Raw genomic sequence first — 121,896 nt, 5'->3', positions numbered from 1 at the left:
ACATCAGCATTAGTAGAGCAGGGGTCTTGTGAATGTGTCAAGTGGCAGCTCACTGTTAAGCAGCGCACCGAGCTTTAGAGCAACTTCAGGAAAGGCATTTAAAGCTAGCAATTTACAGTTAGCAGTAAGTAGCTCAATTTCTTCCCACATTTTAAAGAAGAACAAGAAATTAATTCATTAACTTACCTTCCCACAAGGAGAAACTACGGGTACCCAAGGGCTATTTTTGGAACGGAAGCCAGCTGCAGGTCAAATTAAAGTAGAATGATTTATTAGTAGTATTCTTTTTATGACGTTATTAGTAATATTGTATACTGCTGTGTAATTAGGATCTCAAGACCTACCCAGGAATGCAATTCATCGATTGTTTTCAAATTAAGGCTGTATACCTTTCTAGCAGATAAGCTACTGCTGAAATAACTTGTGACAAATTTGTGTTCTATAAATGGTTAAAATAGGTGCCCAAATATCTACCCATCTATTACAGCCTGAATGACCGAAGGCAGGGGAGTCAGACTCACTGTTCCTGAAGCGGAGCAGCTTAAGCAAAGCCACATTTAGAACAATGCCAGGTCAGACCCAAAGCTGCTGTAATGAAGAGGAACAGCAATTAGCCAGGGCTCAAGAACACAAGAATGCCTCAGGAAAAGTTCAGCAGAGTAAGTGAGGGTCTCAGGAAGCAAGGTGAGGTGGAAGACGACAACGGGAGCCCTCTCTCTGAAGCTTAAAGGTGCAGATTGTCATCGAAGAGTATCAAGCACCAAAAGGAATAAGGAAAATACTTAAGTGTGAGCTGACGGTATAAACTGACACCGTGGGAGGTAAGGGCCTAGAATTATTCTGAGAACATATCCCTTCTTCACCTGTTCTGCTTGTGATGGAAAGCTGTTTAGTTAGAAGCGACCTTCCTAGGGGAAGCAGCTGCATTTTCTTACATCTAGCTCTTGAAACTCACTTTAACATTTTTGTATTAGCCTAGATAGAGGCAGAGAGAAAAATAAAAAGTTCTTGTAAAGGAGGGGGATGAGGGAGATGAGAGAAAACAAGAAGAGTTCTGCCTGGTTATTTTTCAAATGCCTGGTGGGAGCATGCAGCTCTTTTCCAAAGGCTGAGAACAGGGATCTTGAAGACAGTGCCAATTAAGAGGAAAGGAAGCTGTGGGCTGATTTTAGATTTCAGGATGCACTAGGAGAGAGTGACCACAAGCAGGTCTATGCATCCCAGACAGACAGGGGCTAAGTTCGGGAGAACACTGAGGCTGACAATCAGAACATAAGATTACTTACCAGTAACCCGAGCCTGTAAGATGCATTGTCCGCAGGTGCTTCCATGCTATGCATGCTTTGCTCACACCTGGTGTAGTTTCTCACACTCCTTCCCCACCAAAGCAATACTTACAAGATATGCTTGATGCAGTCAGCTGACACCTCTTTAACTGTGTAAATTCAGAGAACTACCGAAGGGCTATCAAAAGCAAAGAAGGGAAGTCACACATACATAGCAGCAATAATTTTAAAGAATATCCGTGCCTGGAAACTTTCATCTTACTTGTATTGTAAGTAAGTTCAAGTTACTGCTTGACACATAACTCCTCTACTTCGACTTTGATTCCACATCCTCAGGTTCTACAAGAGGCTCAGTCTTTTAGAGGAACAAGTGGATCACAACCTTTGATGTATTACATGCTGATTTTTCCCGTATTTATGTTGCCTGGTTCAGTTGCCTCAGAGTACAGTTTATAAAGATGTGTTATAAAAGTAACCCTTGCAGAATATTACATTTTTAATCAACATCAAGACAAGGAAGGAGTTGGGTTGAAAAGAAGTGAAATCTTCAGACTGGGGATGTTATTTCTTCCTCTTCATCTGAGACAGAGAGAAAAAGATGAACGTGTCCTGTGTAACGTTTTGAAGGCTCTGTGAAACTGCTGAATGACAGTGCTGAGTATGCCCTTGCATGGCTGAGCACACACCAAGCATCAGTATTGTGAATGCAATCCAAATTCCCTTGGGCAGGCCAAGAGCCATATAATCCTGAATTCCTGCTTCCACTTGTCTGTAGTTCCACAGGACACTGGCTAAAAGAGAGTCAGAGCTTAAAGCCAATAGTCAAAAATGGTGCCTCCCCACTACCTTGTGCAGCTTCACTCAGTAATGCTAAGACCACATTCAGTTAGAACAAATGTCATGACTGCAGTGAACTACATTTTAAGACATGCAACTGTTTTTTCCCTATGCTCAAAAATTTATTTACAATGTCCCCTTTAATCTGTTTACATTCCAGTTAACATATCAGCTGCCCCTTAGAATTTGCAACCAAAAAATACTATGATAAAAACTACTGATTGTACATCTTAATTTTATAATCATTTTGACTGGCTACATTTGTTATAAGCTCTGTATGAAGTATGCATGATAGAACTGGGCACTGGAGGGCGAGTCCTTACACTGACCCATCACACAGCCCCTGTTAAGAGAGCACCCTAACCAGCCACGTATGAATGTATGTGTGACAGGCACCACAGTAGCTGTCACTGCTCCTCAGGAAAGATGGTACAGTCACCACTACTGGAAATCTCCCAATGTTTACCATTAGTAAGAAATGCAGCAACAGGAATGTTTCAGAAATGAATAATGAACACCATTATCTCATGACAGAAATGCATGGTGAACAAACTTTAAAACCCTGCACACAGCTTGAATCATCTTCCATCAAAAATGGGGTATCTGCACAAAAAGGAGGCACAAAAGAGAGAGCAAGAACAATCAGAAGGCACCGAGCAAGTCCTATGCAAAGATTCCACAGTCCAAAATTGTTCATCGTGGAAGACTGATGCATCAGGGGAGTGAAATGGCACATAAAAGCATTACGAAGCTATGAAAATGGTCAAAGGGGTAAACAGAAGACAAACATTTCTTGGGAAAAAAAAGGCTCTGGAGCCCAGTTAAATTACTAAGCTAACAAAGGTACATACTTACAAACAAAGCATAATTAATCATGCCACTCTGTCAAAGGATGTAGTGAAAGTCTATATACAGTTACTTCTGGCATCAACATGATAGGCTTGTAATGAGACTGCGAAGCCCACTGCAAGTACCATAAAATACCCCTGACCATGTAAGGCTACAGCGGCGAGCAAAAGCTAAGCACCTTTGAAAGAAAACAAACCCAAAATAAACCCCTGCAGTTGTGTGTGGTTTTTTTTATATATATATATATATATACACACACACACGTATAAAGTTAATATATATTGTCTAACATGTACATCCATAAATTAATGTTATATATGATCTATACATGTGTATCTGGTTAGTATTAATACATAAAAACCTATGTGTTTGCAGACAAAATATATGAAAAGTCTATTTCAGAAATTCTGAAATTGCTGTACAGTAACAGCTGATGATTACAGCTTCTAATCAACCGAGGACCTTCTTTTGGTGGAAAACAATCAAGAATTGGTAAGTGGATTCTGAGTCTACATAAATGCAAATCTGTGACACACATGAAAAAATTACCTACTTGAAAGAACTTGCCAAAAGAAGTGGCAGTCCCTGTCACCTGATGCATACAATCCAGATAAAGGATAAAAGATTTCAAATGTAAGTTACCAGAACGGATTCATCAGATCAATTTAAAAATTCCGCCTGTCCTCATCTGGTCTATAATCTGGATTGCTACATATTTCTTAATTTTAATCTGTAATTTTTGTGCAAATTATCCATCTGGTTTCGCTGAGTACTGCTTTAGGCTGAGGTACTCTATGATTAATAAAAGAGGAAATTCAAGAGACAGAAACATTGGATAGACTTAAACCAAACAAAGATTCAGCATGAGATGCAGAACTCTTACTGTAGATCACTGCATTGGAAATAACCGAAGCTACTGCATTACACATAGCCAAGTCTTGGTTTTTTGATCTTTATCCAATTCTAATTGCGGATACACGCACACGAGGGAAACATCACATTAACATAATTAACCATTCAGAATGGGTTGTACGCACAGAGCACAACAGAAGTGCACAAGAAATTCTGTACAATAGGAATACAGGGAAGTCGAATGGTTCATGGGCCTGGGATAATCCTTTTCGTCTGTAGCAGACTGGGTTAGCCCATACCCACAGGACAGCTGAAAGGATACAAAGACAGCAAAAGCCTGGGAGTGAACTGCTCACACCCAGTAACCGACCTGAGAAGCCACCAGTGCCTCTTCATTCTGCTTCACAGTACTTCACCAGTGCCACGTGTCAGCGAGCAGAACTGCTGCTGCCATCACAGCCTCCAAGGTCAGAAACCAGGGAACCTACACCACCCCATGGAGAAAGCAGCTCTGGACCCCGGGCTGGAAGACAGCGAGAGGTGGAGAGCACAGCACAGGAGATGTTCATGACAAGACAGAGCCTCTACCCAAACTATCGGACAGATTCAGGAGCACGTGCTCCCAGCACGTACTGGGACACCAGGGGTAAAACACGCAAGCCTTGCGGTCAGGGGCAGGGCAAGACATTAACAGGTAGCTGCACTACCAGAGACAGAAGCTGGAACAAACTCAAAGCAAGAAGATCCACGTTTGAAAGAAACTGCCCATGCTGTTACAGTAAATGACTTTTATTTTTTAAAAAATGAAATAACCGTGAACATATTAACAGGCCTGCAGGTGGCACTACAGTACAGCTGGATATAAGGTAGATACATTTCCCCATGTACCTGGACAATGAATCCATTGCATCAATGCTGACATTAGTAAATTCTGAATACAGTTCTATCAAGCAGGAACATTTTACTTAAAATAGTTCTGGACAAAGTTGACACTGAAAGTTAACTTCTCCTTCACTTTGGAAAGGATAGATGTTTTCAGCTAGCACTGGCATTGGGTGAACTATTGCCTGCAGTCACCAGTGCAGGGAGAGATGTACAACATCTCCACATGAGAACAGAGTTTATACTCCTTTTTACTTCTCATTCTGAGGAAGCAGGGTGGCATAGGGAGAGGGGGGGGAGATGGGTGAGGAATATGGGCAAAGAAGGTGGGGTATCAATTTCTATTCACTCTCCTTTGGCTGTTTTTGTGCTATTTTGGACTGCTTTCTAAAAATCACTTCTTGATTTTATTGAAAGGAAGACTAAATGTAATGCGCCTTTCCTTGAAAATCCAGGAACAGTTGTGGTACTTCAAAAATACTAAAAATATCTACTTTCATGAAATATTAACTGTTTCACTACAAACCTAGTTTTTCACTAAATACACAATTCTCCTATTTCTGGAGTCTCCTGGGGAAAAAAAAGTGGGTTCTCCCTTTATTTCTGCAACTCTACAGTGTATAGAGAAACGGCTACATGAAGGGGAGTGCAAAGAATAGCTTTATTCTTTTCCTTGGCCTGTATCTCACATGGGAAGTTTGCTTAAATTTCTGCAATTGGGCTACTGCTGGTCACACTCCGTCAGCAGCTATCAACTAAGACTGCAGTAGGACAACCCACCTCCAGCACATTCCTTCTAACTTCATGGAGACTAACTAGGCATGAAGAAAAAAACCATCCACACTCTTTATACCATTTCTAATCATAATATGCAGGAACACCAAGTGGTTTCCATGTTCTTCCAATTTGCAAAAGGCCACAGGAAAGGGACATGGCACCTTTCGTTAGAATCTGGAATTCTGCATGTAACAGTGCGACCTTCCATTAGACCTTCAGTGTTGAGGCAGCGTAGAAAACAGTGGCTGAAGAGTGTGTGTAATACTGACCACACCAGCTCTTAGTGAGAAGCCTCTGCTCCTGCAGAGGCAGTCATGTGCAGTCCCTGTATATACTGTGAGCAAAAGGCTTACTTCACAGGGCATTTGGAATTAGCAATTCCTATGATCTAGCTAGTTTGGATTCATGAGCTTTCAGTGTGCCAACAGCATCTTTCACTGCATGGTAGATAATGTTCTTCACCTGTAACAAGAAAAAAAAATCAACTTCTACAGACTAACAAGGAGACTCATACATACATTCCTAATAGCAAGTATACACACAAAGTATGTATAACCACTGCTTCAGGATATTAACAGCACAAATTTTAACTGTCAGGGTTAGAAGACAAATACTTTAGACACCCGCACTGACTTATGAAATCATTGTCTGGTCACCCAGCAAACATCTGTTTACTCCTGTGATTTTAAGATACAGTCTCTCTTTCATGAGAGCTAGGAGGAAGTACACTATGAAGTCACATGTGAGAGTTTATTTTGACAAAGTCTTTGTGATGTGAATCACTTACGGATTCACATGAATCAAACCCAAAAGGAGCAACAAAATCATACAGTTTAACCCTATGTAAATTAAGATGGTGCAACAAATCATCCTGTTGTCTTTGTGTGGAGGCTAGAAGTTCTTCTGATTTGTGCATTGTCCAGAAAGGCAAGCAAGATCAGAGATGAAAAAACCACCAGTACTCCCAGCAATCCATTCCACACTTAGCTATTTAACAATCAAAGCTCTATCTCATTTCTGATTTTTCTCATCTAAGTTGATTTGAATTCAGTTTCTAGGTACTGAACGGAACAATTTAAATTCTGAGTAGCTTAATTGCACTTGCTCAATTAACTGACAAGCATCATCATTTTTTCCTGATGTACATATGATCTTTCTTTTGTATCATTTGTGTGACAATTATTATAGGTATAAAAATACATACAGATTTTTTTTCTTTTCTTAATAATAAGTGTTACTCATTTGCAACCTATTCATTTACAGAAACACTTCCATATCTGCACCACCACAGCTGAAGAGGTACTGTGTTAGAAGCTGGATCCCCACAATGAGAATTGATCTACTTCTGCTTTCCTTTAGCATCCTGTGCAAATCCATATCGAAATTTACAGCAATTTTTCACTGAATTGTTTGAGAGAATGAATATAAGTTCTGACATTCTTGGGTGACATACTGGAGAATGGCTACATATCGACTGCTCACTTTTGCAAGAACAGCCATTCTGCAGATCTCTCCCCTCCCTCATTTTATATGCATGTGCTTACTAAGACACAAAAAATGCTGTCAACAAAATTTGCGAACTAAACAGATACTAAATTGTCAGGAGCACACACAGGTGAAATCCAAAAAACTCCTATGGTCTTCTCTCTGTAGAACTTAACTGTCTTCTATACAGTATAGTACTTCAGTGCATAACAAGTTCTGGGCATAAGTATTAGTTTAAGCAATCCTCAAACCACTCATGCTCAAATCACTTCCTCAAGCCCAAACACATTTGATTTTCCTGTTTGGGACTAATTTAGAATCATAGAATCACTTAGGTTGGAAAAGACCTTTAAGATCATTGAGTCCAACCATAAACTTAACACTACCAAATCCACCACTAAAACCCTGCAACAAGCAAGCCTTCACTTTCAGAGCAATTTTCCTTTAGGCAATAAAGGAACAAATACAAGTGTTCTTGGTCAAATAAACATCTCTCTTCAAAACAAAGCACTGCTTTTTCCTTTTTAATAGGGTATTTTTTTCTGCTACACTTCACTATCATTCAGGATTCAGCCATTTAAAAACTTATTAATACTGACACATACACTAGTGTAATGGGGGAAGTTCTCTGGAAATTCCAAAGTTTATTACTAATTTTTTTTTACATAATACTGTAGACATAGATGTATTAATTATTTTTTAAATACTTATTAAATTACAGCCTCCAAAATCGTGGAGAGTTGTTACTTTTTCTCTAAATCACTACCCACACATTTCTAGTACTGAACAAAGCTGGCAAAACACAGAATGTATTTAGCAACTGCTGTCATAAAATGGTTACCTGCAGTTTATCCTCATGGTTTGTATGAGTATTAGAGAGGTGCCTGAACTCCTGGGTCAGACGGAAGCAGTGCTTCACATGTTCTGGAGATACAAAATCTTCTGCCACTTTAATGCAGCTGTACAAATTATGGACCTAAAAAACCCCACATGAAATGATAGATACATCGAGATTGAATGAACCATACAAACCCCTCCAAAACCCTGCCACTATGTATGTTAGGTTCTTCCACATTTACTTATCTCCAACAGGAATTGAAACCTATCTGACCTCACACAGAATTGTATCTAATCTTACAACGAGAACAAAATACACGCCATCTCACATGTTCCCTATTCTCCCACATGCACTAGTATTCCCTGAAGCAAGTTCTCTGCTCTTTCCCACATGTTTTTGGAATTCTGTTTCCTTGGCTGAAGTTTCACTACACAGAAATGTTTCCCCACTGTTCACCCTGATAGATTTTTTTTTTCCTTCATTCCATCCCAGTACTGTACACATCATTCAGGTATTTATATAAATTGTATTAATATAATGACTAAGATCCATACAAATAGTTCAAATAATTCAAATAGTTCCGGTAAGAACTGCATGCATAGTAAAAAGGAGCCTAAGTCAGCGATATTAACAGTTATTTTGAAGTTGCAGTTCTGTTGTGCCTCAAATTCAGTTATTTGTCAATACGGCCTACAGTTGACATACTTACCTGATGGGGAGCACCCGCAGGAATGAACACAGCATCTCCAAGGAACTGCACTATTGCCCAGCCTTGTACACCATGCTCATCGTAGAGTCGCTTACGTAAGGTCTGGTCCAAGTACCAACTTTGGTCGTGAATGGGGTCATGATCTGGGGGATTTTCTTGGCCTTGTTCTTCTCCGACCTAGGAGGTGGGGAGAAACCACAAGACAGCATCTTGACATTGCTGGTTTACAAAAAGCTCAGTACCAAAAAACATAACAACTAAACTATTTCAAGGTAGGACATTACTTTCATTAAGCTCATTTAGCTCTTAACTACTGACATGTGCATTAGTAAGAAGATTCCAGACCAGGCTGTAAACCTGGGAACCTGGTAACTACTAAAGACAGCACCAGAAAACCTATGTACTTGATGTTGATAGCAATTTGTATCATTCAGCTGCTGTAAGCACGCTAGTCAAGGGATCCTGTAAGCTCAAGCCACCTTTTGTAGTGAACATACCTTCCGGAGAAGTTCCCGTATCTTTTCAGCATCCTTGGCAGCATAGATGTGCCACAATGCTCCAGGTTTCTCTCTTCCTTCATGGATTCGCTGCTTTGTTACATCATCAGCATCTCCCTCATCAATTGTTTTCAGAACCTCTGAAAGGGGAATCCACACAAAAGCGGTGCGGTTATAAAGCTTCTGATTTTTGACATACAGAACAGGAAGGAGCATTTTGAGCAGCTAAATCCTGTCACACTGCTACTGCAAATGCTGCATCATACAGTGCACTTCCTAAGCACGTCAGGCTTCATCTTAACAAAATTCAGGAAATGTGTCAACTGACAGCTAATCACAAAGCTCAGCCATGAATTCAAACTGAACTAACCACAATTATTCAATTAACAATGAGAAGAGTAACTTATCACCATTTCTCCTCCTTTCTTGAGGCAGGTATCTAATTTCTAGCAAAACTCTGCTGCTTCCACAGCTGGGAACCAATGAAGCATTACCACACTTTCAAACACATGCTGCAGATGTATTTAGTAGCAATAGCAAACTGCCTTGTATATTTGGGTTATATATCATAGATATGACAAGCTTAAGCAACAAACAGTATAGTCTTCTTTCTCTCACACACAATAGATTTTTTAATGGACAGAAAACAGCTTTCCTCAAACATTACCATCATCATGGGTCCCTTCCCCAACAGGAATCCCAACATACACCATGACATTAACGGCATCAGACACATCCAAGTGCAGGTTTGTGGTACCAACTCGCCTGTCTTCTGCAGTAATCAGACCTACAGAGTGTAAAATAAAATCCTATTTAAGCTCTTATACAAATAACCTGCCTGAAAGATCTTTCTAGAATGCTAACTTTACACAGCCATAAGAGCAGAAACCAGTGTCAAAGGGCAGCTGAAGCAGTTACATTCATGTCATGTGCTGCGTAAGTAAAAAGTTTACTGATAACTACTATTTTTATTTGACAGGAAATAGAAGTAGCAAATATAGTTCACCCAAGTCAACAAGTGTTTTAAAAACAAAACCTGAAAACAATGATTGTTTCATGGTTAACATCTATAAACAGTCCTTTTATTTAGGTAACTGAATATCACTTTAAGAATCAAGCCTCAGTCACAGTTTTTCTATCTTAATGCTTTAAAATGCTAAGTACATGAAAGACTTTACCTTGCTACTGAGAACTTTTTTCCACTACACAGCCAGAAAACAAAGTCATATATTTACAACCAAAATACATTTAATAGGCTAGAAAAAAATATTCACCACAGACAGAATTACCGAGTTTATATCTAGGCCTACCCTTTAATTTGTTTGTAAAGCATCTAAGAGTAAAAAGATATAAAACTGGTTTTGAAGACAGACCTAACTAATTTTTTTCTTTTAACTTGAAAAGAACAAAGTGTAATAGCTTCTCTCTTTGGACTAAGACCTACACATCTAGAAGGTTCAAATAGTAGAGGGTTATAGTCTATGCTAAAAAAAAACAACAAACATCAACACTCCCTCCCCAAACTCTGATACAAAGGAAAATAAACTTTGACATTCAAGATGAATTCAACAAAATGAATCCATTGCTAATTACAAAGTCACGTTAGCTGTCACCAATTACCTCACTTCTTGCTGCACTCCTCTATAATGCTTGATTACATTGTGAGCTCTTTGGTGTACAGCCTTCTTATCAAACTTACATGTCAAGTAATACATAAACCAAAACGTTGAACACAAACACTGAACAAGCTGAATTTGCCACAAATCCCTATTTTTTTTTAAACTCTTATTTGTGATGTTATACTACTCAAAAAAGCAAAATAACCCCATAAACACTTTCTCAGAACTGCAATGTGTCACTTGATAGCTTAAGTCTAATACACATTTGGTTACTAAGCTAAAACTTTTTAAAAGACGACAAAACAATGAAAAATCTTTCACATCCTCAGGTGAATTGTTTAACATAGCATTATCGATAATTGGAATGCAAACCCTTAAAAACCTCTGCACCCCTGTCCCATGAATATTCAAAGAGAACTACAGAAGTTGCATTAGGGTAAGTTTGCTTCCAGACTTGCTTTGTGAGATGGCTGCAACTTTCTCATCAGTATCACTTGACATTTTCTAGTATATACAAACAGCAACCACTTTATGTTATTTATCTTACTCTAAAGCTGTTAAAGTACTTACTTCCAAATCAATCTGTTGTCTAAAATTATCCTGGAACTTTAACAATCATTTGTTTTAAATTGAAAGTCTCCAAAACCTGCTTTTGGCCACAGCCTCAAGGTCAGTACATTCAAGAACTGAAATAACTCAAGTTGATACAACATGAATGAATTGTTCATATCCTCCACGCTCTACCACACTGACAATCATTTGAAACATTAATGCTTCACAGCCCCACGCAGGGTATGTGTTCAGACAAAGGTTTCCTCCATTTGTACACTATTCACCTACTATATAATTGCAGTCTTAAGAGGACAAAACTATCCAATTCAGGTAGCTGAACATGGTGACAGTTGTCTTGCCTGTTGTCTGTGCTCTGTGTTGTTAGACACCAATTAAGAAAACTACACCACCTGGTCAGAAACATGACCACACAGATCAAAGTACCCAGAAGCTGGCTAATTTTCCTCTCAAATGTATCACCTGCTCTCAAAAAGATACTAACTTCTCCTTGAATCCTGTATCAGTATTGTGCTTATTATACGTATTAAATAATAACTATTTGCAAACTTATAAATGCATATCTCTTGGAAACCACATGGCAAAAAAGGGCACATCTGACAGAGGACTAGCATAGGAATAGATCGCAGGACCAATTAAAAAACCAATTACAGCGTGCTCTAGGATAAGCATTGAGTTTTGATTAATGCCACAGCCTTGCATATGCCCTAAGTACAACAGTCACAAAACTCAACATCTACAGAGCTGTTCTCACATACCATAGGCATTGTACATTTTGGGACCCAAGTCAGGACGGACAAAATAGCTTGGCAGCCTAGAAGCCAAATTCAGTCTGCCATCCCTCTTGGTATATTCAGGAAGAGGAAGATTTTCCATCAAGTCCTCAAACCTAGAGAGCAAAAAGAGAACAAGGGCATGTTTTCCTCCTATAGCACCTACAGCAGTCCTGTAGGCATTGATACTAAGGTTTACTTACCTTGTAGGCATCATATCTCTAAAGTCCTCCCCTGGAGGCCAATCCTTTAACTTTAGTACCATTGGCTGACCATCATCTGACCTGAGCCGTTCTGCAAGAAACAAATTAAAATTTCTTTATATAATATCTTTTTACCACAGCCCATTACCTTGTTTAAGCTCTAAGTCTTTTGTACCGAGACTTCTTGTATAGCACAGAAAAAAAATGGATCTGAACTTTTCTTTGGGCATCTAAGCATTATCATAGTATGAGAGTGAGAGACAGCGAACGGGAGAGAGATATATATATCATTACCTACAGCAGAAGTTTGACAGATCTTGCACAGCTGCTATGTTTTAGAATAGTTTTTATTCAGCTTTGAAAACAAGCTTTTCCAGAGCATTCTCCCTCACTACTTCTACCAAAGTCTAAAGGAGTTTTGTGTTTCAGTTCAAGAGGAGTGGTGCTTCTATAAAATTCAAGTTACTGGTTCATGCTCTGAAATCAACCCTAACCTCAGTATAAAAGCAAGAAACCACAGTGCACCACACTCAAAAAAGCTAAACAGCAGGTGGTTACTGAAGAAGACAGCCTTTAATTTTTTCAATTCTTTGCTGGAGAGACTCAAATTAGCAAGGTGCCAAATTCAAACATTTGTCACTTCAAGAGTTGTAGGCGAGTCCTGACTGGTAACAGAGAAAGCTGGTAGCATAGAAAGATGACATTACATATGCAACAGCAGATGTACGATATGACAGCACTGACCACATCAACTGCTGTTTTGCCTCTGATGTTACAATGGCTACAAGAGTGTATCTGGAAGCGGTACATGGAACAGCTTAGAAGACTCAGCATGATGTTCAGAGAGAAACAAAGTTCACTCTTCTACCAAATTCTTCCTGTTTTCCAGCTGATGGCTTTATGTCAAATTGTGATGTACCACAGTCACCTTCACATCCCCTCTTCCTCAGAGGGTAACATCCTTCACCACTTCCTACCTCACCAAGGACTGTCAGCCAAACAAAAAGCAACTAACCTTACCCAGACCTAGCAGAGCTGCTGACAGCACCAAGAGAAAGCATGTCCAAGAAACTAGGACTTGGAGACCTGTGAATCACAGCTGTGTTATATATCAACAGGCTACAGAAGACATCCTTAGCTTGCAATATAAAAAAATCATTTTATTGAAATTAAAAGGAATTAAGAACTGCAGATATGTAAACAAAAGTGATTGATGTAAAGAAAATAAATTTTGATGAGCTATAGATTTTAGAAAGGCAAACTGAAAAGCTCAAGGAATTTAAAGATGTTTCATAACTTCCCGTATTCAAGATTCTGAACTCATCAAGGATCTTTGTTCCAAAGAGAAGAAACTTGTAGAAAGGTTATTCAGAAAGGACCGAGCGAAGAGCTACCTGGAGGAAAACACACAGATCTGATAAACTACATGAAATGGGACAAAAGTCAGAAAACACCTGATCAGCAAAGAAAAGCAGGTCTAAGAAGGATCAAAACAAAAAGTTAGACCTGCTCGAAGTCCACTTAGAACTCAAAGATATTAAAAGTCAACAGCACAAGATTAAAACTAACTAAAGTATCAAATAGAATAATTAAGGGATTATCTCAATACCATCTCCATATTCAGTGGCTGTTTTACATCTCTTCAATAATTTAAGGGGGGGTGGGGCGACCAGGCACATATTTGTGAAATCTAAAATTCATGTAATGCAGAGAAGACAGAGGCATCATGCAATTCACAGTTTTCACATGACTTAGTGTGTGAAATCTCTGGACTATCAGCAAATAATACTCTAAGTTGGGGAGTGCATATGGCTGAAAAACACTACATAAAATGTATTTAAAAGAAACTGGCAGAAGTGATCAGGTTTTCCAACCTGTACCTCTAACATTGCTCATATGAAGTGTAGTAAAGGCAGTCTAAAAGAAAGGCAGCAGCTGATTTTGCTGAAAGGAGCGTATCTGTCTGGAGACAAACTACAAATAACATTTCTCAAAGATAACTTGACCTACACAAATTCACTATTTTCATGAATGACCCTAGCACAGAAGTGAAGAGTTTGTAAAGTTTCCTAATTACTGTTAATACACAGAAAGACCACACCATTATATCCTTCTTGGCCATTCATTTCTGAATAATAGCAGAAATAGTATGAAATTTAACAGTACGAAATACAAGACACTGTACTTGGAACCATATAAAAATAAGTCGAAAGTTGAGAGCTCTTTGACTGGAAAATGACTAGGAAAGGGAATATTCTCGGTCTACAAATCTAACATTATGTTCACTGTTGAACAAAGATTCCATTAAGTCATCTAACAGGTCACCGTTTCTGCTATGTACACATCGTGGTAAATACAGAAAACGTTTTATACACAACACTAAAATCAGCAACATTGCAATGAACTGTCACAACTCAATGTCTGTAAATACAAGACCACTCTGATCTATGTATATACAATCTAAAATAGAGAGCTCTACTTTTCAGTTATATCCCCATAATTTTTTACTGGTTATCTTCCACATCCACACTTGACAGAATGCTTTCTCAAAGAACTCGAGCATTAAGTAATGTGTTATCACGAGATACACATACAGCATTGCTATTCGTAATACATGTTAAACTTGGATTTGTACTCACAGATGATCTACTACAAAAATAATTCACAATGTCAAGTTTACTTAGTTGATATATTCCACCAAGTCTGAGTTTTAGCATCAAAAGCCTCAGTCTGTTTTAGCTCTGCAGGTTCCCTTTAGCTTTACAATAAAAGTTGAGGTTGGGAAGAGAGTAAGAGTAGTCAAATTACTTACTGTCTTAATAACTGTAACTGATGATTAATTTCACTGAGGAAAGCTAAAACAAAAGTAGTTTCCCATGAAATGGATCATCTTTTGTCACATGAAAGTAACACACACAACATGCTATAGTAGAGACAAAGTTTTCTTGGGCAGCCCTGCCTTAATCTTCACCAATAAGGTATTTTCTAGGGTGTGCTACATCTAAGGAGCAATGGCTTCTTTGGATGAGACTGATAGCTATTTGGGAAATTTTTATTTATTTATTTATTTAGAAAGTAGGTGGAAAAGGAGGAAGGTAGCAAGACAGACTGCTCAGTTAAACTAGTCAGCCATAGGTATTACTTACTAGATATTATCTCAAAGCCATCCCAGAAGTCACGCACTTTCACGTCTGAAATTATGGCACAGTTCCTGCAGTTCACCAAATCTACATCTTGATCTCCAAATTCCAGGCTGAAAGCTTCTGGTTTCCAAAGCTCTGACTTCAACTTCTTATGGACACCAGATACCAGCACGGGCTGAGAATACAAAGACGAATGCTTACTCCACCATAACCAAATTCTTACACATGCAGCCAAACTTATCTTAAGAGCCGAGACTCCTGGCTACCATCATACAAAAGACACCACAAATCTATTTTCATCCATGTCTGGTTTTTGTGCACCACATAACCAGAGTCAAAGCAAACTTCAGTTCCGGGCCATGTGCAGTTGCCCTAGAAGTGGTACTGGATTAGACTTGCTAAGGCAACTGTACTAGGTCTACAGAGCAGGTGCCGGCAGCAGGGGTGGGCTCTGTGAGATGTGGCTGGGAGCTGCCCCGTGCTGGGCACAGATGGTTCCACCTGGCTCCAACAGACCCAACGCGGGCCAAAGCTGAGCCCATAATTGATGCTGGTGGTGCCTCTGTGATAATAAGAAAGGGTAAAAAACATTCCATAGCTGCTGAGGCAGGGGGAAGTGAGAGAAACAACTCTGCAGACACCAAGGTCAGTGAAGGAAGAGGGGGGAAAGAGGTGCTCCAGAGATTCCTCACAGCCCACGGAAGAGACCATGGTGAAAAGCAGGTTGCCCCCCCCCGCAGCCTGCGGAGGACCCTGGTGGGGCAGGTATCCCCACTGCAACCCACGGAGCACTGCCGCAGGGGGAGATGCCCTGAAGGAAGCTGCAGCCTGTGGGAGCCCACACTGGAGCAGGCTCCTAGCAGGAGCTGCAGCCCTTGGAGAGATGTCCGTGCAGGAGCAAGTTTTCTGGCAGAAAATGTGGCCCGTTGGGGACCCACGCTGGATTGGTCTATTCCTGAAGGACTGCAACCCATGGAGAGGGCGCATGCTGGAGCAGTTCGTGGAGGATGGTATCTTGTGGGAGGGACTCCACACTGGAGCAGGGGAAAAGCATGAGGAGGAAGGAGCTGCAGAGACGAAGTGTTATCAATTGACCACAACCTCCATTATTCTCCATTCCTCCTGTGCCGCTCGGGTTCAGGGGGAGGGAAGGGGTGGGGAAGGTGAGGAGGCAGAGTCAGAGGTGACGGAGTAAGGCTGAGCCTTTAGGAAGAAGGAAGAGCATGTGGGGGAAAAGTGGTTTTAGCTTTGTCTTTGTTCTCCACCATCCTACTCTATTTTTAAAATGGCAATAAACTACTTTTTCACAAGTTGAATCTGTTTTGCCCATGACAGCAATCGCCAAGTGATCTCCCTTGTCTTTACCTTGACCCAAACTTTTCCACCTGATTTTCTCCCCCTGTCTTGTTGAGAGGGGGGAGTAAGAGAGCAGCTGGGTAGGAGTCTGGCAGCCAGTCATGGTCAATCCACCTGTGGAAGTACAGTGGGTGTTGAGTCCCACCACATCTCTTTTTTTTTAAGCACAAATGCAACTACCACTAGAAACAGCATTTATAGTAAAGCCCTCTCACATGAAATTTTCATATTCTGATATGAGTTTTTTAACTATTTCACTCATGCTTTATGTATAATCATGGATCATCGTTAGTTCCGCAGGACAAAAACCAAGTAGCAGAAAAGTGGCTGTTCACTTGCTAAAGAGGTTTTAAGATGTTTAGGCTAACCATCTATATATGTTCCACACCAAGATTTGAGTGGCCTCTCCCCATAAATGCTGGAGTCATTTGCGAAACTGACAACAGTATTTTCCAACACTGGCCAAGACCCCATCAGTTCCTCTCACCCTGCAATCTCTAGAGAGAGTTGTAAGACCTGAGAGAAAAGGAAAAGAGGGTATGAAATGAACTTACACGTGGACTACCCCAACTGAAGAACTCTTGGTTTAGTAACTGCTACCTATGCTCAAATGACAGTTCACATTGCTATGCAAGTTCGAATCAGTTCCAAGCTGTGCCCTATACGTTAGCAATGATCTGAAAGTAGATCTTTGGTTTATTCACATGAAGAGATCAGTACAACCCTGAGGAGCACAGATGCCCCTAGATGTTCTAGTAGCATCAGCATGTTAGGCAAAGAGACCTACAGAGCTATAGACAAGCAACTCCAAAGTTATGTTGCTTAAAAACACTCCAGTAACTAACCACCACTTCACCTGGATTGCCCAATGGCCTCTAACAGGACTAGTGTCCATTTTATTCCCTAAGTGAGGACAACTATTCATTCAGAAATGAACAGAGAAAAAAACCAAACAATTTTGGGGATAACAGAAATGGCCTTGGTTTTCAAATACAACACAACATAGCCCTGAAGTTCTAGAAGGCAGCAATGAAACCTCAACTGCAGATGAGTGAGGTTTAGGAAAACAAAAAGAGGTTGTTACTTTACTCCTGCCAACTTTGGGGGTGGGGGGAACAAACCCACAGAACCTGAGAAACAGTCAGGTTGGAACAGATCACCCTCACACTAAAATAAGTGTTGCAGTGTTTTCTCACCTTCAGGTTGAACTTCCTGGTTTTCCATTTGCACCCACTGCCCCTTGCCCTGTCAGTGGGTACTGCTGAGAGGACTCTGTCTGGCTCCCTCTTCCTCATTCCCTCTCACCAGGGATTTACACACCGACAAGATTTTCTAGCCACACTCTCCCAAGCCTTCTCTTCTCTGGGCTCAACAGTCCCAGCTCTCTTGATGTCTCTTCATATGAAAGATGCTTCAAGTCCCTTAGTCACCTCTGTGGCCCTTCACCGGACTTTCTCCAGTAAGTCCATGTCTGCCTTGTACTGGGGAGCCCAGACCTGGACACAGCACCCCACGTGTGGCCTCTACTGGGGCCAAATGGAGGGGAAGGAGCACTTTGCCTGACCTGCTGACAACGCTTTTCGTAACACAGCCCGGGATGCTGCTGTCCTTCTCCGTCGCGACAACATGTTCTTGCCTCACAGTCACCTCCTTGTCCACTGGGATCCTGAGGTCCTTCCCGGCTAAGCTACTTTCCAGCTGGCTGGCCCCCAGCACCTACTGCTGTGGGGCGTTATTCTTCCTGAGATGCAGGACTTCACATGTTCCCTTGGTGAGCATCACGAGATTCCTGTCAGTCCAACTCTCCAGCCTGGCAAGGTCCCTCTGAAGAGCTGCACAGCCACCTGGGGTATCAGCCGTTCCTCCTTGTTCTGTATTTTCTGTAAGCTTGTGGAGGTCCTTAATGAGGATGTTAAATGGTACTCAATACTGACACCACGCCCGCCGGGGACGCTGCTAGTGACTGTGATCACAACCCCCTCAGCATGGCATTTCAGTCAGTTTTAAATGCACCACACTGTCTACTTATCTAGTCTATACTTCATCAGTTTGATGACACTATGACAGTGTCAAAAGCCTTATAAAGTTAAGATAAAAGCATCCAAGTGCTCTCCCCTCACCCACCAAGCCAGTCTCATCACAGAAGGCTACAATGCAGGTTAAGTATGATTCAGCTAGCATTGCTGAGGCCCTCTTCTTTTCAGAAGCATAGCCCAAGGGATTGTTCCAAGTAGACATATGAAAAGGTGAAAGTCTGCTCTCCTGAAGTCCAGGCTTGTGATTCTGCTTTTTTGCTTTGCTTCCTCTTCTCAGGATCTTGAGCCAAACCCCACCATCTGACAGTCACCGCAGCCAAAGCTGCCCCTCACCTCCACATGGACAACCAGTTCTTCCTCTTCTGTAAGCACGAGGTCCAGCAGAGCACCCTTCCCCAGCTGGTTCCTTGATAAGTTGTGTCAGGATGTTGTCATCAATGCACTCCAGAAAACTTCAGGAGTGCTTGTGACCTGTTGTACCATTCCTCCAGCAGGTATTAGGGTGTCCCCATGAAGCCAAGGAAATGTGACCATAGGGTTTCCTCTAGCTGTCTGAAGAAGGCCTTACTGCTTTTTCTTGATCAGGCGGTCTGTAGCAGATACTTGCCACAATGTTGCCCGCATTAGTTTGCTTGCTGATCCTGGCCCATAAATGGCTCATCATCTGTTCCTGCACGGTTTCATGCATTCCAGCTGTTCCCTCACATAAACAGAAATGCTCAACTCATCTTCCTGGCCTGTCATTCCTGGACCGTCCTTCCGAAACAGCCTGTACCCACTCCTTGCCATACTACAGTTGATAAGCTATCCCACCACTTCCCCATCATACCGATGAGACTGTCGTGCAACTGCACCCTAATTCCTCCTCTTTGCTCCTTGTACTGTACGCATTCGTGTACAAGCACTTCAGAAAGACACCCTGTCACGTTAGTTTCCCAGAAACAGTATGAAAGCTTTCCTTGCAATGCTGTGATGTACACAGTTCCTTACTTACATGCATATGTTTGAGATGGATATCTTTCATCCCTATTTTCTTCAGTATGAGATTTCATCTGTTCACATCGCCCCAAACTGCTTGCTTGCCAACCTAATCTACTAATTCCTTTCTTGATCACTGGTCATACTCTCCCTTCCCTATCATTCCTGGCTTACAGGTCTCCTAATCAGGTTGGCTAGGCTGCTGGCAAAGATGCTTTTGACATAGTTAGATGGATCCCATCAATTCCAAGCAGTCCTCAATCCTCAGAGAGGTTTCCAGGACCACAAAACCAGCTGCGAAAACAATGGTTGACATGCAGGATCAGTCCAACCCTCTATTCCTCACCAGCAGGATTAAGAAAACCACCTGGGCCCCATGGCCTTGACCATGACTCCCAGAGCCATATTAGTCACTCTCGATACTGTCCAGGTCTCCCTAGCAGTATTGTTCATGCCAATATGGAAGAGCAGCAGAGGGTAAATGTCTGAGGTACAGATGAGCTTTGGCTGTCTTTCCACTGCGTCCCAAATGGGAGGCCCTGACAAGCAGCACACCTCCCCAAGATGACAGAGCAGATACACTGATCCCAAGTTTAAATATATCCTCTGATGCCAGAAGGAATTGTAACATTAAGGCAATAGAAAGGTTTTAATCATATTCTACGAAAACCTAGGGATCACAGATGAGGGGTAAAATAACTACCTTTCACAGGATGAGTGGAAACTGCTGCCAGGTAAGACCTTCAATTTGACAAATTTTGATACCTGCTGTATTCACTTGACTACTTGACAAAAAACCCAAACAACCAAAACCCCCAAACCCAACAAACTACTTAGCCTAGTAGAATCTTTCCAGTTATTAAGCAGAGACTTTCTCATGGAAAAAGGAAAATGTTCTCTCTAGTGAAAAACAAAGCTTGGGTTGCAACATGAAAGGATAGCGGACTTGGCTAGTAGGCATTTTCTGCCAAATCTGCTCATAGGCTACAGGAAGAAAACAAATAAAAACATCCAACAACACCCCAAATCTTCAGTATTTCAAAAAAGGAAAGCCTAGCATGAAAATTTAGAAGAGAACAGGTTGCTGTAGGATAAGAATCCTGACAGTATCCCCAGATGAAAACCAACCATGTTCAGGAGACTAAAATGCTCTTGAAGAACAGCTTCAGAAAGAAATAATTCTATGGTCTCCCAGTGAATTCTAGGATAAGACAGAGTTTACCTTATTTCTGACAATTTCCAGGACAAAGAACTTGGAAAATCTTGCTATTTCTGCACAACACAGAGTGCCATCTGTTATCCAGACCTTAAGGGAAAAGAACTTCCTCTTTTAATGATTCGGGATGCTACTGTGACTAAGATCTTCATATGGCTCAGATATAGTGTCCAGTGTATTCATTATGCTAGTTTGCAACTAACCTTTTCCAGCCCACCAAATGGGAAGGAGAAGACTATTTGGGGGATGGTGGTGGAATTAACGTTTCTTTGATTTCACTTGTAAAGGTGCAGCTGGGAGGTACAGGAAGATGTGAGCCAAGGGAGAACCGTGACAGAGCAGAGTTTGTTGAGATAATCTCTGCTTGAAGAATAGCCTTGTCAAGACAGCAATGCCTGCTTGGGTCACCTGCTCTCTCTTGTGCAGGAATGAGAGAGGTTCAGTTAGATTGCTTTCCACATTCCAGCAGGAAAGTCAAGTGAGTGCAACACCACTGGAGAATTCTTGAATGAGCAAGGGGCTCGCTTAGTCCATTGCTGTGCAAGGGGTCCTCTGAATGATGAAGTCATCCAAAAGCATCAATATAACATCTTGGGGTGAAGCCTAAAATAAGAGGGCAATACAGACTGCAAACCGCACATTTGACAGAAGATTGGTAATCACATCTCTAGGTTCCATAAGCAGTCTCTCAGGATTCATTAACAGTCAAGAGTCCCACGGCCATATGCAGCATCTTGCACCCGGTGATTAACCAGTCTCATTTGCAGAGAAACCGACAAGCACATCTTTTGTAAGTATTCCTAAAATATTTAGGATCTTCCTCAGAGAGACAGTATTATTTTCTAACAGAGAGAGTTAGGAAAATTATCAGAGTATACTGAGCAGAAACTAAGGAGCACTTTGCCAAGTCAGGCAGATGACTGACACCACAGCACTACAAAAGAACACTCTGAAATCCTTCATAACTCAGAAGGATGCAACAGGTTCAAGGGGAAGGGAGAAGAAAAAAAAAAAAAAAAAAAAAAAAAAAAAAAGACCCCCATGCACTCCAAAAAAAATCAGGACAAGAAGATAACTGCAATTAGAGGGAAAGTTGGCCATACCAGCAGCAAGCTAAGCTTTAGTCAGACAAGCGAGGGCGTGCTGCACAGTGGCCTCTTCCACCTATTCGGAGCTGGCTAGGGGAGTCAGAAACAGGAACTGCTAACTCCGGTGTTGGTGGTGCCATACAGTTCTCTCCACAGTTCTCACAGCTAGGTGCTAGTTATGCTTGTGCCCAGGGGACCCAGAGAACATGCAGTCCCACGGGACACACTAAACTTAACCGAAAAGTACTCTGCTTCTGGCAGGAATGGACTTGAGTGCCAAGAGGAACATGCAGCCTGATCTGCCCCGCCATCACAGCTCAGCAGGCCCATGACTTGTGAGCAACCACGAGCAAGCATGGAAAGCAAGTGCCAAGAGCATTGGCACAATAACAACAGAACAGCTGACAACAAGGACTTATCCAGAAAAGATGATGAGGGATGTAACTGTCTAACACCAATGGTCTCAATTCTGAGTAGTCAGTGAAGGTAACAGTGCCAGAGGTCACGGCAGAACAAAGTGCCAAGAACACAGTCTGAACACTGATGGACATCACATTCTGTTAGAGCTATAGGTGCACTTCCTCTGCAGCAGCAGCTACTCACATATTTTTTTAACATTCAGCTTAAAGATTCACCAGGCCAATCTTAATGACTCTCTGGAGAGGTTTAACCTGTAGCACTATGAATTGAGATCTGAAAAAGCAGCTACACTGGCAGCAGGTCTGAAGTCCAGTCTCTTGACTGAAGGCTTAACTGGCTGATGACCCCTCCAGACAATCCAAGAGTGCTCAATACACAAGATGCAGAGTTCAAAACAATATTTGGGTAACAACACAGTTTCACAATAGACTCTAGGCTCAGGATGAGACACTGCATCAAGTACACCCAATACTTCAGCAGAAATTCAGCAGGAATTATACTGCGTGCAGCACTTTTATTCTTGTACATGCTGCAGCTGGAGGGAATGGACCTTTCCTTGAGGCTATAAAGCATCGAGTATGGGGTAGATCCTAGGATGCATGCAGGAAATCAGTGGATTCATTGCTGGGCTGTAGTACAGCAGGTTCAGCACAAACCACACCACACTAAAACCACTGTCACAGCAAGCACCCTCATAATGGTAAGCTAAGAAAAGCTCAGTGTGCAAGAGCACATGAGCTCAAGTCAGTACAACGTGGAGCGGACAGGGCCGCCATGTCACCTGTTTATAGCTCTACAGCTAGAATCATTGTTCTTCGTATTAACTCAGGAGCAACTGGCCAAAGTCTGAATAGACTTGTCCAAGGTACAGCTTAAAAATTCAGGATACTTATAAGCAGTGAGGGCTAGCTATTTGTCATCACCCACCTGGCCCTGTTTCCAGCACTCCCTGAAGATCTTCCAGTTGTTTTTGTTGCTGGGATCATGAAGGCAAAGGAGTCTACCATCACACAGCCAAGAGTGGGAAGTGTGTGGATCCAGCACATTTAAGCCCATTACCATTTCCTTCACCTCTCTCTGTGTGTCAGCTAAGTTACTAGCTCGTTTTGCAGCATCAGATGTCTTCTTATTTTCCACCACAGAAGCAATGATATGGTCTAAGAAGTTAGGCAGGCTGGCTTTACCTTTGGCCCCCTAGAAGACAAAAATCCAGAGGTAAGTTCAGTCTTGCAACAGCATACATACTAACGCATATCTGCTCTCATTCAGGTTTCTGTCACAAGACATCTTGGTATCAGAAAAACAGGCAATAGTAAACACACCAGCTCAGAGACAGACATGTATCCAGTAAGAACAAACAGCTATGGACCTGTTTTATAACAGTAAAACTTCAAATAACCAGCTACAGGCTATCTAGAAAAATATTACAGCAAATAATCACGGAATAGAAAACTTCTCTAGTGTTCTAAACTCTACTACTTTAATAGTAAAAATGGTTCATACTTGAATTCAGTAATATCTCAACTCTATTTCCCCATTTTCCTCATTCCATTACTAAGAAAGTTAATTCAACCCTGGCACAGGCAAGCTGACGAACATGGGAACGTTAAGCAAGCACGGACAGACAGAGAGGAGCAAGTACTTCCTGCATGTATAATGTTAACAGAACCATTTGAGGACAGCCTCACTGGCTGTGGCGTCCATGCTCTGCTCCTCAAGCGATGTTTAAAATTTGGGAAAGACTAATGACAATCTTAAATTTTGTTCTTATCTTAAAAAAAAAAAAAAAAGCCGCCTGCCTATAGCAAGATACTTAAGATACTAAACATATTTCATACATCCAAGAGAACATAAACTCTAATTGGATCCTTACTCACAAGGCATCTATGGGAGGGGGCAGGGGTGTGATAGATTTCTGGCAGCAAAGGGCTTCTCATTCTAGCCAAAAAAAATAATAATCCATTCCCACCCCCCAAAAAACCCCCAAACGAAACAAAACCTCAAACACCACCCCCACTTCCCCCTAAAAAGCCCCAAACCCACACAGGTACTGGAAGCAGAGTGAACAGTAACAGTGAAAAAATATTACTGGAACAACTTTGCCATCTTTAAAACTAAATTAAATTTCAAAAGAAAATTTACCATATGTAAAATATCAATCTAAAACATAACACTACTCATAACTGAAGATATTAATTCAGTAAGAAATATTAATAGAATTATAGAAGTCTAGGTCAGAAGGAGGACCTAGAGATCATTTATCAGAACTTCCTGTTGAAATCAGGTTAAGTCACTCTGGGCTGGGTGAGACTAAACCCTAACTTCTTGTGGAAGGAGATTACATCACTTCTCTACCACTTGAATGGAAAGTAAGAATTTTTTTGTTATACCCAGATAGAATTTCCCCTGAAACAACTTGTATCCGTTGCCTCTTGCCCTGTTACCACACATCCTTGTGAAAGAGTACCTCCATATTCTCTACAATAACCTTCAGATAATGGCAAGATCGATCAGATCCCAAAAGCATTCTCTTCTCTAGGATGAAGAGAACCAGTTTCTTTAAGCATCCTTTGTGTGTCAAGCTCCCCAACGTTTTAATCATGCTTCATGACCCTCCACTGGACCCCCCCGCATTTTTCAGTGTTGTTCTTCAACTAGGGAGGCCAAAACTGGAAACAGTGTTCCAGGTGTGGCCTAACAAGTGCTGAGTGCAATAATCCCATTCCTTGATGTGCTCCAGCTGTGCGCTTCCCAGTGCAGGCCAGGGCAGTCTGCCTTGGCAGCTGCAAGGGCGCAATGCTGACACATTCAGCTTGCTGTCCTCCAGGACCATGGCTCCTTTCAGGGGGGCTACACCCCTCCTAGTCAGACACCAGCCTGTACTGCTGCTTGGGATTATATTATTTTTCTACAGTCTGTCTTACCCAAGTAAGAATAAATCATAACATCATCCAATTATGACAGTCTTAAAACTGTACCTTTACACTGACTCTCTGCAGGCATGAAACAGATAATACGCAGTGTAACTACTACAGTCAGTGCCAACTACTCTTCAAAACAGAGTATCACTGCTCCAGAAACACCCAGATGATTCTCTTCATGAGCAGCAGTCCATTATGCCTCTCAGTTTGACCAACACAAGTGTTGTTTCTCAGGTATGTTTTGTTCATTTTATATGAAGCATCCAGGCATTCAAGTGGGGGGTTGGACCAGAGTTCCCCACAAATTCTTTCAAATCTAAATTACTCTGTGAAGACCAGAAGTCAAGGAAGTAAAAAAAATTCTATTTCAGAATAGATCTGATTCAGTGCAGTGAGCGAACGCATGGAGATGCGGGGATGGGGATACAAGCTGAGACAGACCCTCTCGAGGCTTGAAAGAATAACTTGTTTTAAAACAAGTGATCACAATTTCTTCGCCTGTACTCAGTGATGAGAGGGGGTGGGGGGTGGAAGTATTATTGGATTCATCTTCCTATAGTAGCACTTCCTATAGTATTTTCCTATACAGCTGTACAGTTCCCGCTACCAAAAACAAACAACATGAACTATTATTATTAAGGTTCCATCTTTCCAGCCTGATACAGAAGGGAAAAAAAAATTCTGCTGTGAGACAAGCCATTTCATAATCTTCCTCATTCTATCTGCCTAAGCTTTTTGGGAAAATACCCACCCAGAGCAGCTAAGCCTTGATAAATTCCACAGAGTCTATCCTTCTCTTGAACTAAACGCTTTCAACCATTTCAAATGTCATTGATTTGTTAAGTGGGTTTTTTTAAGGTTATTTCCTCCAAAAGGGATTAAAGAGAAACAAAGTATCCTTATTCCAGAACACACACCCAGAAATAACAACTACACCTTACATTCATATTCTATCTTAAATGCCTTTCAAGGTAACTTCTTTTTTAAGAAACTGTTTTCCTCATAGGTTTTTCTCTTTTTTTTGTGGTATGCTCTTGCATATTTTTAAAGATGTGGAATTTAAAGTGAGCTTTTATAGGGATGCTGATTATCAATTAAACAATTTTAAGGCTGTATTTTAACTCATGTTCTTGGTCTTTTGCAAGGAACAGCTTTTCCACAGTAGTAGTAAACCAAACCACAAACTAACAGCATCAAAATTTTCTACAACTTTGTTGGGTGGTGAATTTTGGCAGAATATTGTGTTTGTTTCAACAGTTAAGAGTAAGGTATATAACACCACTTAGATTAAAACTGTTAGATCACTATGAAATTCTTCCCCAGAAAAGATATTATTGAAGGAATACAAAATTATTTACCGTAGAAGCTGCAGAAAAGACCGGAGGAAAGGGTATTCCTGTGTCTAATGGGACCTGAGGAAGCTTTCCTGGCCCGGTGTGCAGCAGATCTCTGAGGCTGGAGCCTTCAGCTTTGTTGCTAGATGTCACTGGGCCCAACAAGAGGCTATTAAACAGCTTTGGGGTTAGTGGGGAAACCTTTGTACTGGAGTTGAAGGAATCCAATCCAAAGGGTGAATGGGATTCTTTATTAAGCACTGACCTCAGTGATCCTGATTCTGCAAGATAAATATCAACAGTGGGGAAGAAAAAAAGAAAAAAGACAAAGTTCAAATGACCATAAGTTCTCTGAAATTATTTGCTCTTGCATTAAATAGAATATTAACAGAATCTTGTGGTAAAGGTAAATTATCACTGCAATGGTGAATGCAACACCTCAAATAGAATCAGACATCATATACTACAGGTAGATTTTACCCTTCATATGCCATCAAGGTTTTGGATAGCACAGCAGATCTGACCTGAAAGTGTCTGATACACAAGAAACTTTGTAATAGACTCAATTAAAAAAACATTTCCTTGGCTTTCTGAATTAATGCTTCAATATGAAATATTTCGAATTTTAACCGTAGTCAAAATATTACAGTGACTAAGCCCTGCAAAATTAGTGAGAATCACAAATACATCACATCAACATATAAATTAGTTCTTGCTAGACATATGGACAGGAATAAACCCTGTGTTAGTCATGCTACCTCTGACAACTGGGAGCTGCATTCTGTAAACAGTTATTTCATCCTAAGAATCACACTTAAACTACTGAGTATTAAAGAAGTTCTGATCTATCATCTGACCCTCCAAGTGGACCCTACTCTTTCAATTCTCTGGAAATACATTCTTCACACAGCACACAAAACAGCTTTATTTACTCCAATAGTTACGAAGTGACAAAGCTGCATCTGAAATTAATTCTTATCATTTTACATCAGGATATCTTATTACTTAGAAAATAAATACAAGAACTAGCACTGAAACAAACTGGGAGTGACAAGACAGTATTTTTATTTTCAGCCCTATCATCATCTTTCTAGCTTTGCATATTCCTAAGCCTGTAAAAGAAAACTGGTTCTAAGAAGCAAAGGAAGAAAAATGACCATGTTCCTTTCCATTTAGGGCTAGGCACTAGCCTGCAACCAAGCAGTACATTATCATTTCTCTTTTAATGCCAGCTCTGGAAGGCATGTTTTCTGCTCACCTTTTGTTTCTTCTTTTGCTTTTTGTGTTGCTAAATCTGCAAGCCAGTGTAAGGCTGATGATGGAGCTGTTTCTGGACAAAGTGGTCTGTTAGTCTTTGTTTCACCAGTGTTATTGGTTGGTAATGTCTCTGGTTTTGCAGATTCATCTATCCTACTATCAATTGCTTCAGATTTTGGAGCTGTGTCCACTTCTAGTTGCCCTGCTCCTGCTGTCCCTGCTCCAGTGGAAAAGGTGCTCTCGTTTCCAGAGACTGATGCACTAGGATTTACAGACGGAAGCTAAAACAAAAACATAAAACAACTGCTAAATGTTGAATAAAAGGAAGAGTTCAACTTGGGAGCCATTTCAGTTATCTGATAACATTGGGTTTTGTTTGTTGATTTTGTTTGTTCATTTGCTTTAGGCACACGGTGGAGTTCCTCAACACCTATGTAGCAGCAGAGTACAGGAGCTTCTCCTCCGTGTACATCAGACCTTGCATCACAGATGAATTCTTACCAGGTCATCTTTTAGTTGTCTTTTAACACAAGCCTAGGCTTTTCAGTTTCTTCTTTTACAGGACTATTTGTGTAAATGGTAACAGAACTACTCTAGAATCAGCATAACCTTCAGGACCCATAACAAAATAAATGCACACATTGCAAGCTACTCATAGTGGTTTAAGATACAGCTGCAATATGAATAGCTTCCAACTCAACTTCTACATAAGAGTCTTAGCACAAACATCCACTTGGTAAATAACAGTTGCAGCACAAATCCCCCAGAAATGTCCCACAAGATTCTTGCCAAGCTAAACCACTCAGAATACATATGGAGAATATAAAATTTGTGTTTCCCAGCGGGTTAGTCTAAAGGATCTAACGTTTTAGTAGATCTTAAAAATGTAATGTCAAACAAAGTAATTTCAGCCTCAAATTACATACCTGTGATATTCCATTAGTGACAGCTGGTCTCAACACTGATTTGTTCTGCCGGTTAATACATGGACAATTGGCTTTAATACCCCATTTGCCTCGTGCTGCATGAACCATGTCTCCAATGTTGTAAAGCGCTAGAAATAAAGTTAAAAAGCTTTAGTATCACAGGTAAAGAAATATAAAACCATCACCTTAACTGTAATATAAATTCAGAGGGGTGGGTTTTTTTTTTTAATTGCTACTACTAAGTGTCTTCAAGATCACATGCTGTAACAAGATACTTGTCTCTGAATGCTGTGCTAGCACCAGCTTCATGATGTCACTGAGAGGCTGTCAAGCCTGGTAAATGCTACAGATCATCATATGCTCCTACTATTCCACGTAGGGTCCGATGATACTACAAGGCAACTTCAAACCATCAAAAGAGAATGCATATCCCTTGGAGCAATGCTAAAAGGAGCTGGAGCACAGGTGATGGCCTCCTCTATCCTCCCAGTAAAAGGAAGGAGGTAACGAACGGGTGAATGCCTGGCTGCATGGCTGGTGCCATACTCAAGGCTTTGGCTTCTATGATCACAAACGTAGCTTTGAGAAGCCAGGTCTCTTGTGAGCTAATGGGATTCACCTGCCCAAGTGGGGCCAGAAAGTCTTTGCCAACAAGTTGGCCAGATTTATATGGAGAGCTGTAAACTAGATTTAGGGAGGGAAGGGGATGGAGATTTGAGCAACAGAGAAAAGCCAGGGGCTGCTGATGTATTAGGAACCAACAGGGAAACACCTGTGAAACACCTCAAAGGAATATGGGCACGTTCCTCTCAAGATGTGACAAGGCTCACAGCCCAGCTGAAGGGTCTCTATACCAATGCACGCAGCATGGGTAACAAGCAGGAGGAGCTGGAAATCATTGTGCAACTAGAAAGCCACGATCTAATTACTAGTGCTGAAAAATGATGGGACAAACTGCACAACTGGAGCACTGTGGGAGGGTTGCTCTCTACGTAAAAGAACGGATTGATGGTAAAGAGCTATCTTTAAAAAACAGTGAACAGGTTGAGAGCTTAAGGGTAAAGATTAGGGACCCACAAAGGAAACCTCGCTGTTGGTGTTTACTACAGGGCACCCTACCAAGGGCAGACTCTTGACAAAGTGTTAATTCAACTACAGAAAGCAACAAGTCTGTGAATGACGCCAAGCTGAGTGGTACAGCTAATTCCCTGGAGGGAAGAGATGCCATCCAGAGGGACCTTGACAGGCTGGAGGAGTGGGCCCACGTGAACCGCACCAAGCTGAGCAAGGCCTGGGTTGGGACAGTCCCTGACACCAACACAGGCGGAGGGATGAACGGATCGAGAGCAGCCCTGCAGAAAAGGACTTAGGGATACCAGCAGATAAAAAACGGGACGTGAGCCGGTACCGTGCGCTCGCAGCCCGGAAAGCCATATCATATCCTGGGCTGCACAAAAGGAAGCGCGGGCAGCAGGTGGGGGGAGGCGATTCTCCCCCTCTGCTCTGCTCCACCCCTCCTGGAGCCCTGCATCCCGCTCTGGGGTGCCCAGTACGAGACAGACACGGACCTGCTCGAGCGGGTCCCCAGGAGGGACACGACAACAGTGAGGGGGCTGGAACACCGCTCCTGTGCAGAAAGGCTGAGACAGCTGGTGTGGGGCAGCCTGGAGAAGGGGCAGCCCCAGGGAGACCTTGTGGTGGCCTTTCAATATATAAGGGGGGACCATTAAGAAAGATGGAGAGAGACTTTTTACCAGGGCCTGTAGTGACAGCACAATGGCTCTAGACTGAAAGAGGGTAGGTTTAGATTGGACGTAAGGAAGGAACTTTTTACGAGGGTAGTGAGGCACTAGCACAAGTTGCCCAGAGCAGCAGCTGTGGATGCCCCTTGCTGGAAACGTTCAAAGTCAGGTTGGATGGAGCTTTGAGCAATCTGACCTAGTGAAGGATGTCCCTGCTGGTGGCAGGGGGCTGGACTAGCTGATCTTTAAAGTTCCCTTCCAACCCAAACCATTCTACGATTCTATGATTTTTAAGAAGAGTTATGTAAAGAGTCAAGTAAATGGTCAGCACTCGCCATTTGCTTTCCCTCCCCCCAGTAGAAAAGAAAAATATCTTTCTTTTAAGTTAGCCAGATTTACAGATACAACTGAAAACAGCTGAGCACAAGAAGTCCCAGCTAGTATCAGAAGGGTGTTGACTTCAAATCCGTAGCTTGACTTTACTTACCTTCCCTTCAACCTTTCCACTCTAAAAGTGGAAATCTCCTCTATATTGATGCTAGAAAAGGTATTGGCTAGAACACCAACTACCTTCGTATTTTTTCCACTTGCTTGCTCAGAATTGAGACAAAATTTGGAAGTTTTCCCTTCAGGTTTCAAGCATTACCTGTACCAGGAATTATCTGTGTCGGCATAAGATTCTCTGGTTCATGAGACTGACCCTTTGCACACTTCAGCCATGAGAAGACTTCCTCATCACCAATCTCCTCTGACTCTGGAAAAAAGACACAAAAAATTATAAAATTTCGTACAAAAGTCACTAAAATTTAAAATACAGAATATTTCTGCATCAGTATTGTTTCTTTAGATTCTTTACAGTGCAGGAGATTAACCTGGTGATCTCAGAAATAAACTATAAATACAGACCATTAGAACAGGATCTACAGCAACTTCTTTGCCTCTTCAGATTAAAAAAATACCAGTCATTTTTCCTTCATCTCTAGTAGCTTGTCATTTGCAAGCACCTAAAAATCTTGGCTTCTAGCCTCAATTTTTAAATATCATACTCTTGTTCTCATTACACCTTCCTAATTTATATAATTCTCTTTTTCTTGTCATAATCTTCCACGTTTGGGTTTGTTTGTTTGTTTTTTTTCCAACAAAAAGCATTTGCAGATCAGATCCAGGAAGCAGAAACTAAGCTCTACTGTCAAGTGTATCTACTTACAAAGCTAACAAGTAGCAAATTAGTAGTTTGAAAAGTAGTCTGGCAAACTTGTCATTCTTCAGATTTTAAACTAAGCCGGACCTACAAACATGTAGCTGCATACACTGCATGCCATTCTCTTCCTTTAAAAAGGGTAAGTGGGGTACCATATGAGAAGGATCATATAAAACTTCATTGCACGGTCCTTCTGGACCTGGTATCTGCATAGGGTGTTTCTACAGCACAAAAGTTCAGAAGCCTCGAGGTAAGTAATTGTATTTAAGTAGTGCCTTGTTTCTAAATTTTGGCCCATTCCAAAATACCAGAATTGATTAATAAAGAATAATTACAATACTGTTTTCAGGAAGACGACATTGCTAAGTGATATATGCAGTCCCAAATGATTTTTCCAAATATGTACAGTGCCAGATAGCTGAAAGTAGAGTAGAATTTCTTGTATTTCCACTGTACCCTGGTTAACCACCATCTTAAAGACCATTATGGTCTCTTCTGGTATATTCTGGCAGAAATTCATAGGCTTAATTATTATACTGGTTCTAACTGGGATGGAGTTAATTTTATTCATAGCAGCTTCTGTGGTGCTGTGTTTTAGACTTGTGACCAAAACAATCCTGATAAACACACTAACTAGCTATTGCTGAACACTGTGCAGTGTCCAGGTTTTCTCTGTATCTTACCAGCCATGCACCCACGCCCTATCCGAAATACTATCCAGTATTTTGTACATCTACTCCACATAATAACTAAACTGTCACCAATAGCCTTATACTTATTAAAATTGTCCATTGTCAGCACCCATGCTACCAAAGTGGTCTCGATACAGTAAAATACACAAAAAAGCAACCAAGTATTCACTTTTGTAAACACAGCATGCCTCTATTTGTTAGAAAATTAACTTATTGAACTTCTTCCAGAATTACAAACACTAGTGTATCAAGGTAAAAAAAAATAAAAATAAAAAAAAATCAAACACCAAAAAACCCCCAAACCTTTCCAATCTAACTCCTTGTTACAGAAAGACTCTGCAATGTCTGCTTACTAGTTCATCTTGCAATGGTTCCAAACTGTTAAGATATTACTTAATTTTTCTTTTATACTCTCTGAGGAAAAGATGGAACTATACAGTAGTCTGTTTCTGTACACAGTCTACGCCTGCTGATGTTGTAGCTTTTGTACTAAAATTCTAACCAAATAGATAAACCACAGGAATCTAAGGAAACAAAAAATGCAACAGTGACATGAGACAGTAGCGCCAAAGTTCCAAACCTCCAGCCTCCCAAGCTGATACTAAGTCTCCCACAAAACCTTCAGCCACTTCCCAGAAACTATCTCCACTGAAAGCCAGCCTGTTCAAAGATTACAGTGGGGAGGCAAAAAAAATCCAGGGCTCACCGCTACGTGGACGATTCTTCCTCAGCCGGTAACAGTCCAGACAGACCCCAAAACCACACTTGCGACAAACCCAATGAATATTGAAGAGTGTTGTCTCACATACATCACACATTTCCCTCACGCCACGTACTGCTCGCTTCCACGCCACTTTCTCTATATAAGAGAAGGAACATTAAAAAAATCACTGCTTTGACATTCTGCATTTCTCCCACCTAATCTGAGAATATCACAGTAACATTGATAAAGAAACAAATCACAGAAATACAACTTGAGTGCAGAGTATAGAAACACATACTTTTTTACATCCAGAGACATATTCTGTGTGTCTCTCTTTGCTAATCCTGTGACGCTATTAAAATACTCACTTCTAAGAGTGGGTATGGTCAAGTCCCAAAATGCACACTACAAGGGAATGGAGCACCTTACAGAGTAGTAACTGAATTCCAAGGAGCACTTATGGAACTTACAGCAAAAATATAAAACTTCTGCTAGTTTTATGAACAAATAATGTGAACTTATAAAACTGTTAAGAATGCATTAATTAGATGCCTGTCAACATCTCGGACTCTAAATCAACACATTCACTGTGGAAGGAGAAGTTCTCTCCAAATGGCTGCCCTTGTACTTTCCAGAAGCTAAAGGGAAAAATCAGATGGTCAGAGCTATCCATGTGATGGGCTGAACCAGGTACCTTCAGAGATTTTTTTTCTAAACCCACTGGTCTCATAGTGGCAATACTGGCAACTAGTTGCTCAGCTGAGTCCTTGCAGGCTGAACACAGGTACTGCTCGCTCCCTAGAAAACGCTGAACTTTAATGTGATGTCCCTGGAGCATAACAGGATAGGAATATGTAAGAAAAGCTGCTCATTAAAGCACTGCTAGTCAGTGTGGCAAGTGTTCTGGACTTATTTCTGTTTTCTTAGGAGGCACAGGCCAGCTCATTTCTGTATGTATCTATTGAAAAATATTGTAATGATGTCTGGGAAGTTACTGTTTGCTTCCTTGATAGTAATGATGCACTGATCCAAAAGAAAAATCCCAAATGCTGGTCCCACAATTACACACACCCCAAATAAATTAATATAGCTTTCTCTTTGGAAGAAAAGGAGAAGCATTTTAACAAGAAATTATATTACACTTGCAATTCTATTCCACTGCATTGTACACACATTACACAGAGAAGATGGACAAAAAACACGGCAAAAGCCCCGCTTACGATGTGGCTCCACCATCATCATTGCTTCCTTCTCTGACATAACAAGCTGGCAGAACTGGTCCCCAACATTGGCTAGGATATATTTAGAAGTTTCCAGATCGATCCCCTCTGCAGGGGAGGAGGAAGGAATCCATAGGCTCATGGCATCAGGGTCACTCTGTTGTGGGTTCAAGAAACCCTCTACTCGTAGAATACCTTTTCGGGTAAATATCAGCCTGCAGAAAACAGGATGGAGTAATTGAGAAGCTGCTCAATCACCTTTAATTAACTTATAATGCCATCTATGTCAGAATATAAACCCAGAAAGAGGAAAAAAGGTTTGAGCTAGAGCGCTATACCCTACAGCCAGTGCAACTACTATGCAAATCCAAATAACAACAGAATAAGGTGGCATAAAGGCACAAAGACACCCACAAAGGCAATGGCCGCAAAACCCACTAGAATGAATCCCCTTGGTCCAGTAAGTGTTGTTGGGAAATTCCATATACAGAAAATTGCTACAGCTTGTTAAGTCACATTCTCTATACTATAGATGACAAAATTCAATTTATTTGGGCAGCTGCATGATTCTGCATGTAGAATTCTACATGGTTCTCATTCTCTATTTTAACTCAGAAGAAATTTATTTCCCAACTTTTGGGAAACCCCTATTCCAGTTCTGGCTAGGGTTGCTAGCACTTGGCCACTGTTCTAACAGTTCACATGACAAGACATAAAAAAATCCTTATTATACCCAGTGTTCTTGCCAGTGCTCTCCACAGAGACGAGTCACAACTGTTTTACCAATAGCTGTTGACCCTCCTAGTCTTTGTGTTCTAGGAGGTGTAACAACATTAAGTTACAGAACTCAATGCCTCCTGCCAATATTAAAAGGTAACTTCATTTTTCAGCAAAAGTAATCTTGTCTTTAACCTCAAAGCTAGATTAATTTTTAACAAGTTCAGGAAGAGAAGCAGCTATATTCCTTAGTGGATGGGTGGCACATATTAAAAATTCACTTAATCCTTTATACGCCAGAAGGCGAACAAACATGTTTTTGGAATAAGATGCACAGCACTTACTAGAATAGGCAGTTAAGGAACATGAAGAGAAGCATGACAGGTCGACGAACTGTAAGATGTGTACACAACACAGAAGATACAGGCAATGTTCTACTGTAACAGTCAGTTCTGTACTCAACAAAACCTAGTCAAACATTAGCCTCATGCTGGCAATGTTCAGTTACTTGTTGACTGAATTAAGATTTTATCTCTGTTCTGAGCTCCTTATGAAAAGGAGAGAGAACTACCACACACAAACTTCTACCCAGCAGTACAATTCTACCCAATAAAGCAAATTCAATCTCCTGAGGCTCGACCTGGAGGCTCGCTCATAGTCCCCTATAGCTGTATCTTCCAACAGCAGCTCTTCCTGCCCCAGTAAGGGAATTCCAGTGAGGTGATGCAGGGAAATGCAAGACACTCAAAAATCTTCATTATTGCACCCAAGTACATTAAATAAGTAAAGTGTAATTACTTTGTGCTTGGACACGGTCCAAGCTCTGCACATAGACTACATAAGAAGGAAGGAAGAATTCGAGCACCTCCGGAAATGGAAGAAGCGACAGGCCACAGTTGAGTCATCCTGCTCTTGCTCCTTAAATTTGCGGTACCGCTCCAGACGGCACTCCCGGCACTTGTGCAGATGTGGAGCTACATTGATGCAAGAGCCATCCTGGAGAAAAGGCTCACCGGACTGCTTCAGCTTCCTCACCTTACTCATATCTTTCAGCACAGACTGGCCAACTGGGCGAGGCAAAGTAGAAGTAAAACTCCATTAGTTAACCGTAACAGCAAAAGGATACTGGCCCCAGTAAACGTGTTTTCGGAGATCTGTATGCTCATACCCATGCAAAACCAGTAAGACTGTTCAAGTCTGCAGCACACCACACTTTTGTCCTGACAAATATATGCTTAAACATTTCTTAAAGTGGACATATTAAACACATACAAGAAGCATTAAGCTTTAGACTTGTAAATATCCTGCATGCTGCCTACTGAGCATAAATGAGGTTTACACCCGTGGTTAGCTCATTGCACAGGAGATACCCCAGTATCCCACCTCCTCGTGCTTCCAAGACAACCTGCATTCAAGTCATCACCTTTTAGGGGAGCTGTGCGGGGCCGGCCCTTTGGGGCTTGCTTCCCTTTTCCTTTCCCCAGCAGCAATTCAGCATTGTGCTCTGCATTGGGGCCCAGCTTTGCCATCAAGTGGTCTGGGATTCCCTTCATACAAGCCTTGGCCTGCAACTGGTCTTCAGAGTCACTCAAATCTGACAGGTCACTATTGGTACTGGAGTCAGAGTCCTGTTTGGATGTCAAGCTCCGCTCATCTAGAGAGAACCTTTTCACAGCTTCAAAAGGGGCTTTGTTCTCCTGCGAAAATTCTGCCTGCGAAGAGAAAAAGCCAGGTGGATGTCTGCCAAACACATTAGAAAAAGTTTTCAGAAGAGGATTGTCCTGCTGCCCAGGCCCAACAGCTGGTTTTTCTTCTGTTGGGCTGGAGGAAAGCGTGGGCATCTCAATAGGCTGTGTCAGGTTGCTGGTTGGTGAGCTGGAACGGCCATTCCCTACAGTGGAAGGGCTCTGAACACCAGCAGCAACGGCTGAACCGGGAGTACCGGAGATCATCTTTGAGGAGTCAGTCGTTATAAACAAGGTTTTCTTCTTAGCTAGAGAAGAGTCTGTAGAGGTGAGTGACTCTGGCCAGCCAGAAGTGGCCTTATGACCCACAGGTGTAGATGGAGTAGAAACTGTCTGAGATGAAGATGCAAAGCCACTGAAAGGACTAAGTTCTGCTTTCTCAGCAAATGCCAGGAAAGGGTTTGAGGGTTCCTCTCTTGATAGCTTTGGGGGCTGTAAAAATAGGTTTTCATGACTATCTGGGGGACGAGTATTCAACAGACTTCGTGAAAAGGCTGGAGTAAGGGTAGGCATAGATTCCACAGGCAGCTTCCGCTCCACAGAACTGCCAGACTGGGCTCCAGGTTTAGTGTCCGCTGAAAGAATTTTACTTTTACAGATCCCAGCACCCACACTCTCTGTACATTGCTTGAATGAGTCCCGACTAGAGGCATCCTCAGTCAAGCTCTCTGAAATGACTGTGAAGTAGTTACTGGAAGGTAGATTTTGGGACATGCATTGAAAAAACAAGTTCTTGGACAGATCAGAATCTTTCTGAGCCTCTTGTCCAGTACTACAGCCAAAAGGAAATCCAGAAGGCTTGCTTTCTGGAGTCACCACTCCATTTGATTGGCTCCTTCCACCCCCAAATACCAAGGACTGGGAAGCACTTGGGAGAGAGACTCCAAATCCAGAAGCAGCCAAAAGTGAATTTCGGGAATTCTGAAACAAAATTAAAAAGCATTAGCCTAGTAAAGAACTCTTGTTTAATTCAGCAATACTTTGGTTCATCTAATTCTATGATTAGCATTCTACTTATCCACTAGTAACAGAAACTTCCAGCAGAATTATTTACAATGAAGAAACTTCTTTAAAGATTCTGCTGAACTGATTTTTCCTACCTACAAACTATTGAAATAATAAGTTAATGGTGTCTGTTACATACTAAAGACACATAGAGAAAATGAACACTGAACATCTTATCATACTTTAGAACAAAATTGAGGCACAAGTGAACTAATTCACAGAATAGCAAGTTATTTATTTAAACTGCTAACTGTTTTAATTTGTATCAGCAAGATGGGAACCTTAACTGAAACTGCTTTTCAATAATCTCCCATCTTTCACCCTCCCCCTCCAAGATCACCCTTGAAATAATTAACTTAGTTTGCAAAGTTAATTAAACAAAGAAAGCCCTCTAACAGTTAGAGAACAAACTGTTCCTGGTCACAGCAAGCCACATTTGCTGACAGGTAGAGAGATGCCTATGACACGGTGCCTTCCAGGGTATTACTCAGTGGAGGTTAAACACAAAGAGCTTCATTTTTGTGATCGTCAAATACTGTAAAGTTTTCTGACTTGCAGATTTCTACTACACCCTTAAGTGTAATATGGAATATTCACTTGCTCTCTTCTCAATTTATACTTATTCAGGTTTTCCAAATCTCACAGTCCTACCATAACCGATTATATCCTACAACTAACTCATCAGTTCTATTCCTTTCCTTGGAGTTTTCTTGAATCAATACACTTTTTTTCCAAGGCCATGTTAAACCCCCGTGCAATACATGCTACTGGTCATTACTGTCACTACACACCTACCACACTCCCAATTAATGTTTAGCTTGCTCCTTTTCATCAGCCTCCAGCTGTAGTAACTTTAATAACATACTGATGTCCCCCATGACAGTTCTTCCAGGTATTAGAATTTCACGTATTTCTTTTTAGAGCCAAAGTAATTTTCAAACACTGAGTTCTAACAGTTTTAAAAAGCATGTGAATATGAATGCAAACCAAGCCTATTAAGTCACCTCAAGGACCAAATCACACTATGATAAAGTGGACAGTCTGAAGCAGTAACACATGTGAACTAACCTTCTTATTGATCTATGCCAGGTTCCCACCCTCAAGGGAAATACAGTTTGAAATGAACTACTGGTCTGCTGGCAAATTCTGAAGCCAGATTATTAATAATGGTTTAAAACAAGTGTTTTGTGGCTGGGGAGATGGACAGAAGGAGAGGTGATACCAAAATTTCTCAGTACAATTGAAGTTTCTTCCTCAATACCACTGATAGGTAAAATTTTGACCATTCACCTACACAGTTTGTACTTATTCCCAACTCTGATTTATTTTTTTTTTTTCCTGTGTGGAGGGGTGGGGAGTGGAAGGGAGAGCAGGTTATATTGTACCAGTTTAATTACGTAACACTCCTGTCTTCTACAATTCTGTTTCTCCTTTACCTTTCTTCCTTATCATCAAGGAATCCTTATCCCAAGGTAAACATCTCACCATTTATCCCATTCCATTAGCCAATACAAAAGACAGGGATGAAAGTAATCCATTTCACCTTCTGGCAGTCACCTTGGACTCTCTAATGTATCACCCATTTTCCTCACTTTTTTTTATAGAGTAGGCTACAAGTTTCTTAATTTTTGCTGTACTTCCTGAGGTAAGGTTTTGTTTTTATAAGCCTTCATTTCATTACCAAGTTTTATATTTTGTATTTAACAGCATTTCCCTTCTACTTTTCTCCTTGAAAACAAAGGCACAACTAAAAGGTCTTCAAGCTACTTCCAGACTGAGCTCTTTATTAAAATTTATTCCAAAGGTACCCTTCCCAAATGTTTTAATTATTTGTTTTCAGCCCTAGACAGTATATATGTGACTGGCTCATTTTTCTACTACAGAGATATCATGGCTGTAACACACAAGCTGGGCACCTAGAAAAGGTCCTCTAAATGTAGCCTTATTGTTTTTCTGGTTTTGAGGCTTTTTTTTTTTTTTTAAGCAACTTAAATGTTCAGCTAAGTGCACATTCTCATGCATATTTGTTTATATAAAGGGAAGAGATATTAAGCAGGTTATCTTCCATATGACACAACAAAATTATATTAAGTACAGTTCTTAAAGTGTCTTTTTAAGAAAATCTGCGTTTCTCAGATTAAGGCTGAATAGAGAAGAGTGCTAAGAAGTTGTCTCTTACAACTCCTCCATGAAATATCTTAATTTTCTTTTGAGTTCTTTCTTAGATCAGGTAACAGAAAGGTTTCCTTTGGGAGGGGAGGGATTCATCAGAGAAAAAGTTGTTTTCCCAGTCCCACAGACACTCCGTAACCTGAATATGTTGCAGAACATCTACTGCAAATCTGCATGTCTGTCTTGAATATGCTGGATCATGAGCTACTCACCTCTCCCTGGACTTGTGATCGTCCTGTTTTCAGTTTCTCCTGTCCAGTAACAGCTGGCAAACTGGTATCAGAGATTCTCACAGTTGTTGGTGTCAAAGCAGTTGTAGTAACTGCAGTTGCAGCAACTGCAGTTGCTGAAGTTGCCGTGCCTGGGCCAACCTGTTCCAGTGATTTTCCTGCCTCTTTACATCCAGATCCAACTAGTAACGTTTGTCCAGCCACAGAGGAAAAGGGAGTGAAGGGCAATGGTGTGTCACCACCAACTGGCTCATCTTGGACTACTAGTGTTCGGCCATTTTCTTTGGTGTAAGTGGCAAAGCGAATATTGCGATTAATCTGAGGAATGAATGAAGGTAACTGTTTGGCCCTTGGATCCAGTCCTGTTTCGCTATTGGAGCCTCCTTTCCAAGAACCTCTGCTTGCCTCACCTCCATCACTACCATTGCTATCCACCTCACCCCTCTCCTTTAGCTTCTTCGATGCAGGATCACACCCAGAATCCGAAGCATTTTTCCTCCTCCTTCCATCCTTCCCCTCCAGGCTTTCCTTCTTCTTTTTCCCTTTAGACGATTTAGCTGCTTTTAGGCCTCCTCCCTATAACAGACAAAACCACACAATCACTAAACAGAACAATCAGGATACCTGTTCAAACAACACTTTTCTGTTAGAACAGAACACATTACACTGCTCTTGAGCTTAGGAACATTTAATCACAAACTGAGACATCTAAGGAAAGATACCATGTGAACAGAACACAAATGTAAGTGCAGTGTCTTGTCTTTTTTGTACTAGAATAGGCCCTTCACAGTAAGATTTTTAGCTGAGCTAGTCTGCTGTAGCACATAGCACATCATGACAGATTTTGGGAGACATGCAACACAATCATGCTCCAACAGAGTTCTTGCTAATGCATGAAAACTATTTGTACACTAAGTTTTGCTAGGAGTCTAATTCCCACCATTCTTTTGAAGGGCATGCTTTCTGTCCACTACCCAAAGCCTACAATATTTAAGCAAGCATATAAGCCTGTTTTAGAGAAGCCAGGTGGTAATTTTTAGAAATGCCTAAAAAGGCCTGTGAAGAAGCAGAGTACCCTGTTAGAAGAAGGCAGTGAGCAGAGAAACATTATCAGAGCACGACCCCTTACAATGGAGCACAGTCATGATTACTGACCCCCTCCCCCAAGATCCATGCTGAACTCCATCTAACAGCCCTGAATGAAAAGAGAAGACTGTTGAAAGAAAGCTATGACCATCCTCAAAGTGGAAGAGGAAAATTTTCCTCTTCCAATTACATTATCAAAATCCCAGTGAACACAGCATCAGTTTTCAGTTGCTTCCATGTTTTAGATGTTTTATATCTAAATATTTATGAAGTTTCACTGTATATACAAGACCTGAACTGTTGTAGTACCTCGCTTGGAGATGTGTTATCCATCACCACATGAATCAGTCGAGGATCCACCGACTTTATTTCACCACTCTAATTTTTTTTCGGATTGATATTGAGGAGGTAGGAGGAAGAAAAGAGGAGGTTAGTTTTTAATTTAGAGTATAAAGTATCAACATAAGAGACCTTAAACACAGGGTTACTCTGCAGCCCCTCTCCAATTTGCCTTTTCTTTCTGCCCCACTTTCTTAGTAAAACTACAGCCTTCCAGTCTACCTTCTATCCTTTTGCTCATTCTCTATTTAAAAAACTTTCAGATTTCATTCCTACCATTGCTTCCTTGTATATTTCTTTTACTGAGCATGTCTAGAGGCACTCACTGCATTAAACATGGCTGCTCTTAAATTTGATTCAGTATTGTTCTAGCCTTCCACACATTCACTCTGCCAGATGTAGAAAAGACTGCTGGAAGGAAGCACATAAATTTATGCTAACTATCTTCATCAGCATCTCCCCAAATGGAGCAAAGAACACTCCATTTCTGTAACTGTGCTTAGAGGTTACCTTTTTATTTCACAGTAGTAAGTTTCACTGCCGTAAACTGGGTGCTTCCTGGCACTTATCTGCTGAAGGCATATACTCCACAATCTCAACGCCTCTCCAAAGTATTACACTTATCTACCATACATAGTACACTCTTTCCTGTGCACCAGTGTCACAGCACTCTCCAAACCAGCCGGCTGCAACAAGGTCTTTTACCATCTCATACCAACATACTCTTCATGCCAGTCCCTCTGCTGCCTTCTCCTAGTACTCCTCACCCCAGGCACATGTTCTCTCTCTCTTCTCTCTGCTTCTTCCTCCTCTCTCTTCCTCGGCTGCTCTCTCTTCACTGGCTACCCAACCTCTTCACAGAACCAGCCACAGCTGCACCTTATCTACATCGGCCAACCCACCGCTCCTGAAGCCAACCACAGCTGGATATTATCAATGTTAATTAACCCAGCTTCATCCCTCTATACACACCAACAACAGATCTAGCAGTCAGAGCACAGGATTACTGCGTATGTATGTACACAGGGCTTACTAGGCACATTCAGCATCTGTATTTTACTGCACGTGGAAAAGGCTACAGGAGCAGGGGACAAGGGACAGGACCCAAAAAAACCCAACAAGAGTGCTGCTGCTACAGCAGTTTACACACAGCACCACAGGCCTGTTCCTCGTTGCTCCTGGAAAGAAAGCCACTGGGAGCAGGGTGCTGGTTAAACCGAACTACCTGTCAGACTGCACAGAAGCGTATCATGCAACCAGCTAACTCTAGCAGTGCAGATTTTCTGTGCTGTTTACAACATTTACTAGGTTAACTGACAGTAACAGGGCAAAAGTAAACAGCCTAAGCTAAAATACATAAATCAGTTTTGTTTAGCCTAAGACTTCATCTTCTGTGCTACACTTGCTTGCAACCACTTGTACAGCCTGTCAGGCAGAAGCTAAGAGAAGGCATAGGAAGGCCACAGCACACCAGACCCAGAAGGCAGCTCTCCGTACATCAGCACGCTCTCCCATCCAGAAAGCCACTTCCAATATTATTTCATACAGCATTCATTTCCAAAAAATTTCTTACAGTTGCTTCTTCTTTTATAGAAGTGAACTGTGTATCATCATTTATTGTGGAAAGCCATCATAACAGGAAAAAAATTTTCTGCAAATCGCAACATGGATAATTACTCATCTTTTAAAGCAAAGAACAAAGAACCAAAAGTGAAGCTGTCATTCTCCAGAAGATATTGAGGAATGGTATTTTAGGAACACCAAAGCATTGCTTTGTATTTTTACCTCAGTCACAGACACCTCCATTAGACGAGTTATTGGGTCTTGGTGGCTCACAACACCACAGAGCCAGCTATTTTCATCCTCTGGTTGGTAAACCTTAACTTTTTGGCCTTGGACACTGTAAGGACCTGGAAAAGAAGGACTTTGAGTACATCTTCCAAACAAGCTCTGTGTCATACAGTAAACAAAATAAGAAAAAAGTTCTGTGCACATGATTAGAGCTTGAAGTGTCATCTTTCAGGTGGAAAGAAATTAAAACACTAGCGCTTCTGCTGCAAATCCTGCTAAGCTAAGCATTCTATTGTAAAAAGTCAATAAATCCTCATTGCTGTAACTCAAAACTACAGTAAAAACAAGATTAATACAGTTTACAAGTAAAAAAAAATAAAAACGCAAAAGGTCAAAATTAACTCACTCCGACAAAATCAAACTAGATGGGGGGGTTCCTTGCTAACTAAACTCTTTTGCTTTCTAACCTACAGGTCAGTAATTATGAAGCATCAATCTAGTGGACAGTCAGAGCATTTTGACTCAGTTCAGATGCATCAAATCCCAATATAAACTGCATGCAGTTCAGAATAGAAACACATATTTGTAACTGTGGAAAATTTTACATAATTGTACAAATATCCAACATCTCTAAACCAACCAGTCTTAGTTCTTTGACACAGGTAACGGATCATCTACAGAAAGGTTTCCTCCGACCCTGCCCTCACTCTCCACATCAGCATGCAGAGCTTTCCTCCTACCCTAAGTCCAGACAAAAAAAACTTTGTTAATATTAGATCATCAAAATCCACATGATCCAACAGCCCGTATCTGATACAACCAGAACTAGGTGCTTCAGAAGGCGGCTCCAAAGTGGACAATTCTGAAGCTACTGGCTCATGTAAGAAGTATTGTCCTGATAGCATTTTTATCAATAGACATTTTATTTAACCAAAAGGCACCAAAACCCCATTAAGAATTGCATCATCCTTCTAATACAGTGGCCTACCTTTAGGGTGGCTGCCTAGCCCATGAAACCAAACTCCAGCTAGAAAACTGTTTTAGCACTTGAACTAGAGACCCCAATCTGACAACAAAAGCTGAAATTGGGCTTAGCCCTAATACACAATCCAGACAACAGTTAATGTATTAACTCTATGCTGAGCAGCTGCAGCCACACTATGCTTTAAAAAAGTTCATGTATTAATTATCAAAATGCCAAAGTTTGAATTTGATGTAACAGGAGAATTATTTTTTTTTAAAGATGTACAGAGTAACTTCACTTCTAAATTTCCACAAATATAGAACAGAACCATAGACTAGGACCAAAGCTTTAAAAATTGAAAACTAAAACTTAAAGGAAGTTGTAAATATATGGACATTATCAATAATATGTTGTCCTACTTTAACTACATCTTCAGTGATTGTTCCCAGTAGGTATTTCTGGTTGTATCTCAGCAAGTGCTTACCTGTATCTGTGACAAAATAATTCTTCCCTGTAGAGAACTTGCAAAACAATACAGAAAAAATGACCGTCCAAATCAAATAGTAGCAGATACTATTTGTATTCTCCTTCATAAATCCCAACATAGTCTAGCTGTTCCACAGCAAAGTAGCTCCCAGACAGAAAAACTGTCTCACCTCTACTAAATATCTCCTGAAGCTTCTGGTCACTGATCAATGCATTGACAGATTCTCGTAGTGAAGGCTGTTCCTGCAGAATCTGATTCTGATTCTCTGTTCCCATCTGCCAACAACAAACAATTTTAACGTAAGAGTATAGTCTTTTAAGGTAATGGAATCAGTAGTTTTTAAGTGACAGCTCTTCTTGAACTGTTCTGACACTGACAAACCAAAAAAAATAAAATTAAGAAAAACATTGCTGAACAGGCCAGGAGTAAAAAAAGGACTAGCTGTGCAAAAGCTGTTGCAAAGCTTCCATTTCAGTTATCGGCTACAGGATGCTGACAGCTAGCTCCCCAACTGACCAACACACAGAGGAACTGGGACTTTTCAAATGCAAATGGGGGTTAGTGTAAGCACCTGGAAAAGCAGGGAAACAAATGCAGTGAAAGGAGGAAGACAAGAATACATAAGTGGAACAGTAAAAAAAAAAAAAATTAATCTGACAAGCACAGCACAAAGTAGAATTTGCAATTTAACTGAACACAGTTCAAATACCTGAAATAAACGTAATCCACTGGCATCAGACAGGAAACGTAAATGTCTGTCCAGAAGAAACTCCACTGGGACCACAGAGCCTAACCCCAGCTTATCTACTAGAGGAGTGAAGGTCTGTGATGAACAACAAAAAAAAGGTTATAAAAATGACTGAGCACACATACACGCCAACAATAGTTGTTTTCACATGCTATTTCACACTACCACTAAGAATAAAACATTTCATTTCTCAACTTGCACCACCCAGTGCCTGAGTTTTAATGCAAATTATTACTCATTATGTCCAAACCAATAATTCCTGCAAGTGTGGCACATTACAAGAAGGAATTACAGAAAACTGGCTTTGCTTCTTCCTTAGAGCTTAAAGCAGAACCGAAAACCTTTTGTGATATTTGTTTTTTCATTGGTAAGCACCTTCTGATGCTCAAGTGTAAATCCCCCTTCAGTTAATACTTCAAACTATCCTACATATTTCAGGTACAGCCTCCTGAAAGGAGCATTTTTATGCCCATACAGAATCAGGTGTAAGAAATTTATAGGCACATTATTAAAGGGGAGCTTTTTTCTAGTGTTTGTGCAAAACTGAAGTTCATAAAAGGTGTAATATCAATAGTCAAGCTGCAGGACAAATCACTAAACACACCTAGCAGCATTAGAATGATAACCTTCTAATGCAACTTGCTGATGGAAGATGAAGTTGCCAACCACTGGAGTCTTCAAAACATGTTATCTGTCGCATGCTCACACTTACATGATTTTAACACAAGTGTTCATGACATTCTCCCCTTAACAGCTCTCATCAGGTTTGTTCACACTCCATTCCCCTCTACACAACAGTATGAATATAAAATTTATTTTCTCAGTTTATGTAAAACTATTTCCTAAAAGTGAACAGGCTTACAAGAGACAGACAATGAAGGATGAATACACATTCATAAGTGATATATCTCAAAAAAAAAAACCAAAAAAAAAATCCAAACCATCCCCACCACTCCAAAAAAACCCCCACAACAAACCATCTGCTTTGTAACACTACGTATCTGGCTTCCAGAATTGTCTCTACATTGCACATACATACTCTAGTGCTTTGGTCTGTATTTTAGTCTGTATTTTAATCTGTATTCCCATGCAGTTAGGTGGGTAGGCCTCCAGTACTTAGTGAAAACTTGTGTGCTCACATGGCTGTCCAGAGTACAGGGGATGGAAACATTTCTTCAGCAAGTCTTCAGATACAGCTTGAGTTATAGTGGAAATACTCTGGGATCTTAGTGGACCCATATTTGCTTCTAAAAGGTTCTGATACAACTTGTTACACAATAAATGTGCGGACTATAGTAACGCCCCCAAATCACTCAGACATCAAGATACTTGTGAATCATCTGAAAGAAATTGATCCTGTAACAAACATGGTTTCCCTTATGAAATAAAATGGGAGTTCACACTGGGAGTCAAGTTGGAAACACACTGAAAAGGAAACTCCACGTATGGAAAAAACACTACAGATCTCTGCTTTAAAGGCCTGGTTTTCTTCTGCTTTAAAATAAATGTAATAAAAACCCTCAGAGAAAGATGCCGTGTTGAAACTGTTGCTTTGAGCCCAAGTGTCCATTTAAAACACTAAATTCAAATCCTACTAAGGCACAAGGTCCTTAACTGGAAAAAACATTTCAATGTGCTCATGCAAAAAAATGCAATATTAAAAAGCAGAGAGTAGGATCCCAAGCAGTCCAACGACTGCAAGAAGAGAAAAGAAATGAAAGGGCAAATTAATAAAAATTAGACAGCATGAAAACAAGGGTAGGTTCTCACATATAATCATCTTTCATCTTCAGAAGCCACTAAGAGAAGAACGAAGGATGTAAGGAATTCTCTTTGCTATATCCTACTCATCAGGATGTTTGCAGAACGGGTATACTCAGACATGCTAGTCAGAACATACTGGCTTTCATCTCAGTTATCATGACATGTAACTGCCATGTAAACAGCAATATGGAAGAAACAGGAGAAAAATTTTTGTGTCATGTTAGTTAATACTGACAACAACACCGAAATAAAAATTTTTGTTTAGATTAGGAGGGGCCAACTTAGGGCTTATAGGTCAGGCACAGCCCACACTCTATCCTCTTCCTCAAAGTGCCTTCAGGAATACCTACTAAATGATGCAGCAACCTTTCCCACACAGAGCTCTAGAGAGTCCATAGTAAAACCAAAGGGCTTATTTCTCACAGTTCAGAAAATCCTAACACACTCAAAGTTCTAAAATATGGAAGAATAATCTTTTCAGCTATGTACCACATTTCTTCAGAGACCTGCTGGTAAACACATCTCTCATTTCTGTGAGTGAACAGCTTTCAATTTCTGAGGCAGTTTCTGTTTCCAACTGGAAGCATACTGCCCCTCAGATGCCTTTCCAAAGGCACTATAATTCTTAGTTAACTGCTCTCCTATTTACCATTTAAAACAAAAATCCATGCCCAAGCAATTTTTGGTACCTGCAGAATGGTGCCCTGTACCAAGCTTTGTGTTTTACAGCAGATTTGATGCAAACCTCTAAGGATGTAAGAGCTTTTGGCCAAATACTCACCAGTGCAGGCCACTGTGCCAGTGAGACTCGAGTCCCCTGAAGCATAACAGGATCGTTCCGAGGTGCCCAAACCAATGATCCTTCCAGCAACAACACTATAACTTCTTCAGCATGGACTTTCACCCAGGCATGTTGCTTCCAGTTACAGCCATCAAATTCCACAAAGATCTGATAAAAAAAATTTTAGAAGGCATTTCAGCTCTTTTCAGACACTGCATTGAAAAAAGTAGATTCTACAATCCCTGTGGATACGGGGACAGCAGCTTCAGTCAGAAAAATCAAGGTAACATAGCTATCAAACATTACAAAAGAAACGGGAATCAAATACACAACAATTACTAACCTATGAAAAATTATTTATCCCCAAACATACATCACTGGCTCCAAATGCTTCATTTCCCCAGAAAAAATTAAAGATGTGAAAACTGTTCACCTCAAAATACAGCTGATAACCTAATGCAAGCCTCTCTCACATCAGGATTTTTTTAGAGAATCCTTCAGCCAGGAAAGTCTGTGATTGTGAAATTCACTCTAAATCAGAAGTTTTGTGTTGCCTTGTACCTTATTAAACTCCCTGAATCAAATGCAAATATGTTGGGTGGCATGAGATTTTCCAGAAATACATACTCACTAGATCTTTCATTACCGTATTTACAAGTATGACAATATAAACCACACTACAATTCTAAATCACTATTGTAAGATAACATCCCCTTTTTTTCTACCGCAAAGGACAAATGTTAAAGCCATACAAAGTTACATGGCAAGAATGCTAAGAACAGGAATGCAGGTTACACATCGCACTCCATGTCCTAACAACTAGGGCTAGTAAATGTAAAAAACACAGTCACATTCCAATCTCCCATCCACAGAACTTACATACTACACAAATATAATCAAATATGTTAGATGAACAGCAAAAAATTCCTAATCTGTTAAGAAACACCTTAAGCTGGACAGTCAAAACAAAAAATTTTGTAATAATTACAAGATCACCGAGGGTAACCAGGCGCTAACTGGAGATAGCTCTCTGCATCACCAGTAGTCCTCACTAAAAGAGGTATTAAAAACCACTCATACACTCCTCTTCCCCACTCCTCCCCCCAGACTCTGAAGGGAGAGGGAGAGCCTATGAAGCAACTCTCCTGACGAATTATTGAACTCCATTACTGCTTACACTGTCCTGCAGTGAAAGAAGACTGGACCTTTCAAGATACTCTTCCTTCAACAAATTTCAGCAATACAGTGCACATTGGACTGAACACCTTTCCAGTTTCAGTGGGCCTGTACCTTTCTTAGTATTGTATTTCTGCTACCTTGGCAGCAGCATGTGGCAGAGAGAGGACTATCACGTAAGTATAATGAAATGGAACCTTTTGTTTTTATGTACAGTATTAGTGAGGTAATCCTCTTGTTATGATTCTCTTATATTGTAAAGGTTATATGAAAAAAGGTTGTCTAAAAGAAACATTAGAATAATGCTGACTTTGGAACGTGTGCCTTTTTGCCAGATATTTAAGAATTTGATGAAAAGGAAGAGAGATTTTAAATTAATTACACAGACAGGACTTCTCACTAGTATGTCCCCTTAAACTACTTGGCGAGGATTACCAAAGGCAGACAAATTCAAACAAGCAATAAAGTGCAGCTTACCATTCTGTTCTAAATAAACAAGAATACCTATTAGGTTTAGTTTTAGTTTATTACTTCACACAAGACTCAAACAAGTCAATTTACCTTGTGACACATGTGAAGAAAGACCACAAGAAAATTTCTTTCTGTCTTAAACCTATAAACCACCTCACTTTTCTATGAATCATTACAAATTGATGAAATGGAACAGCTGTACTTTTAACTCCAAATTTAACATGTTACTCCCTGTTTCAAAAAAAAAGAACCAACCCCCCCCCCCCCAAAAAAAAACACCCCACAACAACAACAACAAAAAAACCACCAAACCAAGCCTACAAGAAATAGCCTGTGATGAACTTCAAGATGGGTGTTCCACATTTAAGAGGTTCACTAAACATTCTGACAAATACTGCGTACCCATCACATACAAAGCAGTAGCAATATTACCTGGAACATCCTAGCAGATGGACCTTACAGCAGGACCCCTTCTCAATCATCTGCCAGAGGTCTTGGGAGTTTGGGGAGGTTCACGCTGACTGGAAGCTATCCAACAGTATTCCAATTTACAAGGCCATGAGGGAGGATCCAGGGACCTACAGACCTGTTAGTCTAATTTCAGTACCCAGAAAACCGATGAAAGCCACCCAGCGTGCTAGTGAAAGACGTTTAAAGGACAATGGAATGATCAAGCACAGCCAACATGGGTTCAAAAAGGGAAAGTACTGCTTAACTAATTTAATCTCTTTCTACCACAAGACCTTCCACCCAGTAGATGAAGGGAAAGCAGTGGATGGAGTTTTTCTGGATTTTAGTAAGGCTTTAGGTACTGTTCCTCACAGCAGTCTTCTGGGCAAGTTGTCCAACTGCAAGGTAAGCAAGTTCACAGTATATTGGGTGTAGAACTGGCCGGATGGCAGGGCTCAAAGGGTTTCAGTGAATGAGGCTACATATGGCTGGCGACTGGTCACCAGTGGCATTCCTCAGAGCTCAGTCCTAGGGCCAGTGCTGTTCAGTCTTTTTAACAGTGATCTGGATGTAGGAACTGAATGCACCATTAGCAAGGTTGCTAATGATACCAAACTGGCAGGTGCTGCTGACTCTCAAGGGACAAAAGACTTAGCAGAGGGATCTAGAAAGATTGCAGCATTGGGCAATCATCAATGGCATGAAACATAACAAGAACAAATGGCCAGATTCTGTCCCAAGGACAGAATAATGCCTGACGCCAGCACAAACTGGGAGAGGAGTGGCTGGAGAGCAGCCCTGCAGCAAGGGACCTGTGGGTGCTGGTGGGCAGCAGCTCAAGAGGAGCCAGCAGCGAGCCCTGGCACCAAGAGGGCAAACCGCATCCCGGGGGCATCAGCCACAGCTCAGCCCGCCGGTCAGGAGGGGACTGTCCCACTGTGCCCAGCGCTGCTGCGGCCTCACTTAGAGCGCTGCCTGCGCCGCTGGGCCCCACCATTTGAGAAGGATGTGAAGGTCCTCGAATGTGTCCAGAGAGGGCAACGGAGCTGGTGAGGGGCTGGAAGGCACATCCCGCCAGCAGCCGCCCAGGACTCTGGGTTTGCCTAGTTTGGGGCAGAGGCTGAGGGGCGACCCCGTTGCTCTCTGCAGCTCTGAGGAGGGGACGTGGAGAGGGAGGTGATCTCTGCTCCCTCAGATCCAGGGACAGGATGCGTGGGGACGGGGACGGCTCAAAGCTGTGCCAGGGGAGGTTCAGGCTGGACAAAAGGGAACGGACACATTTCTTTACCGAGAGGGTGGTCAGACACTGCAACAGGCTTCCTGGAGAGGCAGTCGATGCCCCGCGCTTGTCAGTGTTTAAAGAGGCGTTTGGACAATGCCCTTAATAACACGCTTTAGCTTTTGGTCAGCCCTGAAGCGGTCAGCAGTTGGACTAGACTATCATTATAGGTCCCTTCCAACTGAACTATTCTACTTCCATCACCTAACATGGAAGACAGACCTTATAGTTTTCCCTTCTAAAATCCCAGACCCATGAACTGGATCAAAAGGACAGAAGAGATTTACAACATTATCACGTTAAGATCATCTCCCTACAAAGCTGATTAGTACAGAGAAGCAAGGACAAGTTTGTTTTACATGCTTTACCTTCAATACTCAGTTTTCTTCCATCTTTGTATAATCAACGTAAACAATGCAATCCTGCCAAACTTTTGACTTCTAACCATTAAAAAGGTGTTACTAATTCTAAGTCAATACCCCCAGAGTATTTTCCTACACACAGATGCAAGGGAGCTGTTCCAGATCCATGCAACACCACACATGATATTGTCAGTAGTTTCCAACAGATCACGCAGCATCAAAAAGGATGAAAAACTCAATATAAACAGCTGTGTTCTCAGTTTCTATTTCCAGAACCTGAAATCACTTTGCATACTGGGTGTGCAAGAAGCAGCAGCAGACCTGCACAGCACACTGAGTGTTTGTGCCTATACCACTTTGTATTACTACAGACAATAACTACAGCATATTCATGAACTGATGCCCAATATGCTGGGATTCTATGTGAAAAACACTAAGGGAATTCTGAAAGAGATGCTTAAAGCAAGGAAAGTAAGGGCAGAGGAGATAGACTTAAGAGTGAATAAGCGTATTTCCTTTTGATAAAGTAGTAAACAGAAATATTCTCCCTTTGTTCAAACCCCCAGAAGCCTTAAGCAAAGTGGCTGCATTATAATTAAGAATGTCTTGGGGTTTTTTTCTCTCATCTTAATTTGAAAATTGTGTAATTTCAAGTGTCAAGAGGGAAACATCTGCATGCTAAAGCCTTGGCTACAGCAGAATAAACTACCTCTCAAATGTATCCATGGCCCAACAATTCATAGGGTCACATCTACTGACAGTATCTTCTGCTGACCCTGCTAACTCTGCTGACAATCAATTTTGACAAGCTGCTGGTAAGAACAGCAATGGTGCTTTGTTAATACCAATGCTTTTAAACAGTGGTATTGATGACAGCAACCAGATACGCAATTAGTGCAGCTATGTCTGTATCACATTTAAAAACATGATGGTGCTTAGACAGAAATGCACCTGCAGAATTTCCCATGTTCTCCTATGGGGAAAAACACCTTCCCTAAGCAAAAATCTAATTGCAGACTTAATTGGCTTATGTTTTGATTGTTTGAGGTTCTTTTAATCTACAAAACCATTTTTCCCCCAAACACAAAAAACACAGGGTGCATACACACCTGTAATTCTCCCCCTCCCTTCCCTTTTTATTTTTTTGCCTGTCCCACGAAAAAGTGATACTAGAAAGCAGAGCTGTTGCTCTGCCTTGTTTGATATACAAAGACAGCCTGAAGTGTATTTTCCAGAAGACACATTCTTGTGTAGCTACTATACCCTAACAGTCCAGCCTTAATACACTACAGAGAACTACAGTCTGGTTCAATGGAATTACCTCTTTAAGTTTTCCAACATCAGTTCCACTGTAAAAGCAACAATAGTAAGACCATAGTGTAGGTAAGACAGATATATTGGTCTTTTTCATCAGGTGACACACAGGCTCTAAACATGACTTAAAATAGAAAAAATACGGCAGCTTATTGCATTAGAATTTGCACAAAGGTCTAATGTAGCTGCCATCTATGAAAAACATGAAATCTTTACATCTTAGGGTTTTATATATTATAAAAAGCAGAAGATGGCAAAAAAATCCAAGTTCAAAAATATCCCTTAAAATGGTCTTAAAATTTACCTATTTTTGAAAGGAAGGATGGTCCATCAGTTGCTAGAGAGTAGCCAGAGACCCAGGTTCAATTCCCTGCTTCATCAGAGGCTTCCTGCATGACCTTGGTCAAGCCATTTAGTCTCACTGGCTGAGTTTCCCCATCTGTAAATTGGAATAATAGTACTTACGCCCAGAAAGGAGGCACTGGTAGGAATCTGTTGCAGACTGCCAAGCAAGACTGTGTAACAAGTCAGTCCATGACCTCTTACTCATGATGTAGAAAGAACTACATTGTCAACATGTGGGAAAGAAGGAATTAGAATCTCAGTATCTACCTTCCCATCGCCTAACACAGAAAACAGACCTTGTTGTTTTCAACTTGGGAGACACATTTGAGATCTCATGCAACTAGTACCACCATTAAATGAGGTTAAAAAAAAAATAAACTATAGTAGTTTTCTAATGCAATCATTATTTGGAATCCATTATGTGAGACAAAGTTGATGTACATGTCAATGCTTAGAAAACTTTTAGCTTCCAGCCCAGTAATCACACTTCAAACTATTTCTTACAAGCAAAGGCAAAAAAAATCTTATCTGAAATAAATATACACACATCAGTGTCTTAATGCACATGATTCCCAAAGCCAGGAAAATTAGGTAAAAAACCAAAACAAACAACCTGAGGAGAAAAATCCTCCTCTGAGATAATTTATATCGAGTCAAAGTAGATTTCATCACATAACCAAGAAACTAGTTGTTAGAACAGTTATGCTGAAAGGTTGATACTGATCAAGACACTATGTATTTAGTGAAGACACTAAATATAATACTAAAATTAGAAAATATACATAGTTTTTGCATTTCCTTGGCACTTCCCTATGTTTATAATGCATAATGGTAATTAAGCAAACCAATCAAAAATGCTTCTGACAGGATCAAGGACAAAAATAGTATTAAACCAGCAGGAGCTAGAGAAATCATAACCCTACTAAAGCGCCATTACCTTCTGGCATAGCAAGGTGCTAATAAATGGCCACAAATATTTTTCTGTTTTGCGACTGAAGGTGAGCATTGGTATCATGTGAGTCAACACTTAACATGCACAGTAATCTACACAGTACTTAATTTCTAATTAAGATGAACAGGTTTAGGAATCAATGGGTTCTGGGTAACAGTAACTTTTCTTTGCAAAAAACTTAACAAAATACCTGCCTTCATGTACTTTCAGACTTCTAAAAAACCCTTTCAACAATTTCAACAGTTAAAGAGCCAGTTATAAAAAAGGATGATGAATTAACCTGTTTACTAGCCTCAATGCAGTTCTGGCTTAGTAGAGCAGACAGCATTAAAATGAAAACAAAACTGTAAAAAAAATCTGATGTTGTTGACTAAACTTCCCTTATTTTTTTAACTTCTTTAAAATATTAGTGTCACACTGTACTAAATACATACTAGAGTATGAATTAAACACTCAAAATCCACAGCTGTAATGGATCTCTAACACTGAAAAGGAGCACTTCATGTGAGTTTCAGAAGTTGGTATTTGGCCCAATGTTCCTTAGTTTTGATACACTGATGAGCCAGAAACACATTACCAACTATAAAGCCGGGAGCCTATTAAAAAATTTCCAAAGAAAACAACAAGGATGACAGTACAGTCCTAACTCACTTTTTCTGGTGGCATCACAAAATGCCAGTCAGAAATTAGTAGCCTGTTTCTTTATTATGTTGGACATACAGTCAGAACAAAGCATTGCAACCTGAGAAGCAATGCATGTGGAGTATTCAACAGATGCAAGCAATTCACTTTCTTTTTTAAATGAACAGCTTTTTTTGCAAAGTACAGTTTTATATTCTTGGGTTGCATACAACAAATAACAACTTTGCCTCACTTTTACTCTTGAAGCTTTCCTAGAAAATATGAAAAAACTTTGCTAATCCATTGCTGCGAAGAAAGAGCAGTAACTCCCATATAAAAGCTACTTAAAAACATTCACAAGTAGATAGATTAGATACATAAAGCCTCTGTCATCCTCTGCTTGAAGAAAGATTACCAGGTCTCTCAAGCAGAGAAATACAGGTCTCTCACCTTGAATTCAGGCTTTGGAACACTTTGTGTAATATCTCACACCAGGAAAAGATGGCCTATATGCTGAGCACAAAAACCAACCATTCTCTGATAAAATCGAAGCATTTGACTGAGGGTCTTCATAGGAATCTGTTCTAGTTCCAAAAATGAAAGTGTTTGAGAACAGTCAATGAGTGCTGTAACTGACACCAGGATTGCGAAGTTCAGCAGAAAGATCACACATTAGAAAGCTCTGCAAGCACACCTGAAGACAGAATTCAAAATTATCTTGACAAACTTGAGAAAGTGCTTCAAATCAGAGCACACCATAACCACAAAAACAAGCACAAGGTGCTAAACAAAGGCAGATACTACCAGTGACAGGACAAATATCAGTTTTATAGAAAAAAAAACAAGTGAGCAGATTATAATGACCTTGAGGTGGTATACGTTCAGCTATCTAACACTGTTTCAAGAAAGGATAGACACATATATAAACAGGTGTAGAGTACACAATACAATGAAGTGATTGCGTCTCTACTCAGCCTCAGTAAGACACCTGCTAAAATGCTTATGACCAGTTTGGGTCAGAACAGGAGACAGCAGAAGGAAGCAAACAAGAACCATCAACAGTCTAGAAAATGCAGGCTTTGGAGTGGTGATGTTAGGTTGCTTTATCACGAAAAAAAGAATACTGAAAGGGGATTTAATAACAGTCTTCATGAAAGGCCTGCCAGAAAGAGAATAAATAGTCTTATCTGATCTACCCACTATAGAGATGAGATGATATTGGGATTAAGATCGAACTAGAAATACCTGGGTAAGAAAATTACCTTGAACGACGGATTGCAAGAACAGAAGCAATGACGAGACTACGCAGAGAGACTATAAAGATCTCTATATAGTAGAAATGGAAAAAAGAGGTTACAGAAACATGTCAGGAATGGCACTGGCAGAGTTAATGATGGTTTGATGCAACAGGATGGAATGACAACAAAGAGATGGAGGGACACACATGATTATTACTCAAAGGTGATCACTTATACAGGTAAGAGTAAAAAGTGACAGAATACATACAATATGACATGAAAAATCAACATTGGACAACTTTCTGGGACACACCTTATACAAGCAAGTATGTCAGGGCCGATACAGAAATAACTAGTTGTACAGCCATTTCAAACTACCGAATCAAAACAGCTTCCTGGAATTTAAATCTCTCTTGGCTGGCATTATAATCATTGCATTTCAAGTCTGAACAATGGTCTGACACCACAGCAATATACAGCAAACTCTATACCAAAACTTGGATCTTAAAGTACTCAAATATAGCATATCTGAAAAATATGATTTTGTTTACTGTAAGTTCATTTGACACTGCAACAATAAGTTTCCCTGTTCAGACCTTTTTGTTTGTTGTTTGTTTGAGGGGTTTTGTTTGGGTTTTTTTGTTTGGTTGGTTTTTTTAAACTTTAGTTTAACAAAAGAGGAAAAAGAAACACTTCAAGATTAGTAAGTAACAGAATTATAGGGGGAATCAGGAGCAACTGCAAAACAAGAATGCCATAGTTAAATTCTGTAATTATTCTAAAACCCCAGACAGTTCCAGTCAGGACCTGGTTTAACACAATTTTTAAAAGAAGTTTAAAAAAAAACAAACACCAAAAAAAACCCCCAAACAAACCAAAACCAAAACCCCACAAAACACATTTCAGCAAAAATAGTAGAGGGAACCATTCCTGAAAATACTGGTCTTCCAGTACTACTTTATGTGGCTCAAAAAGGTATGTATTTACATGAGTTGGGTTAAGTAGGTAGGAAAGAATGACTGAAGTGCCAAAACCAACAGCAGTCGGTATCCCATTTTTTTCAGTATTACAGCATTTCCAGCTTGAGCATCAGTACTGACCCTAACGCTGGTCACACATATGCAGGAAAATGTCAAGTAATGTGAATATCACAGCTCAAAATCAAGTGCTGCAAACCACACACAAACCACAAAATGCAAGGGAAAGTCTCATCTTTGGGAAGCCCTACCCCATTCTGTACAGCTTCAGTTCACAGCCATTTTAGAGCCCACTACAACTGCCACACTCCCGCTGTAACAAAAACGATCAACACTCAGAGCCCTGTGCGAGCACAGCCCTGTTGATGCCTCTGTGACAGTGACAGTCCACAACCTTAATTATCACAAGCACGAATGTGCGAGCAATCTAGCTTGGCCTCAATCCATGCTACCTCATCCCTGTAGCGAGACACTATTCAAAACTGATGTACATTTTTTTTTTTTTTTTACAACATAAGGTGAAGTACAAACAGATTTAGATTGAGCCTGGAACTCCAAAAACTCCACTTCATACAATCCACATGCAAAAGGCAGACTGAGGGTGGCCTCAATCCTTCTGCCCCCTCCCCATGAGATTTGGCCACCATGCAAACCAGATCATAAGTTGAAGCAAAGTAGTTGTCCAAAATTCTAAATTTAAAGTCTTCAAGTAGCATAGCGTTTTATTCTCCTGATACACAGCAAATAACAAATATGTGCATTTATAATTCTGCATGCAAAATATCTTTAAGATGTTACTTTCAAAACAGCACTTTGAGAAAATGCTGGAGGTTCTTTGTAGTTTGTTTATGTGATTAACATCTTTTAGAAATTTAGATGGGTAAAGACCCTTAGATCAGATCACACTAACAGCTTGCTGTCACTGAAAGCACCAGGACACTGCCTCACCACCGTCACTACACAGTCCCATTGTTTCCCCTTGAACAAGCAACCCAGCTGACACTGTGGTATGTACATTCAGGGAACATGTGGCTAGAAACCAAGCACACACAAGGAATTGTTGATTTCCTGCAATCTTCCTTGGTGCTGTTTGCTTAAGGGTCCAATGAAGCATCATGCACAAGAGATAGGAAGGGTTACTTTTTTATTACTATTTTAATAGTACCTAGCTAATATATTGACTTATAGTAACATCGGACCAAACTCTTCCACTGAAGTCTTCGTCAAAATGTTTTTTTCTTACACTAAGAATAGGAACACAAAGCACTGAACTATTGTCTCTCCCATATGCTGCCCTATCTTCCACTTTATCCAGCAAGACCCACAACAACTGTCAATCAGCTGAACACCCCCAGATACGAGCTGATTTACACAGATTTGGTTTAAGCCAAACAAGAAAATGACTGTGCCAGGTATCTCTCTTGGATAACAAATGCTATCCAAGTCAAATTTGGGATCTAACGGTAACCTCATAGCCCTGTGGCTGCATGGCCAACACAAGTCTGTCAAACCAACTGAATCACGAACTGCAACACCATGCACACCAGGCACAGTACCACTTTATGCAAGCCGTATCTCGAGCCAGTTACGTAACATCCTTCACACTCTGAAATGAATCCAGTAATTGTGGTGTACTTTACACCAGGCAGAGCCAAATATGTTAATCGCTATGCTTTGCCTTCTAAGAGGAACTTTATTTCAGAAAATGTTTGCATTCCTACAGAAACTTGCTGCCATCGGAGACCTCCTTGCTGTGGAGCCAGAGAAAGACTGCCTTTTGAAGGAGCACCAGCCCATTTTGCAAACCAAGAACTCATTCACAACTCCCCAAGCCTATCCTTAAAAAGTGACACTTTCTTCCCTTAATTTATACTAAAATTAACAGTTCTAAATTTTCTCTGCTATTAGTAAATTGAAACATTTGAGCTACTGGAATGTATGAGTTTCACAGAATAAATTTGTTTTGCACACACATATTTTTGTTAAATAATGTGCTTTTTGTTGCTATTTCTTCTAAAACGTTACCTTTACCTGATGTCTGCCTGCATCCCAATCAAAGCATCATAAAAACCTACTTCAGTGAACTAACAGCAAAACAATCTTTTTTGGCTACTGTTTCTTTCTGCAGCTATTTGAACTGTAGAGATGATGGTATCTTATGTTTCACAAAACACATCACCTAGAAACCCAAGTAGGTTGTTCCTAATCCCAAGCATTCTACAACCCAATTATCAGCAAGAAAAGGATAAGGACCTCCAGTTTGGAACTCGAAAGAAAAGCAACACCTTAAATTGCAGGTTTGATACCCAGACTTTTTAAACAATTTAAAATTGGTACCTGTATAACTGGCAATTGGCAAATACACCTGTATTTAAAAATCAGAAAGAACAAACCTGATAACTATTAGTCTGGTAGTAAGACAGTACTAGTGGTTTGCCAGATATTAAAATAAGTTTCAGGTGAGGGGTGGGGGACAGGGCTGGGGAAAAAAAAAAGAATTACAATAAACAGAAGGAATTAAAAGTGAAAGAAAGTTTTAACTACATAACTTACATATGACATGAAAGACTTTTTCTTACTCCATCTAACCTGAACTTGTGTATCCAAAGCATTAAGTGGCACTGCACTGAAAATGAAGGGCTGAGATTTAGAAAAGTCTAGAGGGAATAATAAAAGCAGGATGAAAATTACTAGTTTTGAAATGGCAAGTACTGGAGCAGTACAATTATTGCAACATAATTTTTAACATCACTGATAAAGCTGGCATAAAAAGTATCAAATTTCTCTACACACATTCCTGGCCTCAAATCTAAGGATACCTTATGCAGACCAGAGCAGAATCTGAGGAACTTCCAAAAGTTCTTATAATCACAGCCTCTGAAAATTTGCTATTCCAACTGCTCATTCTGGTTTGCCTCACTCTTTTTCCTTTGCTTTCCAAGTTTGACATCTTCCATGAAAAAAACATTAGTGATAAAGTAGTAGTACATCTCATTTTTGCTGAGTTTTATAGATTAAATTGGATGAAGTAAAAAATCTGGTTTAAGTTATTAGATGACTTATAGACAGACCACATGACTACAGTTAAAAAAACCTCAATCTCAAAGAAAAGCTTTACCCTGGATCTTAATGCCACATTTTCAACAAACTGAAAATAAGAAACCAAAGCTATTCCTCTTAAGTAGAAAATTATGCTATTCTTCAGAAGAATGTCTAAGGAATTAATTGTCAGCCTCTCTCCAGAATCACCCACCTCAATGTCATTTAGCATACTGAGCAACTCTAACAAATGAAACTCGTCTCTGAATACAGTTATTAATGCTGAAACAAACAAAGTGGACATCAACAAAACCATGGGCTTTTCAGAGAAAATTCAGAAAGGTGGCAAAAGGTCTGCTAAGCATGCAAATACTGCAAAGAAAACTTGGCTATTCAAGGAAACCTTCCCATCTTTCTTTGTTTTTTTTTTGCAAATGGAGCATCACCATCTAGCACAGGTGAGCTACTAAAGAGGGATGCCCAACAGCGAGTACTGGCAACAAGGGGGTCACCACCAAGCAGCAATACCTCAGAAGAGCACAATCAGTTAATCAATGGTAATAAGGCAGAAGTAGTAAGATTTTTTTCCAACTACAGTTAAGCTTGCATTAAGAACAGTTTCAAATCATATTTGAAACTACAGAAGAAAACGGATCTGCCACTGACTGAAAAGCTGGATGCCTTGATTATAAAGCATCTAATCAAAAGGAGGTAGCACAAATTATTAGATGCCAACTCCAGCAGCTTCACAAGGAAAGCATGAAGCATTGTGCTTAACTGGAGTTGAAGCATAGTGATCTCAGGACAATAACTATGTGGACGTAAAACGCGAATTTTTATTTGGTTCTGTAATCAGCAGTGGAAACTGGAAGCATCATGACTACTTAGAGAGCTCTCTAACACTATCAAGAGAAGTTACTGCATGAATAAATGTATTTTATGACCACATTAAAAAGCTATGTAACAACCAACCACAAACGCAATACACAAACTTTCATTACGCTGGCTAAATTTTCTTAGAAAGAAATTTCTCCAAACATTTCTGTAAGAACATGATGCTGCTATACAGAAATACTTCTGAAGCCACCATCAGCTTGTAAGTCTGTTAAAAAAGCAGGGATTCTGTAAAAACCACAAACACATGGTGGCAATACAGAGAAGTCAATGTATGTGCATGGAAACACTGTAGAAATGTAAACAATCACAAGATAGACCTTGAAGGAAAAAAAGAATGGGCAGAAATAATTCACTGAAGCACTGAACAAGATCAGCCAAAAGGAAACCACTACTCAGCGCACAGAATTTGCCCGGGGAATACGTATATACATACTACATGCAGAAGATCGCTTTCCTACAGAAAATAAATAAATGCCTTGTACCTCAAGAAGTTAAAACTACAAAAGAGATTTCTTGAAACAGTTGCTGAGTTAAAACACTGGCCTACATTTTTCATCCAAAACATTTAGGAAATGCATTGCCATCAAAGCAGGGAGATGTAACACAGCAATAACTCAGGACAAAACCCCCACTTGGTCACAATCACTTGCATTTCAAGTAGAAATTGTTCCATATCCAGAAGTCATTGTGTTTTCACCTCCTACAAAATAACCAGTCTTCCATTTGAAAACTGACAGAATAAAGTATGCAACTTCTAGCATTCCACAGGAATTCCTGCATCAGGCGTGCCCTGCAGTCACACCTAGAAGCATAAACAAATAAACAAAAGACACCTTTCAAACTTCTAGTATCTCCACTGATACCACCGCTGAAAGCAGAAAACATCAAAGTATGGATATTACAGAAACCTGACTTTCTGCAACCATTTGAACGACAAAATGGACTCCCAACTGCCAACCTGTAGCTCAAAAACCGTATCAGTTACAGTGCTGAACTACTGACATTACAAATACATGATTCAGTCTCTTGCTTTTATTTGAAGTGTGATGCATACAACTGCCTCAAAGAAAAAAATACCAACAAATATAACGGGAGAGCAACCTAATTTATGATTATATGTACTAGTAATTCAACTTGCTAAATTTTATTCTATTTGCACAGCTCTTACTGAGTCTGCTGCTTTCTGTAGCCATAACTAAAAATTCATCTAAATGAAGTGACTATATATTCACCAAACAGATAATAAACTACATGGTTTCCACTTTCCCAGCTTACGGCATTTTATTTGGTAAAAGGCAAGCCCTGTACATACCATGTCAACATTGCCCACCCAAGAAAATAAACTGCCAAAGGAGAAATATGCTACATTTTGACAATAATGGGGGAAGAAAAAAAAATAAATCTAAGGTCTTGCCAAAGTATATTTTGTTTTTCTAGGCTTTTTCTCTTGTTTCTGCTGTTACACTTCAACACTACCAAACAATATTCAAAAAGGTCAAAACAAATTATTTTAACGAGATCTCTAAATCTCTTCTGCCTGTCACTGGAACATTCAACTTCTTCAAAGGCTAACAGTGTGATCTGCAAATGCAAACACTTACAAGGAACTTCCTGCAGACAGACTGCCAGTACGCAGTAGCTTTCCAGATTTCACTTGCAAAAGCTGGATCTGAATTTAATTAAATTAACATGCAAGAACTCTACAATTTTTCATATTGCTTTCACCATTACAAAAAAAACCTTGTAGATGCAATTAACACTAAATATAAAGATGATGGATTAACTCTAGTAAGAGATTCCTTGAATATACATTTTAAGCAGTATGCCTGTTTCAAGCAGTAATTTTCCTAAGTCAAATAACCATGGTTCACCAAGTCTGAACCAGGGAATCTGAAACCTTTGATTCTGCTGCAACAAACATCAAGCAGGAGAGGGGCTGACTCTCCAAAGTCAATCCAGTATTGACAAGTCAGAGAGCTCTACAAAGTATCCACTATCAGATACGCAAAAACTTAGGTTTTAACCCTTCACTGATGCAAATATATAGCTGTCATGCTGCATGTGATTTTACAGCTAAGCATCATTTCAGAAAACTCCCACCCAGCAGCCTACTGGTGGAAGGCTGAACAATTTTGATTCCTTCCACAACTGCGCAGAGACATCCACATCTGACCAGCACAAGACCAGTGAGGGCGAAGCGGGGAGGACTAGGTGGACTTCAACCTTGTCCAGCACTGCTGCTCCTTCATTGACACAAATGTAAAATACTCAGCCTGCTGTATTAGAGGCAGCATTTCTCTGTCTTACAAGCTTATCTTCTCAACCTAGAGCTTCCATACTTCTGCCTACACTTCCCCGAACATATTTATTTTGTGCAAGTCCAATAGGCTTAAAATGTATTGAAATTACCACACACACGCAGACCAGCATAATATGCTCAGTAGAATGGCACTTCCTAAAATATCAGAAACACTGCACAAATGCCACGTAGGCACAGTGAACATTCAAAATGGGCATTTCCATAATGCCCAGGAATAAAGCAGTTCAACTGAAACTCAGGCACATGTACAGTAACTGCTACCAGGTGTCAAGAAATTATAACAAGTATCCTCAAATAAGGAAAAGGGCAGAAAAAAGGAGAAAAAAAAAAAAAAAAGACAGGAACTTGCAGTGTCTTGTTTAACAGGAACATGGAAGACAGCAGGGTAACAAGGTACCCAGTGGACACGGAATCAGTGTTGTGTAAGGACAACTCTGCAAAGGGTTTAACCAAATGCCTGCAGGCTAATAAGCCTCTCTGTACACTGCTATACTAATTTTGTTACTGTTACTTCTCTGTAACCTGTATTTTGAGGGAACAGCCCTTCTTCACCTCCCAGCCCCACTGCCAGCCCTGATAACACCACTGCCACAACCAGTCCTATCAATTCCTTTCCACAGCCACCATCTGCTGTGCCCTTTGATATGCGGTGAGCAGGAGACAGGGACAACCACCAGAGGTGGCACAAGTCTGGGAAGGCTCCTTAGCTTGAGTCCCCACCCCATTCCTCATCTAGAACTTGATAATCACTACAAATCTGCCAACATCCTTTTGAGAATTTCACAAATCACACTGAGTTTCCTCTACTGCAGGTACACTGCTGTGGTGGTGCACCTCACCCCCTCCCCGGGAACCCCTGACAAGCCTTGTCCTCTGTGCAACAAGTTGGGTGGTTAAGCGTCCGCTGACCATATCAGCAACTCTTGGATGGCTGAGGTGGGGAATAGCACTGACCATACCAGAAACATTCTTTATCTGAATCGTTACATCCCCTGACAGCCTTGGAGCATTCCTTACCTGAATCATAACCCGAGTGGTACGATACCACCATCACTGGAATTTGCAAAATTCCAGTGATTACCGACTCAAGATTGTGGCCAGGATGGAAACTTACAGTTGACTAAAGCCAATCACCTCTGCCCCTATAAGCACCGGTCCTAAGCGAGGCCCTTTTGAGCCCTCCTGGACCACAGCAGGCTGCAGCCAGCATCTCCCTCTGCGCGGGACGCCTCTCAGCTCACAGACTCCAAAGTCTGCAAAGTTAGGACGAAAGCTGATGATGGAGCCTGGGCTGATACCCCCCACACCTTGAGGCTCAACCCTTCGCCTGTTGAGAAATCCAAAAGCATTCAATGTGGATACTCCACTGAACGCAAGGGGAACTTTTAATAGGTATACCTCTGTACCCTTTTTTTTTTCTTGAGAGAGGTATATATATCTATGTACATCTGTTCCTTTGTGTCTGTGTGCATGCGTGTGTGACTTGACTTATGTACCTTGTAGCAAGTATAGAAGGAATGTTACCATTGACTCTGTAATTAAGTTACTGTTGTGATTGTAGTAAATCCTACTGAGCCACTTTGTAAATGATAGTCAATGATTAAGTGCTGCTAAAAGCTTGTGATCAGCCTTAAACTATGGATAAACCTTATACATCCTATAGATATATACCACCATCCCAGTCAGAGACTAAGATTGGATCTAGCCACATCAAAGCTCTATTAACAGTTCAGAAAGCAGGGGAGTCCACTCTGAACCTCGTGACTTAATATGAGGGTCTCCCTTACCCTTTTACATCTTTAGTTTCTGTGTAAATCTTTTCAGCTTAATTTTAATTTGATTCTTCTTTGATTTATCTGTGTAATAAGTAATAGTGAGTCTTGCCACAAAACTTTGTGAAGTCACACTTCCACAAATTCATATCAAAACTACTTCGCTACTGCCTTTGATGGTGATTCTTTAAGTGACCTAAACCACTCACTTGTGACACCTGCCAAGGCAGCCAAGATAATTAAAAAAAAAAAAAAAATCATGTAAACTTATACTTACATAAGCTACATATACAGAGGTATTCCACCCCCCTATCATCCCTGCTCGTTGCATTTCAGTAGTATAAATGGTTATAGATGAGAAGTCATCAGTAGAGTCACAGAAGACGTTGCTCACTGTGTGAACGCAAATTTTCCAGTGTGGATGTCTCTTTCACACATGGGAAGACAGAAAGGCTATCAGAAAAAAACCCTGTGACATAACACGCACTCATAGTACTTTGTACTTAGGCCACCAATAAAGTATCACAGAGCGAGTGAGGAAAATGTGTATCCACTACTTTTGCAGTCAGCTCTCCTTCAAAGAACTGTATTTTGCAAAGTAAAAAATTATTTGAAAAAATGTTCAACATCCTGTTTGTTCTTAAACTCCTCTCTTACAAGTAGCAGCATTAAAGATATACCTACTGGTCTCACCAACACCCATCCAACACCGTATTCTGCCTTCAACAGCAGCAACAAGAGACACTACTCTGGGAAACAAACAAAGCCTAGACCACCTTCTGCGATCCACTCCCCTTCATAGATGCTTTCAATATGCAAATGCATCCAAGTGTCTCACGGACACAAAGAATGATCCAGGAACATGATCACCTCTGCAGGACAGAAGGAACCGAAGACGAGTACAGTGGCACAGAAAGCAATCGGGATATTCCGGACTCAGAAACCCCAACTTCTTGTGAACCTCCCACCACTTCCACAAGAGTCCCAGTTTCAACTCCCTGTCCGAAAATTCCTTTCCCTATCTGATGTAGCTTGAAAGCCTCTACAAACTCCCCATTCAGTCCCAGTCACTGAGGTCTGAAATTTGGCAGGAGACACATCTGCACAGCTGGCAAGAACCTCCACACACCCTAAACCAAACAGACAGTATATGTACATTTTCCTACGTTCTCCTCTACTATCAAGATGACTTTCAAGCAGCATCTGAAAACTGCTTGAGAGCACATAAATCTAAATCCAGTCCTGTAGGGTCCCAGCATTTCTCATCTACTACATACAGTCTCCAGACAGGAAGACATTCTTTTCCAACATCACTCAGTCAGAAAAACTAGTTGAAATACCCTGAGATTTATGGTTAACTCAAACAGTTCTGATAATTTACTTTGTGAGTAAGCTTATTCCTAAATTCAGGTAATTTCTAAATAGCAACTTTATTCAATGAAATCCCTTATGAATAAAATACTTTAGATTACTCCATGTTTTCATTAAGCTATAGAATCTACATATCATGTACAAGTGAAAATGTCTCCAGAATACATTCAATTGTACGTGGATATTACTGTAGGAAATAAGATTAAAAAAACAGACATAAAAAACCTTGTGTGAGACAGAACTTAATATCCATAAAAGGGAAAATACCAAACCAAAACAACCAACCCTTTCTTTACCATCTACCATAAGAAATATATGTGTATTATTCCAAAACAATCCTTCACAAAACACCTTGTGTCCTAGGCCTCCAAACTTCTGCAGTATTTGTATAGCTTGTGTATGCATTAAAAGTCATCTCACACACTTCTGTTTTTCAAATAAGCAACAGTAGTACTGTCCTGCATATGACATGTTTAGCTATTCTGCCATTAACATGCAATATGTCCTTTTATAATAGCAGGACAAAAGTGAACTAAAGCTTGACAGGTCTTCTATGATCCTGTCCTAACAGACAGTTAAAAAAAAAAAGGGTAAGATCTGTTTCTAGTTAGAAAAGGCAAAGCTGTTTTCTAATAGCACAGTTTTTCGTCAGGATTTCCTCTAGGTGCTCTGAAGATAGCACAACTGACCATTATATGTATTTTCTGTGGACTAACATAATTTGATTATTCCACATTTTATCAAAGTAAGAATATTTAAGAGCTACTCTCTATAATCAAATTTATACAGAGGGAGAAAAAATAAAAGCAAAACCAGAGGCTTTACTCCACCAGAATAACTAACAGCTTCCTCATTAAAAAAAAACAACAACAACAAAAAAAAAAACAAAGCATTTTTCTGCTGTTTTCTGAAACACTTTAAGTTCTATACTTCTTATCTATTACTGAGTTTTCTGCCTTGGAAAGATGTAGATATTCAACTGCAGTTTTGTATTTCTAAAAACCCAACGTCAGACTATGGGCTAGTAAGTGAAACCATCCTTACAGAATACTGTGAGAAACCACAGACTTAAGTAACCCTAAGAATACAACACATTTTGTTCTAGCCTTTTTCAGACCTAGTCAACATTATTACTTTACCTCAGATGAGTATTTCCTAAACTGCACTTGACTGATTGGTGCCAACTCGTCACTTCTTCTGGCAGAATGAGTTTAAAAAGATGACTTATTTTTCTGATCATACATCATTATCATTGTCAAATCAGTGTTCATTATGCATGAAAGGTTCCATGACAACACCAAGCATTCCACATTGAAGAACTGTGTAAAATACTCAAGGCACATTTTTCAGAGATCACATTTAAGAGTTCTTGTACAGATCTGGACATATACTGTTAGAGACAGCTGCATCACTGTAACTGTACTAAGTGGAAGGTTATTGGTGAGAGGAACTGGGGTAAGAACTGTAGTGCTGAGCAAAGGTAACGAATTGCCACACGTAAAAATCCCATTCTTCCCATGCTATCAAGCACAGAAGTTGATTTTTACTTTGTTAGGTAATCTAACAGGTGTCACATGGTTGGACAGCAATGACTAACTGGGAAACAAGTGACTACTTTTTTATTGGACAGATTCACAGATTAAAAAAAAAAGACAACACTCTACCAGTCTGTCCACCAAAACACTAATAAGGTCAGGCACACCAAAAATTCATTACATCATACTCATATTTGGAATTTAATTATTCCATAACACAAGAGTACTAATGATACATGTCAAACAGTCTGCTACAAGAGTAGCTCTCCAGACCAGGTCTTAATTACTGGAGCACATTTTCATGTTTAAGAGTCTCAGCTGTTTGTCCCATTTTCCATTTGAAGATCCCCTTTCTGCATGTTTTGGTGGTTTCTTCCCTCTCCTCAAACAAATAAGGGAGCAACTACAGTGGATCAACACAGCTCTCAACTGCAGGCATAGGGCGCCAGGCCACCCGGGGCGGCAAAGCCAAAACCAGCACACTACTTTCCAACTGGCAGCCCTTGGTTGCAGTTCTACAACAAACCCAAAGAAAGCAGCATCGCTGTAAGAAGTCAAAGAAACTTTGGGAAGTCAGAACTCTGCAAGAACTTACGGCAACAACAGGGTTTTTAAACAGCTAAGAGCAAAGAGAACCAACAAAACTCTTCCCAGCAGCATGCTCCCCAGGCAGCGGGTCATTGACAGCCGCAGCTCCCAGCAGCATGCCCCCCCGCACAGCGAGAGCACGCGGGGCTGACACACGAAAGGGAAACAGCACAGGTATCTTTTTAAGATGTCCCCCCAAGCGCCCCACTGCGCTATACTGGAGATAAGCCAAACAACTGCTAGAGCGTTTAACACACCACACGAAGCACAGATCCCTACAAAATCCGAGACAGAAGGGAATCGACGTTATGCCTTCTAAATCGGGGCACCACCGAGGTGGATGGTGGATACTTAACACCTCCCCGAAAAAGCCCAACGAACCGAGGCTGCAAGTTGGAAACGCCGTACCAGCACCCGAGCGCGGCACCGGCCCGGAGGCGCCGGTCTCTCCCATAAGCCGCCCCCAGCCGCCGCCCCGGCAGCCCGCAGGGCCGCTCCGCCGCCGCAGGCCGGGCCCGCCGCTCCTCGGCCCGCCGCGCGTCCCGGCAAGCCCGGCGGGCAGCGCGCTCCAGGGAGGGCGCAGGGCGCCGGCCCGATCCCGCCGCCACGCGCCTGGGGCAGGCAGGGCCCCGGCCCCGGCGCCTCGCCCGCTCCGCAGCCCTGCCCGGCGCCGGGAGGCCGCGGCCCACGCGGGCGGCCCGGCCGGCGGCGTCCCCGCCCGCGGCTCCCGGTCGCCCCAGCCCCAGGTCGCGTCCACCCGCCCCGCCCCGCCCCACCCCGGCCCAGCCCGCCCCACCACCAGGGCCTCACCGCTAGGTCCTGGGGCACGGCTCCGCTCATGGCCCGCACCGTCCCGCTCCGCCAGGCCCGGGAGGGCAGCGCAGGCCCCGGCTCCGGCCCCACCGCCTCGCCGTCGCCCGGCCCCGCCGCCAGCAGCAGCAGGAGCCGCTTCCCCACGGGGGAGGCCGCCGCGTCCGCCATCCCCACCGGGCAGGAACCGCCGCCGCCGCCGGCCCGAGCCCACCGGTCGCCGCCGCCGCCGCGAGACACCGAGCCAGCGCCTGCCCCGCGCTGGGCCTCCGAGCACCGCCCGACCCGCTCCCGGCATGCACCTCGCCCGCACAGCCTCCCCCCTGTCTTCCTCTGCCCCACAATGCCCCGCGCCACCCCGCCCGGCAGCACCGGGGAGCCGGCCCAGAGCTCGGAGGCGGCGGGACCGGGCGGGCCGCGGCCAGGCCCCGCGGCAGGAGCCGGAGCGGCGGCGCGGCTGAGGGGCGCGGGCAGGGGCAAGCCCCGCGGCGGAGCCGGCCAGCAGCCGCAGCAGGCGGCCTTCCTGCGGCAGGGCCTGCCATTAACACCAAGGCCAGAGCCGGGACTTGTCACGGAGAGGAGGCAGGCCTGGCTTCGGCCGCGAGGTAAACACGCCAGCAGCCCCGGGGCGGGGGCGGCGGGAGGCGTGCGGCCGCCCCCGCTGCCGGGCTGGACGTTCCGGAGCGGCACCAGCAGTGCGAAGCGTGCTGGGTCTGCTGCGGGGGGCTGGTGCGGGAGGCGAGGAGAACACACAGGCATTGAGTTAATGGTTTGCAGCCGCCACGATTAATACATCCGAACAGTTCTCGTGTAGAACAGTGCCATACGCTAAGCCTGCTCATTTTCAACACACTTGAACAACCACAAGATACTTCAGAATCCTCCGCTGTGAGGGAAATGATGCGCAATTTACATCTCCTTCTGCTGGTGCAGTAAAGACATAGTAGCGCCGGTAGAAACTGCAATGAGCAGGAGATGCTCTACTCCATACCAGAACAAGGATGTTCTTGTGCGTGTGCTGTTTCCTCACCGTGAAAGAGTCACATTTAACACTGAATTAGCAGCAGTAAAGGCAAGTTGCTTGCTTTCACATTCCCATATTCGAAATGGTTGTGCCAGGATGTTTTCAGTAGATGACATTTCATCTTTGTTACTTTCCAGTTAGTGGGATGCAGTTTGCTGTACTGGGAAATGGGTGAGGTGATGCCTGATAGCAGTTTGGACAATGTGCCCGTCCTCAGAAGTGTATGTCATTGTTTCATCTCGTTAGCTGTACTCTTTATGGTGTGATTTTAGGCCTGACATGGCACACAGATAAAATACTGAACACCTCTGAAGACAAATTGTAGCACAAAGAGACAGTTCAAAAGACTTTTTTGGAAGCAGACTCTGCCTTTGGTATTCTGAGCAACTACGCAGAACGTCAGAACAATCATTAGTGGCATCGGAACTCTGTTCTATCCTCCTTTGCTGTACAGCATCTGAGTTTTGATTTACTACATGCCACTGGCTTTACTAACTCCTCCTGCCCTATTTTTTTTTAAAGTACAAGAGCCAATACCTACATGAAACATTACTGAAGGGTAGCAGAACCACTATATTTTGTATCTAAATGATTGCCATGGTGTATATCCAGGATCAGTACTATATTCCTTTGAAGAGCAGGCTTTGCTCTGTTAAGTTTCTTTACTCAAACAGTATCATCAACTAGGTATTAGAAAAAGATTCCAAGTGGTCCTGTGTCCCCTTCCCCTTCCCCCAGCTCCAAGACTGAAATTGCCATGATAAAGCAGGGCAGCGTTTCCTGTATCCCATCTCCTGAGTGATGCTGTATATTCCAAAGGCACACAGCACCAGCTAGACAAATAGTGGTATAAACCAACAATAGGAAGGGGGTTCCTAACTTTCAGTAACGATCAACACAGGAAGCATAGGCCATAAATGTGAACTTGAATTTATGAAATAACCAACACTTTTCTATGCTAATTCTGTTGCACCAACTATTCTTATATGTTGGAAAAATTAGTTTCATGGGCTAATTTTGTGTATTAGTTTCAAATGCTATTTTACTGTAAAAGGATGAAGGCAGCTACTGCTGTTTAAACATGTGTATTTACACTACACACTTAAAAAGCTGCTGCAAATCCAATTACCACAATTTCAACTTGTGAGAAGTCACATAAGTAACCAACAGGCTACATCCGGTTGTCCCTTAACCACTGAAGATGGCTTCTTCTCCAGCCTGCCACCGTCACAGGTTTGACTAACAGTCAATGCTCCAGAATCCAATGAAAGTGATTTGCCAGAGTGGCTGATCCAGGGAGTGACTGTGCAGAAGATCCAACTTACCTAATATGAGAAAAGCAGGACCGATGCACACTCACCTGTACAGGTTTTCAACCCTCCCCTTCAATACTATATTTAAGGCCACCCCTTCCATAGACAGCAGCCATGTTCTTTGGAGAACTTTATTAAAATATATCCAAGAAGTAATCAAACATTTCTAATGAGTCAGGAGAGAACTGAAGTGAGAAAAACATCTGTACAGAGGACAGTGCTGTAAGTTTTTGTTTACATGCTTTATTTCAATGTTTCACAGTTTAGTCATTGTCTACAAAAATATATTTCTGAAACTCTGAGTCCTCTATAAAAAAGCTGGTCAGCAGCAGTGACCCTGACAAACAGAATGTACCTTGGGACAGTGGGAGCACCTCCTGTAAGCAGATTAGTGCAGCTAGGGCACTCCTGCCTCACCTTGGGAGACTTCTGTTCTTTGGGATTAAAGCTCTGCACTAGTTCTGAAGGAAGGCATTTAAAAAAAAAAAAACTAAAATCCTTCCACTTCTGTATACTGCCCTAAGCTTGGGAGGGGGAGCTGCAAGTCAGTGTATCACACAGGAGACAGTGCTAACAAAGGACTTGGCACTCAGGGGATGGAGAAGACCACACGGTACTTTAGTACTGGTAAATTTTTCCTTGAGCTATCTGTTCAGAACAGCCTTTGTCTGGTGATAATAGGTTCAGTCTATAAGCAGAGGTACAAAAGGCATACAAGCAGAGTAATCCTGTAAGCACAAAGAGTCCTTCTTTGAGGTCATGATAAGGGTTCTGTTCATTTTTCCCTCAACATTTTCTGCTGTGGCTTTAATCAAAGGGAAAATTGCCTTCATATCCAATCACAAGCCTGCAGAGTGTTGGATAGAACAGAGCCACTAACAATGCTATCAGCTTCAACTCCTTAGTACCCGTAACTGGAAACATTTCTTATGATACCAATTTTTTCATTCCTATGCTTACTAGTCACCGGTATATCTAGGTACCAAAAATAAGAATTGAGAAACTCAAGTGTCCCCCAAATGAGATCTTTCCACTCTTCCTATATTCAGTTATTTGACTAATCTATACAGATACTTGCAGTTCAGAAGAAAAAAAAAGAATGTTGCCTCTTAAAAAAAATAAATCTATCTTGCATTGTGCTCTAGAAGAGACAAGGTCAATGTACTCTGATCCTCTGTATTCACAAAGCTCATAACTAGAAGCCGCCCCTTACCAGAAAATAATCTCAAACCTGAACCTCCAAGTAGGCAGGAATTTTCAGCAGCAAATAAGGAAAGAGTAGGTATTGACAGACTACTTCCCCAATGTGGCAATGGGCAGAAGATGAGCTCTCAGTCCCTGAAAACTTTTCCCCATCTGCCCGTCAGAAGAACAGCTTTCTGAGCTAGTAGCTTGTAAAATTTGATTTCCTAGAGATTAGAGAACGCAGGAAAGTGCTGCTGGTTGTTTTAGGTATAGCTACAATCAACATGCTTCTGAGCTTTAGGCTCCTGGTCAGAAAAAGCTCTCCTGTAACTTATGCCTACCACCAGTCCCAGCCTGATCTGCTAAACCTGAGCAGCCAAGGAGGTATATGAATTTTAAGTAGAACCAGCATCATTCATGAAAACACAGAAGCCAAGAACCTTCACCAAGACAAATAGCTTATCAAAAAGATACTCAGCACTAGAGAACTAGTATCATCTCACTAATGCTAAACAGTTAAAGTGTAAAATCTGTAACAAGACACCTGAAGTTTACTTCCTTCCTATTTTCCTTTCTTGAACTGCTGGGGGGCCTGGAGAAGAAAGGAATGAATCACTTCAATGTATCAGTAGTAAGCCATTATATGAAGGCAGTATTGGAGAAAAAAAATCTGAAAACTTACTGACTCCAAAAGCTTTCATCAGCTTCCCAAACTGTAAACAGCCTAAACAGAGGATTTTGTCCACAGCTCAAGGTGTATTTCCAGTCTGCTCCCAGCTGTTCAGCTTCCCATCACAGACACACAAAAGAGGGAAAAATCGAGGGAGGCAGACAAACTCACAGATAGGGTATGTCTCCCACATAGCACCTACTTTAATACACCCACACAATGTGAACAATCAAGAATTGTTACATCTTGTCCATGGAAAGGCTATGACTAAAGTGTAACAAGATGAAATTAAAGGAGGATTAGGAATTAAGGAAAATCTGTGGAACGTGTTTTGCTGAAGATTCCATACCCCTCAAAGAAGCAATTCATATTCAATCATCTGGGAAACGGGGAGAGAATTGAGAGCAACAGTCCTGCCTTGGCTTCAGGTGACAAGCTAAGAGAGTTCCTTCTCCTTTAGTTATCACAAAGCTCATTCCTGTAAAAAAAAAACAAAAACCCACTGTCTTCCCCTACCCACTACTGCAGATGCAGTACACGCTAGAAGAGCGAAAGTAGTTTGGTCAACTGTTAAAAGCTGCCTTCTTCATCAGCACAAAGACAAGTGGTATGTTACTTCTAGTTGATGCAGTTATGCCAACACCCCCCCCCCCAAAAAAAAAAAACAACAAAAAAACCCCCACCATTACAATTCTAACATGATAGATACCTTGTGGATAAACATGCCATTAGACTGTGAGGTATGTGAGGGACCAGCAACTGCAGCTGCAAGGTATTGCTACTTGCTGTCTCCCAGTGCAAGTTTTTCCCCATTTCTGCATTCCCTTGCCTTCTTCAAGTTACACAGACTCCAGGGTGAACTATTCTGAAGCCTCACAAACACAGTGGCCACCAGAACACATTTGATGACATTTTAATCCCTTCCAAATTATTTACAAGGCTGGCTTTGAAGACCGTTACTTTTAACTTCAGGCCTAGTACTGCATAGACAAATCTTTGTATGGCCAAGAATTAGCAATGCCTGTGCTATGTCTGTTCTCACAGGAAACCTTCATTAAAACAAGCGAAGTAATACATAGAGCTGAGCCTAGGCTGCATTCTACCAAGGGCATAATAAAGACAATAGTCACAACCTCTCCAATTCACTAATATTTTTCTAGTATTCCCCATGGCTACACTTGGAGAGGTTCAGCCAAATTAAATTTAAGCTACAAGTCACAACTGAAAAGTGTGCACTGAAGTCTGGGGTTAGGAACACTGAGGGCCATCCCTGGTCAGACAGCTCCACTTCTATTTTCAAGAGCACAAGGACAGTTCCCTGGCACAGACAACCGAGGCAGATACATGGGAAAACTCATTCATTAAACCAAGTATTTCCAAAGGGAGGCAAGGTCACTGCTGCCCTGCCCCAGAGAAGGAAAAAGATTCATTGAAAGATTAAAACTAAAGGGTTACAAAATAAAGGCAAGAGCTAAAGTTTGCCAGTACTGAAATGCATTCTCCCGTCCTGTATGAACAGGAAACAGTCTCTGTAGGGTGTTAAAGAAGGTCCGAGGAGATACCCTCCTACTTTTTTCTGCTGCCAGTGGAGAGGAGAGAAAGATGCTGCTACTGGTCAGCAGGAATCTCTCTGTCTGCATCCAGTTTGCTCGTCTCTCCTGGGGAAGGGGTACGCGGTGCAGAGTGAGAAACAGGAGGGATCCCATGAGCTACAATCCCTTCCACTACTGGTGGTTCTGGTAGACCAGGAGTGGCTACTCCCACTACTGGAGGAAACCTAAAACCAACAGAAACGTAGAAGTTACAAGCTTGTCCAACACAGTTGCACAAGGGCAAAGGAGCCGTGCCCTCATGCAACTGCTGAACGTAAATCCCTCTTTCTAACAGAAACGCTTGGAGACAGAACGCAGGAAAAGTCTCCAGAGCTGAAAAGTAGCAGTTATATCCTAACACCAAACGACACCTGTTCTCAGACAGGCAGAGATAAATCTCGGGTCACATACTAAGCATTTGGAAGACAGGTACAAAATTTGTCTCTGGTGAAAAACAGTGTGAAGCACTATATGATGGTACTCTGAAGGGCTGGAAATTCCCTCCCCATCAGCAGGAGTGCAAGCTGCCAGTTATCCTTCACTGGGCTCTAAGATAGAAAAAGTAAGGAGCTGAACTAATAAAACAGCTAGAGATAAGATGAAAAATAGAGTGAAACTCATGAATTGCTAGTGAACTACTCTTCCATTACTTCCATTTTGCCTCCCTATGCCTTCTCCATAAATACATCTGAACCTATGTAGATCTTTCCAGGAAGGGAAGATAATATATTTCCTGCTTTACAGATAGGAGAAAAAACAGAAGGGAAGCAACCCACCCACAATTACTTGGCAGGTCTGTAACAGAAATACTGAAACATGCCCTATTAGGCCACTGCCCAAATATGATGGACAACGTCTCTTTAATAGTCTGCATTTGGGCTACAGGTAAGAACTGTGCTTTTTTTAATGCAGTTCTAATGACATGCACAACTTCTTCTAAATGTTAAGATCCAGACCTCTTTTCAGGCACCCAGCAGGCTTTCTTACATTAAGATATGTCTCGGGCAGGTCTTGCAATGACTTGGAAAAATTAACCAGTATGCAGCTGGAACTGAATATGACCAAGTAAAGGTTAAATCCTAGTACAGCTTCAGAACTGCTGCTCTTAAGTTTCTGGAAAGAGCTCATATAGAGAGTACATAGGAACAGAAACATACCTGCTTACAGGTACAAGCAGTTCTCAAACCCAGAGAGGGAAGTTGGCCTACTTCAGTAGGAACATACGCTTAGAAGCAGTAACTTGCATGTCTCACCTGTAAGCTGCAGCTCCATTGAGTTCTGGGTAGACAGTTGCAGGATCAATACTGGACCACTGAGCTGCTAACAGCAAGTACTCCTTATTAACACAGTTCCTCAAAGCATCAGGTATGTGACCTGCAAGAATGCCAAGAATGACAAAAAATCCAGGACAAGTAGGATGGGCTCATTCCCTGAAACATTTACAAAGGAAAGTAGAAAGGAAATGTGCAAGACCGTTTCAGTCTACCTCCACAGGGTAACTGGGCAGGGGAGACTTGCCTCTGAGCAACTGGTGTCTGGAAAAGACAAGAAACAGTCCCTTCCTTCCCACTTCGGTGATCTTGTGGGCATTATTGGCCACAAACTGCAATTGCCAAGCCTCACCTCCCAAGAGACAGTATGTACTACTCCAGAAAAAAAAGTGTGCAGTAGAACCATCAAAGGAACGATTGCAAATGATTTGGAAGATGTACTAGGTACAAGGCTTTACAACTCCAGCATTAGTTAAAAGATTCTCAGAAGGCAAAGAGACAATCACCAACTTAAGCTCCAGTTCCAGAAACCGAAACCAGTTACTGAGTCCAAGTTTTCAGAACAATCAGCATAATCCTTGCAATGAACTAACAAAAGAATACTAATTCAGCAGCAGCTGCAGAGCAGAGTCTTCCTCATTACCTGTAATAGCTCTGCGGATCTCTTTAGCTGCATCTTCTCTGGATTCAATGGAAGCCTGCTCACTGTACCAGGCAGTGTGAGGGGTGCAGATCACATTGGGTGCGTCTTTTAAGGGCCCCTGAGCAAAGCTGTTAGGGGGAAAAAAAAAAAAGTTTCTCTACAGATGTGATAACCCCATCTGTCCTCTCAGGTATCACTGTAACTCAAATAACAAAAACCCAAAAGAATCATCCAGTGTAGACGAGTCACAGGATAGCAGCTGGCATGCAGGCGCAACATTACCTGAAAGGCTCAGACTCATGCACATCCAATGCTGTTCCTCTGATTCTCCCCTCTTTCAAGGCTTGTGCTAAGGCTTTCTCATCTACCAGCCCTCCCCGGGCTGTGTTCACTAAGAAGCAGCCCTGGCGCATCTGGAAGAAGATAGATATTAAGTGGGTTGAGAATGAGATTTTTCACGGAAGCTAAGTGAATCTTGGGAAGTCTACTGGAAATGAGCAGGAGCCTGCAGTGATTAGATGAGGCCTGGACGAACTAGGAGTGCTCTCACTGCAAAGCTAACGACAGGGGAAATGCCTGCAAGCAATTCTTGAGAAATTTGCTTTAAAAATGAACAAACAAAACCACAAGACAACAAGGGCAAAAGTGGAACTCTCAAGTTCTGCACTCCATATTCATCCTACTACATTAAAAAAGAAAGAGGACATGAATCAAGTATCCAGCTATACAAAACTGGACTACAACGTCCAGGTGTCTCTCATCAAAGCACTGAAAAGCATTCATAGTCTAGTGGAGTAGAGCCCGAGACTGACTTTGCAGTGGGCTTGGGCAGAGAGACTTTGGCAGAGCTGTGTAAAGAAACTTATGCAGTCCCAGCCACACCACATCTGGCTCTAACCAGCAGAGTCAATTATACATTTTAAAGGTAATTTGAAATTATTGAATCACCTAAGACATTATTTATAAATGGCAAAAAAAGCCAATCCTATTCTCCTCTTAACACAGAATTCTATACAGCACAAAGCACAGGCACCCGGATCCACACGCTCCCAGCCTCCAAAGGCAGCAGGAGGCACACGACAGAGGCAGCAGGATTCACACGCTCTCAGCCTCTGTGAAAGCAGCAGTTTCTGTTTGCATTCATTTCCACAGTGCTCTGTGGGGGAAATCAAGCTCCTGCTGCACCTGTTTAATAGTGAAGTCATTGATGAGGTGATGGTTATGTTCATTCAGGCTGCAGTGCAATGTGATGCAATCGCTGTGCATTAGTAGATCCTGCAGGGTTCCTACTCGTTGTAAACCCAAGGATCGCTCCACTCCATCCGGCAGATAGGGATCATAGAAAATCACGTTGAAGCCAAAGGACTTGGCTCGCAGAGCCACTGCCTGTCCAACTCGGCCTTCACAAAAGAAAACCCACAATCATCAAGGAAAGGTAAAACAAACTTTAAAGACAAGATACTGGGATAGACTGGGAGCCTACACTGGAGTTTACTGCCAGGGCCCAAGGTAGTGCAGCCCTGGAAACCCGTAGGATTGCCATAGGGATCCAGAGGAGGTTATTCAGTGCTGATCCCATGTGGCCAATTCTAGTCCTTCCCCATGCAATAGCCAGAGCTTAGCCTAGAAGGAGCTCTGTTTTTCAAACCAGACCTGGACTCTGAGTCAGAGGCAGTAATAATCTGATTACAAGAACTTGGGAGAAGGAATTGGTAGCTTTGTTACTGATACAGAACCTAGCACACTGGGAAACAGTCACCGAGAAGAGCTGTCTGAATGTTCCAATTCTTCTAGTCATTTGAATTAAAAAAAAAAAAAAATCCCCAATCCCATGGCATACACCCAACTCTTGAAGATATCCAGCATCACAGAATAGGGCACTAGCATTCCTTATGTGTGTTTCACAACGAACAGCCGTAAAGTTACCACTTTTTTCAGTCTGTGACTCTTAGGTTCCCAAAAACTTTCACAGTTCACTTTTCAATTCAACAGTTCCCATCACTTACCTAGTCCAATGATGCCCAAAGTCTCCCCACGGATACGCACAGCGCCTCCAGCCACCTCTCGAATCTGTTCTACACTCGAGGCTCGATTCCCTTCACGCATAGCCTGATGTAGCCAAGTAACACGGCGATATAGGTTCAAGATGTGGCAGAGGGTGGAGTCAGCAGTCTCCTCTACTGAGGAGGAAGGGATGTTGCAAACTGCAATGCCTACAAAGCCACAGAGGTCATATAAGATTTTTAGCATCACAACGCTAAACCAACATAGAGCTCTTCAGGCATAAGTGCTGAAAGACAATTCAGTGCTCCAGAACTGCCAAGAAACACAGGATTCATTTCAAAAGCTCATTCTACAGCAACATAGATGTGACCAGTCAGCTTTTTAACCCCAAGGAAATACCATTCCTTCCTTACAAATATTTGATTGACACACTCACCAGGAGAGAAAAAAAAACCCAAAACCAAAAACGAAAAACCAGGCTGAAATGAGAAAACTGGGTCATACAAGTGATGCAAGAAACTGACTGTTTTAGAAGAGCTGCATCCAAAAAGATGCACTCATTCCAGAGATACTCCTGACAGATTAACTGGCAGACTGTAAAAGAATTAAGACAGATGGTTGAGCTCTTTCATGCCTCACAGTCCAGATGCTCACTGCAAGCATCAGCTTCCCCAGGAGCAACAATAAGTAACTCACTCATTAAACACTGAGAGAAGCCACAGGAGCCTCTCTAAACCCATTTGAAGTTACATTTAAAAATAACAACACATAACACTCCTGCTCTACAATAACATAGAACCACAAGGGACCATAAAACCCATAGCTACAACTATCAAGCAAATTACTAATGCAAATGGAGTTAAAGTCCTGGAAGCACAAATTACTGTCAGGAAAGGGAAAGATGGAACACTATAACAAAATCTGGTCATTAAACAACAAAAAAAAGTCAACGGGGGTGGATAACTGACAAAATACCACTTTGCTGCTGCTATCCTTAATTCAAAAAGTCACCACCTATCTAAAAACTAGGAATAAAATCTATGGGCAGTAGTTGAGGGTGCATAAAATTCAGCAATGCATCACTCTTTTGGAAGCCAGTTACAGAGGAGACATTCAACTAAACTCAGACCATGCTCTCCAAAGAGAACGAGGAGAGCGATGGCCACACACAGTCCCAGACATTCGACTCCTTTTCTCTATCAAATCCGTCACAATTGTGCCATAATGCCACAGACGACTCAGAAGACGCGAGGTGGGAAGACAGGGAAACCTAACTTCTTTTAATCTCACTGGTTACCATCTCATTCAGACAAGCCACATGCATTCATCTCTTACACTGCTAGACACAAATTTGTGTTTACATGCAGTATTATGCCAAAGGATAAGAAAATGCAAACACCCAATGGCCCTTTGGTCTGATTTGAAGATTCAGAATGCATAAGCAGCAGTATCTTACCTCAGAATGAACTGAATGGCCTAGCTAAGCATCCAAATAATCATTAATTGTCCATGAAAAAGCAAACCCGGCCATGCATAAGAGTCATCATACTATCGCTCCAAAGCAAAAGTGGCAAGCAGCAGTATGATGGGAAAAGAACTCTGACCCCTTTCTCCTTGGGTTAATGAGTGTGGAGTAGGGGGAATGGGAAAACTCTGAAACCGAATGAATCAATGATATGGATGGTGACTTTAAGAGGAGAACACTAGAAGCAGATTAGGTTCCAAACTCAGCCCAAAAATGTAACAGCTGCCAAGGACATGAGAGCCAAGGACGTTGCCAGGCACTCTTGGGACTATTCAGCTGAAGCGTTCATGTGAGAAGACTCTTTATACCTAACTCAAGCACTAGACAAACATGCACTCTTCCTTTATTTGCAATTCATCTGTTCTTACAGATCTGGAAATTATAACGCCTATTTAAATTTTATATATAAATACCTGCATTTGATTAAGCTTAATCTGATCTGCATTACACTAAGAAATGTTTCAAATCTCTGACACAAACCTAAAAAAGGGGCAGGGCACTTAGATGATCCACTTCACCTAGGAGACTACAAGGTCCAAGGGTCTCACTGCCATGTTTAATGAACAGCAGCCTTTTGTCACCTGATCCAGAGATTTTTCACAGGCCTAGGGCTCTAAAGGGATCAATAATAAAAGTGCTGAATCAGAACCTACCTGCATATAAAAAATTAACAGGAAAACTTACTAATCAAGCATTTACAGGGAGTATCCTGCATCAGCATTTGCAGGCTGCTTTCAGACATCAGTTTGCTCAATTCTTTCCCCACAAACAACCCAAAACCACCTCACCAAAATTTACTGAAACCATATTCAGGTTTCTGAATCCCAAACAGCAAAGACACTGACATCTATGGCAGAGAAATCTGAGAACTGAGAATCTTTCTTTCAAGTCACCTACCAGTTCCGATATTGGTCAGCTTCCTAAAGATGCCTGATATTAAGCAGCTCCAAATCTTTTTACATAAAAGGTTTTAAATGCAGTCAGCTATAAAACAGAAAAACATGAGCAGTGTTCCACATCACATTCCGTTCTGATCGCAACAGAACCCTAATGTTGTCATCATACCTAATTCTGCAGCAGATTTGATGTCAACATTGTCATAGCCACTGCCAATACGCACAATGACCCTGAGGGCTTTGAATTTCTCCAGATCCTGACGAGAGAGGGTAATGGTGTGATACATCAGAGCTCCTACTGCTTCATTCAGCACCTACAACAAAAACCAGTCCAAATCAGTCTGCTCTGCTTACTCCAAGAGGCAGAGCTCTATATCTGAATGTTCGCAAATTTTCTACCCCACCTTTTCATGGATTTCCTGAGTTGACTGAGCATCGCAAAATGCCACCGTAGCAACATCCTTCAAGATGGGCATCTCCACCGTGCAATCTCGTCCATCCAGGAGCGCAACCAGTGGCCGTGCTGGCATCGGGCCATTCACAATAGGAGGCCGTATGCCTATTAAGAAAGTCAGCAGGAATGATTATGTGAAAGACAAGAATGCTGGAACCCTTGTTTGCCTGTCTGACACATCACTAGTTCTGCTATATATATGGGTACTTATATAAATACTGTAGTATTTTGGAAGAGATTAGTCAAAGCAAAAGAAATAAACAGGAAATGAATGAAGGGAAACGAAGCTAGTGAAAAGAAACCAAAACTCTTCCACCACTATAAAAGAAAAATAAAACATGGTTTATCAGCAACGAGCTAGTAGAGGCGGTCCACGCAGAAGCGTGCCACCTTACCCTGGGCTGCCGAAACTAGACACAGAGCCCTTCGGGCCCGCCGCCCCCCAGCCTGCCCCCCCCAGCTCAGCACCCCGGGGCACCAGCTCCGTTTCCTCCCCAGGCAGCACCGCAGCGGGTACGTCCACGGCCCCGACAGTCACGGGCAGCCGCCCCTCTCCGGCGGCGGGCGGCACCGAGCCCCCGGCAGGCGGCAGGCCTGCGGGGCCCTGCCGTAGAGGCGCGGGTGGAAGCCCACCGCCGGCAGCGGGAGCGCTGCAGCCCGGCTGGGGGAGCGGCAGCCGGGCCAGGCTCCCCGCCGCACCCCGTCCCGCCGCCGCCGCCGGGCCCCGGGCCGCCGCCGGGCGTGGCCCCACGCGGCGCCCGCCCCGCCTCACTCACCTTCGCAGATCCGGTCCAGCCGCTGCCGCTTGACTTTGTGCCGGTCCATGGGCCGCACCGTGCCGCGCCGCCCCTCAGCGCTGCCGAGGGACACCCCGTCACTCGCCGCCGCCGGCTCCCGCCGCCCGCGCAGCCGCCGCCGGCTCCCGGGAGGAAGCGGAAGGGCCGGGCCGCAGCCCCGTGCCGAGCGGCCCAGCCGCCACAGAGGCGCCGCAACTTGGGGCGCCGCTCGCTTCCGCTTCCGCTTCCGGGCCGCGCCCCGCCCCACAGGCCTTCGCGGCGGGGCGGCAGCTCTCCCTGGGCGCAGCCGGCTCAGTGCCGGGCGGCTCCCGCGGGAGCGGCGTGTGCGCCTGGGGGCGGGAAAGCAGCGCCGCTGCCGGCCGGAGAGCTGCCCCCCGAGGGCCGACGGGCGGCGAGGCCTAGCGGGCGGGTGGGCGCTCTCCGCTGCCCGTGGACTCCAGGAGCGCCGGTGCGGGGCAGGGAGCGGCCTGCCGCCGCGGGGAGATGCCTCTGGGAGCCCCGCTGCTGGGGGGGGGGCGGTCACGGTGCTCTCCCACCCCGCAGGCCCGCACAGCGGTGGGAGAAGCTCCGTGGCTTCGTGCCTCCCTCCAGGCCGCGGATTCGGCAGCGACCAGGCTGGCAGGCGTGGGACGCGCGGCACCCGGCCATGTCGTGTCGGGGGCATCCTTGCCTCTGCCCTCGCTGTGCTCTGAGGCAGGAGCCTGAGCCCTCCACACGCGAAGACAGAAAGCACAGGCAGACTTACCTGTTGCCCCTGCCCCTTTAGTCATCCACCACCACCTCATCTGGATCGTCTGGTATTAGTTGAGTGTGTCCCTGTGTGCACCTTGATGTCGCTGTATCTCAGCACTTCTGGCATGGAGGCGCATATTAGAAGGGCAAGAATCAAAAGCAGCAGTGCAGTCTGTAAAGATCTGAGACGTCTCCAGTTCTCAGAAACTTGACAACAGGGAATTCCCAGCCTAGGCAGAGGCTGAAGAAGGGGGAACTGTTCATAGGGAACTAAATTCTCCAAAGTAAAAGAGTACTCAGCAGACGTTTGAGAGGCAAACTTGCTATTCAGAGAGTTGTGTCTTGGCTGCAAGGAGTCAGCCAGGAAGGATGGTTACAAAAGCCTGCCTTGCCTGGAAGGTGGATCCTGGGATATAGCTTCAGGCCTTCCTGGGAAACTGTCTGTGTGAGACAAAACAGGGAGCCATGCAAAACAGCTTCTGTTTTGCCACCTTTGCAGCCATATCTCCCACACTTGTCCCGTGGTCCTGGGAGTAGATCAGCACTACAATACCCTTTCCAGCATCTCTGCATCCCATCTCTTGATATCCTGCACCTACCTTGCCACCAAGTGCGTCATGCTGACTGCCTCTCCTGGCAGAAGGTTTGACCCCAAGTGTGTGCTGACTGACATCACAGCACAGCTCCCTTAGCTAGCCACAACTACTCATGCTTCATGCAGGAATGAGCCGCACAATACCACAAAGTAGGCTCATTTTCTAGCTCACCAGCTATCCCCACAACAGTATCTGTTTCTACTGTTACCCAGTGCCCACAAAGAGCTGTTACTGGTTATTTCTAGACATGGGTCCCTTAAATTGCCTTAAACAGAAAGTTTCCTTCTGACCAAGCAAGAAAGGATGCAATCCCTGAGATAGGTGGGCTACCAAAGGACGTTACACAAATGGGGCAAGCCTTGGGAGGTGGGACAGCGTGAGGACACAGACCAGACAAGCCTTCCTCACTCCAGCTTACATTCTGGATATACAAAACTTACTGTTTTTTCCCTTAACAAAGCATTAATACACATCAGTTAGAGTTTGGAGCTGAAAGAGGAGAAACTGAGCACAAAGGACTTTACTGAGTAAGTGTGCACACAAGCCTGAGCGCACCAAGCTGAAGCGCAGCAGGTGCCACAGTCACCGCCCAGCGCCCAGAAATCACAGGGCCCTGCTGCTGCACCGTCACTTCCCAAAGAAACCTGTTTTGGCAACGTGCTGAAAAGCTGGTGATCTTGGTTGCCTACTAATGTCACCAAACCCTCAAATGAGGAAATACGAGCGAGCTGCAGCCCTGGACAAGGGTGACACAGACGGAACCTCTCCCCATGCTCCCGCCCGCCTTCGCCCCGCCTTCGCCTGGCCCGGGCCACGCCCCCCGTCGGCTAGGACGCTGATTGGCTCGCTTACCGCCCAGGACCGCAGCACCCCGCCCACGAGGCTGCCGGCCCCTGAGGGGCTGTCCTGGAGTGACGTGCTCGCAACCCAATGGGAACGCTCCTCTCCCGCCGTGCCCCTCGGCCGCCACTACCGCCCCCTAGCGGCGCCTTGGCGGAGCTGCCGCTGTCATCGTTGGCGCGGGGCCGGGGGGACCTCAGCACCATGCGCCCCGTAAGAGCAGGGGGCCCGGCCGGCCCGAGCCGCCGCTTCTCAACGTGTGAGAGCTTCCCCGGTGAGCAGCTCGGCATGGCGGCAGGCCCGGCGGCAGCGTTGCAGTGAGGGCACACCCGGGAGGAGGGCGGCGGGGGCCGGCTCAAGCTGCCGTGCCTGCGTGGCCCGGCGGGCGGCGCTGCTGCACCGCGGCGGGAGCGGGCACCGGTACGGGCACCGGTACGGGCACCGGCGGGAGCGGGCACCTTACGGCCGGCCTGGCCCCCGGGGCTGGGATGAGGACCGACCCCTCCCCCGAGGCGGCAAGGCCGGGCCGGCCTGGGGCTCTGCTCTCCCCCGGGAGCCCCGTGCGTGGTGCTCAGCGGGCAGGGCCGGTGCTGGGCGCCTTGGTGTCCCCGCAGCAGTCCGGCCTGCCCCGCCGTGCCGCCCGCTGCCGGGCAGGGCCCGGGGGTCCCGCTAGAACCCCCTCCACTCCGTCACACACCATCTGGACCGCGGGGATATGGCGTGTGAGCACAGCTGCAATGGTGCCTCAGCTATTGGCACAGCTTCCCTGCAGCATCAGTTACTTACAAATTAAAAATCCCACCACCACGGCAGTGTCCGTATACTGCTGCGAAAAAAACCCGGACAGCTCTACCCGCTTGGCTTGCACACGGAATGGGGGAGGCGACCTTGCCTGTTTGGTGGTCTGCAGCACCGCTGCGGCGCTGAGTGACACCGTGAGGCATCCTCCTGGACTGCCTGCAGGATGCTGTGGACAGCCCTCATGGCAAGTACTTGGTTGGATGCTTAAAAAGAACAAGAGGGACAGGAGGGAAGAGAAGGTTCTTCTGAGGACAGACAAAGAAACTGGAAATCCTGGCAACCTTGTTGCTAGGGGCAGAACTAGTAAAGAAAGCCTCATCCATCTGGACATAGCAGCTCTGTGCCATGGTCCAAAGTCCTGCCATGTGGGAGCGGCTGGTACCTGAGTCTTTCCTGGTAGTCTCTAAAGCACTTAATGCTGCTGATAAGGTGTAAAGTAAACAGCCCCTGTGCTGCTGCCCTGCCATGTGCCCATCTCTTTTACAAGCCAAGAGGAGAAAATGTACATGAGTGATTAAAACAAAAACCTACTGCAAGCAGCTGGACCCTGCTGCCTCCATTTCTGTCTTCCACAGCACTGAAAGGTAGCAAAGGTGGCAGCAGGGTGGGACCACTGATCTTTGCTGCCCGATGTGCCTTGGAGTCCCCTGTCTCATGGCTTGAATGAATGGAAACCCCGTCCATTTCACTGCAGAAAGCAGCTGTAGGGATGCTCCTAAATCAAGGGGAAGTAATCTAATACATATTCTGTAACTTGATTGCTCTCATACCTGTTTAAGTACCTTGCCAACCTACAGGAACAGTAAAATCTTGGTTTTGGTTCCATTATTTTTCTGTCTGTTACCATGTTCAGTATAGTACATGGCTCTGAACAGCTGCTACCCCTGAGGCCTGGGTCTGTCTTGCCACTGCCAGACCCACTGTCCTGTATGCTGATTCAGCTTCACTTGAGACAAGGAGAGAGCAAGTAGCAGATCGGACAAGATGCATCATGGATCCGAACACCAGGATCAGAGCAATGGGCTCACAGTGCATCACTGAAATGTCTTTGAATCAAATCTAGTACTATAACGCATTATTAAAGCTACTTACTTTTCCTGTGTTCCTGTCTCTGAAAAAATTTAGACTTAAGGTAGTAGAGCAGTGCTGTTCTAAGGAGCTCCTTTCTTCCCTTGAGGAAATACTTTGGCTTTCCTTTTATGAATAATTTTTCTTCTGAGCTGCTCACTACCTGGATGACTTTTGAACCTGCCACCGAAGCATGCACGTGTTAACCATTGCCTTGACTAGCTGATGGGAAGGAACTTAGTCTCTAACCCAAAACCCGTGTGCTAGGCAGTACTTCAGCCAACACAAGAGCGAGTCAGCTGTGGCTTTTTCTACAAGTTTGGATACAGAATCTAACACATCTCTGGGTAACCTGTTCTAGCACTGCGCCAGCGTCCCAGCAAAAATGCTTTTCATAGTATCCAGCCTGAGCAGCCCAAGCTGGAAACTGTGGCTATCATCACTTCTCACATCACCTGCTGTTGTCAACATGAATTTGGGTTTGTCACCTTTGCAACCTTCAGGTAGCTGTAAGCTGATAACAGATCACCCCTGTAACTCACTTTGCCAAGCAAATGAGCCCACTCCGTTAACCTCATTGCAGGTCACATGCTGCCATCTTGGTGTCCCTCCACGGGACCGTCTCTAGTTCCTTCACACCCCTCTGGAACTTCAGGGGATGGGACCTGTGCACAGGAGTCCAGGTGTGGCCACACCACTGCTAAGTAGATGGGAATAACTTCCTTCAGTCTCTGGCCACAATCATCCTAATACAGTGTGGTGTGTGGGTTGTCTTACTCAGGATCAGCATTTACTGGTATCCATGGCAGCTTCCCAGTCCTTCCAGTGGGGCTGCCCCTCAGCCAGTCAGTCCCCAGCCAGACCAGGTGCACAGGGTCACTCTGCTCTGTTACAGAACTCCACTGTCCTCCCCAAACTTCGCAAGGTGCCTGTTGACCCAGCCTGCTCATTCCTCACTGTCCTTCTGTTGTTCAGCATGTCAACTGCTCACCCTAAATTATCATCTTAAATTTACCAGTTCCTTTTTCCTGTAGGATGACTTACTTCACCAAAGAGACAGTCTATCCATTAAGCTATATGACCCTACCTATCCAGACAGACACCTAAATGTCTGATCTTCCTGCTGCGAACCACACTGAAGCTAACAATACAAGAGCAGCTCTGAGTGCTTTATTTGTAGGAACAAAAAAATAAAAACCGAGCCAGAAGTGGCCAAATGCCACAGGCACTGAAGCAGAAAGTTATGGGTAGCTGCTGTGGATGTCAGAGCCCTGAACCTCCTTTAGCAATGAGCAGCCAGAGCTGTTCAGGGCACTAGCACTCATGCTAGGAAATGAAAGAGTTTTTATTTGGTTTTCTATGAATATAGACATTAACTCCTGCTGGGCTGTTTGCATTAGGTTAATATTTCTGGAGTGTACAGGTGTTAATATGAGCTGTGAGTCTCTGCTGTCTGTCTCTAGCCCTGTAAAGAACAGTGTGGCGCTGTAAATATTAGCCCAGGCACAGAAGTGTTTGCACGACCCTCCTCTGTGCTACCTTCTGGGGTAGTACTCCAACAGTACTCCCTACAAGTGGCCCAGGCTCAGCCATCAGAGCCTCAGCATCTTCTGCACTGTGCAGTAACATGCTCTGGTTTTGACTCAAGAAGGGTTGTAGCGATCAAGTCCCGAAAAAAATGGCAGAAGCACCCATGTGCTATAATCTTAAGATTAGTACTAGACAAAATAAGGTACAACTAAGTAACTCAGCACATACTGGTAACAAAATACTTGCTTGGTCAAACCCACTCTTCGCTGGCTGTGGCAGTCGCAGGTGTAGAGATGCCTAGCACATCACTGGGACTGCTACTCACTTTAATACAGTGATACACAGTCATTTCAGAGGGAAGCAAATGACGTGTGCTCTCCGTTTGTTTGTTCAGAAGGGCTCCCCAGCAATGGAAAGGACTGTCCATCGCTGTGGGTTTGAACAGAAGAGGAAATGAAAACTATCCTCCTACAGCTACTATGGGGATCTTCCTGCCGTCACCACAGAGAGGAAACAGCACCAGCACGGGGAATAGATTTCCTGTTTTGTGGGGGATCCCGTGTGCACCTCATTATCAGCCTATAATAAGACATAACATAGATGCGGCCTGCCATGCGTCCAAAACTGCAGAATGAGTTCTTAATGTGCTAGAGGAAAATCTCTTCATGTGCTGTATCAAGTCCTTCGTAGCCTGAAAGCAATATGAAGAAGATGAACTGCAACGGCTCCAATGAATTTCAAGAACATGAGGTTTGGTGTTAATGTTTTCCATCAGGGGCAGCTGGCCTGTAATCTGCACTGCAAGGACCAGAGTATCCAGACTCATAAATGATAAAACAACAGCGCGGCCTCCCCAGTGCCCAGCACAGGGGACGGTCACTGCCCTGGGCCAGCTGGCCACACCGTTTCAGATACCAGCCAGGATGCTGTTGGCCTCCTCTGCCACGCCGGGGGCTCATGCCCAGCCGGCCGTCAGCCAGCCCCCCAGGCCCTTTCCCTCCGGGCAGCTTCCCAGCCGCTGTGCCCCACGGGCAGGGCCCAGCACTGGGCCGGGGTGCCCCTCACACAGCTGGGCTCAGCCCCTCGCCAGGCCTGCCCAGCCCCCCTGCAGAGCCCCCTGCCCCCCGGCACATTGGCACTGCCACCAACTTGGCTGTCACTTGTCACCACAGAACCTGCTAACACCACCAACTATAAATCAGCCAGGATCTGTATGAACCTGTGAGGAGCAGCAAAGATAACAAACCCCATGGAACTGGTGCTAAAAGCTGCGGAAATCTGATCAGAGTTGATCGCTGTTTCTGCAGCTGTTTGAGAAGGTCAAAGGCCTGGACCTTGCACAGCATTAGAGAAGGCGATTCCTGAGACATTGTACACTGCGCTGGTAGATGACCCCTTAGGTCAGAGCTGGCCTCACAATTTCAGATGGAGAGAGTGATGAAAGCTTTGGTCATGAGAGACTGGCAATTATTCAACTCTCTGAGACCTGTAATGAGGTTACGGTGCAGCTCTGCATGTGTGTGGGGAGGGAGGAAAAAACCAAATAACCTTGAAAGCTATGGGTCCCAGGCCAAGATACATATAAATATGCAAAAATCCAGAAAGGGACCATTCCACCGCAATCACAGGCTGTGCTGACTAGAGAAGTGTAACAAATTGGCCAGCCCTTCGCTGGACATTAAGTTCAAGTTCCTCCACTTGGCCACCTGCCAAGGCAACCTGAAAACGCTGCCACAGCGTTCAGCTTTCACACAGAAGGAAGAATTTTCCCTTTCCTTGCTTATCTGCTGCAGGGCATAATTCAGCACTGAGTTAATGGGTCATTTCAGTGGGCTTTGGGGGAAGATTTATAATTGCAGAATCAGGAAAACAGCCTGGAAACGAACTTGAAAGATCCTATTTTCTCACACTGAGCTGGACTGACCTTTTAGAGCTGTTCTTGAAGATCTCTTCTTTTTCTTCCCTCTTCGCAGAAGTTGTTATCCTGTTGTAGAAGAAATTGTATTGGTCCTTGACAAATCCATCTGGGAGACAAAAGGCAACCCTGTTATTTTCCACATGCTAACAGATTGTTTATGCATTCCAGACTTTTCCTAGAGCTTGAAGTTAAGATTGATTTATATCCTTTCCTTTCTCAAGGCACACATGCTCTTTTCTCCAGGCTTTCCTTCTGTGACATGCTGGCTATCAATTCACTGAGTTTACTGAAATCTGTCTTTGCTTAGAAGGAGTGTGAAAACAGCAAAATAGAAACAACAGCCTAAGGATCACAAACTGACAACCACCACCATCCAAATTGCCCTCTACATTAGTATTTTTAAAAAGTTATACCTGTCAGCGGCAATCAGGTCTAGCAAAGCTTCCTCTCCCGTGGCTGTCATCCTCTTCTGTACCAAGAAAGTCAGTGACACATTCCACAAACATCCCGTACCACCGGTACCCCTGTAGCAAGGGATGCCTGGGCAGGTACAACCTCCCACTGCTGTGCGCTGGACGGTTCTGCTTGGGTTTACCACCAGGCAGCCCAGAACACAAACAGCAGTGCCTGGTTTTCTTCCCTTTTAACAATCCCTCAAATTGCATTGAGAAGATCCTCCTGCAGTAACAAAGCAAGTACACAGGTGCATGACATAGAAGGCAACATCTCTTCTGCTGCTGCTGCCTGTCATTCCTCACAAGTTGCACATTAGTGCATTAATATTGCAGCCATAGTAATAATCCAACCAGGTCTCTTCTGTGTCACAGTTATAATTTGGATTATGATTAAAGACTTTCAGATCCACTTGTTTATTCTTACCATTTCTCACAAAAACACAGAGAAGTTCACAGGACCAGGCCACTTTTTGTTTTTTCACGTCATCATTACAAGTAAGCCTCTTCGCTCCTAGTTTTTCTTCAGCCTAACTACTCTGCTTCCTCCTCCTGAACCACAGCTGCAAACAATTCACTACCAAGTTAAAAAGGCTCCGTCCCATACACCACTTTCTTTAGGCTCCTCCAACCATTAGGCTTTGATTAGACTTTGAGCCACGGTGAGAATGATTTTTCTCTCCTCCTTAAACAGAAGAGCTTCCAGTGTTTGTGGGCAACTTGTTCACATTCAGAAATGCTTCACAGCAGCTCCCTGCAGTAAGCGGAAGGACTAAGCTCTTCCAAAAAGCTCAGAAGAGGAGGGCACTGCTGACTTGGCCTGCGAATACTTCATGTTTGCACAATCATAACTCTTTCTGTTGGGCTTTTTGGGCAGACAGGGTAGGTCTCTCTACTTGTGCAAACATTCACCCTGCAAAAGGTTTGCCTCTTTTTCATATACTCACGTTTGACATGCACACGCTGGCCTGCTACTTTTCTGCATTGGTTAACTTGGCCTTAGGATGCAAACTGAAAAGAAGGATCTGTTCAAAAAGAAGCAGAGCTGCCTAAATGCTGGGTCGGCTCTCAGAAATGCCAACCTTGGAGTGGGCACAGCCAAGTCCCTCCATCAGGGCAGAACCAGCAACAAGTAAGGTACTGAAGACCCTTCACAGCAAGGCCGGTAGGAAGCAGCTAGAAGGTCACCCACCCCTCCTGCAGACCAAGGGAATTTATTCAAAGGGCGGTCAGCATCTGTCCCCCCGGAGGACGCTCCCTCTGTTTTAGTCTGACTCTGTCAGCACAGTGCGCCCCAGTGGGTGCCCCTCGCTGGGCCCTCACAGCGCTGCGCTTGGGGCCGGGGGCTCCCGAACCCGCGCAGGCAGCGCCTGCCGCAGCCCGTCAGAGCGCCCCTCCTGAAACGCCCTGGCGGATCCTGCCTGGGGAGCGCTCCCCGCCCGGCCCGCCCCGGCCCCGCGCAGCGCCGGCCGGCAGCGCCCCCGGCCCCGTGCGCTGCGGGCCGGGCCAGGCCGGGCCACGGGGCGGCGCTCGCCGCCCGCTGCTGGCCGGGGCGGGCCGGGGCGGGCCGGGGGCGCTGCCGGCCGGCGGGCTGGGCGCAGCGTGAGCCGCGGTCCCAAAGCGGGAGCCAGCGGCGGCCGGGGCCGGGCTGCAGCATGGGGCTGGCGCTGCTCCCGGCGCTGCTCCTGGGGCTGCTCCTCTCCCGAGCCGGTAACAGCGCCGGGGCGGTGGGCGCCGGACGGGGAGGGTGGGGGGCGTGTGGCGGTGCAGGGCGGCGCGTCCCCCCGCGTGTCCTGTACGCGTCCTGGCGGGCGGCAGCCGCGGTTGGGAGCGGGCGGCGGCTGCTTCGGCCCAAACGCGAATTGCGGCCGCGAGCAAACGGGGGGGGACACGCGTGTCCCGGGGCACGGCTGGGGGCGCCGCCGGGGACCCCGCTCCCCGCACGGGCACCGGGTGAGCCGGGGCCGCCAGGGCACAAAGCCCGGTGCGCTCGGGCTGGCGCTGCCCCGCGGGTCCCGGCCCGGTCGCCCTCCGGGCTTCGCCCGGCGCTGCCGCCGCGTCCCCCCGGCACTCGGGGCGGCAGCTTGCCGGGCAGCGCTCGGTGCGCGGCGAGCGGCCCGGGGGGCTCGGCGGGGCGCTGCTGCGGGGTCCGCGCTGCTGCCCGCTCCTGCCGCGCCGGGCACCGCCGCCGTTCCGCCCGGTTCGTCCCCGCGCCCACCGGGCCCGCGGCGGGACCTGCGGCCGCAGCGGCACCGGCTGCCCCCAAGCTCCGTGTGCACGCACTAGCGCGGCGTTGATAACCGTGCCCGGTGAGCGGACGGGTTCCCCTGCGGCCACCCTCCGACAGCACGTGCACCGGGGGCAGCAAAATAACGCAGAGAGATACACATGTATAGCAGGACATGGAGGGACGAGGGAGAATAAAGGTACGTCGGACCATCTACCCCTTTTTTCTAAGGTATAAACAAACAGTCTCTCTGAATTGATTTTTACCTTTTAACTTTTTAACTACAGAAGCGGCTCCCACACACATGCATCTTTAACATGTTCTGCAACCTAGACCACGGCTCTAGGGAAGAATTAGGCTTTCTCATTCTTTCATGTTATTATCTGGAATACTAAGACAAGGTTTAAAAAAATGAAACAACGTGTCAGGTGTTGGGGCTTAAGACAATGCACAGCTACTAAATGACATCTGTGGAGGAGGACTGTTGTAAATTTGAGGTTTACAGCAGTTTCACCTTAAGCATCTGGTGCAGGCTTGTGGTAGAAACAGTCCATCCACCCAGTTCTCCTCCGCTCTGGCATTTAACGTATCACTTTAAAGTTTTTAAAATGTCACTTCGGGGTCAGGTGCTTGCTGGGCAGGACCCTAAGGCTAGGAGGGTGCATCCTGTCCTTTTATTAACTTGCTACAACAGCTGCTGGAAGCCACTGTTGAAGGTGGGATACAGGGATCTGGGCTGGCAGTGTAGACCAGTTCACTCAGTTTAGGATTCCAAAAGCTACTGCAGAGAACAGACTATTTTGCTATTGGGAATTTGCACTGATTGCAACCTTACAGGATATCATTGCACTCAGTGTGTTCACTAAGGCTATGGCTAGGTGTAACTGCTAACCAAAGCCCACTGTGCCGGGTACAGAGCATTTCTCATGAGAGATGTTTTTCAGGGAGCTTACAAAGTCATACAGTCTTTACAGAACAGCAAGATTAACAACAAAGTACAAGTTGCTAGAAAAGCAAAGAGATTTGTACAGGTGAGACAGAGACACCCAGACAGTATTACTGGGCTGTAGGACAAGCAGAAAGTCTGAGCAGCAGACTGGCACAGACCTGGGCAGCCTACTGCTTGCAGCAGATAAACTGATGAAACCAGCAAAAGTGAAGGAAGCAAGAGAACAAATTAGATGCTGAGGATGGTACACCAGGTAACAGGGGATGTACCACAATTTTTCCTAATCTGTAGCGAAGGCAGGCTGAAATAGTACTGCTGCACCTGCAAGAGAATGACAGGTAAGATCATGTACCAAAGAACATTAAAGGTAGTTGGAAGGCTCAGCACAGTCCTTTCCTAAAACCAGCCAAGCAATATTGGTCTGAAGGGAAGCAACATACCAGCCTGTATATGTTTTATTAGCAAACAGTCTAGTTCCAGGTCTTCATTATACTTGTACTGTAAACACAGATTCATATACTATAGAAATGAAAGATTACAGACTGAATTCACCTACCTGTGACAACATAATGCTAGGTATCACCCCAGTATTACCCTTAGGAAACAACAGTCCATATAAAAAAATAAAAGCTGAAATAAAAATCTAGTTTTAAAGATTATATTTTTAAATTGAGATTATTCAATACTTCTGCATGCGGTGGTACATATATGTGTGTGTGTGTATATATACGCACACAGTCAGTGCATCCATTATGCAAATATACATCCACACAGAAATATAGTCCAATCAACCAACAGATGAAAGATGGCAGGCCAAGCCTGCATCCCAGCATTTTTGGCAGGGATTTCATGGAGTGGGTTCTATATATCTGATTGCATATCAGCACTTCTACATGAAGCTACTTGCAATCTTATGTTAAGGATTTATTCTATTATGCAAAAAATAGGCATTCATATTCTTAAATTTCCAAGCTCAGTAAAGCAGTTGTTTTTTACACTCTGCAAATGGCTTTTTCAGTACAGCTCTTAAAGACCAGTAAATACTTCAGCAGTTGCAGCAGCATGGACTCACAGCACCTGGTATGCTGTTACTATGTGCTTATTGCGCTGCGGTTTTCATTACCCAGATCGAAGAGCTTCTTCAAAGCAGGCCTCAGGAACCCCAAGGTTTCCACAGGGATTTACCACATAAAATACAGAGCCATCCCTGATCTTGGCCAATTTGAAAGAGTGATTAAAAAAAAGTTTTATTAAACAGAATTATTTTTGAGACTTTTCTTTAACGTTTTGTTCCCTCTTTCATACATTGATGCTCATAGGTTTTTTTCTAAATGGAGACAGCTCTTGTTCCTTACCATTCCGTATGAAAGGCCCCAACTAGTTCTATCTCCCGAGAGGAGTCCTTCTGGAACGTAGGATGCCTACAGAACAGTGACAAGGTGCTTGCCTGACTTGCGTTGTGATCATGATCCTAACAGTCTTTTGCCTGCTTGACCAGGAGACCTCCTGGCTCTGCCACGGAGCAACTGCATCGCAGCAGAACAGCTGTGCCTCTCGGACTCTGTCTGCAATGCTACCTACAGGATCCTGGAGAACTGTGCCCTGGCCAAGACTCGCTTCCTCCCGCTGGATCACGACAGCAGGGTCCAATGTCTGAATGCAGAGCTAGACCTCGGAAACAGCTCTCTGCTGCACTGCAGGTGTCACCGGCGCATGAAGAGACAGGAGCACTGCTTACGTGTTTTCTGGACCATTCACTCCAGCATGACAGATGGTGAGATGAAGTAATATGAATGTACAAGGTACCAGTAAGGCTCAGTCCTGCCCCCCATCTGAAAACAGCTGCAAAAGGCCATTTCCCAACACTGCAGGTATCACTTTGGAACCACATCTCCGAGTGAAGAGAATTCATTACTTCTCTGCTTGATAAGCAGAGAAAACGGATCTGGCCTGGGACTGGCTCTTCAGCTACACCAGGGACCCCAAGAGACAAAGCCAGCTACTCCAAGGCAGTTAGATGTAGTGCTGGGGGGAGGGACTGCTGTGAAAGTCACCTCAAAATAGTCATATCTGTCCATCTCTGAAAACACACGTGATTACGACACATGTTGTACTGGCATCCTTGAGCATGCTGCTGCTTTCCAGCTTTAGTGGGATGCTTCTGCTTGGCCTCCCGCTCAAGACTGCCTGTGCTGCACATCTCCTCACTAGCCCTGAGGCTGAAAAAAAACCAAGTGACAACATAGACCAGATTCTTCCCAGATGAAATCTGATGACAACATGTAATGCTGTTTTTACACAGTATTGCCTCTGCATCTCCAGCAGAACCATTCTTAGCATTTGGCTTTGAGCAAGACAGAGCATCTCTGAATTCCAGCCTGAAAAAACAGCCAAGCACAAATAAGAGAAAAAAAAATCAATTAAAAAAAATTAAAAATGGTCACAAAGCATTTCTCTCACTGCATAAAATATCTTGTGTCTTGCCTAGGTTATTTCAATTTGGAGACCTCTCCCTATGAGAATCCAGCAAATGAAGAACACTGGAAGACTGATTATAATAAACTGGCAGCTCTGTTATCAGGTAAGGACTGTAAAGGTTAAATGATATAATGCTGCCCTGTCTTATCTTTGCGGGGGCTGACAATTATTAACAATTTGGGGTAATGGCTGCTTTAATCAGCGGAGCGCCTGCTCTGGATACTTGGCTAAATTGGTTCACCCTACCAAGTGTAAATGTAGCCACAGATCCAGGCCCACGAAAGAGCAAATAACCCACAACAAGCATTTTCTGAAACAAACACCCTAACACAAACCAATAAAAAAAATACAATTTTGTAACCAGTATAACTGCAATGTCATACTGCGGGCAGACAGGACTAATAGGCTTCATTCTTTTTGATGTTCCCAATCTGACTGTCATGTAAAGGCTACTCCTACTTCCACACATTGGAGACTCGCTTCATTGTTTCTGGGTTTCTTTTGGCTCTTTAGGCTCACAGTTAGCAGGAGATGCAACAAATCCATGCCTGAAGGCAACTCATGTCTGTAATCTGAGCAAGAAGTGCGTCCGTCTGCGCACAGACTATGCCTCCATCTGCACCAAGGGAGCAGGAAGCGAAGACATGTGCGACCGCCGCAAGTGCCACAGAGGGCTAAGGAATTTCTTTGAGAAAGTCCCTGAGGATTTCACCAAAAGGATCCTATTCTGTCCATGTCAGGATGAACTTTGTGGAGAACGACGCCGGAAAACTATTGTTCCTGACTGTTCCTTCCAGTATAACACCAAACCCAACTGCCTCTGGCTTCTGGACTCCTGCTTAGAAGACCATATCTGCAAGTAGGTCCAGTGGCAGCGGACGTTAGCCAGGAGAACAGCACAGACACTGACAGTCTCATTTTCCTTCCCACAGATCCCGACTGGCTGACTTCCAACAAAACTGTCAACCTGCAGACATGTCCCCAGATGGTTGCTCTCAGCACAACCATGCTGCATGCCTGCAGGCGTACATGGGGATGATTGGTAAGTGATACGCACAGGAACATGCAGGGTGGACGCTTTCAGGCCACAAACTTGCAGGCACGCCCTGATGCTGGGAAGGACCATGTTATCTCCCACAGGAGGCAGTGCGCAGTATACCAGTGAATATGCCTTAGCCTCACTGACGCTAGTGCTCCCTCTTGCTTCTGCGGTAGATGCAGCCCAGGGAGTGCTCTTCCGTGGCATTTATCACTCTACTTTGTCCCACCCTCTGCAGCAAATCAGCAGCACTTACCTGAGATTTCTGCACGCCCATTTGCATCATCAGCTGGTGCAAAGCTCTCCAAGTGCCCAAAGAGCAGGGCTCTGGGGGCACCTACAACCAGGTCCTCCCTGCTGCAGGAGTTACCTCCCATCACAGCAGTGGTTAAGTGTGACACTCCCTCACTGCCTGACTTTTAGACTCCTGATGCTTTGTTAGTGTTGTACACACTACCTTCTCAGAGCCAGGCAGGATGTGGCGCTACCAGCTCTTAAAGAGAAGGTCGTCTTGGGGTTTTAGGCATTTCACTGCCAGCCTGCTAATGCTTTTTCAGAGTAGCTCGAAAGAAGAGCTGTAAATCTAGGCTATACCTTCTGGTTTTCCAGATGTCTTCGCTGTTTTGGTCTAAATGAACTCTTGGCTGAACAGCACGCTACAGGTGTGCTGCATTTGTTTGGCAAAACGTTTTTGGCCACAGTGTTGCCAATGTCACAAGAAGTAAGAGCGCCTTGTGCTGCCATGTGCCAGTACCACAGTTCAGTCCCTGCCGATGCTTCACATCCTTCAATTTAGTACTTGCACCAGCTTCAGCTATCGGTGTACCTCACCATCAGAGTGCCTGCATCAGGGGTAGTAATCTCCACACTTCACAGCCCAGCAGACTTTGAGTAGATTCACCAGGCCTGGGTCATCTTGCAGGGGCTCCTGACCTCTCCTGGGTAATGCGTGTACCACGAGGGAAGGCTTCTGCTTCCAGTGCAGCATTCCCTTTAGTATAACAGGACTTGTGATGCTTCTTTCCTCTGGTGAAGTAAATCCTGATTCCGGTTTCTGGGGGTTTGGGACAGGCACACCCATGACACCCAACTATGTCAGTAACTCCAGTGTGGAGGTCTCCCTGTGGTGCACATGTGAGAGCAGCGGCAACCAGAAGGAGAAGTGTGACCAGATACTTGGCATGTTTGAGAGCAACAAATGCCTTGGTAAGCATGAATTACATCACACAATCAGCTCAGCACAGGGAAATTCAGATCCTGCTGATTTCCAGATCCTATGTTGCATTGCTCTTGCGTATAGTTCTGTTGTCTTCTGCAGTGTCTCCATGACCCAACCTATGGGACCAGCCTGGATCTGCTCTCAGAAGTGTTTCTGTATCTTTTGGCAACACTTCTGTTCCACGAAGCTATTTCCCAACAGCATTCAAATGGAGGGGTTGCGAAAAATCACAAGAGGAGGTCAGACATGCTGTATCCATAGGTTGCTGAGTAACCACATCAGATCATAATCACCCAGGATTATGGGGTTTGGGTCCCCCTCCTTTGCTCGCCTTTGGCCCTCACTTCCTTGCTCAAGATCAGTAGCTCCTGGCACAGCCCCTGTTACTAGATTTGGCAGCACAGCAGTTAGAAAAATCCTGTTAAATGCGGACATGCAATCTTAAGTCTGTATTTCTTTTATCTCTCTAGCATTTTAGCAACGGACCTTAATAAGATTTAAATATTTTATGTTTGTAAAAGCTTCCAAAGGACATCAAAGAAACCATCATCATTAGATAAATGATTAATATTTAAACCTACCTCCTGCTGTATAGAAAAGCCTTACACCCAGCACTATAGATACACCTACAACCTAAACATCCCACCCAAGATACTACATACCTGCCCCTCACAAAATAGACTGCTGGGAAAGTCCCAGAGGTCCTCCAGTACAGTGCAAATTGGCTTTGCAGTCTGCTCAACCTCGCAAGTAAACCCAGAAACTAACAGGCCGTTCACTGAATAGAGAATATGTATTTTCTAAATCAAAGCCACACAGCCTTTGAGCGTGTTTCCTAAAATAGGTTCCCTAGACTTCCGTTCACTAGGCTCCAAGGTGTGCACAAGAAAAGCACAGTAAGACTCTTGCTTTACTTCTGTTTGCAGAAAATACGATTTGGTCTCAAATGCACCTGAAGCAGACAGCTCTAGAAAGACAGGAAGACTTATTTTATTCATCTTCCCTAAGCTTCCAAGGAGACGGTACCAGCACATCTCTTGCTTCAGAAATGTCCCAGGTATGCATTGCTTTGCTGCCTTCACAAAGCACTGAAGCAGCCTAGAGACAGTAGCTGAAAAACCTTGGAACTGGAAATGTGTGATTTTGGACATCAAAGCAAGGGATGCCACATGCATGCAGAACCCTGGACCACTTGACCTCCAGTTATTTCTTTCCAGAGACAAGCAGAAATAGGCTGTCCTGCCTGGCCACAGGAGTTCCCTATAGTCTCACATTAGTGCTCAGAATGGGCGGCTCTGCAGCCAGACGTTTGAGCATGAACGTGTCTAACTGGGATTCATTCCTCCTTTTCATTTCCTAGGTGGCTGAAGGGAAGACACAGCGAGACATCTCTGAACACAGCAGTATGCCTATGGCCTCCTCTGTGTATTCTGGAGCTGCTATTTCTTGGCCGCCTCTGGCTCTGTTCCTGCCCCTCTTGCTCAGCTCACATTAACTTAGCATAAATGGCATCTTTCCTTCCCAAATTATTAATCTTATTCTATATCCAGGCACGTCCCACTACTGATTTACCTTTAGGAAACAGAAGGCTTCCAAGAAAAGAGGAAAGGAACAGCCTTCACCCAGAACGGCAGTCACTGAAAACCTCCCCCCAGCCTGCACCCCACTTCCCCCAGCCAGTCTGCACTGAGCTCGGCAGATACTATGCCCACCATTGCTGCTGCCATGTGCACATTTTGAGTAATATCAGATTAATATTCCAGCACAATATTTTAAAACGAAGGTCTGAGTTCTGTCAGAACTTGGGCAGGGTTCTGTTTCTGAGTGCAGGGAGGGGCCTGACTCAGCATGTCCTACCACCCCCCTTCCAGAGCTCTTCTTCAGGTGACAGTCATAGAACGGTTTGGGTTAGAAGGGACCTTTAAAGATCAGCTAGTCCAGCCCCCTGCCACCAGCAGGGACATCCTTCACTAGGTCAGGTTGCTCAAAGCTCCATCCAACCTGACCTTGAACACTTCCAGCAAGGGGCATCCACAGCTGCTCTGGGCAACCTGTGCCAGTGCCTCACCACTCTCATTGTAAAAGATTCCTTGTGTCCAGTCTAAATCTCCCCTCTCTCAGTTTAAAGCTGTTGCACCTTGTGCTGTCATTACAGGCCCTGGTAGTAAGTCTCTCTCCATCTTTCTTAATGGTCCCCCCTTATATATTGAAAGGCCACCACAAGGTCTCCCTGGGGCTGCCCCTTCTCCAGGCTGCCCCACACCAGCTGTCTCAGCCTTTCTGCACAGGAGCGGTGTTCCAGCCCCCTCACTGTTGTCGTGTCCCTCCTGGGGACCCGCTCGAGCAGGTCCGTGTCTGTCTCGTACTGGGCACCCCAGAGCGGGATGCAGGGCTCCAGGAGGGGTGGAGCAGAGCAGAGGGGGAGAATCGCCTCCCCCCACCTGCTGCCCGCGCTTCCTTTTGTGCAGCCCAGGATATGATATGGCTTTCCGGGCTGCGAGCGCACGGTACCGGCTCACGTCCTGTTTTTTATCTGCTGGTATCCCTAAGTCCTTTTCTGCAGGGCTGCTCTCGATCCGTTCATCCCTCCGCCTGTGTTGGTGTCAGGGACTGTCCCAACCCAGGCCTTGCTCAGCTTGGTGCGGTTCACGTGGGCCCACTCCTCCAGCCTGTGAAGAGCACAGCATACCATCCTAAAGACTAGAAATTTGCACTCCAGGGTGGGTTGCAAGTAAAGCTCAATAAACACATGTAAAGTTCCTGGTAAACATAAATTCTGGATTACTTTCAGTCCTCTTTTCAAATCCATTCTTTTAAGTATATGAAAAATACCATCCCAGATCAAGGACACTAAACTAAAGTTTATAATCTTGCTCCTTTCTGTTTTGCCCCTTGCAACATACCTATCTCATACATTATCAGAGCTAGCAACAGACTCAGGTTTTGTGGGTTAAGATGGATTTCTGTGCTCAACCCCAGTAAATTTAATCTTATCTAGCAAAGGACGACCTTGCCTGGCCTCAGGACCAACCTTCTAAGTCATGCTTAGAGAATACATGTAGCTCATCAAAGCTGTATTGACCACAAAAGCCCTAGGCATCAGTTGCAAAAATCTCTGGGAGCTGCAGCTACCTTGTACCTCTCCGTATATTCCAGTTGTGATTGCCCCTTCCAGACCACCCACCCAAACTCCTCCTCCTCTGCCAAGTTCTATTCCATGACCTGTTTATTCTGAGTGTAGATGTGTGCACTGTATAACTGCTGTTATTTTTTACTGCATTTGCCTGTTAAAGTGTGGTGTTAAGTGAATATTGATTTCTGAGCATAGGTTAATAGTCCACAATCAATTGTGTGCAAGAGTTGCCTCATCAGCCAGCCTGCACTTCCAGGATAGCTAGAAACTCGGCTCAGAGCAGCTCCTCCATGCACACATACAGTGCAGCACTGCTTCCACATGTTTTTTACCATTCTTTAATAAAAACAGAGCCCACATTACCATATTCTAGTATCTACATGAGACCATCCTCTACATGGTGGGACTAGAAATGTGTCAAGACTCTTGATGTAGTGTAATAGCATCAGTCATCTCCAGAATTTAGTGATGAGTGACAGGGAAGAAGAAAACATTGTTCTTCCCAACATTACACAGATCTGTGAGGGTATTTGTGAGAATAATGGAGCAGATTGCCCTGATCTGTATGTACCATACACACTGTGTACTGCATTCATCTTCCACTCATCTGCACTGTGATCCTTCCCTTTCCACATTTTAGTGCTCTAAGACAGGCTGATATGGAAAAAAAAATTAGCATTTTGTTGTTCATACTCAGCACACTGTGGACCTTTACTCCCTTACACCTGCTAAGAAGGTTATTGATTGCACTTGCAGCCTCCTGTCATATCCTGGATTATGTAGGGAAATGCCTGACTCAGACAAATCCTGCTCTGGACTGAAATTAAAGCAAAAGATGTCATTTTGGGTATTTATCCAAGTTTCCTATGCCCCTTTCGCATGTACATATGCTCCTTTATATACATGGCTGCCTTTTAGGCTTGTTCATCAATAACTGCAAACAAAATTAATCTCTAAATGCACCTGCATTCACAGGTACTCACACTGCCGTGAGTACCAACCTATTTTCACTTAGGCTTTTCTAACACCTGACCTCCAAATACCACAGTTACTCAACTACACAGCATACGTGCATGCATAAGTACAACTACTACTAGAGATGTCATGCCAGTATCAGTTCAGTTCTGCTAGCGCCACGATTGTTCAAGGACAGGCACAGTTACCTAAACCCATTCAGAACAGTTCTTACTAACCATGCTACAGGGCAATTTACAAAAAAACCCCTCAGCTTCTGTTCCCCGAAACTGGAATACATCATCCTGTGAGTACCTTTGGTCTAAATACAAAAATATTATAACAAAAATTCTCTATCCCAACAGCACTAACATCGAGCTCTCGGCAAGCATATACAAGGAGCAAACCTTCTAACTGTTGTAATGTAGATTATTTTTAAAAGTGTAAAATAATGCCAAATCTCACTAATAAAATTTATCTTGCAACTCTAGAACTCTCCTGCCTTCCTTCACATTTAGCAGAAGCAGCTACACTCCTTGTCTCCACTGGTGGAAGCATTACGGGAAAGAACATTAAAGAACAGAGTTTGACAGAATATGTCTTAGAAGGCAATATTAACAATTTTTACAGACATCACTCACTGTCAGGTACTTCAGAGGTGGGTTCTAGAACTTTGACATAGCTTTAGATCCTTAACATGGTCTAATGTAGCATTTACAAAGGGCAGTCATATAGTCCTCCAGCAGCGAGCTCAGTCGCTGCCTTAGATGCATGGACCATCAGGAGAAGCAATACACACTTCTTGTGCGAGGTGGTGCCATAGAGAAGCTTTGAATTTGAAGTCCAGAATTATTGTGTCCTTGCCTTATTAAAATCATTCCCACTGCCTCCAACAAGTGCCTATGTTTCAGTAAGGATCCAGCAACTGCAGTTTTCCTTTTAAAGGGAGGCACAATACGTATCGCAGACAAGGAAAAGCTAAACTTTACTTCAAACAGTAATTGCTGCCTACGGATCCCTGGCATGCCTCTTAAAATAAAAGGTAACTCAGGTTGACAAGGCAACACTACAGGTTCAGCACCTATAAAGAATGAAAGTATTTTTTTCCAATACATCCTAAAAATCACAAGTCACTCTGATAAAATGGCAGGCAACTTTACGCAAGAAGGAGGAGGAAAATATTCAAAGTAATCTTTGAGGTGTCCATGAACCAGAAAAGCTCTGGGGCAGAGGAGCAGACAAGAAGGTGGCCAACCAGCACCAGTGAGCCCAACAGGCTCGTTCAGCACTGCTATGGAATCAAAACCAGCCACTGTCCTGCACTTGCTTCCCCCAACAAAGCAGATATTGGTAAACACCATCAGAAGCTAATCACTTCTACCACAGGGATTTTGTGGCTGAACCTTTTTTCAGACGAGGAAGGGTTGGTTGAGGCTGAGCTTGGTTTAGTCTCTAATGGAAGCTCTTCTGATGGGTGATTAGTGCTCCTCCAGGAAGCCATGGGTGTCTGGGTTTCTTGCAAACCCCAGGGTTAGCAGAGGTCAGGGGATGCAGCACTTTCTCCAAGTGCCTTCATGAAAATAGCCCCACATACAGTCCATTTACAGCTGATCTCCTCCATTATCCCCAGGCTAGGAGGAGATGATCAGCAATTGTTAAGTGCTTGAATCAGACTAATAGCTGGCTGCTAATTCCCCCAGTAATGTGAATCTAAATTCCTGGTAAACAAACCGACTGCTTTTCACACACAGGGATGAATGCCAAAAGCCTAATATTAGAGCTCTGGAGCTAAAGCTTTTAGAGCAATCCTGTCCACTCAAAGATGTTTAATGACATTATATTATGTACTAAATAATTAGAAAATGAAGGCCCACTTGGAATCAATGGGTTACTGTCTAATTAAGATGAAAAAGGGGCTCTACCCTGTTTTAAACAAGTTTAAACTAAAAATGGTGTACCTGATAAATGGCACTGATAACTATGTCTTTACCTTTGGGCGGAACAAGGCAGCCATTAAGCTACCACAAAATAATTGTGTGATTTTTGGCTCATCTTTCTTCTTATCGGTCCCACCTGTTTTCCTGTAAGGCTATAAGATTCAGCTGTTCTTCTCCTCTCCCCCCTAACCCCCTCCCTGTCAGATGACAAAGTTTATTAAGAACCATTCAAATAGCTTATCCCAATGGAGAGAAAATCATCTTTGCCTTTGTTTTGTTGTGTGGCCGGAATCAGAGTTCACACCACCAGATGGTTGAAGAGCAAAGAGATAGCCTGAGTAAGGAGATAAGACTGAAGCCTTGAGAACCACTTTGTAAGAATTGCTACTGAAATTGAGAACACAGGGGAGGATTACAGTTATCCCTGCGTGTAGGTAAAGAGACTGAGAAATGTTCTACTGATTATCTGACTGAATTAATATTAATTAGTAAGTTAGCCTTCAACTGAATGGTATCTCAGCAACCTCTGATCAAAATAAAGAGCAAAATTATAGAAAACCACTAAACAGAACCAGAGCAACTGGAACTATTTAACAGTTCTAATTCTACTTTCATTACACAACAGACACGCATATACCCTGCTGCATATATCATCATCCCCTTGAAGACAGTGCAAGAAGAACAGAGTTGCATGAGACTTCAGTTTTCTGTCTCCTGCCACAGCCATCTAGCATTCCACATTCATATCCAAAACCAAATTAAAGATTTTTGTCTTTGTCTTCGTATCTTTCTCCTTTCAGTATACTCCTCAGGTAAGGAAAACAGAAGCGTTTTCCCATAACGATGCTTCTTTTGTAAACTGTGTCCATTCCTACTCCTACTTTTTGGCATTTGGTCAGGGAGAGACATTACATGGAAACATCTGCATTGCAACACGTTCAGACAGCCAAAATTAAAATTTTGTTTTACAGTGACATATTCAGCAAGAAAAAGCTTCTAGCTGTTTTATAATGCCGGAATTGCTGTTGCAGATAAATTCCCCTGGCATCCACAAGTGACTAATCTAAATTCCACTGAAATAAAAACATTTATTCCATTACTGTGAGACATAAACCATAACACGTTTGCTCTCATAAAAAATAAGTATTATGTGACAGATTATATGTATGAACAGTCACATATATATGTGACTGATAATAGAAGATGGGACCTGATGACACAGGAGGTTCTTGCAGTCTTAGGTCCCTAAACAAAGCAAATGGAAACTTTTCAAAACTGTTTTCCACAATATTTATTCTATTTCAGTTATTCTAGCTTTGCTCTTATAATATTGGGCATTCCAATGGACTATAGAAAAGGTGATTCCCCACCCACCCAGCACCCCAATCCAGATTTATTTTACAGCATCCAGCACTCCACAGTTACAAGCAGAACATACTAAAATGTGTTTTCTCCTAAGAAAAAGACACTACTAAAACCAAGGTGACTTCAAACCTACATGCCAGGTTTAAATCCTGCATCAGAGGTTTCATCGTGGGCTCTTCAAAAAGATACAATTGACTTTCAAAAGCTGTGGGTATTAGTTACAACTCAGTGCTTCCTTTTACCTAAGACTACCGGAAAAGGGCACAAGTCAGAATAACGGTAAATGTTTCTTCATAATGGGGGCATGTTAATATCCCAGATCATGCATGCTGGATAATCCTATTCTCTAAACACCTGTCATTGATGTAGCCTCTCACGTGCTTGCAGATTCATACACAACTTGCTCAAGAAACGTTTTAATAAAGGGTGAGCAAAATGCAACTGTGCTCTCCTCCCTCTCACTTGTTTCCCCACCCATCTAGAACTTTAATTACTTTTCTTTCTATTTAAGTTTGCCCATTAGATAACTGTCATTAAAGATCCCTGAGCCCCACTGCAAGGAACTGAAATTTCTTTAACCATCTACACACAGTTACTTACTCTGCAGCTTTCCAAACCAGCAACTATTTTTTTTTACCCCCTGAAGAATCTTTTGATTAACTGAAGTCAATTTTGCTAAGTGCTAGTGGCTCTCAGAGCTTGTTGTGTCAGTGGTCCCCAGGGCTGCATTATGTTTTTAGTGCTATAAACCAGGAATTGCTCAGTCTTTTTGTAGAAATGTGAGACTAGCAACTAATTCTTCCAACCTCAAGCTCTTTGGATTTCACTCCCATCATTCCAAATCGGAGCATGTGTGTCTTTTATGACAGTTCTAGCAGAAATTAAGAGATTTCCTATCTTTTTTTTCCTTCAATTTCAATGCACTTGTGCAAAATCTTTAATGCACGAGTCATCCAGGTCTTCAAATATTATTGCTATTCTACATCCAACTTGGAGCTGCAGTGGTGTCACATCAGAAGCACGCTTTTAGTGCACTGAACACTCTTAATACACAAATACAAGTCACAGTGCAAATGGAACCAATGTGGAACTGCACATCACAATACAAATGCAAGTTTTATATATACAAATTTCATCTGTAATCATGATGCCTACTCTTTCAGCTACATTAGATCCCTTTGATGACCACGGATCTCAAGCACCCTATCTAATTTTGGGTATCGCTCATCTCCTTGCCAATAACCTTTTTTTTGAAAATTGCTGATAATCCCACCTTTTGGGACTCACTCACGCTAACCTTTTGCCACGCCTAAAAATTGTTTACTATTCCTCTGATTTCTGGATTGTGCTATTTCCTCATTCCTCTGTTTGCTGCTCACAGCTACTGGATGGAAAGAAACCAGATTATGCAAAAGCAATGCCATGACCTAGCAGAATATATCACTATTGCTCCTACGACATGTACAGACTTTATATTAACAGCAGGTGACAGCACTTACTGCACATGCAAGTCTGGCAAATCAAAAGTGATGGATCAAGAATTAAATCAGGACTAGCTGCATTGCTTCAAGTCAAATGAGTTACTCAATATATGCCCAAAAGCATAACTAGGAATCAATAAGACTTGAAAAATAAAGAGGGGTAGGCCAGGTGTTAAGCACAGTTTCCTGAGCTCTGCTTGCCAGTGAAATAGAACCAGCAGTCTAGGAAATTCACTTCTGCTTCTTTCACCATGACGTAGGCACATATTTCGTTATTACTATAATTCAAAAGCTGTCTAGTTGACCCATCCACACCAAATACACAATGAAATTTCTGGTTGCTATTTGTTTGTCAGCACCAAAGCACTGTAGCACTGTTCCATTAATGCCTCAAGGGGGAAAAAAAACCCCAAGCCTCCTCTTGGAAAGAAAAATGCCTGTTTCCTAATCAAAGAATTCCAGCTCTCAGACAAGATGGTGACCTTCAGATCCTCAGATACTCATGAAGTACAAGCCACTCAGCTTCTGCTGAGATTTTTCTGGAAGACAAAGAAACCTTACAGCACTGAACTTGGAACACAATCTTGTTACATCCAGTAATTCTCAGTCTGTGTAAAGTGAAAATACAATAGCAAGACTGATGCATTGCATCCTACTTAACCTGAATTTTCTTGGTTTTATATTATCAGTGTACTGAACTTCAGGTACTGATTATATTTTTTACTCTAGTAACTTTTGTGAAAGGGTATGCATATGTGCAGTAAGAGAGTTTAGTAAAGAAGTAGTAAAAAGAAAGGAGGGGAAAAGCTTGCGATCTGTAGAGTACTGAGAGTGAGAAAAATTACTATTTTAATCATCCAGTTACCCCTCTATGTCCTGAGATATGCACTAGGAAAATAATATAAAAATTTTGTTAGTTCTTATCAAATAAGTTACAATAAGGAAAAAAATTCTGTTGTTGTGAATACATACTTACATTTCTGAAAGCTGTACATTTTCTTAGCAGAAACTGGAATGAGAACATAATTTTCATATAACTAAACCAGAAGTAGAATTGTTTTGTTACACACAGATTAGAGTAAGAAAAGGTTTTTACAGTTATTGTATGACTAGAATAACATGGGCAACAACTTGCTCCCTAAGTAAAGGAACTAATGAAACCTGCTTTCACGGACCTGCTGACCTTTCAAGTAACAGTATATACACACACACACACACACACACTAAGCCTGTATGCCTAACAATATCCCCATCAGGCAAGCAATGGAAGATGCTGTAAAGCCATTCAGCATTCTGCACGTGTTGACCATGAAGTGACATAACCACGCGCTGACTGGAGAAGCTGGTAGCTGCTGGGTGAGTTCTGTCTGAGTTTTCCCTCTCAACACTCGTTTTCATCTCCTCATAGCTACTTGCTTCAGAAGTGCACAGACACAGAAATCCTGAACCAGTCAGTAGCTGTGAAGTGTGGCTGAACAGCCACCAAACGAACCCTGGAAATGCAATCATACATAGTTCTTTTTCTTAGGACATGGTCTAACCCCACAAACAACATCAAAAATCAAGCAGTTCAAATAGTATTCAAAGAAAAAAACCACCATTTTACACACAGAGCAAGAGAAACCAGCTTCCTGCAGTGCTTATCACTGAATATGAGCCTTTACAGAGGTAAAGCCATAACAGAATCCTCACTTCACATAATCTTTATTAACGAGACTCACAACCCTCTCACAAAGCAAATTTGTAAACACATACATGGCAACAGAATGCATAACAAACCCAAAGAACTGCTTGCAGTGAACTTCTGCAAGCTAGTGGCTTAAACTTATTAAGTGTTGTAAAAACAATTTTGCATTAAACCCATGCATTTTATTTTTCAGATGCTGAAATTAAAATCTCCCACTCTGAGAACTGCAGTTTGTAGATTTGGCAGTATGGTTTCATAAGTAGATTACCCCTTCTGACCTAGCAATGCTTTTAGCCTGATTTAGTCATTTACATCTGAAGGTTGCTTCATGACTTAAGACATACAGAAGACCCATTTATCCTCAGGTCTTCATTCCCCATCTTTATCTAAATTTACACCTTTCTTGGCAGCCCCAAATCGGTCAAAGAAGCAAATAATCAATTGAGAAGGATTAGAAAGTCATCCAGCCAGTGAACCAGCTCTGGCCAGGCTCACCAGCAACATAAGCCCTGAACGCGTCAGCAGGAATGTAGACAGCAGAAAGACAAACTTGCTTTACAAGATATTTAAAAGAAAAGTCAATCCTGTAGAGGATCTATTTTGCACAGACTGACCTAATCTGGACAAAATCTAACATAAAAGGGGGACACATTTCATAACACAAACAAGTGGACAGCTTCAAGCAGGGGGCTCTTATTCAGCCTAATGCAGATGTCAGTTAATTAGAGTAGAAGGTTATATCATTAGCAGCCAAATCGATATAAAAGGAATTAAGAGCTTGGACAGCAAGCTCCCCTGCTTTCCAGCACAGCACTGGGGGCTGTGTTTAGCTAAAATTCAATACACATTAGCGAACAATCAATGTAGTCTTGTATGGCGATGTCGTCTTGAAATACTTTAATTGGACTCTCTAGTGTTATCAGTGCTAAACAAGATGTCAGATTAACGTAGAAGCCTTCCCAAATGGGACTGGCAGTCCGCAGTCTGGAGAAGCCACATTTACTTTTACTAAAACCTCACTGGCTTTCCAACACATATTAATAGTACTATTTTCAAAGTTACCTTGAGAAAAAGTGACTGAAAAGCATCTTTACGTACAGATGCTCCACCTTGAAAGTGTCATGGAATCACAGAATCAAATAGGTTAGAAAAGACCTTTGAGATCATCAAGTCCAACCAGCACTGCCAAGGCTATCACTGAAACACGTTCCTCAGTGCCGCATCAACACATTTTTTTTAAGTCCCTCCAGGGATGGTGATTCCACCACCTCCCGGGCAGCCGGGTCCAGCACTGGACAACCCTTTCCGTGAAGGAATTCTTCCTACTCCCCCATCTGAACCTCCCCTGGCGCAACTTGAGGCCGTTTCCTCTTGTCCTGTCGCTGGTTACCTGGGAGAAGAGACCGACCCCCCCTGCCCAGCCCCCCTGTCAGGTGGCCGTAGGGAGCCACCAGGCCCCCCAGAGCCGCCCCCTCCCCAGGCCGAGCTCCCCCAGCCGCCCCCCATCAGACCGGAGCCCCAGCCCCTTCCCCAGCCCCCTGCCCGTTCCTGGACACGCTCCAGCCCCCCAGCGTCCCCCCTGCAGTGAGGGGCCCAAACCTGAACCCAGGGTTCATGGTGCAGCCCCCCCAGTGCCCAGCACAGGGGACGGTCACTGCCCTGGGCCAGCTGGCCACACCGTTTCAGATACCAGCCAGGATGCTGTTGGCCTCCTCTGCCACGCCGGGGGCTCATGCCCAGCCGGCCGTCAGCCAGCCCCCCAGGCCCTTTCCCTCCGGGCAGCTTCCCAGCCGCTGTGCCCCACGGGCAGGGCCCAGCACTGGGCCGGGGTGCCCCTCACACAGCTGGGCTCAGCCCCTCGCCAGGCCTGCCCAGCCCCCCTGCAGAGCCCCCAGCCCCCCGGCGCTGCCCGCAGCCCAGTACCACCCAACAGCCGCACTGAGGGGCACTGGCTCACCTCACCCAGGGCACTGACAGAGACACCGGACAGGGCTGGCCCCAGCTGAGCCCGGGGAACACCCATGTACCTGGTGCCGGCGGGATGCGACTCCATCCCCCGCCATGCTTGGGCCCAGCCCTCCAACCATATTTTAGCCAAAAAAGCATATACCTCTCCAAGCCACCAGCAGCCAGCATCTCCAGGAGATGCTGTGGGAGGCGGCGTCAGAGGCTTTTCTGAAGTCTAGGCAGACACCATCCACAGCCTTTCCCTCATCCACTAAGTGGCTCGCTTGTCCTGGAAGGACATCAGGTTAACCAAGCAGGACCTGCCTTTCATAACCCCACGCCGGCTGGGCCTGATCCCCCAGTTGTCCCGCACATGCCATGTGATGGCACTTGGGTGATCTGCTCCATGGCCTCCCCCAGCACCAAGGTCAGGCTGGCAGCCTGTAGTGCCCTGGACTCTCCTTCCTGCCCTGCCTGTAGGTGGGCATCACATTGGCTAATGTCCAGTCAGCTGGGACCTCCCCAGTTAGCTAGGGCTGCCAGTAAAATGATGGAAAACGGCTTGGCAAGCTCATCCACCAGCTCCCTCAGTGCCCTCCGGTGAATCCATCCAGCCCCAGCAGCTTGTGCAAGTCTGCCATCTCCACACCAGCAACAGCAGATCCACCCCTTTTTGCAATTTCAGTCCCAGGCTTCATTAATCAAGAACCTCTCGGTCACACTAGACTGACAGTTTTTACCCTGAATTTATCACCTCTGCAGAGAATACAAATCGACATTGAAATCAGCAAGTGTAAAACACTCAATTGACAACTCCCCTGACTGGTATGAAATTTGACACAGCAATATTAACGCATAGCAGCATACACTTTTCATGACAAAAATGTAACACATTTTCCATTGTGTATATTCCCTAAGTACAACACCAATAACATCTCATCACCTAACAAGGAAGTTTTTTACTGTAAGGAACTTTACCTTTGTTTTAAAGGGAGCACACAGCAGCTACATTACAGATTTCCTGCTCTACAGAATGGATGCTACAAAACAAAGCCAAATCCTTCCTCTGAAATGCCTTCTCTAAAAAGACAAGAAACAAATAGGCCTGTAAGAGGACAGTACTAAAGAAAATAAGATCATGTTCACATTACACAGATGTGTACAACCTAAGGCTTTGGTATTTCAAATTTAATAGAAGCAAACATTAACTATATCTAAAATGCCACAGAATATTTAGCTTAAATATTTTCTGACAGAAATTTAGACTCCATAACCTCCTAGAAACAGGCAGTACTGCAGCTAGTACTGAGTGGCACTATAATCTGACAAGAGGGGTTACAACATCCACAACGTGCTAAGGGAGACTAGTGTCTGTAAGGCAGAAAACAGCAGTAACGTGCCGTTTTCATTATTCCTGTTTAGATGGGCAAGCATGACAGCATGGAACACCATAGCAGACTGAGAAACACATTATCAGAGCTATTACAGAATACAAAAATCAGAAAGAAAAGTGAACTCAGGAGTTTTAACTACACAGGAGAAATAGGAAGTGCACTTGAAGCAGAAGTTCTGATCACCTCAGAAGTAAAGATCCTGTCAGAAAAGAGTCCTGAGAGGCACCCCTTTCACTATAGAGGGTAAACCAGTTTTGACAGTGTGGCTTCTACAACCCAATTCTAAAAGTTCTGGCAGAGACAAAGGCAGGAACACAGTTCTGGTGTCCTATCTCCCTTCTGTCCATGACACTGCACACAGGACAGCTCAGAGTATGGTGCTTTGTCTCAGCGATGTGGATACTGCACGTCTACTTATAAGAGATTCCACCAGGGCAGCTTTGTCAAAAGAACTGATCAAAAAACCTTCTGATGTTCTCAATCTAAGTAATAATCTGTCCCCCTGACTGAAGTTTTCCTTTTGTCCAAATCAAAGTTTCTTTGCTCTATTTTATGCACCTTGAGATGCTCAAGTGTCACAAAGGAAACTGATTCTTCACAGCAGGCAGTCCTGGAAAGGACTTGAATAAACGAACGTGGCGAATGACTTGAACATGATGTCTTTACTATAAATACTGCATGTCTCAGTATTTAAAAAAAAAAAAAAAAAAAAAAGACGACAGCTGGAATTAATGAAAAGTCTTCATAGCCTCCTCCTCAAAACACCCTCCTTCTAAGAACTCTCTAAACCTTAAAGCTTTAGTTAACTCTATTGTTTAAAGGTTGTTTCAAGACCTATATTTTAAAATATACACCTCTCTTTACTTCTCCTATAACCCCCTTCATTCCCAGGAGTTTATTGTAGGACCTTATTATATGGTTTATTTTCTCACATTTCACTTAAACATAAAAAGGAGGATGATAATTGACATCAATGGATGCATCTGCAAGAAATTCAACTCCTCCCTTTTCTCATACTAAGTCTCCATTCTTTCATGCTTAAAACAGGACACAAAATTTGTCTCTAGGGTTTACCAACCAAAAGCGTTCTTGAAACTGGTAACTGCTTGTGCAAGAGTATTCACACTACAGCACCGGTAAGTACCTGCACATGGTAAAAGTTCTTACATTGGATTACAACTGCATACTTTCAGTTGCTTTAATATACCACACTCAGTTTTTGGATGCTGCAGTCTAGCCAAACTTTACCAAAATCTGTCCTACTGTCCCACCCCTATCCAATTCTTAACAACTTTATTTCTAAAAGACAACAATGTCAAAATACATCCTCTTTCACAAAGTACCATCTTTCACCAGCCTTAATTTTATGTGTGGGTTAACATAACAAATAAAAAGAGTGACTTCATGCTCAAAAAGCAGCAGAAAGGTTTCATGAGGAAAGCCCACATACTGGAAAACACATAATATGAAGGGTCATTCAAGATCTGGAAGAAATATATGAATTACTATGTAACGTAAAATAGAAAGACCTGTTTTGTATTGGACTTTTTGAAGTCAATGCATAGAACAGCATCTCTTTAAGAAAAATGTTCCTGAAGTAAAGGATGAGCAGTGCTCACTGTAAATGTGACTGTCAGGAAAAGGGGGCTTTCAGCTGGAAAAAATTACAGCTTTGTCTAGGAAAAAAACCTGACATTCACCCACTGCACAGCAATACTTGAAAGTATTGCTCAATTAACCCCCAGTTACTACTGTTCTAAAAAATCATGCCCCTGAAAAATGCATTGCAAAGATCAGCTTCCCCTTTATGCAACTTCTACAGAATGCCAAGTGCATAACTGCTCAACAACATAAATATGCAGCACTGTCAATCTCCCGCGGACAAGCAGCACATTCACCCAAGTTTTTTTCCATCAAAAAAACCCCAAACCACAAAGGCAAAAATAAAAAGACAAAAAAGAATGACAAGTCTTTCTCGGGAACCACAAAAGTATTTTAACATACAACATACTATGACACAACAGAGTATATCAGGGAAGTATCATGACTATTGAGAACTGGCTTGCTATCAATTCACAAAACACACAGGGAATCAGATTATGACCTATTACTCCACTACTGACTCTTGTATTATTTGTCAAACATGCTCTTTAAATAACAGTACCCCAAACTCTTCACACGGGCCACCAGAATTTCTTTTGGATATACAGTCCAGAAACCAACACAGCATAATAAAAATTCTGAAGGTTATATCAATGTAATCTGTAGCTTTCAAATGTTATAAGCACTTTCATACCGTGTCCTGGAAAAACATGAAGCCATTATTTCTCCCCAGTAATAAATCATCTAAGCAATGTAGTACTTTCTATAATGGAAGAGCTACACACTGTATCTTCCATTACCTTCCAGTTTAATTAAATGTTCCTTGAATAAATCTTGTGCTTACACTCTTGTGACATGCTTCCAGTGCTGACTTCTCCATTTATAAACCAACTGGATTCAGTCCAATCATCCCTGCTTATTATACCTGCCACTCACAGAGAGCTCGACTCTTAGAATCAGTCCTCTTTGGGTCCTTCTTTGCTAGTTATTAATTTGATATGTCTGTAAAACTGAATTAATTATACAAGCTAGGTACCAACAGACCTCTTTTAGCTCACTTATTCAGAGCAGCCGAGAGGCTGAAGGAGGACAGGACACCAACATGCCTTGATGTGAAAGTACTAGGAAAAAATCCAGTTTACTAAGGAGCAATACATGCACTTGATTTAGCTTCAGTTCTCAATTAGGCAGAAAGCATTGGTTCAGGGAGCATGAAAAACCTCCTCTTTGCCTTTGAATATACAGTCTTCTTACATATTTACCCTGACAGTGTAATAGCAGTATGGGAAGATTACTTCAAGGAAGTCAGAGTAATTTTAAAACACAAGTATCCTTCAAATGGCTACACATTTCTAGTCCACTGAAACATCATGGTGATTTAAGCTAACCTGTTTTACTTTGAGTTAGGACAAGAGGAGAATGTATGTTCAACTGCCAACCTCCAGCAGACGAAGGGATATCTTTCAGAGGAGACGCAGGAATAGTTTAAATCACTATTAACTTAACCATTAACAGTCATCTGACCAAATGCCACTATGCAACCTGAGAAGAGAAGGCATCAAGTGCCATAAAAGTTCTTCCAGATCATGTCAGCACCTAATAAAACAGAACAAGGATAAGCAGTAAATCATATACTACCAGGAGTAAAGCTATACAAAGCAGTATTTTCCCCTCTTGAACCAAGACTGTCACCAGGAATGTTTATGATGATGTATTTTAGTATGTACTCCATGATGATCGGGAGTCATCCTAACCTTTCATGATGATAAGAAAAACAAATTAATTTACTTGTATTAAAAACATCCCTACAAATTCCCTTGCATTGCATCTCCATTATATTAATCTAGTCGAGCTTTTGGGGGTTTTATATTTCTTGCTCTTGAAAGGGAGGAGATATATTCTCTATATAAGTTCAAAATACTTTAACAACATGGGCATCTAGACAAAATTCACAAAACTCTCCCAGAGACAGTTTAAAAAGCACGGATTACAGAAGTTATGTACTTCAATGGCTCAAGTTAACACTCAACATACCAGTGTTGGAGTTAAACCACCAGTTAAACTGAAGGTCCTCAATATCCCAATTTCTGTTCATCTGTGGAAAACAGACTGGAAACAAGCTATGTCATAGAAGTCACTATTGGGTTTCTTGGACTTTCTAATCTATCATAATGAGGCTAGCACCAGACAATTTAGATGTACTAAATTCTGTTTCAGAACGGCATCACTCTCAATTAAAGAAAATAAAGTCAATTATGTGCAGAACACACTTTAGTAATATTTAACTTCATTTTCCTCAGGATGCCTAATATGGTTCCCTGTTACATCAAGGAAATAAATTTTACATTTGTATCAGATCCAGTGACAGCAGAAACCACTTTTGCAGTAATTCATCAACGTGGTAGAAGTCTACATGTGCACTACTTTATCTTCATCCAAATCAGTACAGCTCAGTTAACAAGCTAGAATTTTAATCGAATTAGCACAGGTAATAAAAGCCCTGTAATCTAGCACTGCTGTTTACTTGGACATTCACAATGTCCTCAGAAATTCTTTGCTTGAGCAAGGCTTGCAAATCACTAAGTTCCAAAAGAACTGGTGAAATCTGAGTCATCACAACTATACTGAAAAGTTAATTACAATTAATTTATCACCACCACGGTAGAACTTAACCTGCTAAAAAACATTTTTAATTTCATTCTCACACCAGGCCTACGAAGCAGAAAGAAATCTACTTTCTTAATACATGCACCAGTACATGCTGGGGGCCACTGATCTGGAAAGCTGTTTTGTAGGAAAGGGCCTGGGGGTGAGCCAGCAGTGTGCCCCTGCCACACAGAAGGGTAATGGGGTCCTGGGCTGCATTAGGAACAGCACTGTCAGCAGGTTGAGGGAGGGGACCCTTCCCCTCTACTCAGCACAGGGGGGGCCACACCTGGAGTGTCATATCCAGAGACATGGACATACCGGAGAGAGTCTCACAAAGGGCCATGAGGATGATGAAGGGACTAGAGCATCCTTCCTACAAGGAAAGGTTGAGAGAGCTGGGACTGTTTAGCCTGGAGAAGAGAAGACTCAAACGGGGATCTGATTAATGCATGCAAATACCCAAAGGGAGGGTGCAAAGAGGATGGAGCCAGACTCTTCTCATCAGAGCCCAGTGACAATACCAGAGACAATGGGCACAAACTGGAACACAGGAGGTTCCCTCTGAACATCAGGAAACACTTTCTTACTATGAGGGTGACCAAGCGCTGGCACAGGCTGCCCAGAGAAGTGGTGGAGTCTCCCACCCCAGAGATACTCAAAAGCCTTCAGGACATGGTCCTGGGAAAGTGACTCTAGGTGGACTTACTTGAGCAGGGAGGTTAGATCAGATGACCTCCAGAGGCCCCTTCCAACCTCAACCATTCCATGTGATCCTGTGAATTTTGCGCATCTACAGCCACAGCATAAGTTGAGCAACGCACCCAAATCCAAACAAGACTATGCACAGAGTCAGTACCCAAGCTCATGCCCTGTGTTCCAGTCCAGTGTGTGAGCCCTAAGGGATCACACAGCTTTACTGCTTCCAACTACAAAGATTTGTGTACTGGAAAAACATCATGGACTACTAAAATACCACACTGTGATATGTCTTGCTCAACTCCTGCTGTGCTCATCAAGCCTGTTGTTTGACCTTCTCTGAACCAGAAATACTTTACATTATCAAGAAGGTTTTCACAGCAGTCTGAAGAGCCTTCTAAGGTATGCTGCTTTATACAAGATTCTTGTTGTCACATTCTCTCCATTCTTTTCCTGTAGGGGTAAAGGAGAACACACAACCCAGAAGTTCCACTTTACAAACTCAACTATTCTCCATTTTCTTACCTGCTGAACTTTTATTTACTCTGGCTATACAAAACCCAAAACCAAAAAAAAAAACCCCAAAACCCAAACCCAAAACAAACCTAGGTGAGTCTTTTCATTCTATTGTCTTGCTCAGACACTACAGTTAAGACTTCTGCTCTTGAGCAGCGATTATGCTCATCAACTCTCACAAGCTGTCCATAACTGCCAAGACAAGCTATTTTTTCAAGGTAAATTTTACAAGTGTATCCAGAGTATCTTCAGCATCTTAGGAACTATCATACTGTTTTGACAACTATCTGTTTTGGTTTTGTTCTCTAATACATACAGCTCAACTTGGCACTATGGCTTTATTAGCCCCACAGAAACTAGTCACAATGTTCTTTTGCTGGAGAGAAATTGGTTTTATAGCAGCTGTGTAAAGAACTGGTTTTTTCATAATGAAGTACACAAAAACCATTAGTAACACTAAGTTTCAAAAGAATATTAGAGAAAAACTGTATTTTATTTTAAAAGATCAAGTTGACAATGACATCCTTCCTATTAAATATACCCTCTCAGTACCACAGATGCAAAATGGAAATGCTACTAAGCATTCTTATTTTGTGATGCACTGAGCAACCTCAAGTCCCTCTTACAACCAGCAGCAGCTGTGGGTACTGGTCATTTATTTATTTTCTAAGGTCAAAATTACTGCTCCAATTTGTATAGCATGCTGCTGCCTTAAAACATAGTAACAGATTGCTGATCACCATGAAACACCCTCTCTTTTCTCAAGTGGAGAGTAAGTATAGTGAAAAAGGGGGTGGGGTGGGGTGGGTGTGTGAATTCCTGGACAGACCAAATGTAAATAAGGATTTGCAGAAAGAACATGTAAAAGTTTCCTGACTTTAGGAATCTGCACTGACTTGTTCAGTAACAAAGTTCTGACATATCAGGGAACTATCAGCAGCTGTGACCACTATTTTGTTTCCATGCTCAATAGTTCCTAGAGGGAGGGGAGGAAAAAAAAAATCACTGCATATCAATAACTTTTACTTCTTCCAACATAAACTTTCACCAATAATGAAAGGGGCAGTCTTGCCTTCCCACACTCACTTCTCTCACTCGTGTTAACTCCAGTGGCCTCATGAAAAAAACAGCAAAGGTTTTTCAGCCCAATTGGTTCTTTCATTACCTTCTAGGCCTAGCATCAAGCGAGGATGGAAGGTGCAGCATCCTACTACTGATGGGGCTGCTCATCAGTCACAGACTCCTGCTGCTCACCTGCAAGACCAAGACCACCAGTCAATATACTGTCCCCAACCTCTCTTCTCCTCAATGACTTCTAGGATGCATAGCAGCACACTAAATGCAATCAAATCAAACTAATCTAGTTCTGACAGTTCAGCTTAACCATAATTTTTGAAGGATAGTTAAAACAATTGTCTCGGTCTCTTGAAAAGGAAGCAAATCCATTCTCCATTAAGTCAGTTTAGCAACAATTTGAAGGCCTTTGAATAACTGGATCTTTAAGAACCTGCACGGTTCTTTACAGTTTCACCGTGATATCTACTGGTCTCAGTGGGCAATATGCTAAGCAAATGATGTATGCTGGTTTCCTCAGAGCACTTTGGCTAGTTATGCATGCATAGCTGATACTACATTTGAACTCATCAGAAGCTGCAATTAAAACCTCTTCAAAACGGAAAATATACGGCATGAGTCAATGGATTTTTCAGATATAAAGAAGTGATTCAGGCACAGTAAACACTTTTTCTACATGACTCCAGGGTCCTCAGAGGCATTTTATGTCACTTCATCTCAATTACCCTTCCAAGAAAGCAATTCGGATCTGAGCAAGAGAGAGGAAAAAAAGACATTACTGACAACACACAAAAGCCTACTCTGATGTCATAATGCTGTATTACTTGAGTCATAGGCAGATTTCCTGGAATTCAGTTTTGAAGCAGGAAAGCAATGATGAAGAGTATAGAAAGAAGAGCAGCTACCTGCTGTGAGTCAGAGAAATTATTTCAGATGCTGATGAAGTTATTATTACTGCTCAAAACTAAAGCAGCTTCCCAAACTGCCCCTTGATACATTATTCAGCTTCAAAATACTCCCCATATCAATTTTCCACATACTGCAAATGAAGAATACAATAGTTCTAACTCTCTCACAGTAGTTTGAGTCACAAGATGGTTTTCTATCTCCTTACTTCCAAAAAAGACAATTTACGGTAAACTCAGCTGCCACTACCTGTTCTGCCACTGTTGTTCTAGCACCACCCTTTACGTAGCAGCACTGACAGAAATCACTGTCAGTCCTCTGCTACATTATTTTAAGATTTTTTTCCATTATGCTACGCTGCATTCCACACAAGAAAATTTAGTACTTTCTTTGGAGCAGGAATACTTTGTGGCTGCGTGAAGCTAGCAGTCTGTGATAATGGGTCAAAAGGACAAACCAGAAGGATTGTTGTAGCTGCATGCAAAGACCTGCAGGGTTCTAGCAACACTGAGTTGTTCTTGTTACTAGAGAGACTACCTGAAACACAAAATACATTAATCATAAAACAAGTAACCTTAAAAAAACCAGGCCTTAATGGTATTTGGACCAGATGCTCAAAATGTCCATAGCAATCCAGCATTATGCACCAGTGCCCTCAAATAAAATTAAAATAACCCTAACGTGATAAGGATACAAGAGCACATACATTTCTGCAGTTCTTATACAGATCTTTACAAATAATAATTGTAGGAGGAAAAATACCCTTTTTCACATCAAACCTATAGGTCAGCTCCAGCAGGGAGCCATTTCAGTCTGACTGCCATCCGGTACCTCTTCACAACTAGCACTACCTTCTCACTAGCAGACAAAACACATGGGTTCCAAACCAATTGATGGCAAACTAAGCTCAAACTGTTGCTGCATGGGACAGTCCCATCTTCCCATGCACTCTTGTAGCCTTTTTGCCATCCAAGCGAGCAGTCTATAGTCTCCCCACAAGCTGGACAAGGTGATTGAGCTGAATTCACTCTTTCACCCAAAATTTGTTTAAAGCCAGATCAATTTCCCAATTCAGTTGATTCTATGGCTGCGTAATTGCTACCAGCATGACAGAGGCATTAGGATAAACCAGCCTGGAGCAGGTAAAGATCAGGAAACTGCAATCTGAGCAATGTGGCAAAGGAAACTAAAGGTGTTCAGACATTTTTAACATTTCAAGATTTCTGCCCAGTTTAAGTACTTATTTTGCCCTTGCAGCACAGACAAGTAGAGCAGAACACACACCCACAACTCACCTTCTGCAATATGAAATCTAGCTGATTAGCCTACCACCAGTGGAAGCATCTCAAGAGGGCAGAGCAGGTTTTACCACATTCACATTAAAGCCACTGGCTATCACAGTCACAAGTTCTCTTGGACACAAAGGTAATCCCTGTAAAACTACGGATATACAAGCGAGGTATGAAAGCTTGCTGACTTGCTATGGATGTTACAATTTTGTGGACAAGGACTACATTCTTTCCAGAACTATCTGCACTCTACCTGCCATTTAAATTCTGATTAAAAAGAGTAAACA

At 43.2% G+C, this 121,896-nt stretch overlaps 3 protein-coding genes across 6 annotated transcripts; 1 reads left to right on the top strand and 2 right to left on the bottom strand.

Moving 5' to 3' along the window:
* Nucleotides 1–4,597: 4,597 nt before the first annotated feature.
* On the bottom strand, nucleotides 4,598–70,046 carry KDM3B (lysine demethylase 3B). Of its 4 annotated transcripts, none has more exons than XM_037397120.1 (24): nucleotides 69,757–70,043; nucleotides 48,240–48,407; nucleotides 45,656–45,769; nucleotides 45,116–45,221; nucleotides 43,490–43,614; nucleotides 41,675–41,743; nucleotides 40,262–40,855; nucleotides 36,551–37,793; nucleotides 35,993–36,194; nucleotides 34,411–34,625; nucleotides 33,194–33,346; nucleotides 31,241–31,348; nucleotides 28,853–28,980; nucleotides 27,928–28,207; nucleotides 26,694–26,950; nucleotides 23,342–23,608; nucleotides 15,324–15,495; nucleotides 12,178–12,268; nucleotides 11,960–12,090; nucleotides 9,680–9,799; nucleotides 9,013–9,152; nucleotides 8,516–8,692; nucleotides 7,810–7,944; nucleotides 4,598–5,945 (listed from the first exon to the last, which is right to left on the bottom strand). In XM_037397120.1, exons 1-24 carry the CDS (start codon nucleotides 69,925–69,927, stop codon nucleotides 5,865–5,867), a joined length of 5,247 nt encoding a protein of 1,748 aa, XP_037253017.1. In that variant the 5' UTR covers nucleotides 69,928–70,043; the 3' UTR covers nucleotides 4,598–5,864. The 4 variants fall into 4 exon arrangements, 3 of the variants coding, with proteins under 3 accessions (XP_037253017.1, XP_037253019.1, XP_037253018.1); XM_037397122.1 differs by lacking the exon at nucleotides 69,757–70,043 and adding an exon at nucleotides 53,596–53,798; XM_037397121.1 differs by lacking the exon at nucleotides 69,757–70,043 and adding an exon at nucleotides 50,319–50,877.
* A 2,164-nt stretch (nucleotides 70,047–72,210) lies between these two features.
* Nucleotides 72,211–83,307, bottom strand: LOC119152261 (C-terminal-binding protein 2-like). Its single transcript, XM_037397295.1, has 9 exons — nucleotides 83,110–83,307; nucleotides 82,284–82,438; nucleotides 82,049–82,193; nucleotides 79,461–79,667; nucleotides 78,640–78,854; nucleotides 77,737–77,867; nucleotides 77,455–77,582; nucleotides 76,794–76,914; nucleotides 72,211–75,725 (listed from the first exon to the last, which is right to left on the bottom strand). Exons 1-9 carry the CDS (start codon nucleotides 83,156–83,158, stop codon nucleotides 75,557–75,559), a joined length of 1,320 nt encoding a protein of 439 aa, XP_037253192.1. The 5' UTR covers nucleotides 83,159–83,307; the 3' UTR covers nucleotides 72,211–75,556.
* Nucleotides 83,308–92,654: 9,347 nt separating this feature from the next.
* GFRA3 (GDNF family receptor alpha 3) lies at nucleotides 92,655–102,420 on the top strand. Its single transcript, XM_037398735.1, has 8 exons — nucleotides 92,655–92,777; nucleotides 95,742–96,017; nucleotides 96,732–96,824; nucleotides 97,235–97,580; nucleotides 97,654–97,763; nucleotides 98,832–98,966; nucleotides 99,906–100,036; nucleotides 100,340–102,420. The coding sequence occupies exons 1-8, from the start codon at nucleotides 92,723–92,725 to the stop codon at nucleotides 100,472–100,474; spliced, it is 1,281 nt and encodes a 426-aa protein (XP_037254632.1). The 5' UTR covers nucleotides 92,655–92,722; the 3' UTR covers nucleotides 100,475–102,420.
* Nucleotides 102,421–121,896: the final 19,476 nt, after the last annotated feature.

This window comes from Falco rusticolus, chromosome 8, assembly GCF_015220075.1.
Source record: "Falco rusticolus isolate bFalRus1 chromosome 8, bFalRus1.pri, whole genome shotgun sequence".
Lineage (NCBI taxonomy): Eukaryota > Metazoa > Chordata > Aves > Falconiformes > Falconidae > Falco > Falco rusticolus.
Note: the sequence above shows the minus strand (reverse complement) of the source record. Positions and strands in the feature narration are given on the sequence as shown.

Coding starts and splice junctions, on each gene's coding strand:
- GFRA3 (XM_037398735.1), top strand. CDS start 92,723: ATGGGGCTGGCGCTGCTCCCGGCGCTGCTCCTGGGGCTGCTCCTCTCC. Junction 96,825..97,234: donor ACTGGCAGCTCTGTTATCAG/GTAAGGACTGTA, acceptor TTGGCTCTTTAG/GCTCACAGTTAGCAGGAGAT. Junction 100,037..100,339: donor TTGCTTCAGAAATGTCCCAG/GTATGCATTGCT, acceptor TTCATTTCCTAG/GTGGCTGAAGGGAAGACACA.
- LOC119152261 (XM_037397295.1), bottom strand. CDS start 83,158: ATGGACCGGCACAAAGTCAAGCGGCAGCGGCTGGACCGGATCTGCGAA. Junction 82,439..83,109: donor GCTGGACCGGATCTGCGAAG/GTGAGTGAGGCG, acceptor CTTTCTTAATAG/GCATACGGCCTCCTATTGTG. Junction 82,194..82,283: donor CTCAGGAAATCCATGAAAAG/GTGGGGTAGAAA, acceptor TTTTTGTTGTAG/GTGCTGAATGAAGCAGTAGG.
- KDM3B (XM_037397120.1), bottom strand. CDS start 69,927: ATGGCGGACGCGGCGGCCTCCCCCGTGGGGAAGCGGCTCCTGCTGCTG. Junction 45,770..48,239: donor TGGCACAGTGGCCTGCACTG/GTGAGTATTTGG, acceptor TGTTCATCACAG/ACCTTCACTCCTCTAGTAGA. Junction 36,195..36,550: donor CCGCACAGCTCCCCTAAAAG/GTGATGACTTGA, acceptor TGCCTCGCCCAG/TTGGCCAGTCTGTGCTGAAA.